At 38.6% G+C, this 105,290-nt stretch overlaps 14 protein-coding genes across 22 annotated transcripts; 4 read left to right on the top strand and 10 right to left on the bottom strand.

The window, feature by feature from the left end:
* Positions 1–807: 807 nt before the first annotated feature.
* Positions 808–5,611, top strand: LOC110760538 (RNA-binding (RRM/RBD/RNP motifs) family protein). Of its 3 annotated transcripts, XR_015834497.1 has the most exons (4): positions 808–1,046; positions 1,708–1,775; positions 1,906–4,074; positions 4,870–5,611. XR_015834497.1 is itself a non-coding variant. In XM_088250377.1 (2 exons), the coding sequence occupies exon 2, from the start codon at positions 1,957–1,959 to the stop codon at positions 3,937–3,939; it is 1,983 nt and encodes a 660-aa protein (XP_088106503.1). In that variant the 5' UTR covers positions 809–1,046; positions 1,906–1,956; the 3' UTR covers positions 3,940–4,555. The 3 variants fall into 3 exon arrangements, 1 of the variants encoding a protein (XP_088106503.1); XR_015834496.1 differs by lacking the exon at positions 1,708–1,775 and having other exon boundaries at positions 809–1,046; XM_088250377.1 differs by lacking the exons at positions 1,708–1,775; positions 4,870–5,611 and having other exon boundaries at positions 809–1,046; positions 1,906–4,555.
* Positions 5,612–6,526: 915 nt separating this feature from the next.
* LOC110760518 (uncharacterized) lies at positions 6,527–7,522 on the bottom strand. The gene has a single exon (XM_021962796.2). It carries the CDS (start codon positions 7,455–7,457, stop codon positions 6,894–6,896), a length of 564 nt encoding a protein of 187 aa, XP_021818488.2. The 5' UTR covers positions 7,458–7,522; the 3' UTR covers positions 6,527–6,893.
* Positions 7,523–7,769: 247 nt separating this feature from the next.
* Positions 7,770–11,544, top strand: LOC110760537 (T-complex protein 1 subunit epsilon). Its single transcript, XM_021962818.2, has 9 exons — positions 7,770–8,129; positions 8,600–8,918; positions 9,226–9,574; positions 9,818–9,950; positions 10,074–10,126; positions 10,315–10,417; positions 10,673–10,839; positions 10,923–11,036; positions 11,176–11,544. The coding sequence occupies exons 1-9, from the start codon at positions 7,931–7,933 to the stop codon at positions 11,344–11,346; spliced, it is 1,608 nt and encodes a 535-aa protein (XP_021818510.1). The 5' UTR covers positions 7,770–7,930; the 3' UTR covers positions 11,347–11,544.
* Positions 11,545–22,442: 10,898 nt separating this feature from the next.
* LOC110760515 (Pectate lyase family protein) lies at positions 22,443–24,394 on the bottom strand. Its single transcript, XM_021962793.2, has 4 exons — positions 24,191–24,394; positions 23,346–24,083; positions 23,049–23,187; positions 22,443–22,946 (listed from the first exon to the last, which is right to left on the bottom strand). The coding sequence occupies exons 1-4, from the start codon at positions 24,295–24,297 to the stop codon at positions 22,725–22,727; spliced, it is 1,206 nt and encodes a 401-aa protein (XP_021818485.2). The 5' UTR covers positions 24,298–24,394; the 3' UTR covers positions 22,443–22,724.
* A 6,999-nt stretch (positions 24,395–31,393) lies between these two features.
* Positions 31,394–35,403, bottom strand: LOC110760501 (Regulator of chromosome condensation (RCC1) family protein). 3 transcript variants are annotated; one of them, XM_021962782.2, is made up of 7 exons: positions 35,071–35,403; positions 34,233–34,276; positions 33,814–34,096; positions 33,366–33,715; positions 32,857–33,258; positions 32,305–32,689; positions 31,394–31,949 (listed from the first exon to the last, which is right to left on the bottom strand). In XM_021962782.2, the coding sequence occupies exons 3-7, from the start codon at positions 34,039–34,041 to the stop codon at positions 31,707–31,709; spliced, it is 1,608 nt and encodes a 535-aa protein (XP_021818474.1). In that variant the 5' UTR covers positions 34,042–34,096; positions 34,233–34,276; positions 35,071–35,403; the 3' UTR covers positions 31,394–31,706. The 3 variants fall into 3 exon arrangements, with proteins under 3 accessions (XP_021818474.1, XP_088106949.1, XP_021818475.1); XM_088250823.1 differs by lacking the exon at positions 35,071–35,403 and adding an exon at positions 34,413–34,430; XM_021962783.2 differs by lacking the exon at positions 34,233–34,276.
* Positions 35,404–39,462: 4,059 nt separating this feature from the next.
* Positions 39,463–43,043, bottom strand: ALB4 (OxaA/YidC-like membrane insertion protein). Its single transcript, XM_021962809.2, has 9 exons — positions 42,273–43,043; positions 42,100–42,160; positions 41,950–42,023; positions 41,695–41,799; positions 41,247–41,354; positions 40,978–41,081; positions 40,602–40,808; positions 40,144–40,522; positions 39,463–39,938 (listed from the first exon to the last, which is right to left on the bottom strand). Exons 1-9 carry the CDS (start codon positions 42,804–42,806, stop codon positions 39,921–39,923), a joined length of 1,590 nt encoding a protein of 529 aa, XP_021818501.2. The 5' UTR covers positions 42,807–43,043; the 3' UTR covers positions 39,463–39,920.
* Positions 43,044–43,664: 621 nt separating this feature from the next.
* PSBY (photosystem II BY) lies at positions 43,665–44,552 on the top strand. The gene has a single exon (XM_021962826.2). It carries the CDS (start codon positions 43,837–43,839, stop codon positions 44,434–44,436), a length of 600 nt encoding a protein of 199 aa, XP_021818518.2. The 5' UTR covers positions 43,665–43,836; the 3' UTR covers positions 44,437–44,552.
* A 2,036-nt stretch (positions 44,553–46,588) lies between these two features.
* On the top strand, positions 46,589–47,645 carry LOC110760500 (S-adenosyl-L-methionine-dependent methyltransferases superfamily protein). Its single transcript, XM_088247212.1, has one exon. The coding sequence runs from the start codon at positions 46,638–46,640 to the stop codon at positions 47,430–47,432; it is 795 nt and encodes a 264-aa protein (XP_088103338.1). The 5' UTR covers positions 46,589–46,637; the 3' UTR covers positions 47,433–47,645.
* Positions 47,646–48,232: 587 nt separating this feature from the next.
* On the bottom strand, positions 48,233–53,013 carry LOC110760532 (uncharacterized). 3 transcript variants are annotated; one of them, XM_021962811.2, is made up of 6 exons: positions 52,679–53,012; positions 52,094–52,161; positions 50,796–52,002; positions 48,892–50,655; positions 48,763–48,796; positions 48,233–48,583 (listed from the first exon to the last, which is right to left on the bottom strand). In XM_021962811.2, the coding sequence occupies exons 1-6, from the start codon at positions 52,794–52,796 to the stop codon at positions 48,445–48,447; spliced, it is 3,330 nt and encodes a 1,109-aa protein (XP_021818503.2). In that variant the 5' UTR covers positions 52,797–53,012; the 3' UTR covers positions 48,233–48,444. The 3 variants fall into 3 exon arrangements, with proteins under 3 accessions (XP_021818503.2, XP_021818504.2, XP_021818505.2); XM_021962812.2 differs by having other exon boundaries at positions 48,233–48,580; XM_021962813.2 differs by having other exon boundaries at positions 48,456–48,583; positions 48,720–48,796; positions 52,679–53,013.
* A 2,742-nt stretch (positions 53,014–55,755) lies between these two features.
* LOC110760517 (very-long-chain 3-oxoacyl-CoA reductase 1) lies at positions 55,756–58,421 on the bottom strand. Its single transcript, XM_021962795.2, has 3 exons — positions 57,578–58,421; positions 57,365–57,434; positions 55,756–56,375 (listed from the first exon to the last, which is right to left on the bottom strand). Exons 1-3 carry the CDS (start codon positions 58,213–58,215, stop codon positions 56,121–56,123), a joined length of 963 nt encoding a protein of 320 aa, XP_021818487.1. The 5' UTR covers positions 58,216–58,421; the 3' UTR covers positions 55,756–56,120.
* Positions 58,422–60,454: 2,033 nt separating this feature from the next.
* Positions 60,455–62,666, bottom strand: LOC110760507 (very-long-chain 3-oxoacyl-CoA reductase 1). The gene is made up of 3 exons (XM_021962788.2): positions 61,562–62,666; positions 61,152–61,221; positions 60,455–60,933 (listed from the first exon to the last, which is right to left on the bottom strand). The coding sequence occupies exons 1-3, from the start codon at positions 62,179–62,181 to the stop codon at positions 60,670–60,672; spliced, it is 954 nt and encodes a 317-aa protein (XP_021818480.2). The 5' UTR covers positions 62,182–62,666; the 3' UTR covers positions 60,455–60,669.
* A 1,768-nt stretch (positions 62,667–64,434) lies between these two features.
* LOC110760505 (very-long-chain 3-oxoacyl-CoA reductase 1) lies at positions 64,435–66,392 on the bottom strand. The gene is made up of 3 exons (XM_021962787.2): positions 65,466–66,392; positions 64,908–64,977; positions 64,435–64,806 (listed from the first exon to the last, which is right to left on the bottom strand). The coding sequence occupies exons 1-3, from the start codon at positions 66,086–66,088 to the stop codon at positions 64,543–64,545; spliced, it is 957 nt and encodes a 318-aa protein (XP_021818479.2). The 5' UTR covers positions 66,089–66,392; the 3' UTR covers positions 64,435–64,542.
* Positions 66,393–68,676: 2,284 nt separating this feature from the next.
* On the bottom strand, positions 68,677–70,095 carry LOC110747680 (very-long-chain 3-oxoacyl-CoA reductase-like protein At1g24470). The gene is made up of 2 exons (XM_021947816.2): positions 69,368–70,095; positions 68,677–69,083 (listed from the first exon to the last, which is right to left on the bottom strand). Exons 1-2 carry the CDS (start codon positions 70,012–70,014, stop codon positions 68,765–68,767), a joined length of 966 nt encoding a protein of 321 aa, XP_021803508.2. The 5' UTR covers positions 70,015–70,095; the 3' UTR covers positions 68,677–68,764.
* Positions 70,096–71,380: 1,285 nt separating this feature from the next.
* On the bottom strand, positions 71,381–80,707 carry RGS1 (REGULATOR OF G-PROTEIN SIGNALING 1). 3 transcript variants are annotated; one of them, XM_021962785.2, is made up of 11 exons: positions 80,423–80,707; positions 79,718–79,838; positions 73,922–73,985; positions 73,728–73,812; positions 73,437–73,510; positions 73,165–73,356; positions 72,933–73,021; positions 72,594–72,832; positions 72,191–72,315; positions 71,922–72,043; positions 71,381–71,813 (listed from the first exon to the last, which is right to left on the bottom strand). In XM_021962785.2, the coding sequence occupies exons 1-11, from the start codon at positions 80,497–80,499 to the stop codon at positions 71,646–71,648; spliced, it is 1,356 nt and encodes a 451-aa protein (XP_021818477.2). In that variant the 5' UTR covers positions 80,500–80,707; the 3' UTR covers positions 71,381–71,645. The 3 variants fall into 3 exon arrangements, with proteins under 3 accessions (XP_021818477.2, XP_021818478.2, XP_088101466.1); XM_021962786.2 differs by lacking the exon at positions 80,423–80,707 and having other exon boundaries at positions 73,922–73,999; XM_088245340.1 differs by lacking the exons at positions 79,718–79,838; positions 80,423–80,707 and adding an exon at positions 79,644–79,692 and having other exon boundaries at positions 73,922–74,031.
* Between the last annotated feature and the right edge of the window lie 24,583 nt (positions 80,708–105,290).

Genomic DNA, 105,290 nt, shown 5'->3' with positions numbered 1-105,290 from the left:
TCTTAAAATACCCTTTGATTATAATTTAGTACTAAATTATGAGATGGCATATATGGGACTCACCTTCTTAAACTTAAATTGATTATAGTATTAATAAAACATTTTAAAAACTAATTAAAAATAAGAAAAAGATTTATAATAAAAATGAAAACCACTAGGAGCCACTTGGGAGGACAAGACACATGCATCTGGTGAAATTAATGGGGTATTGTAGCAACAAAGGAGCTCTCAATGATAACAATAGGAGGCAAAGGCTCATCTCGCTCGAGCGCTGGATTAACTAACTTTGCGATCCCAAAAACATGTCTGATTCTTGAATCATTTGTGGGTTTTCTTCAGTTGGTGGTGGTGTAATAAATCCCTTGTCATATCTGAATCTTTCTCTTATTTGGTTTTAATGTTTAATGTTTTTTTTAAATTCTTTAAAAGTTCAATGAAGTTATCTCACTTTGATAAAAAAATAATAATAATTCTTTAAAAGTTATTTTATAAAAGAGTAAATTTGACTTTAAAGTTTTAAAAATAAGATGAATGAAAATAAGAAACGGGTGAAAATAACAGCACTCTTATATATTTATTTGTTATATTTGAAGGCATCAGTCATGAGAGTAGCACTCGGTTTTGATAACGCGATTTGTGTGGTGGAGAGCAGAGCACAGCGTTTTAACATTTCAAAAAGAATGAAGTTTGACTATTAAAAAAGAAGAAGGGTCAATCAATTTTGTTTTAGAGAGCCTCAAATCTTACCCTTTTACTGTTATAAAGAAATAATAAGAAGATTATCGCGTATTTACAATTTGCAATTTAGAATTTACAGACCACCAAGAGGAGAGAGAGAGAGAGAGAGAGAGAGAGAGAGAGAGCTTAGACTTGATCCGAATGGGTGTTCTGTTTTCACTGTAGAAATCGCGTAGAAAATAATTGAAAAAGAAAAATCCAAAAACAAAGGGAGGAAGAAGGAAAAGAATAGCCGTAGTTGATACTTGATATTGATGAGAAAGGGGACGCTGTGGTAGCTAAGAGACCTCAAGACAAAGCACACGATAGTAAGACAACCTCTGCAATCTATGTTCCAATCTCATCCCATGATTCTTTTCGTATCTTTTTTCTTTTGTGCATTGTCTCTCGATTACTTTATTAAACGTTTAAGCTACAGATTTGGTACCTTTTTTTTTCTATGTTGCTTTAAGGTTAAAATCTCGGGTGGGTGTTTGAGTTTTCTGTTTCTTCCGTGAGATTTGCCAAGTGGGTGTTGTCTACTTACCTGTTTTTCCTTATTGTGGGGCTTGCTTATCTGGAATTTCATTTCCTTCCTGCGATTTTATCAAGTGGGGTTTGGTTTTATTTTCTCTGATTGTTATTTATGATTGCGATGTCTAATTTACCAAGTTCGGTCATGGAATATGATTTCCAAAGTGAGTTTTGAATTTGATTTATATTTTCTTAGCAATTTTTTGACAAGGGTAATTTATTCGTTATGATTTCTACGGCTGTGCTGGGTGGATGGTGGACATTTTGTTGCTGCTGTTGTTTTCTTTTGATGATGTTATTGATTTCTCATGGTTGATGGTAGAAATTATACTGTTTTGTATTTGATTGATTGGATGCTAAAACATCTCTTTTTAATTCCCTTTTCAGCAAGCATCACAGCTTTCTACTTCTCTTTCTAGTATCCTCATAGTTTCATATTTCATACCTCCTTTTCAGGCTGTATGTCTGTGATACAACTTTTTGGATCTTGGGGTCCTCTTTCTTATTCTCTGTGCTTAAGTTATGTATGTATTCAAATCTGTATTGGGTCTAAGAACGGTTCTGTTTCTTACTCTCTGTGCTTAAGTTTTGTATGTATTCAAATCTGTATTGGGTCTAAGAACGGTTCTGTTTCTTGCTTCTGTAATCATGTAGGTAGAGATATAGATTGTTCAACTTCATTCGGATATAGATTGGTTGTTCTAAATGGATCCAATGGCTGAAGAGCAAATAGATTATGAAGATGAGGAATATGGAGGGGCTCAGAAGCTTCAGTATCAGGGAAGTGGAGCCATCTCTGCGCTTGCAGATGAAGAACCCATGGTAGAAGATGATGAGTATGATGATCTCTATAATGATGTTAATGTTGGAGAGGGTTTCTTGCAGATGCACCGGTCTGAGGCACCACTCCCACCTGGTGGTGTTGGCAATGGAGGTCTCCAAGCACAGAAAACTGATGTTACTGAAACAAGAGTTCAAGCTGGTGTCTCTCAGGAATCGAAAATTTCTGGGGTTTCAGTTCAAGGGAAGTATTCTAGTGCTGTGGCCCAGTTTCCAGAACAACAGGATCTGCCACCAGTGGCTAAGGAGCCAGAACTGGGATCCACAGGTTATGTGGGTGGAGCTTCTGGATCTCAAAAGGGGAGGGCTATGGAGATGAGTCATGATACTCAAGTCAGACATATGGGGTTTCAGGGGTCGACAACTATGCCCCCAAATATCGGTGGTGATTCTTCTGACATTACTGGGAAAACTGCTCTCGAGTCTGTTCCGTCTATGAATTCTGGCACTGCTGGTCCTACAGGAGTTACACAGATGCCGACTAATCAAATCAGTATCAAGGTAAATGCTAATCGTCCAATGTTTAATGAAAATCAAATCCGGCCACCAGTTGAAAATGGTTCAACCATGCTGTTTGTGGGAGAACTACATTGGTGGACAACTGATTCTGAGCTTGAAAGTGTTTTATCTCAGTATGGGAGGGTCAAGGAAATTAAGTTTTTTGATGAGAGAGCCAGTGGTAAATCCAAAGGATATTGTCAGGTTGAGTTTCATGATCCAGCTGCTGCCACTGCATGCAAAGAGGGAATGGATGGTTATCTTTTCAATGGGAGAGCTTGTGTTGTGGCTTTTGCTTCTCCACAGACTTTGAAGCAGATGGGAGCTTCTTATTTAAGCAAATCCCAAGGCCAGACTCAGTCTCAGCAACCAGGAAGAAGGCCCATGAATGATGGTGTTGGGAGAGGGGGAGGTGTGAACTATCAAACTGGAGACACCGGAGGGAGGAATTTTGGAAGGGGTGGATGGGGACGAGGTGGACAGGGACTAGCCAACAGAGGTCCTGGAGGTGGAGGACCAATGAGAGGAAGAGGAGGGGCCATGGGCGCAAAGAACATGGCTGGGAACCCTGCTGGTGTTGGAACTGGTGCTAATGGAGGCTATGGACAGGGCCTTGCAGGTCCTGGGTTTGGAGGTCCTGTAGGAGGTATGATGAATCCACAGGGTATGATGGGTGCTGGATTTGATCCAACATATATGGGCCGAGGAGGCGGTTATGGAGGATTTCCAGGTCCTGCTTTTCCTGGAATGCTTTCTTCATTTCCTGCTGTTAATACAATGGGACTTGCTGGGGTGGCTCCTCATGTAAACCCAGCTTTCTTTGGCAGGGGAATGGCAACTAATGGAATGGGAATGATGGGTTCTTCTGGAATGGATGGGCATCATGCAGGGATGTGGAATGACCCAAGCATGGGTGGGTGGGGAGGAGAAGAACATGGTCGAAGAACTAGGGAGTCAAGTTATGGTGGTGATGATGGTGCTTCTGAGTATGGGTATGGAGAGGCAAATCATGAAAAAGGAGGAAGGTCAAATGCTCCCTCGAGGGAAAGAGAACGGGGATCTGAGCGTGACTGGTCAGGAAACTCTGAGAGGAGGCAACGTGATGAGAGGGAACAAGACTGGGACAGGTCTGAAAGAGGGGAGCATAGGGAGCATCGGTACAAGGAAGAAAAAGATAGTTACCGAGACCATCGACAGAGAGAGCGTGATGTGGGTTATGAGGATGACTGGGACAGAGGTCAGTCTTCTTCAAGACCTCGGAGCCGGTCCAAAGCAATGCCGGAAGATGATCATCGGTCTCGATCAAGGGATGTTGATTACGGGAAGAGGAGACGGTTGCCATCTGAGTGACACAATTAGACTATTGACCTTCTCTAGCATGTCTTTGAGACTGCAGAATATAAGTTCTGACCGTTAGTATATCTAGCCTTGGGTACCTATGGTGAATCTGCATTCTTCCTGCAAACGTGGCTTCTAGAGGGAGAAGTAAGTTCTACCAGTGAGCATAGGAGGGAACGATCATTTCCCCCTTGCTTTTATACTGCTTTCTACAAAACATTTAGCTGTGATAATTAATATTTGTGTGCTTAAAAACAATTAGTAACTTTTAGTAGCATACCAACAAAGATATAGCTGTGGGGATTCGGCTACTCATTTCCTGCAGCTGTTATCTTACAGGTTTAATAACTATGCTACCCAATCTTTCTTCAAGACAATTGCTTTATTGGGTTTGTGGTACTTATAGTTTGAAAACTTCTTGTGTTCTATGTGATTGTGGAAGTTCTTTTTCTTCATTTATTTTATCTTTGAGTGGAGCCTATCCTTGATCTTAGCTGAAAGGTTAAGAAAGATGTGGGGTAGCACCCAAAAAGAACAAGGAGAAGTGATTGTTTCTGTTCCTTTCCCTTGACATTTAACTGATGCTGGTATTTATACGTATGTTGGAATGAATGATAATGTTTATATAGTTTGGACTTTGATTGTCTGTCTCTTGGAAGTTTTGATTGTTATGTTGGCATGAATAGCTTTGACTGAAAACTGCAAAATATTTGGGGAGGGGCTTGATGTCATTGTTGTGTGATGTGTCTCATACCTATAGGGAACTTAGTTACACCATGGCTTGGAGACTGTCAACGTTGGTTTGCAATGTTTCATTTTTTCTCTTGGCTCTTCTTATTGTTCTATTTAAGTGGCAGCAATAGATTATGAGGTGGTGTCTTGGAAAGTTATTTTATTTGATGTCTATTGACATGCGGGTTTTCTTTTAATCATCATATCCAGGGAGTAGAGTGGGCAACTCCTTTTCATAATTGAATCAGCCTGTGCTGGTCACATGATGGAAGATGTGTTACCTGGATGCGTTTCCAAGTGTGCAAAAGAAGATTTTGACTATTTTGAGTTTCACCTTATTTTCTTGAAGCACCACTTAAAAATATGTATTAGTGCGCCTGCAACAAAATATCTAGAAAGAGTGTTCTCCAACTAGTGAAATATTAAGTGCAGATTTGTCAGTGTGCATGTAAAGAACTGAATGTCCTTGTGTAATTGTAGGCTTTTTGTATTAGGTCCACATGTAATGCCCTCTTTTGTTGTAATAGTCTTGTACGGAATTGGATGTGCTTAGTTGTAGATATTCAGTGTGTTGTAACTTCCATTGTCTGCTCTATGCACTAGGGAGTCGGGATTGATCCATTAAGACATTGTAACAGGAAGCCACTGTGCTAAATTGTAATTAGTCATAGATTTATACAACACAGTTTCTGTTGAAGCAACTTCCTGTAAAGAATCTTACTCTTTTGTTTTTGGGTATAATGTAACCGCAAGGTGTACTTGGGTTTAGGGGTTGTGAGTTGTAAATCAATGCTGCACTGTAAATTAGCTGGGACTGAAACGATTGTTTAGGGTTTGTTTCTCTCTTCATGGAGGCCTATGCTGTGCTGCTGATGTACAATTTTCACTTGGATGTAGTCTTGTACATTTCTTCATGGATATCAAATTGTCTGTTTCTTCTTCTTTTATTTAATTTTGAGTCAAATTGTATTGTTTCTCGACAATGTATATTGGAGATTTGGTGTTTAGTCATGTTGTTTAGTGTATGAGAAGCTGCATCATTCTTGAAGGAGGCACCCAATGGAAGCCACTTGCTTTACATGTCTTCCTGATGGCACTACTTGCTTGATGAAGCCTTGAAGGATTGTGCTTTGCTGGAATGACCATCATATTGTCTTTTGCTGTATTTGAATTCTTTTCTTCTTTCTGTTTTGTTGTTGTATTCAATTTCTCTATTAGTTAGTATATCTAGTCCTGCTGTTGTTTGAGCTGTGCCATTATAATTTTTGTTGTAAATTTCATAGTTGGTTATTCAATTTGAAGTTGTAAAACTCTAGATGTGAATTCACAGTTGATGGAATAACTTTGCAATGAAAGCGCAAGGGCGCATTTCATTTCAAATTAGTAGTCTTTCGACTGTAAATAGCCGCCACATGTATATGATTTAGTTTTTTGAGCAATAGATGGCTCTAAGCTTTGGTTCTCAGTAAAGCACTCAAGTTGAGACCTGGTTTCATTCACTGTAGTTGTTAACCTGCTGCATATAGCTGGCAATTGCTTTGTTGTGTATAATTGAAACTATGAGTGCCTCTTCCTTCTGTTTGACCTGGTTTTCTTTTCTGCTTGTGGTTTGTAATTAATGGGGGATTGGATTGGAGTTGTGAACTAGAGTCTCTGTGTACGCGTGTCACGTCGATAGACTAGTAGCTTTGGCTGCATATTTTGTTTCTCTTTTATTACAGCTCCCCTCCCTCCACTGCCCCGAGAATTATTGTTGTTTGTTTTCTGATATTCCATTCTGAATAATTTTCTTTTCTGCTTCAATTTGACTTGACTGGGTAGAAGAAGTAGAACTGGGTTGCCTTTGCCTAGGATAGGATAGGAAGGATTAAGAAAGGTTCTTCTTGTCGGATTTTAATTAATTGCATTCTTTTCCTTTCTTTTCTTTTCTATGTATAATGCCTTCTTTTTAAGTCAATTCAAATCCCAAAGGAAAATTACAATTACACAACACTTCTAAAGAATTTTTCAAGTGCCCGTCTCAACGGTTTATGAGCACTACTACACTCACCAAATTTGTCGAAATTTTTTTATACGCGGGATGATGATGTAGCAATGCTTCATTTATTCAATTCTAGGCACACTTTAATGATACATCAATACAAACGTATCATTTCTCTTTCTCGAACAAATGTAGTGAGCCTAGCATTATTGATATGTATTATGCATACGTGCATACACGGAGCTGCTTGAGATTAGAAGAACAAGGAGGCGGCGACGCCAGCAGCAACAACTGCTCCAGCTGACAGCTGTTCGGCAGTGCCAGCGCTAGCCTTAGGACCCTCGGCGTTGCCACCATCAATGGAGCCAAAAGTTGACTCGGAGACAGGTCCACCAACAGAGCCGGCGGTGACACCATCGCTAGAAGCACTGCCACTGGGAGAAGGAGCAGCAGCGCCGTCACCGCCGTCACCGCCCATGGTTCCCACTTGGTTATCGTCTGCGGCGGCGACGGGTCCGGAAACAGGCACACCACTAAACGTTGGGAGACCGGGTTTGGGGGTTGTGGTGGTGGCGGCACCGGCGCTGGGGCTGGGGGCGTCGGCGCCAAAAGCCAAGCCCACGGTGGCCATCAGAACAAGAGCAACAACAACAATTTGGCGTGCCATGTTTACGTAAAAAAGGGTAAACTGGTAATTTAACACACTTGCGCGCAGCTGGTTCTCTTTCTCTGCTGGGTTTGAGAAACACTGCAGGCTTACGGAAATCGGCGATGGTGGTGAATGGTGCTGGGTGAGAAATGGGTATATATGCCCCATTTCCACGGTTGGGAGGAGAAGATTGGTGGGCGTGGAGGGCGTTGCGGAGTTGTGCTACCAAAGCCACCGGTGGGACTAGTTTGTTATGAAGCTAATTTCAGTTGAAAATTCCGTTATTTCAGTTAAAAAAATATTTGAGAGTTTTTTTTTACCTCCATTGACCTTGGTCAACTGGAAGGTTGGATTTTCAAACAAATCAATCTGGGCCCAACAACTTTCAATATTGGCCCAAGCCCATATGGTGTTTGAGGTTTGGCCCAAAAAAAGAAGAAGCCCATAAATAAAAACATTTCCTCCTCTCCTCAACTCAAAGGCTTGAACTTTCGAGCAGTCAAAATCTCAAAACCCAAACCCTAAAGCAAATGCTTTAAACAGAGAGAAGAAGGTCCTAGACCTAAGAGGAAGCAGAGAGTGGGAAGTAGAGGAGAAGAGAAGCGAAGTGCGATTGTGAAGTTGAGAGTGTGTTGGTGGAAATGGCGCTCGCATTCGATGAGTATGGGCGGCCATTCATAATACTGAGGGAGCAGGAGCAGAAGACCCGATTGAGAGGCCTCGATGCTCAGAAAGCCAACATTTCCGCTGGCAAAGCCGTCGCTCGGATCCTCCGGACTTCTCTCGGACCCAAGGGCATGGACAAGATGCTCCAGAGCCCCGATGGTGAAGTCACCGTCAGTAAGTAACTTCATCTCTCCCTCTCTCTCTCTTTAGCTCTAACTCATACTCGATATGAAGTTTGTTCCTGTTTGCTTTGCCATTTCTAGTTCATTTTTTTAGTACGTGGATCTAGGTGTTTGTCTTGTCTGTTCATTGTTATCGGGGTTCATTTTATAGAATAAACTACTGCTTCATTTTTTAGAGTATGTCATGGTTATTTTACTCTGCAATTGTCAGCTTCGAAATTTATATGTTTTTCTGAGCTCTGGGTTGGTTTTGGTATGTCTTTGATTGTTAGATAATCCCAGTCCACTTGTTATTAACGCTTTTTAGTGTCCTCGTAGTCATAACTATACCTGCCCCGTCGTGTGGACATGGCTGTGTGGGGTGAAGCATCCACTTAATTGCAATACATGCTTTGGGATCTGCTTGGTTTTAGTTTTACCATTGGCTTTGAAATAACCTTACCCTTCGCATTGTCTTTTCAGCAAATGATGGCGCAACAATTCTGGAGCAGATGGATGTCGACAATCAAATTGCAAAGTTGATGGTTGAACTATCCCAGAGCCAGGACTATGAAATTGGTGATGGGACAACTGGAGTCGTTGTGTTGGCTGGTTCACTTTTAGAGCACGCTGAGCGGCTATTGGAGCGTGGTATTCACCCCATACGGGTTGCAGAGGGATATGAAATGGCATCTAGAATAGCTTTCGATCATTTGCAGCATATATCACAGAAATTTGAATTTGGGCTGGATAACATAGAGCCTCTAGTTCGAACTTGCATGACTACTTTATCATCCAAGATGTAAGCACACTTTTTAGGTTTTGTTTCCACTTATATGCCATGTTGTGGTTCACTCATAATTTACTAAAGCATGTTTACCTCACCAATTTTGTAAATGATGGTTTTTTCATCATAAAAGTTAGCAGTATTGTATACACTAGTTAAAGTTCATGGTTTCTTGTTGGCAAATTGGCTTTTTCATGGCTTTTGTAATAGTATGCTGTTATTGGCACCCCTTACCATTGCAATTTTTTTAATGGATTGTTGCATGAATACGTTTTCTATTTTCATTTTATTATTGACTTGAATGTAAAATTTCATGCTGTAGTGTGAATCGGTGCAAGCGCGACCTTGCTGAGATTGCTGTGAAAGCAGTTCTTGCTGTTGCAGATTTAGAGAGGAAGGATGTGAATCTAGATCTGATAAAAGTAGAGGGGAAAGTAGGGGGTAAGTTGGAAGATACTGAGCTGGTATATGGTATTCTAATCGACAAGGATATGAGCCATCCACAAATGCCAAAGCGAATTGAAGATGCAAAAATTGCTATCTTGACTTGCCCATTTGAGCCACCGAAGCCAAAGACAAAACATAAGGTTGATATTGATACAGTGGAAAAGTTTCAGACTCTACGTCTGCAAGAACAGAAGTACTTTGATGACATGGTCCAACAATGCAAGGTCAGATTTCATCCTGCAGTTCCATAATGTTATTGCTATAATGAAAATAAAAATCTATAATGCGTGGCTGCAATTTGATTATTTCGGTACTAAGGATACTTTTCTGTTGTCTTTTGTGAACTCTCTCTCTCTCTCTCCCTCTCTCTCTGTTTTTCCTTTCTAGAAAAGGGCTGTTGCAACTTTTTCTTCATTGTTCTCACTATGCCATCAAGTTTTACTTACGGATAATCACCGGATATGCAGGATGTGGGTGCTACCTTGGTCATTTGTCAATGGGGATTTGATGATGAAGCAAATCACCTATTGATGCACAGGAACTTGCCTGCTGTCAGGTGGGTTGGTGGTGTAGAGTTGGAACTAATTGCAATAGCTACAGGTATGCCTTATATAGAAGCCTGTTTAGCACTTGAAATGTGGTAGATAATTTCAGCAGTGTGTTGCTTTTGTACTATTTTTTCATCTTTGTCCACCAACAAAATGATGTATTTATGTTTTGTAGGCGGAAGAATTGTGCCCAGGTTTCAAGAATTGACACCCGATAAGCTAGGAAAGGTATATTTCTTGTAAGAATATTATTGTTCGTTATTTTATGCTTATTAAAAGCAATATCGTGTAACAAGTACTCATCATTTTGAACATATTTATTAGTTTTTCTTGATTGATATCAGTTAATCTATTTACTTTCCATTCTTGAAAAGTTGATAAACCCTGATTCAAAGTTCTTTTTAACTTTTTATTAGGCCGGTATAGTTCGTGAAAAATCATTTGGCACAACGAAAGATCGAATGCTGTACATTGAACACTGTGCAAATTCAAGGGCTGTGACCATATTCATCCGTGGAGGTAGGTTTCTTTGCTTATCTAGTTCTTGTTACCTTCAACTTTATTGAGCATCTCAATGAAGTGAAAATGATGTCAATAAGATGAACCCTTTTTAGTAGCATCAGCATATGAAACAAATAGTATATATGGTTAGCAGATTTTGCAACCTTTCAACTAGTCTGCCTTTTTGTTAACTATTCTGTGATTACGGTTATTCTTTAAAGAAAATTTAACGTTCTTTTAAGAGGTTTTGATGTTTTTTTTTTCACCCATTAGGTAACAAAATGATGATAGAGGAGACTAAACGCAGCATCCATGATGCACTGTGCGTTGCTAGGAATCTGATCCGCAACAACTCAATCGTCTATGGTGGTGGCTCAGCAGAGATATCTTGCTCTGTTGCTGTAGAGGCAGCTGCAGATAAATACCCAGGAGTTGAACAAGTATGAAGATACTTTTCCCCTCTTTGCATTTTTGTAACAGTATTAAGTATATTGTTATAATCAGATCATTCTTTCATCCACAGTATGCCATTAGAGCATTTGCAGATGCTTTGGATTCTGTCCCCATGGCACTTGCAGAGAACAGTGGCCTTCAACCCATTGAAACGCTATCTGCAGTGAAATCCCAGCAGATTAAGGTAAATGAAGCATGATAGCCAGCCAGTGTATTCTTGATTGGGTGGTTTCACTCTCTCCCTCTTTCTGTTGCAAGCTAGTAATTTCAGCCATGTATAATAGCATTTTAATATTGGTCATCGTTTTGAATTTGGTATGCAGGAGAACAATCCCCACTGCGGAATAGACTGCAATGATGTTGGCACTAATGACATGCGCGAGCAGAATGTGTTTGAGACTTTAATTGGGAAGCAGCAGCAAATCTTACTGGCAACACAAGTTGTCAAGATGATACTGAAAATAGATGATGTTATTTCCCCCTCTGATTTCTGATAGTCTCTGCGGCTCATGCTTTGTTTTACCTGCGAATGAATTTTATGTAATTTTTGTGGCTTGATTTGGTATTTTGACTCACTTGGAACATATGATATTCTCCCTTGAGGAAACTTGTTTGTAGAATCTGGAGTGGTTTTCACTGGTTGTAGCATGATCACTCCTCTGCCTTAATGCATCGCTGTTTTTGTTGTTCAACGTCTGAATTTTTGGGCTAACTTATTACTGCATCAATTTGACATCCGGTCTTAATGCATTGCTGTATTGGTATACTTTTAAGTTTTATTTTGATGGCAAAAATACTCCGCTCATTCCGATCTTTTTTTCTAATATAAAAACTCTGTTTTAAGTTTTATTTCTCCAAGAGCATGTCCACCGCAGCCCAATTTGCCAGGGCAATAGTCCCCCCCAGCTCAAAATGGACCTCCAGCGCAGGAAAATCAGCCCGGGCAAGCCCAAGGGCAGATCTTGACTGGGCTTCAGCCCGAAGGCGCAGTGGTGATGTCATGCCGACGTCGGCGACAGTGAAATCAGATTTTTTTTTACTGTTGGCGGGTGAATTAGCGCGTGTAATTCACGCACCAACGGTAAAAAAAAATTGGTTTCACCGTGCCGACGTCAGCGACTGACAGCTCCCAACAGGAAGATGCCACGTGGCGCTGCTCGGATGCTTCGATCGGTTTTTGTCCAGAAATCCGATGGACTTGATTTTTTTGGATTAAAAAATGCGAAAAAATTTAAAAAATTTATGGATTTTTTCTCTATAAATACCTATCAATTTCATTCACTTTCAACACCAAATCTTCATACAAACTCTTCTCCTTCCAATATTTTTTCCATTCAACTCACATTTTTCAACTAGTTTCCATTTGTATCAAAAAACAAATGGCATCTTATGTCGAAGCCGGAGGCGCTTGGACTACTGTGGAAGATGTTGCATTGTGTGAGTCTTGGGTGAAAGTTAGTCATTGTCCTATATCAGGTGTAGGGGCCTTTTTCTTCCGGCAGCAGGTGGGTTGGACTGATGAAATTGTCCCCTTTGTCTGAGTTCGAAAATTAAGCCCCAAAATGCTTCAAAAGGGCAGCAAGGCCTTAGGAAGTATTTTGGTTACCTTCACCAACCAAAACAGCAGCAACTTACAGATAACTTCTTTAGGCTTGCAGATAAACTTTTGAGCTTGGCATGAGAGGCATGTGGCATGGAAGCAAAATTATCATGGGTTTAGCACTTTATGAGAGAGAGAGTTGTGGGTTTCTATGAAGGTCAGGAGTTCTAATGGAAGGGAAGAGAGGTTCTAAGGAGGATTGGGGGAGAGTTTTGGGTGATTTTCGTAGCTTCCGGCAGCTTGACAGTGACTCTATCCAAGCTTCTGTCAATCTGCCAAAACAGGGGAAGCAAAGGAAGATGGGCAAAGATGGCACGAAAATTGCTGAGCTTGCAAGTGAGAGAGAAAGCTTGCTCTCTGAAGGCTGTGTGTTGTGTTATGTTGGGTAGAAGAGGCCCTATTTATAGTTGCTGGGGTTTGTTCTTCTCCAAGAAACCCTAATGGTTTCTTCCCAACCTAGCTAAGCTCTCTTCTTCCTTTATTCTCTTCATTCTTGACTTACCTCATGGTGGCAAAGTTAGCTCTGCCCAATCCCACAAAATTAGAGATTTTGGGTGCTCCAAGCCTCTTTCAGCGGCTGCCTCAGGGGGGAACTTCCCTTTTCCACCCATCTTTTCCCTCTTCTTTCTTCCTCTTTTCATGGCCAATATCTGATGGAGGAAAGAAAGTGAATATGCATGCTGGTTCAGAGGATGGCACCCTCCCTTGTACACCAATATCCTTGGTCTTTTTACTGCCTTTACTTGGAACTTGCTCCTTCCATGTGTGACCTCCCAGCAGCCCCTTTTTTTATGCGGCTCCTTTGGCTTTTCGTGGCTTGCTGCTTCAACCAAGTGCTGAAGACCTTGGACTCTTTTTATTCAAATGGTATGGGCCTTTTAATATAGAAAACCAAGTCATCTATTAAGTGGGCTAAATTCACCAAATATTTGGGCTTTATGGCCTAAAGTAATGGGTTATTTTGGTTGGGCTACCCTAGTTCACTTAATGAGCTATTTCCTCTCTTGTGCTTACCCACATTTGGGCCTAAGAAAATGGGCTTGAGTCCCGAGGCCCTCAAGCGACCCGAGACTTCCATTTTCCGACCCATGGGTGGGCCCCATGATAACTCGTTACCATCCATACCACAATCCTGCTCAAGCAAGCCCTGGGCATTCGAGTGGCTTGGGCCTACTTAAGCTTGTTGTGGGATAATACTTTCTTGCTTGGCATGGCATGTCGCTGGGCGTGCTTTTAAATATGACGCTTGATAGGATAATTGGCATGGATTTGCAGAGCTAAATGCATCTTATAATTTTAATCCCAATTTCTAGCACGGTAGATCTTATTTGGCATGATATGGCTTGCGTATGGCAGACTTCTGTATACCTTAAATCGGGTCTTTTTCCAATAATATATCGCTTTGGGCTAGGAATTTATTCGGGCCCAACCATGGATTTTTTGGGCCTCAACATTAGGCAATGAGATGAAGTTTTCTCAAATGTGGAGAAAAATTGATGAAGAATTTTCTGAAAGATCCGGTTCGGCTCGGACGGAAATGGCCTTATCCTCCAGGTGGAAAATTTTGAATAAAGAATTGGGGAAATGGAGGGATGCCTTGACAAAAGCGAGGGAGAACCTTCGAGGCGGTCAAAATCTTACGGATGAGGTAAAATATTTATAATTCTCGTTTTATTCAATTTAATGTAACTTTTTTTTTCTTGCATATTAATTTATTTATATTTTGTTGCATAATCATTTTTTTATTTTGCAATTTTAAATTGTGAATATTTTCTTCCATATTTATTTTTTTCTTGCATTTCTAATGTATTTATATTTTGTTGCATAATCAATTTTTTTCTTGCATTTCCAAATTATTTATATTTTCTCCCATATTCATTTTTTGGTTGCATTTCCAATTATTTATTTTTAATAGATCATACAAGCACAAATGTGGTTCCGTGCCACGGGGCAAGGCAAAAAAAGTTTCCAGAATCATCAATGTTGGGAAATTGTGAAGAATTGTTCGAGATTCAAAATAATTTGCACTGCTCCGCCGGTTGTGTTGAATGAGACGCTGCTCCACGATTCGCCGACAACTGATTCGCCAATGGACTCCCTAATGGATCAAGACTCACCACTCCCATGTGCGCCAAGACCTATTGGGAGAAAGGCGGCAAAGGCGAAGAAAGGGAGCACTTCGAAGAATGAATGTGCACAATTTTTGGAGCAAATCGCTAAGGATGGTGCACTGAGACTTGAGAGAGACTTGAAAAGAGAAGAAGCAGACAAGGCACGAGCTGAAGCATTTGCAATTGAAAGGCAGCAGGCACAAGAACAAGACATGGAGGATAGAGAGATGAAAATCATGGCCATGGATACCACCCATATGTCTCCTGAAACAAAGTCTTATTTATGAGAATCCTTATTCTTAAAAATGTTAATATTTTATCAATTTGGTAAGTATTAAATTATAATTATAATTGTTGTACTTTAAAATATATATATATATATATATATATATATATATATATATATATAGTATTATAGTCATTTTATGAAAAACTATGTTTTATTTTAATGCTTCACCTAGTGCAAATTCATTATTTTTTAAAGATTTTGATGATTTTCTCAAAATTGGCTTTAATATTAATATTAGTTAATAGCATCTCATGCATAGCCATTAAAAATTCATGCATGAGAATTCTCTTTAAACTCCACGTAGTCAAAATGTGTCAAACAATTATGCATTAGATGATTCACTTGCTTATTCACTTGCAAACTAGTTATGTGTCAATAATTTAGATAGTTGAATCATCACTACGTGTCTTCACTCTATATCTTCCTATCTTTCTATTGATTTGGAGTGAAGGAAAAGTTACTTAAGGAGGTGATCCTAAAAGCATTGAAGTTATCTGTTGGCATGCCGCCATAATGTTTACTATAAATAGGGGTCATTGCCTTTGGTTTTAAAAACATAGGACGATTTCCAAAGAGAAGAGAAAAAAAAAAAAATTAAAGTGAGAAAGAGAGATAGAAAAGAAGAGAAAGCAAGTGGTGATCAAATTCTCAGGAGAAGTTAGAGGTCGTAGCTTGTGTGTTTTCTTAACTTGGAAACGAGGTAGGGGTTTCTTGGGGGCCTTTTGCAGAGATTGATTTAATTAAATTTTGTGAACAATATATTATGCGTGATATGATTTGATTAATATTCTTGTTACAATTGAATGTTATTCTTGGAATGTTTATGTGTTCTTGATTGGTTGAACAATGTTGGTACATTGGTGATATTTTGAATAGCTACATTGTTGTGTGGTATATATGGATATGTGAAATGCATAATTATATCATGTCATGGAAATTAGTTGGAGATGTTGGTTGGAGATAATAATGATGGATAATAGGGTAATGGATATAGTCTTTTGTGTAGTTGAGTCAAACTCTTGGCAGGTACCAGGTCTCAGGGATCCTACAGTGCACATGGTTTTTATTGGGTGATTCGGGACTGGCGAAAGGGAGTTAGGCAAGATGACTAACAAAAGGGGAATTATGGGACGGTTGAAATGGGTGTTAGTTCATATAAATGGGCATCCGGGACCAAGTGGTATAAGCATGGTATGGGACGTGTAGGTCTGCTTGTCCAGTTATATGAATTAACGGGATTAGATGAAGAGCATTCATGCATTATTATTAATAATGTGATATTTGGATGTGTAGTTGTTCGTCATTTAATTTAATTATATCAATTTCATGTAAAAAGGTTTATGTCCTTACTGAACTGTGGTTTCGCTCACCCCTAATAGATTTTGTAGGTACCGAACCTGAAATCTAAAGCTTGTGATGATTTTGGCATATTTATAAGAGTGTACTGTGTACATAGCTTGTGGATAAATAATGAGTTACTCTTTTAGTAAACTCTTTAGTAGTTCTGGCTTGTAAAATAATATAACTATTTCAAGCTTTCAGATGTTGTTGTTTCGAATATTCTATGTGAAATATTTACTTTATTTATTTAAATGTTTCTTCACATTTTAGTTATAGTTTTTATTTTTTATAATTAAGGTGTGAATCACGTCTTAATCCAAGGTTACGTAAACCCGTGGTTTGGGGCGTGACATTATTGGAAGATGAAACGAAGGGATGTGATGAGAAGAAAACTTTTCCATGACGACGGACCTAGCAATACGGATTGGTTAAATTATCAAAACCATTAGGTTGGATTGAAAGATTTGTTATATGTATGAAGAATTGTTGTATTGTTTCCCTTTTATTCAATAAAGAAAGCATGAAATAATATGACTATTTATTATAAATATTTGCAAATGAAAACAAAGTTTAATTAAAAACAAACCTTATTTTATTGCAAACAACACACAAAACAAAGCATAATTCCAAACACACCACACACAAAATAAAACATAATTAAAAACAAAACATAATTTCAAACACACCACACACAAAATAAAGCAAACTTGAAAAGAAAGCATTAATCTTGACTTCATCCATTGTGATTGCCTTTCATCTCCCACAAGTGCTCAATCAAGTCAACTTGACGCCTCTCGTGAACATACGCAGATTGCATTTCTTGGTAACGATCAATCATGGGGTTGTTGAATCGACCATCCCGAAGTAACGATTCGTGCTCCAATGGATGTCTATTTGGTCCCACCGGCCTTTCATAAATTCTTGTCAAGACCGTGTTCATGGGATCCATTTCGAACACATCTGCAGCATCATAATCATACTCATCCTCCACAATCATGTTGTGGAGAATGATGCAAGTCATCATAATGCTCCGCAGCACCTCCTCATCAAACATCCGAGCAGCACCCCTAATAATACCCCAATGAGCTTGCAAGATACCGAAACACCTTTCCACATCTTTCCAGTAACCTTCTTGAAAGGTAGCAAAGCTTTTTTCCTTCTCGGTTTGGAGATTCGGAATTGTTTTCACGAATGTCGTCCACCTAGGATAAATTCCATCGGCAAGGTAGTACGCACCAGAGTATATGGTATTGTTGATTTGGTACGTGATCTGGGGGGAATGACCTCGCAATACATCGTTGAATACCAGGGATTGACCAAGCACATTGAGGTCATTCTGAGATTCGGCAACTCCGAAGAATGCATGCCAAACCCAAGTGTCGAATGAAGCTGTTCGGTTCATTTTTACACATGATTTTTCATGTTATTCACCTATTATTTTGAGTTAGTTCTTGACATTTTATAGCTTTTTACTTCCTTTTTGTGTTTTCTTAGATTTTACCTTGGTTAGAATGAAAATGAGCTAAAAGTGCATTATTGGTTATAAATTCTGATTTTGTTCATTTTCGTAGGTCAACTTCTTGGCCTTGGATCAACATGCTCTGGTACTCGGATGAGGTGAAGATCTTCATGAAACTTGTTCCAATGGATGTTAACTACAACATATCCAAATTTGAGCTTCATTGGACAAGTATTTCCTATCCAACCAATCCAGCATGTTACCACAGCTCTGGAAATCCGAAGTGCTCCAGCTTTTACCTCCATAATGTTATCTTGATTCTTCTTGTTACCATAACACTTGGTAACAAAAAATTACTTTGGTTGAGAGATATTATCTGAAACAAAGAGCATCTTGGTGAAGACAATAACAAAAGAACCCATCATGACAAGGGGACAAAGGCAAAGGCTTTAACAAAAGCAAGACTTTTATATTAAAAGTGTGAGCTGGAAATGATGGGCAAGAGAGTGCAATCTGAAATGAAAGGGCTATTGAACGTGGGGGAATGAATTCAATTAGATTATTCCACAATTTGCAGAGATTTTGGAGCTGGAGATGAAGCTTGGAGCTAGGGAGCTCAAGGAGGAAGACAAGGGCAACAAAGCAAGAAGTGGAAGAGATTTCCACCATTGAAGACCTTGAGCTCCCATGTTCACAAATCTGTAACTTCTTTCTAGTTTTGTTTTGAGTTTGTATTTGAAATAAGTATGAGGAACTAAACTCCATAGCTAGGGCTTAGGTTGAGGCCCTAAACATGATTACCTTATTGTTTTGATGCTTGAGTGTATGAATTTCTAGATATTGTTGATGAATTCCAATTCACCAAATTAATCTATCCTTGATGTATGTTCTTCTTTGATTGATCACCTTTGAAAGCATGCTTCTTGAGATTGTTGGGATTATGTGTATCTTCATGTTATCCTAAGCAATAAATGGATGAAGTAAGAATCATCCATGTGAATTGGTTTCTTGAATACCTAATGTAAACACCATGCTATTAGGGTTCTTGTGATGTTCATATTCTCTTTGAACTTAATGGGTTTTTCTTGTAATTGAATCAAAGTACTAAGCACACCTAGATTCGATTATAGGGAAGGCACAAGTATTGTAGCACTCGTACTGCACTTTACGTACATTAGAGAGAATCAATGCGTCTTGAGCCACTCGTACTGGTCTTGATTGCGAACATCTTCAACAACACGTTTAGAGTTCATCACTTGAGTATCCATGAACATTGATAGAATTGTTTAGGGTGGATTCCGAAACCCTAGTGTTTGTTACATTTTAATTCCACTCTTTGATACTTCATCTTTTCCATTCTCATTTAATTTCAAAGTCCATTTACTTTCATGCAATAGAAATAGGTCACTTCAAACAAATCAAACCCCCCCCCCCCCAATGTGTGTGTGAGTTGCGTGTTTGACACATTATGTATCTTTGTTACTAAATTTTATCTGTTTATGTAATTGTTTTGGACTTTTGGTCCGAGATATGTTCTTGCATTTTCTGTGCTGAATCCAACCGTATAAAGAACGTGAATTTTGGACAAACGGTTGGAAAGTTATAGGCAAAACACTGGACAGAGGTCGAAACTGAAAAGCAGAGAATTTCGACTCTGTGCAAAACGACCGGTCGCTTTCACCTAACGACCGGTCGCTCATCACGTCCAAATTTGAGTTTCGACTCTGCCAAAAACGACCGGTCATCACTGTTCATGCGACCGGTCGTCACTGTTCATTTTTCACTGTTCACGATACTATTCACAGCACTGTTCACAGGTGATAAATAGGTGATAAAAGGGCGATAGAAAGTGCTGTTTGTGTTTTTCTTTAGTTTTCTTGTGTTGTTTCATTTCTTTTACACTTCCTTACTCATTTTTAGTTTCCATTTTGCATTTGTGCATTTGTGGTGTGTCAATTAAGTGTTCTTTACGTACTCAAATTAAAACTTATAGGAAGCCGACAAGTTCTTCGTGGGATCGACCCCGTACTTACATAATCTATACTTCAATAGATTCGTGCACTTGCGGGTATTTTTAATTGGTTGTTTGCACATTAATTTGTGTCCTCTTAGGAATGCAACAGAAGCTACGGCCTCCAGAATTATACTTTTTTGGCCCTTTCGATTCCCATAGTCTCCTTGCCAGGCTGTTGGGCAATTCTTCCACTGCCAGTGCATGCAATCGATGCTTCCAATCATTCATGGGAAACCTCAAGTCTCAGCTTTTTGAAGAAGCCTTTGGAGGTCCCTAGGTGTAGGTTTGCGAAGATACTCCATCGTGTAGAGATTTTCTACTGCATCACAAAATCTCACCAAGCACTCTAGGATAGTTGATTTTCCCATCCTTGCAATCTCATCCACCCGCTCTGCAGATGCCCCATAAGCAAGCATCCGCAAAGCAGCTGTAAGTTTTTGCTCCGGGAGAAGACCCAAAACTCCAAGAGCATCATACTTTGGAATGAAGTATGTGTCGTAATTACAAATATCATGCATGATATTTTGGAACAAATGTGGCTGCATTCTATATCTCTCTTGAAACTTAGAAACATGATATAACGAATTTGGGATAAAATAATCTTCCACCTCGAGACTGCCTACGTTTGTCCACATTCGGGGCACGACGACGGTGGTGTTGCCTTGATTCATTAAGCATACACGCCGCTACAACCATTTCTTCCTCCTCTTCATCGACCTCACGATCTTCTTCAGCACGTCTGCGCCTGATTTCTTCCTCTTCTCGCTCTTGCCTCTCTAACACCCTCCTCAGGTTAGACATTGAGAGTATAAAGTGTTTTGTAAAATCTGAGAAATGAAAGAATAGAGAAGATATGGTGTGAGAGGTATGAGTTGAGGGTGTAGTTTTATAGAGGGATTTAGAAGATAGAGATGACACGTGGTGCAATTTTAGAGGGTGAAAATCTTATCTGAAATATGATATTATAATTTTTTTTTTTAAAGCTGAAAATCTTATCTGACAGGGGACACATGGCGCAATTTTAGAGGGTGAAAATCTTATCTGAAATCTGAGATTATATTTGTAAAAAAAATATCTCAAAATCTTATCTGACATGGGACACGTGGCACAATTTTAGAGGGTGAAAATTTTATCTGAAATATGAGATTATAATTTTTTTTAATAAATATCCGAAAATTTTATTTGAAATAAGACACGTGGCAACCGAGAATCTCATCCGAAAATCTTATCTGAAAAATTATGGACACGTGGCAACCAAAATTAATGGTTTAAAGTATAAAAAAATAGGAAATCAAGTACAATGAATAGTATTTGCCCTTGCCCTAGCCTTTTAGGGTGGAATCAAAAAAGGCAAGGCTGCCACTATTCACATGAATAGTGGCAGCCCTTGCCTTAGCCTTTTGGGGTGGACTTGCTCTAAATGAAGCATATGGACATTCTGATTTTTTTTTTATAAAAAAACAAAAACAAAAACAAAGAAACAAAAAAAAACTCTATTTTAAGTTTTATTTCTCTAAATTCAAATGAAGCATATGGGCCTTAGACAAGTACCTACCCAAATGAAGAAGAAAATAGACGAGACACATGATGACATTGACGTTGCCACTAGCATAGCAGCAATAATTTAGTACGTAAGTTGCATGTCCTGACCACGGAATACGGTCTTGTGGTTTGCTTTTATTGGTGAGATAGGCCAAGTGAATTGGCAAGGAAACTGAACAAGTCTATTTGGTTAATGGCTTTGTTGGCATCAAAATGAGCAAGTTTTGAAAGTATTGGGCTGCCAAGGTTGAATCTTGAATGCCCTACTTTTTACAAAATGGATGGTGTGGTACTGGCAGTACCTCCTGATAAAAAAATGGACCCTTCTCGAGTCTTGCCCATTCGAGACAAGAAAATAATTGCATATTTCATGTTTCATACACGTTTCTCTCTATCTCTTTCATCACAGGATTATCATGTGATGAAAGAGATAGAGAAATGAGTATTAAACATGTCACATAGAAATTTTACTCCTTGACGAGAGCAAGTTATGAAGGAGAACTAGGCCGGCTTGAAAGCCTTTTGTTTCACACATTTTCTAGATCTACCTCAATGTCAGTCCTGTCCTGAGAGACTAAGATCCCATCCTGCTCACGATTTGTCAGTTTTCCAATGTGGATGTTGCTCTCAGTGTCTGCTGAATCATGCCATGTGTTGAACTTGAAACTTGAGGTTTTATCTTCATAGGAATTTTTTACTCTTAAGATAATAAAAGATCCAATCTTCTATGTGCTTGCTTGCTACTATAGAATTAAAAAAATTTGGAATTTAAAGTTTTAGGAATCAGAATCAAAATCTGCAAAGTGCCCATTTTCTTTTCTCGAAAAGAAAAACGAAATCTCTTGCCGACCATACAGGTTCCAATTCAGAATGGCACAGTCGATAACACTGGTCATTATGATCTTTGGTGACCAACATTTATGGCAAACTGGAATTTTATGGGGGGCATAAAAATTAATTGCAGGCACTTGGGTTGTTTGTGATGGTTGAATTGAATTGGAGGGAGGAAGGCAACGTGATCAAATCAAGGCCTGGATGGTCTGCTTCTGCAAAGTTTGTCAAAATCGTACATATCCTGTTGAAAAATCATCCACTTTTGGTCTGCATAAAGATGACCCCATAAATGGAGTAAAGTCAGCATTTATTTGCTCACAATTTTAGCTCAATCCAATTCATTCCATAACCACTGCACCACCCCATGTGAGCAAAACCCCATTTGGGACCTCAAATCAAATGCCAAAAAGATTAAGTTCTGCTTTCACTTAATATTTAATTATATCAACACTTTGGCCTTGTTCCTTTCACACAATGATCACCAAGAGATCTTCAGAGAAAAAAAAAAAAAACATCAAGGTTAAAGTGAAACACTGATATACAAGAAAATGAAAAACCCTAGGCTAGCTGCTTGTAATTACAGTTGGTCTTTTATTTTTGGTTCTTTAATTTAGTCCTTCATTTTCCCTTATTTTTTAAGTCCTCCTTTAGTCTCTGTGGCCAAGTTGGGGCCCATTGATGATCAGCAACGCGAGCCCTTCCTGCACTTGAGTGAACCTGCCCCAGCTGTTAGAGAACTCACTAGTGAGGATGGTCTTGCACCCAAACTCGATGCCCTGGCATAACTAGAAGAAGCTCCAGCCCCAGATGCTGTGAAGAAAGCTCCATTTAACAGCATATCTCCTGAAGACCTCCAGTTCCATTTGCTCCAATCTTTCTGTGGTGCATCTTCATGTTTGGTGACCTGAAAACCAATCCCATTTTGATTTTTTAAGTTAACAAAACAGTAATTTCAGAATTTTACTGAGCAATAATTAATATACTACAGTAATTAATTGAAACTCACCTCTTTGTTGAATCTATCATTTGGTGCCAGAAACCTATTGCCCTGGCTGTTGATGGTTGGAGAGGCACTGCCACCAATAGCATACATTTCCCAATGAGTATAGTCATTATTCACCACATGAAAATTCCCATGTCTACATCTGCAACAAGAAGTAATTAATCATTAGCTTGTTAATTACCTTGCCATTTTCAATATCGAGCTTGGGTGCAAGGAAGTGGGTTCACTTCCCTGGTCAACTGGTCTAACCCACGTCAGCAGAAAAGTGATTAATTAATTAATAGCTTGTTAATTAGTTACCTTGGCATCCTCTGAACAAGCCCTTCTCCAAAGTGGTTGAAGGCAATGGTGACTTGCATGTTCTTGTCCTGTGTGTAGGAATCACTGTGGCCCAAGAGCATGACCTTGTTATGGTGAGTCATGTAGTTGTTGGAGATGGTGATGGATGTGGATCCATGGATGGCATCGATGAGCCCATCCCGGCAATTCGACAGAGAGCAATGATCCACCCAAACATGGCTTCCACCAAAAATTGAAACCCCATCTCCATCAGACAAAGTCCTCCAGCCGTAATGGCTTGGTGAATCTCTCACATAGGCATTTCCTCCTTGCTTGCAGTCATGAATGTTCAGTCCATGAATTATAATGTTGGTCACATACTGTATGGTTATGCAGGGCCCACCGGCAATGTGGACGCTGGCTCCTCTGCCGTCGATGGTCTTGAACGAGTTCATCATCAGCTCTTCCTTCAGCTTGATCACCATGTCACCTTTGAAAACGATCCACAGTGGCTCATCTTGGATCACACCATATCTGAGGGTGCCTGGTTTAGGGCTCACTGGGTGATCCCCTGCGTCTGTGACCACATAAATTTTGCCATCTCTGCCTCCAATGGCATGCTTTCCAAACCCAATTGCGCAATCGGCTAGCCGTTGCCGATTCTTCTCCCAATTGGGGTCACATCTCCAGCAGTCATCCATGGGGTTTCCAGTTCCACATGAGAGATAACCCAAATTTCTCCTTGATGCATTGATGCTCCTGCAACAACAACAACAAAAAAAACACAAAAACACATGTGACACATTGTAACTTTATACCCAAGTAAATATGTAAATGTAACTTCATAAGGGTTTGAAATATCATACTTTTGTACTTCTTGTATTACAAGTTGAGGATCTTGAACTGGGGAAGAGGAAATGAAGGCTGGGATTAGAAGAAGAGAGAGAAGCAGAAGAGAGAGTGGCATTGCCATGATTTCTAATTTCTCTGCTAGCAAACAAAAGCAGAGAGAGAGAACAGAGCAAGGTAGGCAGAGAGAGAAGAGAATGCTCGTGAGGAAGAAGTTGAGTGAGAAGGTGAGCTTATATAGGGGCTTAAGGGTTTAACAGAGCCTGAATATTAAACAAAATAAATATTTGTGGTCCACCGGGTTTCTGATTTAAGGGGGTCCCAACACAGTCGTTTGGCCGTTAAGCAACCTCTCTCTCCGTCTCTCCCTCAAGAATTTTTGCAGACCAATTTGCATTAAAACTAAACAGAATGTTTAATCAGAGAGTTTAATTATAAACATAGAATTCTTGACGAATAACATGAGCTAAAAGTCTAGGATGAAAAGAAAACAAAATGCATTATTTAACTAACTGTACACTGCACACCGACACTTTTCTCAATGAAATCTTGTGTCGGCATGATGTGGTGGTGAAATGCATGGATAACCTTTCCCTTCTCTCTTTTCAAATTCACACACTTCTTCTTCTTCTTCTTCTTGTGTTCAAGTTTTGTTTCTAACTACTGCCTGCCAGTTCAATTTGTTTCTAACTTTCTCCTAAGTCACGTCATGTTACAATTGCTAGCATCAGTGTATGTATGTGTACGAAAGGTGTTAATTAGGGTTAAACGGTCGTTTACCAGACTAATCTTAACACTCCTCACATCACATGTGTGTATGATGATGCAGCACGAATTTGGTACATGGCTTGTGTGAAGAAGTTTAAATCTGAATTATTCTTCTCTTTCTAAGTGGGAAAATTTTTTTATATGGAAGGGATTCATAAAGGCCTATTGACTTTTGTGCCTTGTTGCATGTGGCAAATTGGCAATGAGACCTCAGCTTTCGTTTATATATTTATTCTTTTTTGCTGTAAATTTCTTCTCCCTAATTATAGTATATGGATTTTTTATTATTTATAAATATTATTCTATAGATACAACAACTTTTCTGTTTTAAACCCACAGAAATTAAGATAAGCAGAATTCGTAATGTGAACGAAGGTGATTTGCTTTAGGAAAGAAAGAGACGGAGAGAGTGAGACTGAGTCGTCGGGTGTTTTAGGGCACATGGGGGTCCGTACTATCCGTCCATATGCTGACATGGCAATTTTTGTTGGGGGGGTCACGTTCTCCCCATGTGACCTCTGTTCCCTTGTTTTCCCTGGCGAATGGGTCCCACGAGGCTTGGGTTCAAATCTGAACCCTCTTTAGAATCGGAGGCCGTTAATGCGGGTAGTTGATTACTCAACTACACTACACCTGAACACAATGTGGATATGGGTTTTTTTATTTTCTAATTTTTAATTAAATCGGGCTTGAAAATTGAAATAAAAAAGACAATTTTCATTGGGGCCGTTGTTAATCAAATTTTGCGCTATGAGTATAGATAGGCGACTAGTGTTGTTCGAGTAACATCAAAGTAATTTTCGTGCTAAATTCACCCGAATATATAATACTATTTGTACCGTATCTATTGATTACATTACTACTATTATTGGATATCGTGAACTTTGTTTTATCTTTTCTCCTCATATTATCTTGAAGGAAGGAAAAAAACAGAAATTTACATGTCAAAAACTCTAATATAATCATCAAAATGACATACAATTATACTCTTGATTTTATTTTAAAGAAAGATGGTAGGGATCGAAATGATATTTGCAACTTGTCTCATATCATATATATGAGGTGGTGGGAACCACCCATGAAAAGTTCGATAGAATTAATTATTCTAGATCTCATGAAGGAGATGAACAATAAAATAAAAATGATTGGTCATTATGTGTCACTGTTGGAGGATATGTTATCATTTATTTTCTTTCAAGAAGCAGTTATATTTTCTGACTTCTGAACTCCGATGATATTCTGAGAACTTGGGGCCGTTAATGGTGGTGGTAGCCAACCAGACCCGAGACAACGTGGAAGGCTTGAAACAAAAGACAGCATGCTAGTTTTGTCATTGTTTGTGGGTTAATAACTTCGCATCAAAACAACAAACTTTTGTAATTTGTATTGTATTATTGTTGTGAGTGGATGAGGGTGACGGCCACATGTTCATCCACTTAACACGTGTCAGCAAGACCGTATTGCCATTAGGCACACATAATAATCACCATAAACATGATGATTAAAGTATCTTGAAAATTTGGCCCAGAACACACAAACAGGATGATCTCTTTGCGCGCTAAATTTGCGGCCGTGTTTAGAAATTTCACCCTTAATTGCCTCACAAGGAAAAGCTTAATTAGTTAATTAATTAGCTTGTGTATATATAGAGTCTATAGACTCTTTGACGCTAATACAATTATAATCTTTCAAAATTTTATATTGATTTAGTTTTGTATAACCCCTCATGTTCTTGCATCACCTAATAAGAATTATCTACATATATATATTATGCGCAAAAGATGTAACGCAGCTAAAATACATTGGCTAGCTTGTTACACATTTTGTTGTAGAAAATCTGCAAACTTAGGCAGTGGAGGTTTCAGAATTCGAAAGTTAAATAGGCAAAATTTACATATTAAATTAGACCATTTGAGTGAATATCATATTGGAACTGTGAAGAAAAGAATATTAGCCTTGAAAACTGAGTGATAAAGCCTATGGTTACATGTCGGCTTCACATACTCTCTCTCTCTCTCTCTCATATATGCCTCTAGGGTCTTGGATTTAGGGAACTGCATACATATTTTATTTTTCTAAAAGTTTTCGGCATGGCTAGATCCGCCACTGAACCTAGGTACGTAAGTGGTATCTTTGGCTGATAAGAACATTGCACAAAAGAGAGAATGAAAGCAAAATTGGATACATTCATTCATGTGTCCTGATTGGATGGAGAAACAAGTTAGTCTGTATATATGCAGATTAATTATGTGATAATCTAATTACTATTTTCATCACCGACAGCCTACAAAACAAGATCGGTCCTCTCCTCACAAACAAGCAACAAGCCATACGTGTACTCGAGAGTATCACATTCACATGCAGCATATGCCCCATAAATAAATAAATAAATAAATAAATAAATAAATAAATGCGAAAAATGGGATGAGCTGCACGTGATGTGAGTGAATGGCTCTCAAAGCTGCAGGGTGCAGGGAAAAGAAGATGCATGTGCAACAGAGGATTAAAAGACCCAAATAATTTTGTTATCTTGTGTTATGTTGTATTGTACGTCAGTGGTGGTGCAGCGTGCAAGGGGGAGGGAAGGAAGGGGTCATCTCAGATATTATTCGATTGTACCTTTCATAATTAAACAGCATTAATCAAATCAATGAGTATATCATGTAATTAATGTGTTTCCACTTTGCACCCTCCTCAAATATTAATGCTGTTATTTTTCTCTTTATTTGTTTTTTAGAATTAAGAGCGCAATGCTAGGGATACCGCCATCACCGTTGATGCATTTTTTGTTTTTTTTCACTAGCCACCCGTGAAAATAATTGCCCAAGGGAAGAGAATAGGGGATACGTAAGTACGTAGTTGGTGGGGTTTTAAGTTTTTACTACCGTACGTTGATCAATATTTTTTATTTGTCCCTTCTAAGTTCTATTCTATATAAATGAATTCAAACCCTAAATCATAAACCCTAAACTATACATATATATATAGCTAGGCAGACGCCCTCAAGACCAGGGCTTCTCCGAGTTCGAGGGTCAAACTCCATGATTGCTTCTGTTGGTCCATTTTGCAATTAACGCAACGATCGCAGGTCTCTGTCTTGCATTGCACATGCCCATATTCTTTCACACACACATCTTATCTCTACCACCAACACTTTGACATGCACCACCAACAAGAACAAGGTTTCATTTCATGAACTTGGTGCCAACCCAACCCAAGTTGCTCAACAAAAAAATAGAAAAAAGAAAGAAGAAAATGCTAAATATATCCTTCCTGCCAGGTTGATTAAAATTATGGGATCTTTGGCATAAGGATTAAAGGAGGGCCTTGGTTTCTTGTGGCACAAGTACACCTTGTTGTCGTGCATAAGTCGTATACGACTAGTACGATCACATAACCTACCACAGATGACGTTTAAAATAGAAATTCCTATTCATAACCTATCAAATAGATAAATTGAAATTAATAACCAGTTAATGATTGGATCATGTGCTAAGTTACGGAACTAATTATGCGAGCATCTTCCTCCCTCATTTTTTTAATCATATTTTCTCCCACCGGACTAACTACAAAGTCATAGTTGCATTATTACTACCATAATTAAGCATTTCATCCTTTTTTTATATTAAAAAAAATGATAATATATCATTTCATTCATTCTACTCTCTAGATACAGATATTTACGATACGAAAAATAAAATAAGTAATTGGAATTTCTGACAGGACATTATTTTATTTTTCATTGTTGTGCTTGTGATGCTATATATGATCATTTGTGTTCATCGGTTGAACTTCCCTAAATTTCAATCCCATATGACATTTGAATTAATATCTACTCAGATCTCAGCTGGATTGAATGATTGAGTTTCCTAAGAAGGGAAAAAAGAAATTGAAACACGAAACTTTTTCTGGTAGAGAGGTACGAAAATTTATATAATGGAGAGCTAATCATTTTAACGAAAATATGGGAATTTTCATCCAAAATACTTAAATATGAGTGCAACACACGTTTGATATGGAGGATTACACTACCTAAATGACTATTTCATGTGGAATCAAGGAATAATATGGATTTTATCTTCTAACTTTGAGGATTAGGTAGGACTATTCATGAGAGGTTGATTTCTAAAATTTATCCCCACTAGTCCCCTCAAAAATAGTGAAATTAGCAGGAATAAGTTTTAGACATCAACCTCATATGAATAGTCCACCTTAATCCTTCAAGTCAGAAGACAACATCCATATAACTTCATTAATTACCCATGCCTTGGGAAACTCACCCCCCACCAATTTGAGAAAACATTTAGAGCACTTTAAGGCAAGGGCTGTCACTATTCATGTGAATAGTGGCAGCCCATGCAATTTTAGTTCCACCCTTATGGGCAAAGGCAAGGGAAAGAGAAATTACTATTCACTTTAATTTATTTTCTAATTTTTATACTTAAATGATTAATTTTGATAAGATTTTCGGTTGCCACATGTCACTATTTATTTTAAAATTCCCATCTCAAATTTCAAATAAAATTTTAGGATAAAATTTTCGGTTGACACACGTTCATATTTATTATAAAATTCACACCTCACTCATCATACAATTGAAATACTCTCGGTCCTCATAGTCCGACATAATCGAGTACAATGACAACTCAATCATGGGGGAGGCGGTTCCACTGGATCACGATGTGGGGGAGTATTTTCTATTGGACGTAATAGTGCAATTATTTCCGAAACGGAACGCACCACGGGAACCGACTACGGGCATTGTTCACTTGAGAAGCCATGTGTAATGGTTTTCCTCTTTTTTGTTTTGCCTTGAATAATCTATTAAAAAAACGAAATTGGAAATGCAAGAAAATATAAATAATAAAAAAAGATATTAAATTGAATAAAACGACAATTAATTTTTTTTTACCTCGTCGCCAAGATTTTGAACGTTTGTCCACGATCCTCTAGCTTCGATGGAACAGGGCATTTGTATTTACACAAATGGAATTTAGTAATAGAAAATTTTGTGTGGAAAGTGAAAAATATTGGAAGGAGATGAATTTGTATGAAGATTTGGTGTGGAAAGTGAATAATATTCGTAGGAATTAATAGAAAAAATTTCAAGAATTTTTTTATATTTGTTACAAAAAATTTCCATTTTTTAAGTCAAAAAATGGACAGCTGTTGGATTAGAGTAGATTTTCGGATCGGAGCCTCCAAGAGAAGCCACGTGGCTTGCAGCCATTGGTTTTTGGTAGCTGACGTCAATGTTGATGCTAGCCTAATGTCAACTGCCCGAAGGCAATACGACGTGCCCGTGGGCTTGCCTTAGCTCGTGGGTCCCACGCCGTGCCCAAGCTAGGTCTTCCGTGTTGGAGTTACCTTCCGGGCCTAGGGCCCCCTCTTGCTTGGGCTAAACCCTTGCGCTGGACTTGCTCTTAATGCAAGTTTTTTTGGACTAACTTAACCATGTTATTATTTTCAAATATCACTTTTGATCCTTCAAAAACTCTTATTTTTTAAAACTCAATATAATTGGTCCATCACTATTTTAAAATAGTATAAAAAAACTAGTTGGCATTAATTGAAAGTTTAAAATAAGCATAAAACAAAGCATTATTAAATTATAGGGAACTACTATGAGTCCTTTGTTTCTCCTTAGATTAAGAGCTCCTAGAGATCTCCCTATTTTAGAAGGTGAATAAGGAGTATAGTTGGAGTCATATTTTTACAATTCCTCCCTAAAATTTGTCTAATAAAGGGATTTAAGAAGCTTATTGTGGATGCTCTAACCAAACATAGGAATGAGAGAAAATGACATTTCCTAATCCTCATTTCCCAACGTTCCCAAACATGAGAATGAACATCCTCCATTCTCATCTCGTGAGATTAGACATGGGAAGTTTATTCCCAATAAGTTCAATCCGCAAACCACACAACCCCTATATGTACATGGTGCCTAAAGCCTGTGAACCAGATATTTGGACTTGGGCAGAAGACTGGGCCTCCAATTCTTTTGCTCTGTGGATTTTGGGTCTAATATTCCCAGCCATCTGATACAATAACGGTCGATGCAAAACTCATCAACTCAGAATGAGTGGCAGAAGATCAAAGTTTACAGTCAATTTTCATGGACTCCATCCTCATGTTTCATTCCACACAAAAGCTGTCTGCCCACCAGTTCAGAGCTGGGGCATATCTAAGTTGACAGTCAATTTTCATGAACTCCATCCTCATGTTTCATTCCACACGAGCTGTCTGCCCACCAGTTCAGAGCTGGGGCATACTTCTGTGACCCAAGTGGACAGTGGCCCCCACAACTAACAATTCCACTGGCCAAGCAAGCATTGCAATATTTTGACTTGGGTTGATCAAAGGATAAACTAAAGCCAACATTGATCTTAAAAGGAGAGGGTAAATGATGCATGAATTAAATTACAGTTTTCCCCATTTTTAACCCAAGCAGATGAATTATCAATTTAATTGAGATAAACAAGTTATGAGATGAATGAACCTTGACAAATGTATCAGCTATTCAACTACTTGAAGCCTAAGTGCAAAGCCAACATTTTCAGATATCAACAACCATTTAGCATTTGTCTTAGGCCCCTATGTACCCCTACAGCTTCAAACTTAACAATTCTTTGTTTCTATGTACAAAATAGATATGGAAATGTAAACATCAAATGCAATGCGTTATGATGATGATAAATTAGAGGATAAAAGAAGCTTGGTGGTGGTGTGGCAAGGAAAGCTATTGATTTGATACTGTGATGAACTCTATCTGAGATCAATATCAACCTGCTCTGGATTTCCCCTTTCAGTCTGGTTGGCAACAAGCTCAATGCCAAGCTGCCCTTTGTCCCCGGCTCCAAATGCGTATAGCTTCCCTGATTCAGTGAGTGCAAAAGTGTGAGCGTTCCAGTAAATAGAGTTGGTGAGGCTGATCTGTACAACCCGCTCATTCACTTGCTTCAGCGATGTCACAAGCTCTGGTGCCAACACATTTGCATGCCTATTTCCCTGTAAGATACACAATACACTTCAGTGCAAACGTGTGAATCTTACTGATATAGGAAGCAATAAACAGGTGGTAGTAAATGTGACCAAAAGCAGAACATTTTTAGATATACTGGGAAAGCATCAAATCTATTTTAGGATGGTCAAGTCATTTTATAGCTATCAGATGATGTGCTGCAATTTGGTTACATTTTTTGGAACAAGTGTATCAAATTTCTGGAATCATTCACCATGTTCACAAATTAATTTTACATATCAACATTCTGCTATGTGAGTTAAGAGGCAAAACCTTCGTGTAACCAAGAAAACCAGCTCAAGTAATATATGAAATAGGAAATAAAGCAGTAATAACTAAGACCTGTCCATCGGTAGCGGTACTATGTCCTAGACTAGCTGATTCTCCACAACCAAATGAGTATACATCACCATCATCGGAAACCACAAAGGTTGTGTAATCCCCAGTAGCAACATGCACTGCTTTCACATTGCTCAATGCTTCCACAACCTTAGGAACTGATTCACACTCCTCATTCCCGTGACCCAAGCACCCATAACGGCCCCAGCCCCATGTGCAGACCCGTCCATCCTGGCCCACCACAGCGGCATGCCAAGCACCAGCAGCAACAACCATAGGCTGAAGGTTCAGAAGCTGAAACTGCTCAATAAGTCGGGGTTGCTTCTCATCAGTTCTTGAACCGTGTCCAAGCTTCCCACCCAAGCCACAGCCAACAGAGTAAACGGACCTGATATATTTCCAGATCATATAAACGAGTAATAATAACATAATATTTAATGCAACTACTGTAATAACAAACACCTTTTGGGGTCCAAAAACAGGAAACTTTTTTTTTGTCTGATACAATCAGAATGCTCAAAGCTATCAAGACAAACAGATGAAGACAATCCTTACATGCCATTAGGTTGACAAGCCAGAGCAAGAAGGTAGCAGTATCCCGCTGCAATTTGTACCACGGGTACATTCTCAAGTGCGCCCAACAAAGGATGGGGCTCAACGTCATTTGGCTCAGTTTGGTGACCAAGTTTGCTATCGTTGCCCCAAGAAAATGTATATATCCTGCCCTCTCTTGACAACACGGCTGTGAAGAAATTTCCAATTGCAGCTTGCACCACAAATATATCTTTTAAAGATTCAACCAACTGTGGAGTAGTGACCAGCTTTGATCCTTGAACCCCGTACTCAGTTTCGCCAAAAGAGTCCTTTCCAAAGGCATAAACTTTCCCAGCATCACTGATCAGCATTGTCCTGCCAGCCCCCGCAGCTGCTTGAACAATTCGAATGCCTTGCAAAGATCTGCAACATAACGGAGTTCCATTAACTTTTCTTTTAAGTCAACTATTTTTCTTTCCTTTTTCTTGCATTACACAATCAGGTCTAAGGAGTGATCAAGAATTGGCAACCTGATTTGCCGAGGCCGCCATTCCTCTTCAGTGGTGCCATGTCCAAGCTGTCCTGAGCTGTTAGAGCCAAATGAATAGACAGTTCCTTTTGAAGTTACAGCAATGCTGTGACCCGGCCCTGCTATTGCCTGTGATTTCTCCCTTCTGAAACATGCCTCTCCAGCCAACAAGAACTTCAGGACCAGTTTCCATGAACCCCCACATCTTTGCTTCAATTCTTGACGTTGCTCAGCTGTCATTGGCTTAAATATACCTCTCTTTTGGCACATGTCCAGAGCAGCAAGCTCTGATATGGACAATTCAAAGTCAGGAGCAAAGTTTGCAGGCTGCCTGAAAAAAGAGCATGTTGCCTGCAACACGCACATCCAAAATCAAACCAGCAGCATTATCAATTCTAAGAGTTAAAACACCGATCCATTACCAAACTTGAGAGCAACAGGTCACTTGCCTCTAGCTTTGCAAGGTCTTGAGGATCCAAATTGCATGCAGTAAGGACATGAAGGACAATGGAGGGGTTGGCAGCTAAAGGGAATTCTCCGGGGATGGAGGTCCCAAAGCAATGGCGTTGCCGCCTTTCGAATGTTGGTACAGGAGTGGCAACAACAATAGTGGTAATTGGCTGGTCAGGAATGTTATGGTATTGTATAGTTGGGGTCCCGCTCGCTGTGGCATCCATTGGCACTGCCAAAATTCGCAGTGGCCAAGCTTTGCAAACGAGAAGTTCTAAATTGCTGAAAATTATGAAATATTGGTACAACAATTACCACATTACTCCTCTCAATTATCCAGCATTAGCATCTGAAGTTTTAAAGCTTGAACAAATTCTTGCTAATTTTATTCACGGAGAATCTATGCAGGGGTATCTACCTTGACAAATATGTTTATTGATCAACAAACTTCAAGTCTCAAACCTACAAATAAAAAAAACATACCTATAAAAAAACTCTTTATATGACAGCAACTACAAGAACAAATATTGCAACAAGTTATGTCCAATCAACATGTCATAAGAAATGGTGTCAAAGAAACAGAAGAGAAGGTATGTACTGGACTTGAGGATTCCAAATCGTTTACAACAAAAGACCAAACATCTGCAAAATTCGAAACCAGAGAAATTCACAACCCGACCATTTTGATCATAGTTCAACCAAAGCCAAAACCACAAATTTTCAGACTTTCCAAATGAATAGGGGTTAACAAAGAAACCCAAAACCTTAAAACAGTAAAACAAACTTGAGGTACACTAAAAGATGGAAACTTTGAGAAGAAGAATACTAGTCCTCCATGAATGGATATTCCCACCGTCAAAAGACAACCAAAAAAAGGAAAGAATTTTGACATCAAAGGAGAAAATTTTGTCCACGTAAACTCATTATAACTGACACGGGTCAGATTAACCCGATCAAAATGGACCAAGCAAGCAAAATCAACCTCCATTTTTTAATACCAATAACAGGGGTTGCAGTTACAAGCAAACTTTTTTGCCAAGAATTAGCCAGAAAGATCAAAAATTTTGGAACACCTGGATCACAAAATCATCAGAAAAATCCAAAACTATTGAGAAAACTTGATCAACAACCAAAATACGCAAAGAGAGGAAGAATCTAGCAAAAACAGAACACAAAGACATGCGTAACCAAACTTTTTCAATTCTGCATTATCATCGTTATAGATCGAGACCCAACAACTAGGAAATGAATATTACATATCAGAGCAACCCACGATTCCTGAAAACCCATCTGCATCCGTCAACAATTGAAGAGAATTTGACGTTTTTCTTAGACAAACACAGCAAAACTTGGATCAAATTAGAGAGCAAAGAAGTGGGCTTTTTGATCAAAAAGGGTCTCTGTTTATCCTAGAGAGTGGTATGAGATATTTCTCAACGGATTTAGAGATAAAGAGGAAGAGGAATTTTGGTCCTTTGGCTTTGAGAGAGTGGATGAATATGAATAGTTGAGAGCTTTTTTATTTTCTTTTCTATGGGGATTTGGGAGGTGAGGTCTCTCTTTGCTTGGGTGGTGATTAAGCTTTTACTTGCTATATATTTGTAGTATGCTCATTCCTACACGTCAGCTTCCGCTTGACTATGGTAACTCTCTCTCTCTCTATCATTTCTCCTCCAACAGATTTATCACATCCTATGGTTTTACGAAAACTAAGGTGAAAACTATGAGGAAGATAAGAGGATTATATAAACTCTCCGAGTGTCCCTTTATAAACTTTTTGTTTTTACTGATTGAATTCATTTTCAAGGTCTAATTGGTGAATGGTGACAATTAATTAATTAATTATTATTATTTTATTGTTCAAGACGTTTTGGAATCAAATTACTAGGGTAAGGTGTGCTTCCTTCCAACAAGGTGAAACTAATAACAACAGTAATTTTGTTTATGAGTTTTAGTTCCAGAGACAGTGTAGCATTATCACTTCACTTATAAAATGAACATGTTTAAGTCTCATACATTACAATCGTAGCATGATTATGTGGTGTTTAAAATCTTTATGATCCGAACATCGATAAATTTATTTCAAGTAGGCCTGCTTCCACTTTTTTATTATTTTTCTAAATGAAATTTTATGCACTTTTGCTGTCAAGTAGGCCACTGACAGCATCAAGGAAATTATTGTTGCAGGTAAATTTGTTACATCATATTACATATATATGCATGAGCAAAACAAAATTCATGTGTTGTTCTGTTGCTCGAGATGAAACTTGAAACTACTTGCAACTCAAACAATAATTTATCTTTATTAATTTCTACCCTCTAGTGTAGATAGATGCGCAATGGTCCCAATGCATAACAGGAGCATACCAATTAGTGCCGATCTACTTAGCACAGCCTCACCTATGGCTCTAAATTAAAGGTCATTATTATTGAGGAGAGGTCAACAATTCTATAATATATACCAAAAGGATTTTATTTAACAGGGCAATCAGAGAGTGAAAAGTACCCAATCTGCCTGAATATTTGTTGTATTGAGTGTCCTCATTATATCTTTTCTATGAAGCTACATAACTGTAACATGAGGACCTTCATGCATTTACAATTGAAAGTCCTCCTCCATGCCAAAACATTTCGGTCCTCTTTTTGCTTTATTCTGAAAGGGATCCAAAACTTAAGTTACAAGCATATTCTAATTGAGAAATTTTTCATGACAGGTAATTAACTTTTCTTTTATCTCTCCTAAAAAGGTCTAAATTACACCTTGATCGATCGTCTGAAAGCAACTTGGGTTGGGTTGGGTTTGGGTGGGTCTGTCGATCAATGAGCCAGGTCTTAAAGGGACACACATGCAACTGAATTAGCTGTCAAAAGCACAAGGAAACATAGGCTTTCATTATGCAACATGTATGAAAGACAGAAGCTTCTTGCATGCCGTGAATTCTTGCGTTAAAAAAGAAGGCATATTAAACTCGATCTCATCATGGAAAAGGTTAAAAGGTAAAAATCATGGTTTCTCCTTTTAATCTCGCCATAGATAGTTATCATTTATCTTTCCATTACAAGATCATCCTTCCAATTAAAGTAAAGTAGAATATTAGTTCTACTCCTTTATTTTAGATCTGCTGTTTCCTTTACCAATGAACATTAAGTAGGTGCAGTGCAGGCTAATATATGTCGGTGGAAAGAGACGGAGATATCACTTTTTTCTATACTCGGTCAATAGCGCAATGACATACGAGATAATTTTTTCACGTGTCCTTATATTATTGATTGAGGATGACAAAGTAGCTAGTATTATCCCGTTATAAACCTATATATATATTGGTTAAAAGAAAAATCATTTCGTAAGTATCGATGGATAAGAAAGATGGGCAATACCTAAGTACATGTCTGAAAATACAAGTTGGTAGATGGAATGCCTTTTATGAATCCTATTTGGGAACATTCAAGCAATGATGATGCAGGTGAGGTGTATAAAATACAAGTTGGTAGGTCGTATGTCATCCAATGTGGACATGAATACAAGAAGGGGATGCAGCAGTTCTTGTGAAACAGACAGCACCATCTGTCTAAAAAATGTAAACTCATCATCATTTGTTACTAGTGTGAAATATTAATCTCTAACATCGTTCAACAAATACTACACCTTAATCAAAAGGAAAAGTGTTGGGGACTGCGTGAACCCTTTGTGGTTGTAGAGGTTGTTTTTGTTTTGTCTATCTATATTAATTCCTCTTTTGATGGAAAATGAGATGATGTTTAATTAAGGTGGAACTTAATTGTTAATTGAGTGTGGTTAAAGGTAATGCTCTTCTGTCCGACCAAAATTAAAAGGTTTCGTGCATGTGTGTTAATTTGTCATGTGAAATAGTACGAATAGCTAGCGATAGGGTTGAACAGATGAAGTCAAGCTTAGGGAGCAAGCTAGGATATGATTACCTTACTAATTATGATTAGCGGTTTTTAATTTGTTAAAGGCTTCCATCCAAATCCAACTTAAACATTGCGATTTACGGCAGACCGAATGAAAATGCGTGCCATGCACTAAATCTGCATGTGTAGTGTGGTGTGACACCGACAGCTATAGCTTGCATAATATGGTTCATAAAAATGGCGAGCTAATAATTCTAACTTTGGCAATTGGTTTCACAGACTTTGCCTGCCTGCACTGCATGTCGGATTGTTTGATAATTGCTGACAAAGAAACTCATTTCATTTGTGCTCTCAACTCTCACCTACAGCTAATTTATTTATTTTATTTATTTTATGAGAACAAGCAGAATTTCATTAATAAGAGATGTGAATACACTTTAGATGGAGGTTCTTGCATTCAGGAAAAATATATTCAACAAGACGGTGAGTAATATTAACTATTATAAATTCAAGCCTAGCTCACTCAGAGTTGACAAATAGAATATCAAGAAGACCCTTTACAGCACCAGTGCTACAGAAAGACCATGAGAACAACTGATTTTGCATGAGCTCACCTACCGCTAATTAATTGTGACTAATGATTTGGTTAAATTATTTGTAACTCGATATGTATGGATACACAAAACAAAATCCACATGTATATATTCAGAGTAGAATTATATGCACAATTAATGTGCTTTGTTTATCCAGATTGTCTCAGAATATTACACCAGGCCCGTCCAAGACCAGCCTATTTAATTAATTAACTAATTCATGTTGCCATCAATAATTATTGTCATTTTGACAAGAGCTTTGGGAAGATAAATAGCAAGGCTAAAGCTAACACACTTGTTGGGGAGGGGAGATAAATATAATTATAATAATTATAATAACACACTTGTCACTGAGACATGTGCGTTTCACGTAGATTAGAGTAAACAATGATTTAAGTATGTATATAAATAACTTTCCAATTAAAGTGATTGTTGTAATTGCAGAATATTTTAGTATCTCAGGTGAATTTAATTTCTATTAATCTTACCGATTGTTTGATTGTATAATCAAGTATGTACCTTTTTATCAATAGTACTAATCAGTATTAATATATAAATGTTGACACATATGAAGTTATTGAAGCGAATAAGTAGTAATTATATAAGTTTATACTCTTGGGTAAAGAAGAGAGTTAAAATGATTTTTTATTTACGTGAAAAGTTTTATAATATCAAATGAGAGAGAGAGAGAGAGAGAGAGAGAGAGAGAGAGAGAGAGAATATGCAAAGTATCACACTAATTCTATTCGAAGAAAACATCATTTGTAGGTTACCTTCTACGTGTACGCTAAGTCAATAAACACATACACACGTAACTTCCACTAAAAGAGGACAAAACCTCTGGGATAGCATTGCTGCATTGTTTTGCTCTTTCCAACCAATTATGCTATGCCGACCAATTATGCTTATACCAAATAAAAAAGTTATCAAGCGTGGCAGCGTGATTGGCTGGTTTGTTTTGTTTTGACTTTCTTTTAACTGATGAAACCTATGGCCATGTCGTTTTTGCTTTTGGTTTTTGTCCCTCTCTTTTTCCTCCTTTTATGAAGTCATCAGTTCAAATACAGCATACAGTCAAAACGACAAAAATCACGTGGGTAACAACAGGGAACTCAACAAGACAGCCTGAGAAAATCACACGACAAAGGAACTCCAAATTAACCAGCTGACGACTATCAGAAAGAAGCAAAGTAACGAGCTGAAATTTTATATCATTTATTCTTACGTTGTGTGGTGACAAAATGAACATGAAAAAGAATCGAACACATCTGCTTAATTTCCTATCCATTTCCCCTTCTTCTCATCTAATCTAACCAAAAAATAAGGAAATTTTTGCTACAAAGATCATACATGCCATGCCACTGAGAAGCAGAAGGCAGAGCAGCTTTTTTCTACAGGACACATTCAAAAACTTGTTACAGCTACACAGCAAAAATCCGAAAATCTTGTTGATCCCACTCATCTGTCTCAGATATAATATACACCGTGTAATTGCTTTTGAATGTCTGGGCTGCTTTCAATCTGATTAAATTGACTCACCAATACTATCTCAACAATGCTTACACTTTGGTTGGTCACTCCCCTCTCACTTGATTTGTGCCTTCTCCAGAAACTTTTGTATCCACAGTGGTCGTGGAAGTTCATACTTCAACAGAATCCTGAAAATATAAAAAATTTGGCAATTGCTAATCAAAAGGTAAGCCCAAAATAATGCAAGCATACGTATGATATGTTAATAATACACCTGTTTTTTTTTTCTTTTTATCAAGTCGAAAAATTGTAATACAGAGGCAATCACTAATCGGAAGTCTAAAGTAATGATGCAATGCAGAGTACAATATTTCAAAGCATACTTCCGAATACCTTTCCGTCTCCTTGACTCCCATCCGACTTCTGCTCATCCCTCCTTTCAGCCTCTAAATTAGCAGAAACTTCACTGTTTTCCATCTTCAACACAGACACTGTGTTGTGATCTTCTTTCAAGTCCTGTATAGACCGATCACCATTCACAGAAACTCCAACATCAGAGGCACTATGGGTTGTAGTCTGAGAATGACGTTCTTCACTCTTTTGAACAACTAATTCAACTGCAGCTCCATTTTCATTATCAAATAATCTGGCTTCTCCCTCATGTCGCTCATTAGTTATTTGAGCTCCCTTTGCTGCTGCCTCTTCAACTTTTCTCTTTTCTTCTTCTCTTTGTTGTTTTCTCCGAGCTTCTTGCTCCTTTATCATTTTAAATCTGGAATATCTCAACAGATTAAGACTGAAATAGTAAAGTGCGGCAAAAACATAGAGAAATGGCTGGAAGGACTATTAACCTTTCACCAGGCCGTAGACCCTCTGGCGTCAACTTTTCTTCTTGTCTGGTATCCTTTTGTGTTAACTTTAATTCAGAGACAGACTTTTGAATTTGGGGTTCATCTTCCTTGATAAAATTATCACTTAATTGACTAATTGGATTTTTTGCACCCCCAAATTTTTGAAGCCATACTTGTTGTGCTGTGGTCAGTATGTTATTTGTGAACCTGTATAAACACATCTCAAAGATGTAAGATAACATAGGCAGGACTATCACCAAAAAAGAAAGTTTCCACTGTCTTCATGATACAGATTTATGATTCACTACAATTCCAAAAAATGCAAAAAATAACTTCAATGGTGTTCATAAAACAAAAGGGTTTTACATCTGCTCACCAATAGAGACTAAGACCAGAAGGCACTGAAAGAGCAAAATAACCAATCATTAAAGGAAGAAACTTGGTAATAACTTGAGAGCTCTTCATGTTTGGATCGTTACTCTGAAAGTTATAACAAGTGTTAATTAATAAACAAAAAGGATGACACAAAAAGAATAATAAATAATAAATCTGACTCAAATAAGAAATCACTGTATCAAGAAGATTAGACCCTAGAAGTGCTAAGTTTATCTAACCAGGTCAATTTGGACCAGGGAAATCACTGACCTGTGATGGCTGCATGATTTGAACAGATATGTACTGTGAGACAACCAGCAAAACAGGCAAGGCAAGATATGCCAAGGTGTCTGACCATCCAAGGGGTGGATGGCCATCCTGAGAAATTTAACAGCAACCAAAGTAAATCCAAATTCCACAAATCATAGGTGGGTAGAAATCAGATATCTATTAAAGCAAGCATCACAACCATCAACTTTCAAGTGCATTGAAAATATCCTTAAATAAAAAGACACATTTAAGAGTAGGACACCAGAAACAGGAAACAGAGCAATTTGAGATTTGTAAAAAGCTATAATGAGCAGAAGTGTTCAGTTACAAGAACTTTGAGTTTGAACCAAATAGCTACTTAGTTTCAAGGCAAAACTTGTTAGATAGAATGTTTTGGGCAATATCTAGAGACAAATGGAGTGTTTTAGCTTGAAGTGAAGACACTCACTACAAATGGAAAGAGCCAAGAGATGCCACTTCCATTTTGTCGAGCAGCAACTGTTGTAGGACCGGCCAAGGAGGGTATCCAGAAGAAGCCTTCTGTAAGGAGTCCCTTAATAAAAGAAATGTTAAACAGTTATGCAGAGTTGAAGGAGAATCCCTTAATAAAAGAAATGTTAAACAGTTATGCAGAGTTGAAGGAGATAAGGGGAGAAAAATGGAAGTTTCTAAGATTCAATGAAGACAAATATGAAGCTGGTACCTCATCTGCCACATTTGAAAGAGCTCTATATAACCCAATCCATACTGGGATTGTTGCAAGCGTAGGCAGGCATCCTGGCACAAATAGCAGAATTATAAGATGGAGCAATAAATTAAATTTTAGAAATTACAGTTTCGAAAGAAACTATACCTGCCAAAGGGTTTATGCCAGCTAATTTATACAATCGAGCAGTTTCAAGTTGAATTCTCTCCTACAAGTAAAAGTTTATAACTTGAGCTCATCAACATCAAAGATTCAATCAATAATGAACGGTTACATTTGAAACAATGTGAAAGAAAGATGGTATGAATTGCAATTTGCACCTGATCCCCAGCATAGCGTTCTTGTACAGCTTTCACTTGAGGTTGCAAGGACCGCATAGCCATGGCAGACTCAACCTGTTTCTTGGTCAACGGGAAGGTAGCAGCTTTAACAAGGAGGGTCAAGAGTATGATGGCGAAACCATATGAGTAGGGAACGTGCACAGCAGAGAGCCCATCTTTCAAAAACTTGAGAACGGTTTCAAGGTAATTGGTAATCCCAGAAAGCCAATCACTGCTCTGTTTCGTTGTACTCACGCTCTCCGTCGACGACGAAGCTGACACCGCCGCATCCGCCACCGTGTAAAGCAAGCTCTCGGCTCTGTCATACAGCTCCTTCAAGACAGCTCCGGCGTCTTCCGGTTCGGGAATCAGACCGGGGCCGAAGCCAAGCCGAGCCACGGCTAGCGAGCCGCGGAGGAAGGGCTTGGGTTGCGAGAAGCCGTAGTGGTGGTGAGTTCGAGGGAGGAGAGGGTTCGGGGGCTTCGGAGTTGGGGCAAGGACAAGGCTTGGTCGAAACGAGGATAAAGTAGCCATTTTTGAAGGGGATTGGGATTCGAATTTGAGAAATTAGAAACCCTAGGAGCTGGAGCTGGTGCAGAGAGCTGAGTGTGGGTTTAGCATGTCTTGCTTGTCGACGACTGACTGTTTGGATATGCGATTCATGCGAATGAGGATGAACCGGAAAGGTCGGCTGGGCTTTCCACTTTCCAATTTTACGGGACTCTTTGTGGCAAATTGACCAGAACGGCGAAATATCTCTATAGAACGACTTGTCGTTTGGCTCTCACCTATTGGTTTTGGTTGTGAGCTTTGGGCTTTGGCTCTCCTTCTATGCTTCAAGTTTCAAGTTTCAACTACTGCCCCCTTTGACAGCCATCCATGGTGATTGATGGCAAAAACCCAAACTAGATGTTCAAAGGCTTGGCATAGGCCCATGATATTGAATATTTGTTCTAGCTATAGACTTCATCACACATCAACGTAATGTTATTAATTCACATGTTATAATACGGATGAATAAAATGATTTATATTTCATAGAGCTAAAGTATAATGTTAATAAATAAAAACGCTTTATCATAACGCGAGTGAATTGATAGTACTATCTGTTACATTAAAAAATTTCTCAACTTTTCAAGTGACCTACCATTTCATGCTAATTAAGTTGTTGAATTTGGAAGGAATAGAGGTTAGGGGATCATGTATGTATCTAGACCATTCTAGAGCCTCATGAGTAACAAAGAACTTAACAAATTTGTGGTTTAGCTACCAAAAAAACTCTGTTTACAAGAAGAGATAAGAAAATGTTGTGGGGTATGAATATGAGGTTCTTGTTTCACCAATCAAACTCTGTAGATAAGAAAAGAATCCACATAACACAGTTCTATTGGATCCCATTGCCCTGACTTTGCCCCACATCTATATTTTCCACATTTCCCCACTACAACCAACCATTGAAGCCCATCATCTGATCTCACTGCCTTTACCAATCCCAATCCCTCTGCACACCTGAACATCAAGCAACCAAGCAAGCAATCCAAGCTCTCCACAGAAGCACTAAATCAATGGCAGCAACCATGGCCACAATGGCAATAATCAATGCCAAGTGCATGAGCATGAACACCCCCAAGGTCGTCACCAAGCTAACCACAAAACCTACCTCCCTTCTCTCACTTCAAAACCTCCCAAAAGGCCTAACCTCCTCAAAACCAGTTGAAATTCCCAGCATCAACATGTCACCTTTGGCCAGCACAGCAATTGCTGGAGCCATCTTCTCCACCTTGAGCTCCTCTGACCCTGCCATGGCTGCTCAACAGATTGCCCAAATAGCCGAAGGCGACAACCGTGGCCTTGCTCTTCTGCTACCCCTCATTCCAGCCATAGCTTGGGTTCTCTTCAACATCTTCCAGCCAGCCCTGAACCAGATCAACCGCATGCAGAACAAAGGGGTCATCGTGGGGCTTGGGCTTGGTGGGTTGGCTGCATCCGGATTCATTTCGACACCACTTGCCTCAGCCAGTGAAATTGCCATGCTTGCTGCTGATGCTCCTGCTAATGACAACAGGGGCCAGCTCTTGCTGTTTGTGGTTGCTCCTGCCATTCTTTGGGTCCTCTACAACATTCTACAACCGGCTTTGAACCAAATCAACAAGATGAGGTCTTAGTGAGATGGGAAATGGTCAAGGGTGCGATGGCACAATGTTAATTAATTTAATTACTTGTAATATTGCACCTTTTGTTAATGGGATTAATTAATATTATCTCTTTTCATATTAGCATATATTTTTTCTCTCTCTGTTTATATGCTAGCCCAAGTGTTCAGAGATATATTTTATTATCAGTAGGGTTTGGTGTGTAACTACTGTGTATTATCATATATATAATTCAGAGGTTTTCACAAATTAAATATAATATACTAGCAATATCTATCAACTCTGTATCAATTCAATTCTAATCGTATTTCACAAATCACACTAACTTTCTTCTTTTTTTGGGGCTTGATCCGCAAAAACAACTAAATGTTGGAATAAAGTTCATATCCAATAAGAATTTGGTCATCACAGTTGTTTGGGATTTGCTAGGATTCAGGTAAGATTAGAATTCAATTGGGACTAGTAGCTAGTCCCAGTGTCTATATATGGAATCAAATATTACAATCCTTAACGCACCGGGACTAATACCAACAATAGAAGGGGGTTTAATTTTTCTGTGGATTTAGTTTAGAGTTATAGGCATATAATTAAGGTTTATCTTGTGGATTTGTTGATGAATAGAACTCTGTTTTCTCTCTTTTTGGCTTTCTCTCGATGTTTAACACATGAAATGGAGGGACGTGACTGATGTTTATCACTTTGATTCGTGCCGCCTGCATGCGCACTCACATACCACGTCTCCCTTTCTCGTTGGTTGCTTCATTTACAATAATCTTTCCTGGTCGTTTTCTAAAGAGAAAGTAAAGTTAAATATAATATAAATTAATCTTCCTTAACACCATGTTGCTTGCCTTTTCATATTAATTAATAACATATAGTTTTGTTGCTTGGTCCATTTTACTCATGCAATAAGGACATCTAACTATATTTTGTTCCATAGCCAAATATATAAAATGAAAGGCAAGCCATCGACCCAATAAGGAGGTTTAAATATGTCATATGTAACTCTTTCCATCATCCATCTGTTAAAATACAACTTGAACACATATAAAAACAAATCAACTTCTTTTTTCTTTTTTTTTCTTTTTTTTTGGGTCTAAACCATGAGGTGGTCCTGGATGGGCCCCAACTATGGGTGGCACTTTTAAGCCTTAACCACAACCCAGATTAATCCCCACTCACACCAGGTCGGCCCATCATTTTACTCATGCAATAAGGACATCTAACTATATTTTGTTCCATAGCCAAATATATAAAATGAAAGGCAAGCCATCGACCCAATAAGGAGGTTTAAATATGTCATATGTAACTCTTTCCATCATCCATCTGTTAAAATACAACTTGAACACATATAAAAACAAATCAACTTCTTTTTTCTTTTTTTTTCTTTTTTTTTGGGTCTAAACCATGAGGTGGTCCTGGATGGGCCCCAACTATGGGTGGCACTTTTAAGCCTTAACCACAACCCAGATTAATCCCCACTCACACCAGGTCGGCCCATAAGGGGTAAAGTGTTGGCCAAAGTGGTGACTCCGTACGAGAGCAGGGATCGAACCATTGACCTCTCTTAAGGAATGAGAGTGCCGAACCACTCACACCAACCACTTTGGTTAACTTCTTTTTTCTTTTTTGACCGAATGTGACGTTACTCTTTTTTATTTTTGATCATAAGCATAACATTACTTTACCCTTTATATATTCACTAGTTTACCTTTACCTAGGAAACAAATACTACAGTAACGATGCTTCTCTGTTAAGGACAAGTCCCGATGATTTGGAAGGTTTATATCTGCAGCTCAATCTTTACCCTTTCTTTTCTCTCTTTCTTTTTTCTTTCTCTCCGCCAATTTTCTTCTTCTCTCTTCCAATCTGTGCAACTCAATCCCTCATGGCAATATCTACAGCATAAGGATGTGGTTGTTGTAGAGCACAGTGATAAGAGGGCAATGTTGGTTTGTGATCGTGAAACAAGAGAGAGGGAGACTGTGCAAATTTTTTATTTATTTTGATTTTCATAAAAGGGTAAATTTGAAAAGAAAAAGCCAACTTGTATGACATATTAATGACATAATTTAAAGTGTAAAAAAATGACACGTGTTATGATTAGAAGAGAAAGAGTCCAAAAGAGAAAGTTGGAGAAAACTTTGCTAGGATTCCCCCATATATCTCATCTCCTTCTCCTCAACGAATTGGAAAGTTCATGCAGGGACAACATGAAAACCAGCACTCAACCAAAACTTCTCACTTTCAAATACGTGTTTCTCTCTCTCCTTCTCACTCTCCCCATTCTCCTTCTTGTCCTCCGTCTTCAACCTCAAAACCTCCACTGGACCGCCGCCGCACCTGGTAACATCCGCCCGCCAACCGTACCCAACATAACCACCCGAGGCATCCGAATCCGACCCGGCTACACCTCGTACGAAGCCTACATCCAGCGCCAGGTCAACAAGACCCTCAACCCTAGGCTGCGACAAGTTTGGATCACCCGCGACTGGGACCGGAAGATCCAAGTCTTCTCCCAATTCTTCCAGCACCTAAAGCGCCGGAGCCTCCTCTCCAACGACTCCAAATCCCTCTGCATCGGCGCACGAGTCGGCCAGGAGGTCGAGGCGCTGCGCCGAGTCGGCGTGTCCGACTCAGTCGGCATCGACCTCGTGCCCTACCCGCCGCTGGTCGTGAAAGGGGACTTCCACAACCAGCCCTTTCGCAACGACACCTTCGACTTCGAGTTCTCCAACGTGTTCGACCACGCGCTGTTGCCGGACAAGTTCGTTGCAGAGATTGAGCGGACGTTGAAGCCACGTGGCATCTGCGTTCTACACGTGGCGGTTGCAAGGCGGACGGATAAGTACTCGGCCAATGACCTGTTTAGTATCAAGCCGTTGGTGGAGATGTTTCGGAGGTCTGAGTTGGTTCAGGTTAGGGAGATTGACGGGTTTGGGGCTAACACGGAGGCGGTTTTTATGAAACGGGAAACGGGATACGGGGAACACATCCAACGGTCTTGATTGACCCAAAATTGCCTCTCTCTCTCTCTCTGCAAATATTTGCAATATATTATTCACTTCAATTTGTTTTTTTTAAAAAAATCTCTCATTTAATTTGGTAGAATTACTATGATGTGTGCATATAGAGACGTGTATTAGACAAAAAAGATTGATCCGTTTGTCATTTTATGCTCGTTGAATTGATCGAATGAATCAAATTTTGCCATCAAAATCATCAAATTTATTGTCTAAAGGATAGATATGCTTTGATTTTTAATTAATTAATTAATTATAATCAAAAGGGCATTCGAACTTTGGATATGTTGCAGGCTACTAGAATGATGATATACATTGATTATTTTTATTTTGGAGTATTTTTTGGAGAACCTTTTTTTTTATATAAAGAAGGGCGATAATATACTAAACTCACACACTACAAGAATACCACAACTCGAACCCAAGACCTTTCCTGGGTGGAGTATTTTAAGGCTAATAAAGTTTGTATATATTTAGTGGGTCAATTGGAATATACCATGCCACCAACTATGTGCTCAATCAATGGTGCATTAAAAAAGAAGGTTAATGGGAACATGAAAGATGGAGCCAATTATTGTCTTTTGCTTAAATCGAAATTCTCCTTTGATTTGAAAAAGGATTAGAACAAATTGTAGATTAGAAAGCTGGGATCCAATTGTAATGGCCCCAATGCATGATTTTGTTGGCTAGTAGCATAACATAAAGCTAAAAACTAACGGTGCTACTAATTGCCTAGTAAACCGAGGAACAAACTGTATTTGGCTACTTCTTTACGGGACAAATCGTGATACAAAAGAGCACTTTGGTGCGTGCATCCTTAATTATATAGTCAAATAAGCTGTTACTACTTGCGGGCCGAAAAATAGAACTCTTTGATTCGTAACAAAACTGCTGCACACTTGCACAGCTACAGCAAATGAAAAAGAAAAAAGCTCCAGGACTTGGGAGGGTAAATAGGAAAACATACAAGACAATTCAAAAAACTAGGTTCAAAAAACTAGGAGATAGGCTGACTGTCTGGAACAATTTCATCATCCTCCGGCGGTGATTGTGACGCTGTAAGTTTAGCCTTCTTGAATGTGCTTGAACTTTTAGCCAATTCAGTCCATTTCAGGTCCTTTATGCCTGAAGAGCTGCTATAGAACAATACATGAAAAGACTCAGATGACGAGAACGAAAAACTTCGAAAAAATTCATATATAAAAAAAAAAGCACTTGGAAAGAAACAATAATGCTTCTTAGTTCTTAGCAAAGAATCCCCATTACACTTACAATTTTTTTCTTCTCAAAGAGGCATAATTCGTAACAAACTTACCATGATTTTATCAAGCTACTCCCGCCAGCCTTTCCTGTGGAAAAATGCAATGTGTCAGATAAGGAAGTCATAAACTAAAAACTGCAGCAGGTTCCAATAATCCAAGACAGGAATTCTTTTTAAAGTTACCGCTTCTTGGCGAGCTCATATCTGCATTGCTCTCCCCATCTGAGTAGCTAGATGACGATGAATAATCTGACGGAGTTTGGGTGCTTGCTTGTGAAACGTCAACTTCGTCTTCATCTTCAGAACTTCCACTACTGTCATCCTTGAATATTGTCCTTGGTATAGCTGACAACTTTTTGTTTTGTGAGCTGTTTACAACTTCCCCATGATCAATACCAGAAGCTTTTCCACTGGCCACACGAGTTCGGTTCACACCTGATTGACGCTTGTTACCCATCTTATTTTGGTCAGCTTTATTGTTTGATTTTTCCAAGTTAGGATTTGATACAGAAGAAACTTCTTTCTTTTTTCCTGTACGAGTATTGGTCCCAGAAACAATGGCAACACTGTGCTTTCGAGCCGCTTCAGAAACGGAATTCATCTTACGGGACACATCAGATGATGGAGCCTTAGTCCCAGTTTTAGAAACTTTCTTTGGAACCTTTTTTTCATCCTGAGGCATAACGTCATCACCCTTGGATAGTGATCCTTGTGGTTGTATGGAGCTAGAGTTGCAAACTACAGTCTTTCCACCAATCCCTTGGTTTTCATTAGACTTAAGTGGACTTTGCAGATCAGAGAATGGACCGCTTGAATGTACATCCAGCTTTTTTCGCTTCTTTTTATCCTTTGGCTTATTATCTACTCTATTAGTTCCAGTCACCTCTTCGGCATGCACTTCGCCAGAAGCAACAACTTCATGCTGTCGTTGGCTAGGCACTAGATGCTTGTCAAAGTTGACCGTATTGCCATCACAGGAAACTTCCATGTGGTTATCGCCCTCATTAGAACATCCATTTTCAGGAGGGTTACCAGTTACGTTAGCTTCAAGAGGCCTCCCATCGGAAACATGTTCTAGTGCAAGAGAAGGAACTTTAGACTCAATAGACATGGAATTTGATCGTGCAGGGATCAAATCAGTTTCAATCCCATAATCCTTATCAGATTCCAGAGCATTCCCATTTGATTGCTTAACGGGAGTTGTTTTTTCCGACTTACTGTTCCTGCTTGTGTTATCTACTACCTCTGTTTTGTTATCAGTTGTCAATGCTGGTTCCAGAAAGCCAACATTTTCCCCTTCTGCTTGAAAATTTAGGAGGTTTTTTGTCGTGGCACTTTGTTTCCTCTTAGATTTATTTTTCATATTCTGATTCATACTTTCTGCATTTTCTTGACGTTTTCCAATTTGCTCCAAGGTCTCGACCTCATTGCCATCAGGTTTATCCGTTTTCCTAACAAAATGAGTACTCTCCGTTTCCTTTTCTGATACGTCTTTCCCATTTTTCTGAGAAAGATTACTTTCCCCTTCCTTAGTTTTATGACTGGCATGGTCACCAAGTACAACTTCATGAGATTCATCCAAAGAAATGCCATACTCAGAACCTGAGTTAATCTGAGTTTCTCCAGTGGACCCCTTGGTTTTTCTGGTCTTCCTTTGCTTCTTACTAGGAGTAACAGATCCATTTGTATCCAACAATTGAGATGTCACAATTACATTTGCATTGTTCCCATCTCTTTTATCCTGACTGGGCAACTTATGCTTTTCAGCCATCGCCAATACAGAATCCTTTCTGTGTGATGATTCTCTCTCCTCTCCAACTCTTTCAGGCCAATCAGTTCCACCTTCACTGGGAACTTTGACAAGAAGGGGAGGATGACCGTCCAATTTTTCCTTGGCCGTACCACTTTTGCTTTCCACATTGCCAGCATCAGTAATATTATTAACATCTACAAAAGAAACAGTATTAATCTCAGAGAAAAGGCCTTTTTTCCCCCTTCTAAACTAGTTAAGTTCTTGAAAAACTCAATTAGAATGGGAAAATAAACTACACCAGATCACATATCAGTATATAACAAACACAACTTACCTAGTGATGAGGGTACTTCATCATTTTCCCGCAACTCTTGCTCATTGACAGATGCTACATCATCTTCTCCACCAGAATTTTTATCATTAATTCCTGCAGCAGCAACTTTAGATTTCTCTTCCATAACATCTCTTTCGGAAGGAGCAGCAGGAACTACTTGATTGAGAGAACTCGATGATTTCTTTCTCCTTTTCTTGCTCCTGCTGGAACTGTTGGTCAACAAATCAGAAGATTCAGCAGTTACACCATCTAAGATTGCATTTGCATTTTTCTGTTTGTCCCCTAAAGAGAACTCAGATGCAATCTCTGGCTTGGAAGTCTCATTATTAGAATCACAAATCAAGACATTGTTTTCTTTCAGTGAATCCTCAAGACCAGATATGCTTTCAAACTTGCGCTTTTTCTTTGCCGCAGGCTGAGATTGTGAAGCCTCTTCCACTGATGTATTCTTTCTACTCTTGATGTGTTTTCCTGGACCTTCAGTTTCCTCGGATGTATCATTAGTCCCATGAATTCTGGAATCTGACCTGTTATCCATAGTAGAAGCCGAACTCCTGCAAGGTTCTTCCGTGGCATTTTTGTTTTCAATCATCATATCGCATGAAACATCTCTACTCTGATTGCCTGGTGAAATTTCATGAGGTATACTATCTGCATGTGACTGTTCTTTACCAAATCCATGAACTGAAGCGTAGTTTTCTTTTAAATGCACTGTTTCTTTTTTTCTCTGTTTCGTCTTATGTTGTCCTTTCTTTTCAGAAGGTGAAGCTTTTTCCAAAGAGACATTGCGTTGGACATCACTTTCTTTCCTTGAGCTATCTTCCTTGCATTCTTGTGTTGTGGGAAATCTGTATCCCTCACTACATAGTCTGTGGTCCTCCTGTATTTCACGTTCTGGCCTATTAATTGTCTCACGAACTGAAGTTGTGCAATGATCATTATCAGAATGTTTGACCCCTATCTTCAAATTTTGTGAAGTTTCTCTAGCAAAATCAACTGAACCATTCTGGTCAGCAGTAGTAACTTTCTCTTTAGCACGTTCGTTGCCCTCAAGTAGAAATGGGATCGAATCCTCGAAATTGGACAACCTTTTTCTAGGAACATCAGAAGCATCAGCATACAGAAACCAGTTCTTGTTGACCCCACTGAACGCATTTTTAACAAGCATGGAATCTGATAGGTGATAAAAGCATCCTTTCCGCTTTACCTACCAGGCAAACATACAAGTCGTCCTTATACTAAGGCTACATTTCAGACAAAGTAATACACAGTTTATTAAGAAGGCACATATATTATACCTTTAGAGCTTCAACTGTGAAATTCCCCATACTAGTAAAACACGATTGATGTTCATATTCTATTCTCCCTGCACGTCAAATGGCATTTACACAATCACTTATAGTAGGAAAAATGACAAACTTCAAGTCCTGATGCTAATAAAATGGAAGATGATGACTGTTTAAGTGAGTGAATCACATTTTCTTTACCATAAACCACCAACCTAACTCCTTAGATGATACACAAAATCATGACAACCAAATAACACATTGGTTGGCAACTAAAATAATCGCTTATAGATTTCTAAGAATACTTAAAAAGATGAAAACAATGCATTCAATTGGGTATTTTGTGCTAACCAGAATAGTATGAGCTTGCCCAGATTACTTAGGTGACCGTATGATCACGTGACCTTATTACATTACCATACAATAATTTCTCCACAAACATTAACACCCAATTTTCCAATTACAAGTATTTCAAAAGAAATCTTCTCTTTACACAAAGCAACAAAAGCGAATAAAACTTTTAGCTTTGTAGAATGGGAGCTAAACACCATCAGACTATGAGTGAGAATACAAAGAGAAGGAGTGGGATAACATTACTTTTGAGTGCCGAAACGGTGTCGTGGTGGGAGACGGTGACGGCGAGGTGGGTGCCGAGGCTGGTGTCTATGAACACTGTGGCCTCGGAAGCGGAGACCAAACTCGAGTGCTTCCCCATTGGCCTTCACCGAACAAAACCCAGATACCAGAGAGAGTCTGAGAGACTAAGAGAGAGAGAAAGAGACTCCTGGTGTTCTCGGTTGGTTGCGGTCTGTTTGTCTGTAGGTATTTCAATGGCGGCATGCCATGGGGTGTGCCGCTACAACGAACCAGGTTTTACAAGTTTATATCGACGAAGAAGAGGGTGCCCAAAGCGCGCACGGCGTATGTAAGGCGCGCACGTGCTTACGGCCCTGTGCGGTGAAATTCCGGTTTTCAGATTTTATTTTGGGCACAGCCCAAGTTTAATACAAGTCCTCATTTCGTCCTCAACTATTTTGGGCCCTTTGTTTTTTGTTCTGAAAGTAAGCCAATAACCCTAACCTATGGTAAATTTGTAATCAAAACAATTTTTTCAAAACACTATTTTGTTTTTTTTTAATTTTTTCACATTGCACCTTATGTAAGAGCATTTACCCATGTAACGAGATCACCTTATGTAAGAGCATTTACCCATGTAACGAGGTCCTAGGTTTGATTCTACCCTGATGTAGGACGAAATATGGTCACTTATGACACTAGGAAAAGAAGGAAGGCGTATCGTTGGGATTTTCTAATTGATTGAAGAAGAATTGGAGTGAAGAAGAATTGGAGCGAAGAAGTGAAAAGGGACATAGCAGGAATTTGCAGATTTGGCGTCCGAGCTCTGATTAGGACGCAAAATACCATTTCGGAAAGGGAACGACGCCACGAGTCAAACTCACAGCTTTGCTGTGATGTATGATGGATTTTGGCATTCTGAGGTCGTTTGGCCTTCCAAAACCGCATTCAAAGTTTCGTAGTTAATTTTCGGAATAAATTCTGTTTTTCAGTTTTAATGTAATAACTCCCCTAGCAGTTACAAGGGTTGAGAGTTGTGTATTTAGGCAGGTTTGTCTAACGTTTTTGTACACTTCAGATTTTAATACAATTAATCAAAGAGAGTTTCTCTTAATTTTCTGGTGGAATCCAGTTCCCTTGTTACTCAAGGTTTTCGTTTGAAACCTTTATTGCTTGTGCTGCGTCAAGTGGTATCAGAGCGGGTCTCTCCCGTCTCGGTATTATTGGCTTGTCTTATCAGAGTAGGTTTTGCCTGACTCGAGGTGCCTCCAATGGCTCGTCCAGACGAAGAAGATAGGACCCGTGGAGACGGGGAACCAATCACTCTTAGAGAATTTGATGTTGCAGTTGTTCCATACTTCATGGGGAGCGACTGCATCGAAGGCTTTCTTCAATGGGTTGCAGACATAGAGGAAATATTTGATTCAATAGCGATCCCAGAGGAGAAGATGGTGGAAATTGTTGCATCCAGTTTAGAAGACGATGTTGCTTTTTGGTGGGATCAGTTGCGAAAATCTAGGAAGCAACAAGGTAAAAATCCTATTAGTTCTTGGCATTGGATGAAGAGACTTCTTGTGAAAAAATTCTTTCCTTTTGAATATAATATATATTTATTAAGGAATGGTTACAAGATTGTTCAACCCAATATCATGGTGGGTCTAGAAAAGATGGAGGAAGTTCTCGAAAAGGAAGAAACTGTGATGGATGCTATATTAATTGAAGATCCAATCATCCATAAGATGAAAGAAGAGATTCAAGAAAAACAAGATATTGAGCTTATTGAAACTCCTGTTGTTGAAACATATATTTCAAAAGATGAAGAACAACAATTGGATTCCTCTGAAATTAAAGGCATGGATGAATCTGTATTTGGAGAAGAAAATAATTCATACAAGGAGTTTGATTCTCAACTAGCCTATTCTAATCTTGTTTATGGAATTAATTATATGATTATTCCATCCAAATATGAGCAAGTCCTAATTCTACAAATTGAAGAGTTTATCTACACATCAAGTTCTATGCCTACTCAAGTTCATTTTAACGAGAACTCGAGGTCGAGTTCTTTACAAGTGAAGGAGTCTGATGTAGGACGAAATATGGTCACTTATGACACTAGGAAAAGAAGGAAGGCGTATCGTTGGGATTTTCTAATTGATTGAAGAAGAATTGGAGTGAAGAAGAATTGGAGCGAAGAAGTGAAAAGGGACATAGCAGGAATTTGCAGATTTGGCGTCCGAGCTCTGATTAGGACGCAAAATACCATTTCGGAAAGGGAACGACGCCACGAGTCAAACTCACAGCTTTGCTGTGATGTATGATGGATTTTGGCATTCTGAGGTCGTTTGGCCTTCCAAAACCGCATTCAAAGTTTCGTAGTTAATTTTCGGAATAAATTCTGTTTTTCAGTTTTAATGTAATAACTCCCCTAGCAGTTACAAGGGTTGAGAGTTGTGTATTTAGGCAGGTTTGTCTAACGTTTTTGTACACTTCAGATTTTAATACAATTAATCAAAGAGAGTTTCTCTTAATTTTCTGGTGGAATCCAGTTCCCTTGTTACTCAAGGTTTTCGTTTGAAACCTTTATTGCTTGTGCTGCGTCATACCCTCTCCCAATACCACTTGTGTCGAGAAAAAAAAAATATTCATCTATTTGACCATTGGTAAAATGTAAGAGCATCTCCAACCGATATGTCAAAAGTGCCTCATAGACATTTAACAGTTAGAAATAACATCTCACACACTCCAACCGATGTGTCAAAGCTGATGTGGAATGAAGGCTGAAGATTGAGATGTTATTTTTGACATCCCAAAAGCAAGATGTCAAATGAATATTTTATTATTTTTTCTTTTCTATTCTTTTTAATTAAAAATAAATCAACACTAAAATGTAATAAAATAATAATTTAATTTGACATATCGGGTGAAGTGTAAAGCTGTGTAAGATGTCAAATTGCCACATCAGCCATCAAATTTAAATTTGATGTTTGGTATTTGACATCTCCCTTGGAGATGCTCTAAATAGCCCTTTTTTTCATTCAAAGAAGGAAAAGATAAATCATAATTAAATTATGTTAACCATCTTTTGTTCTCCTCAGTCGTTTTGAATTAATGGATCTTTAGAAACGTAACCCCATTTCAAGTTACAAGTTTACAACAACAAAGAGCCATAAAGTACAAACTATGTGGCTATTTCAACGACTGCAGCTCAAGGAATCAACAAGAATAAATAGGGCGAACAGACAAACATCTATCTATTTGCTTTTTTTTTGGGTAAGGAACTTTTTTTTAAAAAAAAAAAACGCCGTTGATCATTAATTAACAAAGACCATGGAATTTTAAAACATTAAACATAAACTGAAGTCTTAGCATACGATCAGCTTTCAGAAGTCCTCCTAATCCGTTGCACCAAACAGCATTCCCTACCAAGCGGCCCAAACAGAAAAACATAAGAATGTTCTGTCATCTATTCTTGCTTCCGGGAATCTTTGAGTTGTCCCCTCTTTTGAATAGCCAGGCAAAATCGCAGGCGCCATGCGTCAACAACAGACTCTGGCAATGAGGATGCCACGGCCCAAAGAAGCGTATGGGGCCAGTAAGGAGTGCAACGAGGTTCATACCCTATCCAGCGCAGAGCTGCCCGGGCATAACCGTCAGTTGATGGTACAAAGAAGGAAGATCTCCTAATAGATGCCATCTTTGTTGCCACATACAATGGAACCTGCAAAGACAAACTCCTCAGTTGATGATAAAAGAACTCAAAGCAAAGTCAATACCAACAATCATCCCAGGTGACAAGCATCCAACGCTCAACAGATTAGTGGCCAAAATTTGGCGATGCGCATATAGAGTCAGGGCATAAGGGTATTTAATATCATCTAAACGGAATACTTTTAAACATCACACAATCTAGGAAATGTTTAACCACCATTTTCTAACCCCACATATCACTAAACCACAAAGCTCATGTAGATGATCAGAAACCCAGGCAGGCAGGAAGTACAACGCACAGGACTCATCTCAACTATGGACCATGTCAACATTACTAACATACTCTTTGAATGTCATTCACATTCAAAAGTCTTCAATTTGCAATGCATCTATCCTAAATTGTGTTGGCATCAGTTTTCCATTACCAATAACAACTCCATGACAGGTTTTACACTACCTATGATGCAATCAGATAATATATGAAGTTTGATGCGATACATCAATGGCCTCTGAAAAGGAAAGCATTCTGAAACTACTTAACCATCGACATATAACTACCATGTGGGAAGGCAAATTTTTTGATATCCTCAAAGTAAATTTGTGAACTCGATGAAGGCATAAAGAAGAAAACCAAGGAAAGAGAGTTTCTACCTAATACTTGGCAAGGAAAGACCAACTGAGGTTGGGAAATGATTGAGTTTTTCATTGCATAATGGTATTCCACTTTGGACAACAACTGGGCAAACTTTTTATACTGGGCAACTCCATTGCAACACATGACACAACACTTCTATAGGTTTTTTTTTTCAATTGTTTAAGAGTTTGCTCAATTGAGCTTCAATTGTTGACAGTTTACGTAATATTAAGCTCGTGTAAACATGTTTTATTTGCCCAATAAATAGTGCATCAATTACCCAAGACCCTACCAAGTGAGCTAGCTACCATCTTTAATTATAAAATTTTTATAATATCCTTTAATAAGAGAAGTAAAAATAATACCTGACACTGAACGTCAATCCCACTTTTCTTGTATTCAACGTAGAGGCACCTAGAGAACTGATCAATATACCTGAAAACAGTCACAACATACAGCCTTTTCAGCAGCTAAACCAATCACCTTGTACTTCCAGCACTTCAAAATGAACAATGAACAAAAATAGATCCAATATACATAGATATATAACACAGTGAATAAATAGTGCAAATACTTACGCTTTTGTAGCTGCGTAAACAGCATAGAGAGGATCTGAGGGGATCACAATCGCAGCACCAGACCCAATATTGACGATAGCGCCTCTCTTCCTCTGAAGCATCCCTGGCAAAACAGCTTGAGTAACTTTTGTAGTGCCTTCAACATTGACCTTTATCAAGTTCTTCAACAGTTCCTCATCCACTTCATGAAAGAACCTAGCGTACGGGTACGATATCCCAACGTTGTTAACCAAAAGACCCACATCCAATCCTTCAATGGTCTCACGAATGCGCTTAACACCATCGTCAAGGTCACCAGTGAAATCAACCACGACGGTCTTGATCTGGGTTTTGCCGTATTTGGCCAGGATTGAATCTGAGACGTCCTTGAGCTTTTCTGGGTTGCGACCCACCAAGACCAGATTGAGCCCTTTACGAGCCAATTGAAAGGCGAAGGCTTTGCCAATGCCGTCAGTGGGTCCAGTGACGAGTGCCCAAGATCCATACTTTTTGAGATTCTTAGCAGGTCTGAGGAAATTGACATAGACCCATTGGAGGAAAGCTAAAGAGAATCTGAGAGCAGAGAGAGAACCCAGAGTGAAAAGCACAACGAGCCAGAAAGGCTGAGTCTTGAGGTGCTCCAGTAGACAAAAACCCATGTTCGTTTAGAAAGGTTTTGCTTGGAATCTGAAACGAAAATGGTGAACCCAAAGGTTGGGTTTGGCTCAGAAATAGAAGAAGAGGGGAGGGAGTGGCGTGAAGTAAAGGATGGAATTTAATTTATAGAAGCGTCTGAAATTGATAGAAGGAAGAGTTGGATGAAGTAGATGAGCGGAAAACCACCACATTTAACTAACTCTGTTCCCGGGGCGAGAAAAGGACAACTACATAATACATTTAATTATTTTTTGTTCGTATTTTAGGAGAAGAAAAAGATGAAGGAAATTTCCCCAAGTTTGATTTACTCTTCCATTAGTAAGGCATTCTCCAACCCATTTTGTCATAAACCTAAATTTTCTCATTCTAAAAAGTAATTATTTGGATTTTGCCCGTACTCAAACTGTTTTTTCTCCTAACCTTTAAGACTCAAAATTTTAAATCTTCAACTTTATTAAATTATTTAAAAATAGTTTAAGTTTAATTTTTTTTCATGGATAACTTTTCTTCATTTAATCTTTTTAAATAACTTCATAATTTAATTTTTTGAATAATTTGACTTAAAAAAAATTGAAATTCCATAAATATAATTTTATTTGAGAAATATGTGGGTATTTATAGAGTTTGGAGTTAGTTTTAGGGTTGGATATGATTTAGATTAATTTAAAATATTATTTTAACTGTTGGATTTAAATTTCAGCCGTTGGATTTTTTTTACCGTTAAAATAACTTGAATTTAATATGGATCGTTGATTTGGGTTATTGTTGGAACAAAAAAAAAGGTAAAAAAAGAAGTGTTGCAACACCAGTAACGCGACACATGGCACCCCATTGATTCCTCCTTACACATGGGCTGTGTCAGCCTTGAGTGGGCTCCACTAAAATTTTTTCTTGCATGCACTGGTATTTGGGCCCAAGTTTGGGTTTCTCAAATTTTAGCTCCTTAATTTTCTTGGGTTGTGAGAGAAATTAGGCTAAAATTTGTGATATTTTGGATTTGGCCTCATGGGTTGGAGATGACCTAATAAAAATGAAAATGACTTAGCAAAGGACCTATTGGTGTAGTAGTTTGGAGCAATTGCTCCCCCTTGAAAGATCATGAGTTTGAGTCTTAGCATCCGTATAGTGTGTGTGAATTTAGTATACTATCGCCCCTTTCAATAGGAAAAATCCTAAAAGAGAATAAATGAAAACGGTTAGTTGAAGACAAATTTGACCCAAGAATAAAAGTTAACAACAAAATGGTGGGGTGACTCCAAACCAACCTTGTTATAGGTGTTATAAATCCTCATTATTTTGGTTTATAAAATCTTCATCAATGTCGTTATATTTAAAGATAATAATTTTAGAGGCAGCTTGGAGGGACCCTTATTTATGAAATTTTGATTATGCAGCACAACGCACCTACCAATGGAGATTTCTTTAAATGTTGCTGGTGGAAGACGGCTCTAGAGGGTAAACTAAACGAAACTTAGGCCTTTATTATATATGTACGAAAATGTAATACAATTTGGCCAACAGTTCGAATTACTTGCTGAATCTATAGGATTTTGCTTAAGTTTCCACGCTTTTCATTCATTACATTGGTATTAATAAAATTATTTTATAATCCCTCCAGATCGTTCCAGCTTTATGGTTGATTTTACGCCATATTGTTACTGGAATGGCTCCCTTTATACCCCTTTGTACTCTTTATTTCCATTTTATCTAATAAATTTCTGTTGCCTTTTTATAGAAAAATAAACTTATTTTAATGTGCCGTCAATCTATACCCTGGTTGAGAAGTAAGGCCAAATTAAAGTTTGTTGACGGACAACACAACCAGACCAACTGCATAGTTTGGCTACTCTCTGCAAACAGAGACTAAGCTTAGATTGGCTCATCATCATTCTATATTTCCAGTACCAATAGGAATGAGACACAACACAACACAACACAACACACAACCAAAAACCATCAAATTAGTTGTAAATTTATTCATCCAGAAAAAGTAATCTCTTGTTGAGCATGATTTCAATGCTGCATCAAAATGCAACTCATAAATTTTTCTGTTGCTGGCTACATGATGCAGGAGCATCAATCCTAGTCAAAAAGGGCTAAGTTTTAGATATTTTAAATTATTAAATTAAATGTTTTCCTCTCTTCATTAGGATTTGGTTTAAGTTTCTTGTTTTGTTTCTATTTTCCTTTATCAATTAGGATTTCTTAGTAAACTAGGACTAGGAATTATAGGCTGGTGTATTCTAGTATAAATAGGCTATTAAGAGACTTTTTGTATTCAGTTTTTCAATCAATATAATTTCAGACTTCAGTCTAAAGAGTTTTCTTTGGGAATTTAGCCCTAGAACTCAAACTTCTTCGTTCCACTTCAATTCTACAGCTTTATCCTTCTATTCTCTGTATCTTGGGTACGTTGGGGTCGCTGGACAGCAGCTTATAGCCGCTGCCCTGCATCACTACATTTGTTTACTTTTGTTCTGTGCCTCCTGCAATTGGCCTCTCCTTCGCATCCCAATGAAGTACCTAAGGACGATGGCATTCAATAACACATCAGGCAAAACATGTATTATGAGCCACTGCACAGAGTGACCCCAATAGGGTGTGCAGAGATGCTCATAGCCAATCCATCTCATGCTTGCTTTGCTGTACATCTCTGGTGATGCAATGAAGAAGGAAGATGGCTTTAACTTTGTCATCTTTGTTGCCACCAACATAGGAATCTGCATCAAGTATAGGCAGGAGGGTAAGACTAATATTTATGCAGGAGCAGATGAACAACCTTCTTCATACAGAGATGGCATTTTTTTCCCAAATGATGGACTTAAGTTTCCCAAGAAATTTCCAAATTGGAGGACAAAATATATGTACATTTGGATATAAACAAATGAAAACACCCAATTTATTCATGTCAAAAGGATCCAGGGGGAAGAATGAGAACCTGACACTGAACGTCAATTCCATGCTTCTTGTATTCCAAACTAATGGATTGTGAGAACATTGAAATGTACCTGCCAATGCCATAACTCAATATATGAAGTAAGTTACAACTTACGATATGCAGGGAACTTCATAATTAGTTAGGACCCCATTTGAAGGAGCTAAGATGAATTGGGTTTCCCAAGAGGGCCAAGACAGGTCACAGGGTAACTCATTAACTCCATCTTTTTTCATAATGTTTAATTTCTCCCAAATTGTTCAAGAACAAATTATGATAAGAAGGGCAGCAAAACTTTAATAAGGGCTTCAAATTAATCAAACTGGTGTAATATATAGAATGCATTTGAGAGGTTCGTTCTCCAACCAAAACAAATGAAGCAAAATATGAAACAAAGATCTAAGAAAACTCACGCTTTGGAGGCAGCATAAATAGTGTAAAGAGGGTAAGAAGGGAGGATCTCAGAGGAAGCAGAGCCAATGTTGACAATTGCTCCTTTCTTCTTCTTAAGCATAATTGGAAGCACTTCCTTAGTCACCCAAGTGGCCCCCTCTATGTTCACCTTCATAGTGCTCTCCATCAGCTCCAAATCAACCTCATGAAAAAACCTCGCATAAGGGTAAGCCACCCCGGCATTATTAATCAAAATTCCAACATCAAGGCCTTTTATTCCTTCCTCTATGGCATTTCCTATCTCCTCCCCACTGAACTTGGCCAAGTCAATGACAATGTTCTTAATCTGAATTTGCCCACCATATTTTTCATGTAATTCAGTGGAGGTAGCTTCAAGCTTTGAAGGGTTTCGACCAACCAAGACAAGGTTAAGACCCTTTGAAGCAATTTCAAAGGCAAGGGCTTTTCCAATTCCATCAGTGGAGCCCGTGATGAGAGCCCATGAGCCATAGTTCTTGAGATTCTTTGGGGGTCTCAGAAACATGACCCATACCCATCTGAGAAAACTGATGATGGGTTTACAAAGAGAGATGAAGCCTATAGTGCTAGTTGCCACTATGAAAATTTCTTGGAATTCCATTGCCAGAGTTTCAGTGGAGAAATTGGTAGGGCTTGGTTTATCAGTCAGAAGGCGTGAGTGCAACAAGAATTAAAGAGGGCAAGGAGAAGGAGTCTCAGACCCAAGAAAAATAATAATTAAAATAAAAATAAAAATCTAATGGTGTTGTAAAATAAACGAGATACGCTAGAATATTGAGCTGCACGTAAAGTAAATGAGACACAACATTTAACGAGGTTCGGCCATGCCTATGTCCTCGGAGAGCAACAGCAGTAACTTTTCCACTATGTAAAATAATAGGGCTACAACTTTAGTGTTTACAATATATGTGGCTCACTGATTTTTCTCTCTTGGAGAATTTCTTTATGCTCTCTTTTTCCTCCTCTCACTCTCCCTTTTTTTTCCTTCTCTTCTTTCTTCTCTTCCTTTCTCTTCTCTCTGCCTGGGCTCTCTCTGCCTTCTCTGATGGTTGGTGTGTTCGACAATTGCAAAAGAGGGAAGCCTTCTATAGGCAAATGTCTAGCCATTCCCGTGAGTGTGCAGGAAAGCATTATGCACAGCCTTCTATAGGCAAATGTCTAGCCATTCCCGTGAGTGTGTAGGAAAGCATATGCACTCCTCAAACCAACAGTAAGTGGGCTCCACATGTTTATTTTTTACAACAAATGGTGAAAAATGAAAACAAAAAACTTGTTAGCATTTCATTTTCACTTTTTTTGAAAATTGAAAACATGTTTGGTAACAGATTTCGTTTTCAGTTTTCAAAAAAGTGAAATCTAGTTTTTAAAATCACCCTTATTTTTTAAAACAACTTGAAAGTGTTTTCAGTTTTCAGTTTTCGTTTACATTTTTTTTTGCACTCCTATTTTAATCATTAATTTTACATCATGACACATGAAATGCCCTCTGGTTATCAAAATTTGGTATTTGGGACCTCCCGACTTGGACCCAGTCACTCAATTGTTGCGTTTGGCAATTGACCCAATCCAAGCCTTAGGAACTCCATTTCCAAAATTCACAAAAAAATCATCCTAATTCCAAAAAATTCACCGAAAAATACTACGAACTCTTTGTAGCATACATTTTCATTCTGTGATCTCAAATTCACAATTGGACCTCAAAAATTTCCATTTTCAAGTTTCACATGAAATTGAAAATTGAAAATAGTTACCAAACATCTTGTGTTCATTTTTCACTTTTCACTTATTAAAAAATAAAAAATGAAAACTAAAAACTAAAAACTGAAATGGTTATCAAATGGACTCGTAATGTGTGTGTCATACTCATATGCCATATGGGTCTATGCCAAATGATTAGTTCAAAAGATTCCCTATTTATAGATATGCCCCCTGTGCTTTCAAAATAGTCTCAGATTACAACATGTTCTTTGAAATGTCTCAGTATAACACCTATACTTTTAATAAGTGTTTCACGTTAGCTATTCCGTCAAATCTAAGAGAAGTTTTGTTAGCTGATGTGGTCCTCACTTCTTTTCAATCTCTTAACAAGGGAGATGAATGGTTAGTCAGGTTGAGAAAACAGGGAATTTGGGAGAAGGGTTTAGGGTTGAGGGACTTTCAGATTTGGGAATCTAGAGGTTCAAATTTGGGAGAATGTTTAAGATCAAATTTTCAGTCATTGTTTTCACTCCCCTTACTGAAATCCCCAAATCAAATTCCCCCCTTTCTCCCAAATCCCTCATTTTCTCCCAAATATGAACCTCCAAATTCCCAAATATGAAATTCCCTAAACCCTAAACCCTTCTCCTAAATTCCCCTTTTTCTCCCAAATTCCCCATTTTCTCAACCTGACTAACCCTTCCTCTCCCTTGTTAAGAGATTGAAAAGAAGTGGGGGCCACATCAACTAACGGAACTTCTCTCAAATCTGACGGAATAGCTAACATGAGACACTTATTGAAAGTATAGGTGGTAATTGAGACATTTCAAAGAACATGTGGTAATCTGAGACTATTTTAAAAGCATAGAGGGCATATCCATAAATAAACCATTAAATTATGCCAAATTATTATTTTGGTTTACAACTTGGGGCAAGTAATGTAGTCCATCTAGTTTTAATTTTTCACAAATTATATTACATTTGTATACTCTTGAATTTAAGGACAATTACATAATCTTGTGAAATTTTTAATGACATTAGGGCACATGCAGTGCAAAGTAGAGGATTATGCGAGTATCTTTACACTAAATGGGAGTTATTGGTCGTATCGGCTAACAAAATTGTCTGCCCTTTCATTTGCTAATTGTTGAGAAAATTGAGGAAATAAAGTCATTATCTTTGAATTTGATTATTTAAAACAACGATATTAATTATTATGCATCTAAGACAGACAATTGACATATTACCCATACAACAGGAATTTTCATGGTGCCATATTTTTCTTGTGCAAGTTTTTCAATTGGCCTCTCTTTCTGATCCTAAGAGAGTACCAAAAAATGAATGCACTCAATACGAAGTCCGGCAATGGATGTGTTACAAGGCACTGCACAGAATGGCCCCAGTAGGGCGAACATTGATGCTCATAACCAATCCATCGCATGCTTGCTTTGCTATACGTCTCTGGCGTTGGGACGAACAAGGGATATGCCTTGGTCCTGGACAACCTTGTCGACACGAACATAGGAATCTGCATTAATTAATTAATTATAAGCAACATCTACATAATTCATATGAAAAAAAAAGCAGCCATTTTAATTGATTTCAAAGAAGAAGAAAAAGAATGAGAACCTGGCACTGAATGTCAATTCCATGCTGCTTGTATTCCAAACTAATGCTTCTTGAGAACATTGAAAGGTACCTATATAATATCATAACTCATAAATTCATGATATATGCAGTTACACCTACCATTCAAACTTTGAATTTCAAGTGTCAAGATTTTTTCGGCTTTTGTTATGGGATTCTAATCTTTTGTATGGATTTTCTAATATATACAAGAATGAGATTTCAAACTTAAGACGTACGAAAGCGCACTGCTCTGGTTAACTATAACTTAATTTATGTCTAAATATTTCATGACTTTGGAAATGTACATCTGTGATGTGACGTGACGTGAATGTTCACCAACAAATTTTTGATAAAAGAGTTTTTAGGTGTTGACAAAAAACAAAAGAAGAAGACTTTTTTCGTTTTGAAAAACTTGTTGCGTATGGAAGTAAAAATGTAAAACCTTCAATCTCACACGGCTACAATACATAGAATGCACTTAAGACATTCAAGATTCAACCACAAAATTACTGCAAATTATGAAACAAAATGAAAGGCTTAATCAAGAAATTAACTCACGCTTTGGAAGCAGCATAATTAGTGTAGAGAGGAAAAGAAGGGATGGCAGAGGAACCAGAGCCAGAGCCAATATTGACAATAGCTCCCTTCTTCTTCTTGAGCATACTTGGAAGCACTACCCAAGTAATCCACGTGGCAGCCTCCATGTTCACCTTAATGCTATCCATCAGCTCCAAATCATCAACCTCATGAAAAATTTTTCCATAAGAGTAAGCCACTCCTGCATTGTTAACCAAAACACCAACATCAAGCCCTTTTATTTCCTCCTCTATGGCTTTAGCTATCTCCTCCCCACTGAGCTTGGCCAAGTCCATGACAATTTTCTTGATCTCAACTCGTGCACCAAATCTTTCATGTATTTCGTTGGCGGTAGCTTCGAGCTTTGAAACGTTTCGATCAAGCAGCACTAGGTTAAGACCCTTTGCAGCCATTTCAAAGGCAAGGGCTCTGCCAATTCCATCAGCTGCGCCAGTGATGAGAGCCCATGATCCATACTCCTTGAGATTCTTTGGGGGTCTCAGAAACATGACCCAAACCCATCTGAGAAAATTGATGGAGGTTTTGCAAAGAGAGATGAAGCCTATAGTGGTTGCTACCACTGTGAAAAGTTCTTGGAATTCCATTGATATATAATCTTATAGATATATTCAATCAGGTGTTTATATATAAAATTTGTAGACTAGGATGAGAAAGTAGAAGTAGGACACTGTAATTAAGTTTGATGGTGCGAGGAGAGCAAAAAGAAGAGTGGTTGGAGGTCGCAACACTAAATGGGAGGCAGAAAATTAATATCTATATACAACAACCTACACCAAAATAATTAAATATCAGCATGACCGGTCATGAAATTTTGAGAGCCCTGTGAGATGTAAAAATACAACAACTGAATGACATAATATGAATTCAAACCCGAATTGCCTACTAAAATTATGGCGTTAAATTCCAACACAACCAAATACACGTTTGTGTTATTGTCCTGCACGCTCGAGTATATATATATATATATATATATTACCTATATAATATTAATATATATAATATACATGTGAAAAAATTTCAGGGCCCTTAAAAATCGGAGCCCTATGCGGTGGCACTACTTGCTCAGTCACCCAAAAAGAAAAGAAAAAAATCTCATGGTTTTAATTTTGTTCATATCTGAGTTCAACCTAAACTCTAGTTTATTTCCAACAAGATTGTAATTTCATCATCAACACCATGCCATAGATCAGTAGTCAGTAAGATGTGGTAACGCATTTAGTTCACTAGTTTATTAGAGTTGGTGTAGCTCACGGATATAACTCGGATGCCGACAGTTATGCCCATACTATTTCGTAAAGTTGTAGTCCATGTTTTAGCTCTCACACTTTTAGTGTCCATTTAGATGGATTAATTTCAAATTTAGGGTTTTAGATCACATTGTATGATTAACCTGTTTGTTTAGAATACTACAATCTATGTATGACAAGATTTGAATGAGAAGAAAATGAAGAAAACGTATAGATTCCAAATGACTCATTGCAAATACTCATTTCAAATCCATTCCAAACATTCTACATCAATCTACGTAGTTTTTCTATTCTTTTTAACACATTTAGCCTTGTCCTATTTCTTTCAAATGTTTCCATTCAAATAAAGCTTTATTTCTCGGTGGCTCACATTTCAAAATAAAAAGGTTCTTGTTGTAACGGGGTCTAGCCCAATGTAAATGACATTGACTTGCATAATAGTGGTCTCAGGTTTAGACTTCCATAACACCTTGGTATGCGTATAAAAAACCCCCCCTCCCCTTATAGTTTAAAGTTTAAACTATACACTTTTATTAAAGGCTTATTTGTGGAAATACTCCCATGTGGTTTCCAAGTTGTCTCAGTTTGCCTCCTAAAGTTTTAAATAACTCAATCTCCCCCTTGAACTTCCATTCCATTAGTTTTCAAATAAAAATGGTTAAATCCACTGATGTGGCATGAGTATTTTGGTAATTTTAACTTTTAAATATTGAAAATGCTTGAATTATTCAAAATCAAATATGTAAAATAATAAAATAACATAAAAATTTAAAGACAAAAAAGAATTAACACATCCTTAAAGTTCTACATCATCTTATTCGGCTCCATTGCACCACCACCCCACTGTACACCCCAACCACATCACCAGCCGCCCACAACCACCAGGTTGGTAGACTGTAATGTGGAGTGGCAGTTGTTGTTATGGAGTGGTGGAAGAGAGAGATGAGCAAGGATGGATCTAAAAAAAATCTTGTCTTCTGCTTCCCTTTGTAGTAGTTGGGTTGTCTTCCCTTTTCAATTTGTCATTTTCTTATTATTTTAATTTGAATAGATACACTTTTAATTATGTTGTTGAACATATATTTATTTCGATCATATCAATTTTTTGTTGTTGCATTTAATATGTATTTATTTTATGCTAAATCTTATAGAAAATTAGTCATAGCTATGAATTAGCGTGGTTTATATGATTTAGTGTCTACTTTTATTTTAGCTAGCCTGCCTGTCGAAAAATTCCTGGTTCTACCATTGCCTAAACTGTTGTTTGTCCTGTTGGATTTTTGAACTTAATTCTATGATAATACTTATTATCTTCACTCAAAATTTTCCATTTATCTACACTAGCACCTGTCATTTTCCAAATTTGTACCAACAAAGTTAAAACCCCTGCAGAGGACAAGAAAGAACAGAAGCCACTTCTACAACAGAGCCATCAAGAGAAAGATCCCCTTCCAACAGACATCAAGGCAAAAAAATCCCCTTCCACCACCTAGTAGCATATATATAAAGACCTGTCCAAACTCTTTTGAACAATAAGTAGCTCAAAATTGCTGATATTTTGATGTTTTGATTGATGCTTGGTTTATTAAAATATGATCAATATTTTAACATGAAAATCAGCATATAAAACATGTTATTAGTCTATCTTTTGTAATTTAAACTTGCTAAACAAAACATGATGCCATTATTTAGATTTCCATGTCTATATAAGTAATACCATCTTTCCTACATATTTTCATGACTTTATACACATTTCACATTGTTTTTAAATCTGCAACATCAGCACCATTGCTAGTAATAACTATTATTTTATCACAAACCTCCCCTCCGTCACTCCAAATAACTAAAAACTAGCAAATAAACAAATACGGAGATTGGAAAATAGGCTTCCATAACAATTAAAGGCAATACATAATTAAAAAGAGTTGCAATAATCTGATATTTTAATTTTAAATTTGGTCTTTATATATATAGAAGCAACTTATAAATTAGTAGCAGTAGCTAGCTAGCTAGTTATGCATAGTGTAGCTTGGCCCTTCTTTTCAAGCCAATAGAGAGGCGCCAAGCGTCAAGAAGAGACTCGGGGACCAAGCTCCCCAAGCACCACTGAAGAGAGTGAGCCCAAAACGGTGTGCAGCGGGCCTCATACCCAATACGCCGAATCGCTGCTTTGGCATACGCATGCGGCGTCGGTATGAACAGAGATGACCCCTCGATGGATGCCACCTTTGACACCATCTTTGTTGCTACGTATAATGGCACCTGGCTCTGCACATCAATGCCATAACGCTTGTATTCCACGTGGAGGGATCTTGACAATTGGTCCACATAACTGCATAGGGTTAAATAAACACGAAATTTAATTTACTTAAATTGATCACCGTAGAACTTGCGTTTAGAGAAAAAATAATATGTCTATAAATTGTAAATGTTGAGTTATACGCTAACTAAATGGTTAATTTTTTTTTTCTAAGTGACCAAGTTGAAATTTTGTGTGAGGAAAGAAATATTTAACCCTTTAATAATATAACCAATCCAATTAATTGATTATTTACCCCTACAAAACCCAATTAACCAATTAATTCATTATTTACCCCTATAATAATGTATGCTTACGCTTTGGTAGCGGCGTAGACGGTGAAGAGAGGATGTGAGGGCACGACAATGCCTGCGCCAGACCCAATATTGACAACGGCACCTCTCTTCCTCTCAACCATTCCTCGTAAAACCGCCATGGTCACTCTGGTTGTGCCCTCCACATTCACCTTTACCACATTCGTCCACACTTGCTCATCCACCTCATGCAAAAATCTAGCACTTGGGTACGTCACCCCAACGTTGTTTATCAAAACGCCGACGTCCAGCCCTCTGATCTCCTCCTCTAGCAGCTCATTCATACCAACCAAGCTACCGACGGAGAAGTCGAAGGCGATGGTTTTTATTTGGGTGGTGGGATAATTTTCTTGGATTTCTTTCGAGACTGATTTGAGCTTGGCGGAGTTGCGGCTGACTAGGATTAAGTTGAGGCCTTTTTGGGCTAGTTGGTAGGCGAAGGCTTTTCCTATGCCGTCGGTGGCGCCGGTGACCATAGCCCATGAGCCGTATTTTTTGAGGTTTTTAGGGGGTCTGAGGAAGATGATGAAAACCCAGTTGGCCAGAGAGGTGGCTTGTTTGAGAAAGACGAAGAAACCTAGAGATGAGAGAAGGAGAAGCCAGATGGGTTGGTTTGTTAGGTGATGAATGCATGAAGAAGAAGGTACCATTTGTATTTATTTTTTTGGAATTTTGGGTAGAAAGACAATGGACTTGTTGTGGGAGATTTATAATGCTTTATTATGGGGAGTTTGGAAGGAGAAATTAGAATAAGCGCTTAATTATTATGGGGTGATCATTTATGATAAGAGTTTTTTTTTTTTTTTTTTGGTCGTATATAGTTTAAGAGTTTGATTTAGGAAATTTGATCTTTTTATCAGTTAGTTTAACTGTTAATTTAAAGGGATGAAAGTGAGCAGAAGAACGGCAAGTTTTAATTACTGAGGTTTTGTGAAGATTGTGAGGCCACGCTGCTGCTGAAAAGGGCATGGTTTGCATTTATTTCGGGCAACTTTGACGGAGTTCGATCCCGCTCACGTTGGGTAGATGAACACCATAAAGAGTATTGAATTGACAGCTAACTACTAGAGTAAGACAGTTGCAGCTTTTGTTGTTGTCGTCTGGACAGGACAGAACCTGCTCTCTTCTCTTTTGGGAAAGGGCTTTTAATTTCTTCTTTCTTCTTCCGTCAAGTTAACGGGCTCTTTTCTAAAATTACAGTTAGGTGTTGGGGTTGTGTTATTTCCTTTTTAATTTCAGTTAGGCGTTTGGTGAATAGTATTATTTAACAGCAAAAGTTGTTCCAACCCAACTGCTATAAATTTATCTCATTTATCATTTTGAGCTTTGATGTCAATTTTGCCTGCTAATTTTCTTATATTTAACATCTCCCTTATCCTGAAGAGATTTTTTTATTTAAATCCCGCACTTCTCTTTGTTCACCCCAATATTTAAATCATTACTTAAATCATTAAGCTGTAAGTTTTATTATTGTGTAAAAAGACAACAAATGTCATCCAACTTAATAATTAACTCTAGTACATCTATACACACACCCCACTATTCTTCATATTAATTAAGTTTTAGAAAAATACAAACTCCTCAAGATCCTATTTAAATTGGATCAGGACAGAGGTAAAGTATAAATTGGATCAGATAAGGACAAACTACTCTACTTGGAGAGAGGTAAAGTTATTTTCTTTCTCTAGAAAGTATTAAATTTTGGGTTTGGGGTTCCATTTGTTTGTGTTTTTTTTCTGCTGGGAACAAAGAAAATTGTGGAGTTTAAATAGAAAACCTCTATTATTTCTTTTTCTTTTTCTCTTTCTTTTTCAGTTTGGGGTGTATTTAAGGGTAGTTTGGGAAGATAGTGGGGTTTTTTTAGAAATTGTGAAAATTTAAATTAAAAGATGGGGTGAACTAAGAGAAGTGTGGGGTTTAAATAGAAAATCTCTATCCTGAAACTTGAACTTGGATAAAGTTCTCATGCTTTCTCTTCGTAACATCTCTGCTAGATGTGAAATGCAAAATGTTAAATTCAGATCGAAAATATCGTGAATAAAAAAAGACTTTAAAAGATAGTGAAGCCCATCTCTAAAAGTTTATGGGATGTTAGTTTTGAGACAGTTCCCATGCCGCTTTAAATCCGTTTGAGATTTTGAATGGTGGAAATAGTTCACCTCTCTAATTCTTGTCATTTCAATAATATGTGAAAAAGTTCCTATGTACGCAAGTGACGCTAATTAAGCCTGTCTGTGAATCAAACACATTTTGATTTTGATGTGGCGAGTAAAGGACAAAGTCATGGTTCTTGTTCTTGGTGAAATGGATCATCGACACCACGTACAGAACTCAACCTGGGAGTGGGAGAGTTCCAACTTGTCATCTGTTGTAGCTCATGAGATCTCATACTGGCTTCTTCTTTGAACTTCATGAAGTACGTGGATGACCAGTAATCGTTTGCCAAGTTCTTCAGCAAGAGGGTAAAAAATGAAAGAAAAAGAAGAGCTTAGAAATCAATCCAGTCAGTCAGTTAAAAAACAAATACAAGTTTGGGAACCAGAAAATTTTATCCTACCATTTTCATCAAATGTATCAGCTCATTCAATGCATCATTGAACAGATTTGGTTGTGCCAGATTGGAAGTAGTCAAAATCGCTTGCCTGCTTCGGTGAGAAATGTTCACCTCCATTGTTGCACCTGTATCATGAAAATTGAAAGACATGCCCAACACACTTACAAGACTAAACTCCTAGCTAGAGTGAGGCTAAGGTTGAAGGTAATGCATTATGCATATCCTTAAGCAACACACTTAAAATATAGGTTCTTATTGACGAAACCACAAACCTGCAGTTATGTACTTGTCGATGATATGTCGTGCCATGTAAATCCTTCTTACAGGGTCATCCACCGGTATCTTGCCAAGTTCATGCACTTCCTCATAAAAATGCACACTCTCCCCTGCCAAACAACTGTGATTAAGAAGAAAAAATAGACTAAAATAAATACATTGTGTGGCACACAATCAATTATGTTATTTCTTATCTCAATTGTCCCTACAGAAAAATAGATCCCACTGGAAGTTTGTGATAAATTAATAAACGATCTTTGAAGGTTCCATTTGTCTGGATAAAAATCATTTTCAGTTAGCTTCTGGAGAAAGTCTTCTGTACACAAGGGTAGTTTCTGCATAAAAGTTATCCTCGCAAATGTATTTGCAAAATATGAAACTCAGGGAAGAACAGAATACCTGTCTGCAAAGGACATGAAGGACTGACGGAATCTTTTGTTCATAAGCAGTTTATCAAGTGGCTCATTAGGGTCTATCACTGGTGCTGGTTCCCTTGGTAATAGTAGTCCACTGTTAGGTATACCCAGAGCCTGACCCATTGTCTCAAATGCTAGGGGTTCCCTTTTCCTCAAGCTGATTTGCGATAGAAGAGGTTGTGAACTTGATATCGAAAAGAAAGATAATACAAGAATGCTTGCCTGTAATATATACCTTATAAATGTTAGCAAAACACACAAGTTGGAAGACTTCTATACCAGTTCAAAATATGCAATAGTACTACCAGAGGATAAATCATACCGTAACTAAGAGCGCAAATCTAGAGACAACTTGAAGCCATGAGATATCATCATGAATTTCATTCAAAATGTAAGCAGCAACCCATACTCCTGGAAGCAATAAGGAGAACCAATTAAAAGCAGGGTCAACAAGCTGTAGACCACAGTGGTGTAGAACCAATTACAGCCCCGTGATTGGAAAAATCAAAGTATATCATTTCTGAGTAAACCAAAAGAAGATCACAGTGGTGTACCAATAGAAGAGGCTGAGATAAGTATTCCCTGCCAGAGGTCTCTAAGTTCGTCAAACCTGAACTCTATGTGCTGAATAGCCCCCGTGAACCCAACCAAAATGGCAACATAGATTGCATGGAGGGACACAACTGGGACGATCCACTGAGTCCCCATGTGGCATCGATCATTTAGAGGCTTCTTGATATGCATAACTATAAAACATACAAGAGACATTGTGTAACAGGCAATTGGAGTGGATATCCAAAGTATAAATTATTTCAGAGAGTCTTACGTGCAGCACCAGCAATCCATGGCAAGAGAATTAGTGGAAGGAAAATATACGATCTGATTGGTGGTAGACACCTCCTGAAAGATTGATTGCACATAAGTGGAGCACATAGGTTATCCACAATAGTCCAATACAAATGCAACCTAAATATCTTTCTGAATTGGTTTTAGTTCATATAGAGAATGTCCAGCAGCTTAAAAGTCTGATTGAATACTTGATGAGTTGCAGCCCAATTGTAATATTGAGATTTACAATCTAATTTTAAATTCTCAACTATGTAAAACGTTTGCTTACTTGACAAAAATGTAATACAGCTGGAAGGCCTGTGATATGCGACAGCTCAGTAATAAACCAAAGCCAAGTGGAGCTTCAATCCAGACTGAAAGCAAAAGATACTTTAAATAGTACACAAAACTACAAGTACTCGCAAATAAGAAACTGTATGAGTAACTTTAAATGTACGAGTCATGATAAAGGCAGTGAACAACCTGCCCACGCATAGCAAGACTGCCACCAATGTCTCTTTTCGAATTTCAGAAAATTGACAGACATCTGCATAAAACATGCTGTGCTTTTAATGTTAACCATAGAGCCCCATGTTGTGCGGAAGCGTCAATCGAGTGCGAGTGAAAAATAAACACAACTAGCAGGAGATAAAATGAACACAAACAACACCAACAAGAACACCAAGATTTATACTGGTTCGGCAATGCCTACATCCAGTTTGGAGACGACGGAGTATTCCACTATAATCAATGAGAACATACAACAGTGTTTATCACTCAATTTCCCAAAGACCCAAATAACCCAAGCTCACACATTTACAATAGGAAGAGAAACTGAAAATACAAAGCAAAGACAACTTGAGAGAATTTTCTTCTCTCTGCCGAATGGCTTCTTGCTGTTTCTCTCCCTCTACTTCCCTCCTACAGCTGCTGCCATGCTTCTCAATTTATAGAGAAGCCAACGGGTGAAGGCCAGCTAGTCAAATTATGAGGCCAACTATGAAGTCAGAAAGCCAGCCAAGTTTGCATGGCTTTTGTCTCCCACGTGCTCCCATCTTCTGCCAAAGCTTCAATATTCCTCTGCAAAGGCTCTGCAAGGTTGTTATTCTCCTACAAAGCTGCTGCCACCACTTGACAGCATCCACCCACAATATTTGGTCGGCTGACACAATTCTTCCTTTGGCCATGTGATGGCTAGTGTGGCAGCCATCATGAAGAAACTATCAACACACGTGGGTGCAATTTGAGCCAATAATCAACAATCTCCACCTTGGCTCAAATTGTACCAAACTCGTAATACTCCCAATGGTCGTCTCCCAATCCCCCACGGGGCAATCAACAAATTTTACAAATTCCAATCAAGTCTAAGCAATGCTTAAACTTGAGCAACGAAACTGGTTTCGTCAACATATCTGCAGGATTGTTGGTGGTTCCAATCTTCTCAAGAAGAATATCTCCCTCTTCAATAATCTCACGAACAAAATGGAACCTCACGTCAATGTGTTTCGTACGTGCATGATGAACTTGATTCTTTGCTAAATAAATAGCACTCTGACTGTCGCAATACACATCCACATGGTCCTGTTGAACCCCTAAGTCATCAAGCAACCCTTGAAGCCAGATGGCTTCCTTTATAGCTTCTGTTACCGCCATGTATTCAGCCTCAGTAGTCGACAAAGCAACAGTAGATTGCAGAATCGACCTCCAACTTACTGGACCTCCAGCAATAGTGAATACAAAACCTGTAGTGGACCTACGCTTGTCCAAATCACCTGCGTAATCAGAATCTACGTATCCAACAACACATTGACCATTAACTTTATCCTGCTGAAACAATAAACCAACATCCACAGTACCCAGAATATACCGTAGAATCCATTTCACAGCTTGCCAGTGCCCTTTTCCTGGATTATGCATATATCTACTGACAATACTAACAGCTTGTGAAATATCAGGCCTAGTACACACCATAGCATACATCAAACTACCAACAGCACTTGCATATGGAATTTGAGCCATGTAATGACTCTCCTCATCAGTATTAGGAGACATAGAAGCACTAAGTTTGAAATGAGGGGCAAGAGGTGTACTAACCGGTTTTGAATTTTCATTCATCCCGAAACGTTGTAGTACCTTCTTCAAATACTGCTTCTGACACAGACTAATCTTGCCTTTCGCTCTATCTCTTTCAATTTCCATACCCAGTATCTTCCGAGCTTCTCCCAAGTCCTTCATCTCAAATTCATTACTGAGTTGAGTCTTCAACCTTTCAATCTCCACTTTGCTTTTACATGCTATCAACATATCATCAACATATAAAAGCAGATAAATGAAGGATCCATCTTGTAGCTTGCGAAAGTATACACAATGGTCATAATGACTTCTTGTGTACTCATGCCCGATCATAAACCTATCAAATCGCTTGTACCATTGTCTTGGAGACTGCTTCAAGCCATACAATGATTTTTGCAATTTGCAAACCCAATTTTCCTTGCCAGCAATCTTAAAACCTTCTGGCTGAGACATATAAATCTCTTCCTCCAAATCACCGTGTAAGAACGCCGTCTTGACATCAAGTTGAGCTAACTCGAGGTCAAACTGCACAACCAAAGCCAACAAAATACGAATAGAAGAATGTTTTACTACAGGAGAAAATACCTCGTTGTAGTCAATGCCTTCCTTCTGAGCGTAGCCTTTAGCTACCAATCTGGCTTTGAATCTTACATTGTCTTTTCCCAAAGATTCCATCTTCTTGGCATAAACCCATTTGCAACCAATTGCTTTCTTCCCCTTTGGTAACTGAACCAGCTTCCAAGTCTCATTTTTATGAAGAGATTTCATCTCCTCATCCATAGATTTCTTCCACTCCACGTTCTCTGAACTTCTGACAGCTTCTTTGAAGGCGGATGGAATATCATCTTCAATAACAGGAAGTGCATATGCCACAATATCAGTAAACCGAGCAGGCTTCCGAATTTCCCTTCTCTGTCTTCTGATTGCAATAAAATCTTGTTGCTGTGGAGGCTCTTGGGTAGGTGCCTCCTCTTCATCGTCCTCATCATCAGAATCAACTGCAGGACTAGTGTCTGTAACATCAGACCTTACTGGAACAACCGGAGTCTTTAGTAACTCCACCTGCTTTGAACTACTCATGGTCTTGGTCGCTTCAGTTTCACCTTCATGCTTGTTCTGATTAACCATAGCAGCCTCATCAAAAGTCACATCTCTGCTTACAACAAATTTCTTCTCATCTGGACACCAGAGTCGGTATCCCTTCACGCCAGTGCTAAAGCCCATAAATAGAGCTTTCTTTGCTCTTGGATCCAACTTGCTTTCCCTGACATGATAGTAAGCAGAACAACCAAATATGTGTAAATACTTGTAATCAGTACAAGGTTTACCAGACCATACCTCCATGGGCGTTTTGCCCTCGTTCGCAGCAGCCGGCAACCGATTAATGAGATGGCTTGCATAAGTAATCGCCTCAGCCCAAAACGCCATGCCTAAACCAGCATTAGACAACATACACCGAACTTTCTCAAGCAAAGTACGGTTCATGCGCTCCGCCACCCCATTCTGTTGCGGTGTCTCCCTAACCGTGAAGTGCCTCACAATACCCTCATCTTGACAAACTTTCAAGAAAGGATCAGACTTATATTCACCACCATTGTCTGATCTGAGAGTCTTGATCTTTCGACCGCTTTGCATTTCAATCATCTTTTTCCACTTCAGGAATATCTTTAAGACTTCATCTTTACGCTTCATGGTGTACACCCATATTCTTCTAGAGAAGTCATCAACAAAGGAGACAAAATAATGGCTACCTCCCCAAGATGCATTCTTGGAAGGTCCCCAAACATCAGTGTGAACATAATCAAGAATGCCTTTAGTGTTGTGAATAGCAGTGCCAAATTTTACTCTAGTTTGCTTACCCAACACACAGTGTTCACAGAATTCCAATTTGCATGCCTTTGCACCTTTCAATAAGCCTTGCTTCACCAATCCTTGCAACGCTTTTTCACCAGCATGCCCAAGACGCATATGCCATAACCTCGTAGTGTCTGTGCTATCTGCGTCAGCAGCTTCGGTGACAGCTGCTCCACCAATAACTGTACTCCCCTGCAAGAAATACAAGTTATTTCGTCTTGTACCTTTCATCACCACCAGTGCCCCGTACACAGCTTTAAGAACTCCACCCTCCATGGTGATCTTGAGACCCTTGGATTCCAAAGCGCCCAATGAGATGAGATTCTTCTTCATATCCGGTACATACCGAACATCACTCAATTCTCTGACTGTTCCATTATGCATCTTCAAACAGATTTTGCCTATTCCTTGTGTTTTGCAGGCATTATTATTGCCCATCAAAACAACTCCACCATCCAGCTCCTCGAAGCTAGAAAACCATTCCCGAATGGGACACATATGATAGGTGCAACCTGAATCCAAAATCCACTCCTCGGAGTGACCATCAGCAGATGAACTAGCCAAAGCAAACTCGAAATCATCATCTCCAGATTTTGCAACATTTGCTTCAGAACTCGCTTTCTCCTTCTCTTTGTTCTTCAATTTGGGGCAGTCTTTCTTCCAATGACCCTTTTGGCGACAAAAGGCACATTCGTCTTTAGCAGGAAACTTCCCTCGCGACTTTGAACGAGATTTTCCCCGCTTCCCAGATTTTCTTTCCTCTGTTCGACCCCTTGCAACAAGTGCCTCGGTTTGTGAATTGTGAGTCTTCTGATCCCTTTTACGACACTCATGATTCACCAATGCCGCAGACACCTCCTCAAGTTTCACCTCGGATTTTCCATACAACAAAGTAGTTGTCAAATGATCATAATCATCAGGCAATGAATTTAACAAACATAGTGCCTTATCCTCGTCAGGAATTTTCACATCAAGGTTTGCTAAATCAGCAAGTATTTTATTATAATCATTGAGGTGTTCATGCATAGAAATACCTGGACGATACTGAAATCGGAAGAGTCGCTTCTTCAAGAAGAGCCGATTTTCTGCACTCTTGGTCATATACTTCTCCTCCAATTTCGTCCAAAACTCCTTAGCAGAAGTTTCCTTCATATATGGGTATTTCAACTCTTTATCAAGGAATGATCGAATAGTGGCACAAGCATGAAGATTAATTCGCGTCCACTGCTTGTTATCAATATCTTCTGGTTTATCCTCCAGAACTATATCCAATTCTTGTTGATACAACACATCCATAACTTCACATTGCCACATACCAAAACTATTAGAGCCATTGAATTTCTCAACCTCTAACCTTGTAGTGGCGATTGGATGTCTATTGGATGTAGGTGCCGACGAAGATGATGCCGACTCCTTCTCCTTCACAGATTCATCTTTATCTCCAGCCATCAAATCCACTCGGCACTATTCACGGCTACTGTAGCAAATCACTATTCACGGCTACTGTAGCGCAGCTACTGTTCACGGCACTGTAGAACCGGTACTGTTCACAGTACTGTAGCACGCCAATTTCCCCAGTCGAAACTGGAGCTCTGATACCACTTGTTGTGCGGAAGCGTCAATCGAGTGCGAGTGAAAAATAAACACAACTAGCAGGAGATAAAATGAACACAAACAACACCAACAAGAACACCAAGATTTATACTGGTTCGGCAATGCCTACATCCAGTTTGGAGACGACGGAGTATTCCACTATAATCAATGAGAACATACAACAGTGTTTATCACTCAATTTCCCAAAGACCCAAATAACCCAAGCTCACACATTTACAATAGGAAGAGAAACTGAAAATACAAAGCAAAGACAACTTGAGAGAATTTTCTTCTCTCTGCCGAATGGCTTCTTGCTGTTTCTCTCCCTCTACTTCCCTCCTACAGCTGCTGCCATGCTTCTCAATTTATAGAGAAGCCAACGGGTGAAGGCCAGCTAGTCAAATTATGAGGCCAACTATGAAGTCAGAAAGCCAGCCAAGTTTGCATGGCTTTTGTCTCCCACGTGCTCCCATCTTCTGCCAAAGCTTCAATATTCCTCTGCAAAGGCTCTGCAAGGTTGTTATTCTCCTACAAAGCTGCTGCCACCACTTGACAGCATCCACCCACAATATTTGGTCGGCTGACACAATTCTTCCTTTGGCCATGTGATGGCTAGTGTGGCAGCCATCATGAAGAAACTATCAACACACGTGGGTGCAATTTGAGCCAATAATCAACACCCCATAACACAACTTATAGTGGTATAAGTTATCAAGAACATTATTGATGGACTATTGAACATATAAATCTATGATCTACCACAATTGACAACAGAAGGTTGAAGCTGGCGAAAATTTGAATAGCTGGAATCCAAAAGCTACTGCGTTTCGGTATAGGAATCTTGTGAATGGCAAAGGGCAAGATTAACCGCGAAAGAAGCCTGAAAGAAACAAAGCGACCAATAGAAAAGGATCAGAGTTAGTCTATTGAGAGAGGTTTTTCAGCGGAAAAGGATAATAATCAGAGAATAACTCAGACCACATGAGAAAACAAATCAGCAGTAACGAGTACCTCAGTCTTAATTTGTTTGACATGGTTTTCCACATCAGAATAGTACAACTTAGGACGATATTCTAATACCTTTGAACATCATGTGGGAACAATGAGATCAAAGAACTTTGCTTATCAAACTTTGAGAATCAAATTATAGTTCTTTCCAGACTTATTTATTCAGAGAAAGCTAAAGGATACAAGCACTGTGTGATTGCCCACAAATTTGGATACTCTACCAGTAAATTTCACATGGAAATTTTAAACTGAAATTCTCTCAGAGACATAAACTCAAACAGACATCCAGCAAGCAACATGTTATAAGATTTCATCAAAACAAATTTCCCATCATTAAAACCATCAGAACCCCAGAAGCCCAAAGCAAACTCATTTGCAAACAACCAAGAAAACCCATGAAACTGTGATGATTTAATCAGATGGAGACCCACTAGAACAAGAAAAAAAAAAACTTACAAAATGAAACAGACGGCTGATATAGCGATGGCTATGTAGTCGCTGGCACAGCCACCATCCACTGCACAGCTTGCCATTTTCTTTGCATTTGGGGAAATTTTGGGTTCACCCAGTACGTTTTAAGATCTGAAATTAGAAGAATTTAGGACGCCCGCCATCCCAAGGCATCAACTTCAAGGTGTGTCCTTTTCTGGGTCCAGAGGGGAGTTCAATCGAGAATGGCAGAATGGGATTCCCACATAATGTTTGACCAGAAGGGAACACAAGGGGAACAACCGCGGTCTTTTGTTGACAAAATCGAAGACTTAAAAAGGGTGGAAGTGTACACGTGGCTTGTTAGAAATCCATCGGATCACTGTCTTAAAAGACACACAGAACAGAACAGACTGATACTAGTTTTTATTTCTTTTTCATTTTTCTCTGGTTATAGAAATCGTTGAATGGGGGTCTTGAGTGAAATTAATCGTGTGTTAATCAAACCATAGCTGCTACTGCTTCCAAGTAAGTGCAAATTAAGTTTAGATGAACCAATTTGAGGCCATACTGGCTATTTCAGATCATTCAGCCACACCCAATTGAAGTTGCATCAAGAAGAGATTGGGCAACCAAAAAAGAAAGAATAGAATTTTATTACTCAGTCTTCAATGTACATCATTCCCCTTGAAGGAAAAAACCAAGGAGCCAAACAATCAAAATTTAAAGGAAATAAATGGGGAAGGAGAAAAACAAGAACATCTCTCTCTCTTTCTTGTCTTAACCACAGCAAAGCCATTTGCTCTGCATCCAAAATGTAAATTACAGTTGAGATTCAATTCAATAGGTTAATTAGACCAACACCTTGTTTACTAAAAACCTGTAATTAGGCATGCATACCTTTTTGGGGTACTTATATTTGTCCTTCTTTATACGGGCATCATATTTGTCTGGTGCTGCCAGAATCAATGGAGTTCCAGCGCCAGACCTTCTGTCATCTCTGGCCTTGTTGAATATTGACAGTAAATCCTTCAGCTGAGGCAGGGTCGTTGACATCCCAGTCGCCAAATTTTGGTAGAGGGCCGCCTAGAGGCATGGCCTTCTCATACTATGAATAAATAAACCAAACAAACTACCATTAACCATTGAGCCATTCATTTACCATATATATAGCAGCACAAGCAGCAGCAATGTCATTCCTGTCATGTGATAACAATTTCCTATACCACCAAAGCAATAATCTTTTTGCGATTTGCAAAATTATGCAGCAAATGTAATAATTATCAGCAAATTACATGATAGAACAAGTTGTGGTTGGTTGGCACATAAAAGTTAAGCCAAACAAAGCAAGGGAAAGTTTGCAACAGGGAGAGAGAAAAAAGAGAGAAGAAAAGCAGAGCACCATTAATTAAAAACATTGAAAATGAAAAAAGGATCAATTTTTATCAAATGCAATTGACCCAACAGAGAATATTAGGAAAAAAAGAAGAAGAAAAGAAGATAAAAAACAGAACTTACAGAAGCCATGATTGGTTAATCTGGATAGAGATTACAATTGACAGAGATGGCAGAGAGAATCTGGGTAAGGAGAAAAAGATAAGTGAGAGATAAAGAGAGAGAATCTCCTCTCCTGGCTTCCTTTATAAAGGCATGTTTGTAGTTAGTGAAGAGGATGAGCAGCACCTTAGGAAAGCACCACAATCAGATGAGGAGAGCACGGGTCATAGATTCCCAGAGTTTAATACTTCTTGTGACATGGGAACTGTCGAGTTTGAAGTTGGCATGCAATTTGCAGATAGTTCTAGCTTCAGAAATGCTCTGAAGGCCATTTCAATAAAAGAAGGATGAGAAATATGTTGGATGAAGTCTGAGAAGTATAGGATTAGGGCAATTTGTGCAGCTAAGAGCAGTCATTTTGAGATTTATGTATCCAAGATGCAACACGAAGACACACTACAAATTAAGAGACTAGATCCCAAACACACATGTAGCAAGGTATGGGAAAACAAAGGGATAAGATCTTCCTGGTTGGCTCAAACATTTTTAGAGGAGGTGAAGACAAACCCCATTATACCAGTGGTGTCCTTAAAGGCAACAATGCAAAGGAATATTAAAAGTGGAATATTATTGTCCAAGTTTAGGAAGGCAAAGAACAAAGTTTTGAAAATCCTAGAAGATACCATTACTGCACAATATGCTAGACTGTGGGACTATGTTGTATAATTGAGGAACACAAATCCTGGAACAACAGTGCAAATCAAATGTGATTTCAATGCATTGTTACAGAGGCCTGTGTTCCAAAGAATGTACATTTGCTTGGGTGCTTGTAAGGAGGGATTCAAGGCTGGATCCAGACCTGTAATAGGACTATATGGGTGCCATTTGAAGAGTCCTTATGGAGGCCAGTTGATGTCTGCTGTTGGTCTAGATGCCAATAATATGACATGGGTTATTGCTTATGCTCAAGTGGAAATGGAAACCAAGGATTCATGGATATGGTTTTTGCAGCTGCTGGTGAAGGATATTGAGTTGGCAAACCAATATGGGTTTACATTCATAAGTGATAAGTAGAAAGGCTTGGTGGAGGATTTTGAGGAAGTCGTGCCTAATTGTGATCACAGATTTTGTGCAAAGCACCTATATCCACAAACTTCAGTTTGATATACAAGGGAAATTTTTTGAAGGATGCAATATGGAGGGCTGCATTTGCAACCACAGTTTTGGAGTTTAGAAGGGCAATGGAAGTGTTGAGGACATTAGATGGTGAAGCTTATAAATGGCTAACAGGTAATGTTTTAAGAACATTATGTAACAATAACTAGTTATTTTTCTATTTAATTGAACTTATTGCATGATTACTAATCTAAATGTTACTAATGTGAAACAGCTCCAGAGAGACCACCAAGACATTGGTCAATATCACATTTCAACACTACTTTGAAGTGTCCAACACTATTGAACAATCTATTTGAGGCTTTTAATTCCTAGATAATGTCAGCTAAGTGTAAGCCAATAATTTCAATTATGGAGGAGATTAGGGTTAAGTTGAAGAGAAGGATACATATTAGAAGAGATTTGATGATGAGATGGGATCGTGCAATATGTCCCAGGCCCTTAGGAAAGCTTGAAAGCAGCAAAAAATAGGCTGCTGATTGCATTGCTATTATGTCTGGAGAACCCAAGTTCCAAGTAGATACTACACTAGCGGGCAGTTTATAGTTGATTTGGATGAGAAGACCTGCTCATGCATGAATTGGGATTTATCTAGTGTCCCATGTAAACATGTAGTGTTAGCTATTAACCATAAGAGAGGGAATGGGCCTGACACTTATATAGACAAATGTTACATGAAGGAGACATTCCTAAAGACATATGAGAACATTATACAACTTGTGAATGGAATGGACCTATGGGAAAGAACAGATTTCCTTGAAATATTACCTCCTATGTACAATAGACAACCAGGCAGACCAACCAAGGCTAGGAGGAAAGAGGCCGGTGAAAAAGAGACCAAGACAGGTGGGAAGAAGCTAGAAAGGTACCAAGAGTCTCTCAAATGTGGTACATGTGGCCAAAAAGGTCATAATTCAGTAACATGTCATAGACATAAGCCACCAAATGATAGAAACCAACCTGGAAAGAAAAAGAAGGCTAAGTCTACTGTTGGAAATTCTATCCCAGCTTCCAAACCTGACAATTATGATGCTGAGATGGACAGGAAGAATCAAATGAGAGAGAAGGCAAAGAAAAGAGCTAAAGTACTGAAGGTAATTGCACTTTACAATTGTATTTGCTTGTTGGGATTATGGTTGTGTGACAATAGGTGATAGCATTCTGCCTTTGTTTGTTTTTTCAGGAAAAGAGAGACAAAAAGAAAGCAAAAGTTGCAGCAATATCTGCAGCAGATTCAAGCAATCCAATTGAAGTGAGGAAAAGGACTAAACTCAACAACACCAGATGCAACAATTATGCTTTTGTCCAAGAATCACAAACTAGAGTGTAGGATCAATTAGAGTTTTGTATGGACAAACTATATTAGAGCCTAGGTTGTTTTGACATTTCGGTATGAAATGCTTGATGTAATGCACTCTTATTTTGTTAGCAGGCTGAGATCAATGCATTATGTCTTTGTTTCTCTTCTTTTTTATCATCACTTATTTTGTACAATATTACCTCCATAAAATACTGGATGTCATGCACTCATTTTGGAGAATTTGCAAAAGGAATGTGATATGCCAACTTGCAAAAGGAACGTGATTTTCCAATTTGTCATTTCATACAACCCACAGTTTCATACGTTCATACTAAAATATTCAATCAAGCAACATTACAACCCATGGTTTAACAACCAACATTACAACCAGTTAATGGTCTTACAAAAACCTACAATACACAAAAACCAATTGAAATCATCAAGCAAGTTCTAGTACTGTCTTCGTTCCACTTGAATCCTTATGTTCATTTGCATTTGCTGAGAGCATAACAATAAGGATGCCAATCACGATGAAAAACCAAAGTAGCTTCTCTCTCCTGCGCGAACTCTTCAGTTCATCATCAACCTTATCTACCCTCTTCAACAACCCAGGAATTATCATTTTTGATCGGGCACACATTTGAGGATCGAACCAGTCGAAATACCCACACCCTTTCTTCTGAACATGAGGTAAATAACTTAAATAATCGCCCAATTCAAAAATTCTTACAATTTGAACCCCTTACAACCAAATAACAAAGAAATTAGTGAAATTACCTTGTGGCGGCATGTCTAGAATCTTCTCCCTGGATTATCTTTAGTCCAAGAGGTTTCCAATCGAGCAAACCCACCACAAAAGCATCGACGTATCTCACTCATTCTCGATGTCCTAACTTCACGAAGAAAAATTGAGGATTTGGAGATAATTGGTGCGAGAGAATTTGGGAACTTAGGGTTCTTGTTTCTATCGAGCTATTGATCGGTGCATATTTACATATCATTTTGTACCCTTCTAGCTTATGATTTGGTTATGTTTTTGAGTTAAACTTGTGCTTTTAATCCTTTTTGTGTTTATCTTTCAGTTCATTGAGCTTTAGGTAATAATGAGGGCTTTGGATAGTAAATGATGCAATCCATGCATGTTAGGGCCTAATTTGGATGAATGGATGAAGAGCTTAAAGACAAACTCAATTTTGGCTACAGTCCCCTGCCAGCCCAGTTTCGTAGGTCATATTGCAAGCTTTGTTTCAGCAACCTACATAGCTCGGATGAGGCCACATTCTTCATGAAAGTTGTTCCAATGGGTGTTTAATATAACATATCCAAAATTCAGCCCCATTGGATAAATATGGAGTCTGTTACCTAGCAAACACAGAGCCATGCTCAGGATGGATTTTATCAGCGCGCAAAATGAGTTAGCAATTTGTTTTGGCCTTAACTTCCTCCTCCGACCTTGGATTGGCCCAAATGATATATGGCTGGAAAGAAGACATTCTGAACTTCAAGTTTGAGTGCTTAAAGTCTTAATTTGCTTAAGGGAAGCCCAATTCGTAAGCCCTTGAAGTTGCTGGTCATGCTGACCTCAGGATGAGCTATTATTTCTGGTTGGAAGCTTGGTCATGGTGACATGAAGATGAGCTAGGGCTGCTGGTGGGATTTATTAGTGAAGTGCATCAACCATTTCAGATTTTATAATGGAAGTGTTGTATGCATTAGTGAAGTGCATCAACCATTTCAGATTTTATAAAACAAAGTGTTGTATGCATTAGCCATACTTAATTCAGATTTTCAGCTTCCTTAGGCCTATATATAGTGAGGTTTCCCAAGCTTGTAAACACACCCCAAGGGGGGGAGCTCTCAAACACTTCTCTAGAGCTCCCTTCCCTTCTCTCCCTCAAATTCTCTTAGTTTCTCTTTCTAGTTTTCAATTGTTATAATGAGATCTTTGTGCTGAAATTTTCCTTTAAGTCTTTCCAAGTTCTACTTTAATTTTCATTGTTATGTAAATTCTTTTCTTTAGTTTCAAGTTTGATTAGTTTCCAAGTTTCAATTATGATTTTTGTTCTTATTCATTATGCTTATAAGTTAATATGCTAGTTTGAATGATTGATCACCATTTAGGCTTGCATGTTAGCTATCTTGGTTTGAATTAAGAGTAGACACCATACTTTAATTCGAATTGAACTATGAATAGGAAGAGTATGTATGGACATTCGACAACAGGGATTAGATACATGCTTGGTTGTTTAAATTGTTCTTCTATGCTTAATGGGTTCCTAATGCTTAATTTTAGGTTAGACAACAAATGATCAAATTAGGGAATTAGGAACACAAGGTTATGACCACACACCATGGCTTAATCATACATTAGCTAGAATCAATTCGTTAATCTAATTGAACTTGGGAACTTATCTGCTTGAGTTAGTTATTTTCTTTCTTCCTTGTTTTTATTTATTTCCCTTCTTTTTCATTTCTGTTTTGTGTAGGGAAAATGAATTGAATCATTCAATCACCAATCCTCGTGGGATCGACCTCGCACTTACATACGCTATACTACCGAACGGTTCGTGCACTTGCGAGTATCACAAGTTGAGGATGCAACTGAATCCATTTTGGTGAAGCTGTATCTACACAACAAGTTTTTGGCGCCGTTGCCGGGGATCGGTAACATTGTTTGATTCTATTTGGCTTTCCTACTTTATTTTATTTGTTTTTCTTAATTAGACAATTTCTTGTTTTAAAGTTAATGACGTTAATGGACAAGTTGTGTTTGTAGTCCAACAGAAAAGGACAATTGCCCAACAAGCAAGAGAACTGGGTTTAAGTCCCAGCTTACACAACCCATTGGTGCTTGTTACTTTGAAGCATGAAATTGGATGTGTGTTGATTTTCCTTTTCATTTTAGTTTTTATTTCCTAATCTTTTAACTCTGTTTCAAGTTTTCTATATTTGTTTTAAGCAATTTATGACAGCTTAATAAAAATGGAGAGAGATGGCAACCTCAATCATAAGAATGGGAAGTGTGGAGCAATGGGAGAAGTCGCGACCTCCAAGTGCATCACATTCGACCTAATCGCTTCAAGGGGGAGCATTTCAATCCTTTCTCTTCTTTGAATTCTGTTTATTTCCGTAGTTGTTTTTGCCTTTTGGTCCGCGCTGAGTTCTTTGTTTTTCTATGCTGAATCTAACCATATAAACAACGTGAAATTTGGACTTACGGTTGGAAAGTTATAGCCTAAAAACTGAACACAGGTCGAAGCTGAAAAACAGAGAAACGAATCTGTCCAAATGGTGATAAACGGGTGATAGAAAGTGTTGTTTGTGTTTTTCTTTGGTTTATTGGTTTGTTTCTTTTAGTACAACAATTTATGTTGTTTGTTTGAATTTGTTTAGAGTACTTAGTTCATTTTCGTTTATGGTTTGTTGTTCCATTTTATCTTAATTTGTTTTTGTTTCTTATCTTAAAAATTTTAAAAAGATTTTTCATATGAGCTGACTTATGGTAACTCCAGTGAGCACTTCCGTCAATACAGTGTCTAGGAGTTCTATAGGCGACACCTTCGGTGTCTAAGAAGTTTGGGTTTTAAGCGGGACCATTGTGACCCCTCCAACCTTCCCGGATCCCCTGGCTGTGTTTTCTGAGGCCCTTAACTGGTCATCCGTGAGTTGCTTGTATATTTGTGTGTTTTTAAATTAAGTTTTCTTTATTTTCTTTGTTTTCTTTTCTGTTGAGTCTTTGTTTTTGTTTTGTTACGTTAGTTTATTTATTTACGTGATATGGTTAGTTAGTTTATTTCTGAGTGTTAAAACACTTTTTTTTAATTTCAAACATTGCATTAAAAAAAAAAAAGTAACACAAAAACAAAAACAAAACAAAAATAAAAACAATAAAAATAAAAAAACAACATCATCATCATCTTCTTCTTCATCTTCTTCATCTTCTTCATCTCCATCATCATCATGGCTTGCCTCTATTTTCTCGCACTTGTAGAATCTGCAGCAGCTCCACATGGTCCTCATTTTTTCTCTGCAGTGCTTCCACGTGCTGATTGGCACAATAGAGCCGCTTCTGCAAGTCCGCCACCATAGCCTTCAAGGAAGCTATTTCCTCGCTCATCGCGGCACACTCTCGTGTTCTCGCCAGCAATCGCATGCCCAAATTGGTAGCCGAGACCGCGTGGAGTACAGTTAAATTGTGGGACTCCTCCACCGCTGCCTTGTCAGACCTCTGTGCCACATGCAGATGATCTGTCGGTGTGAGCTTGTTACCAATCATGCCTCCCAGCAGCGCTGCTCTGTTCGGCATTGCCTCAGAAAAGTTCGGTATTATCTCAGCAAAGTTTGAGGCCGTACCGTGATGATATGTGGAGTTTGGGAAGACATGGTTTGGAGGAACCCTTATCTGCGCATTCGGTGGTGCAAGTGAGAGCTCAAGGTTGAGATCATCAAGGTGAGTGCATGAGGATGCCATTTGTTTTGCTTCTGAATTTTTTGATGTTTTTCCTTGAGTTTGCAGGAAGAAATGCTGGGTATCATCCGCTTGCAGAAATGTGGTTTAAATAGACATATGCTGATGAGAGAGAGCCAACACCATTTCGGATTTCCCGGGCATGCTCGACCTAATCGCTTCAAGGGGGAGCACCTTTACTTTACTTTATTTTTTTTCCTCCGTGTTTTCTGGTGTTTAATATTTTTGCCCGTTACTTTCATTTTCTAGAGCTTTGTGTTTTTGCTTTTCCCTTTCGGCTATCATCTTTAGTTTATTTTAGTTAGGGAAATGTGTTTTCTTTTCCGTTTGTCGTCTTTGTTTTATTTTAGTTGGGAAGTGTGTTTTCTTTTTCTTTTTTTCTTTTTCTTTCTGCAACCTTACTCTTTTATTTCCGAAACAAAATAACGAAAATACAAAAACAACAAAATAAAATAAAAACAACAATAATGCAGTAGGAAATCATTTCTTCTCGGTGCTTGGTGTCTCGACCATTTGAGCTTTGAGTTTGGCCCTCTGGCTGTCCTCTTCCGGGGCTTCACGCACAGCTTCTTGGGGCTCACCACTTGAGCTCCCAAAGATCGCAATCTTAGCTTGAGCGTAACTACTCTCACGATCTGCTTGCTTGCGTTTACCCGGTCGGTCTAGGTCTTCCAGCTGTTTTCGCATGTCGCGAGAGTACAACTCTACCATTTTTGATAGGTTTCTATTCTCGTCCCGCAATACTTCTAGCTGGTGTCGATTCACCTCCACTATCCTTGACCTCTCCCTTTTCAAGCTTTTTATAGCAGTCTGACACTCCTCAACCATACTTCGCTCCGCCGCCAACTGACCTTTCAGCACCTCTACCTCATGGGACTTCGCAAGTAGGCGATGACCCAAACTTGCGACTGTTGCCGTACTCTGCACGCTCAGTGCCAGGGCATCGCTCACGACCCGGTTGTCATCCCTTGTCCCCAGAACACGTATATCTTTAGGAGTCACTAAATTTCTAGCCACTCCAATGGCAACATCGTTGTCCAGGAGTATTGAGTCAGTTACTGTCACAGGCCCCCGTGCGGAAGCAAAGTAGGGCATCCATACTGGTGCCGCTGCTTGGCCTCGTGTCTGAGTCGGTGGAGCTAGGTTGAGATCCAACGAAAATGGGTAGTTAGAGGCCATTTGATTTCTCACTCTCTTTTCTTCTTTCTTTTTTTTCTCTTTTGTGTGTTTCTGAGTTTGTGTTTTTTTTACCCTTTCTTTTTACCTTTTATAGACTTAGTCTGCTAAACCCTAGCCGCTGCGGTTCTGAGTTCTGTGCGGCCCTTACGGCTTATCTCTATATGTCGCCGCACCCGTTTCCCAACCCCCCTTAATTGCATTTTCACCTTTCACCACCTTCTAGTGAAAAGTCGTCCCGCTTCACCCAAGAAGCCAATAATTCTGGCTTGGGGGATGTGACAGCTGCTTCTGCGCGGCGACACGTCCATCACCCCTTTCACCCGTGACTTCCCAGGAACCAAGGCATCAGGGACCACGCTCTTCCCTTTCAGAAATCACACTCTTTGCGCTCCCATTGCACGTTTTTTTTATAAAAAAAAAAATTTTAAATTAAATTAAAAAAAATAAATAAAAAAATAAAAATAATAACAAACGTGTGGGCTTCAGATTTCATTGTGGGTTAGGTTTTCACCGTTGTTAGGTTTCAAGGTGGGCTAACTTTCTTTTGGGTCGGGTTTTCACCGTTGTTTAGGTTTCAACGTGGGTTAACTTTCTTTTGGGTTGGGCTTTCAATTGTTTTGGTTTGCGTAAGACTGTCTGTTTAGGGCTTACTGTTTTGTCTGTTTAGGGCTTTCTGTTTCGAGTGTTTTACTGTTTCTTTTTTTTGTTTATTTGTTTGTGTTGTTTTGTAATTTTTATTTTTGTAATTATTTTATTTTATTTGTGTTTTTTTTTTTTGTGGTTTATATTTACTTTAGTACCTTTCATTTCTTGTTATGACATTGCTTGTTCCTAATTTTTAAACATTGAGGACAATGTTCATTTCTAGGTTTGGGGGTATTGGAGTTTAGCAAGTAAACTTGGTTTTTCTTAAAATTAAAAAAAAAAAAAAATTAAATTTCTTTCTTATTTTGAATCTTGTTTTGTTTAGTCACTTTCCGAACACATTTGATGAGATTGTGATAAATGTTTGCATGACTTAAATGAAAATTGGATTTCATATAAATAAATAATAAAAAAAAAAAATTGGCATTGTTCTAGCATGATATGCTTGAAACCTTCTTTGCACTTGCCATTTGTTTCATAATTCTCCAATTAAAGGATTTGCATGACCCAAAGAATTGTATCAAGCATAAATTAGACTTATATAACCATATAATGTGAGCTTTTGAGCCTTGTGCTTTATTTCATGAGTGTTATACACATACTCTTATTTTCTTGTCATCAAAGTTGTTGTTTGATCTCATTATTCATTGATTTGGTTGATCACTTAAAAGTCATTTATTCTTATGCAATTTGACTTCACGACATTTAAGAAGTGATATTAAGGCCCTCTTTGGATCGTTTGTGCCTTTCAAGCTAACCTTATGCATGCTTAAGCATGATTTTCCATTGTTAACCATTTTGAGCCTACATGTAAACCTTTTCTTTCATTTTACCAATTATATTTCCTCTCCTTAGCCCGAAAAACAAGAATTTACCTTTCTAAGGAACTCATGAGCTCTAATTCGGATGTGTTTTTCATGCTAAGTTTGGGAAGGGATATTACATAAAGAAAAAAAAAAAATTCACTCAATTGGTGAAAGAGAAGAAAAGAAAAGAGAAAAATTGTGATTAAGTGGTGGTTGAATGAAATTTCATTTTTGGGTTTCATTTTTGGGCCTTCAAAATAAATTGGTGGTTGTTCAGGAAAGGAGTGAATCAATGCAAATGAAGGTATAAGGAGTTTTGATCATGTAAAAGAAAAATAAATTCTCATTGTGATGATTCGAAGTCTTGTAAACAATTGTTTTATGCTCTTATATTTTGAGTTCCTTGGACTTTGTTTTATCCATACCTTTCATTTCTTACTCACCTTACACCCTTGGCCCCATTACAACCTATGTTAAAGACCTAAATTGATCTTAAATGTCATGTGGTTGAATTGCATTCATTTTTCTACTTTTAAGTGTTTGGCATCCTTCTTGAGATCATATTAATGCAAGTTCTTCATCTTTCTATTTCGAGTTAAGTCTTTATGGTTTAACTCTAATCTCATGTTTATAACTGAGTGTTGCATTATAGCCATCTTCCGAGTGATTCATTTGTGAGAGGACAACTTTGGTGAGATTTGAAGTTGAACTTGTGCTTTGTATGATTTTTGAAATTGTCTGAAAACTAAGATTGGGGAATTTGTTGCATTTGGCTATCACACTACCACACTTTGAGCATATTATGTTTTGAACTTTGCCGCTTTGTGAATAATGTTTAAAATTGAGCTTTTATTGTTAAAACTTTTGAGTCATGTGCATGAGTCATTTCTCTTCAGAAAATGTTCAGAAAGATTGTTTTGAGTTCTTTTTATTTTTGTAATTTTTTTGTTTTGTTTTGTTCTGTTTTTGTTAATGTAATTATTTTTTGTTTTTTGTTTTGTTTTTTATTTTGCTTAAGGACTAACAATCTTTTAAGTTTTCTAATTACCTTGTTTTACAGAGTCAGTAAAACGTTTGTGGGTATCGTATCTGTTAAACCCTCAGGAGACACAACTCCTCCTACTAGGGATGCCTAGAGGTTTAAAGGCTTGTTGCATATGCTCAATGCAATCGAGTTACCTACGAAAGTGGTCTAGTTAACTTCTTGTTTGTTTTTATCTTTGTTTTCCTTTTGTTTTGCTCGAGGACTAGCAAAATCTAGGTTTGGGGGTATTTGATCGGTGCATATTTACATATCATTTTGTACCCTTCTAGCTTATGATTTGGTTATGTTTTTGAGTTAAACTTGTGCTTTTAATCCTTTTTGTGTTTATCTTTCAGTTCATTGAGCTTTAGGTAATAATGAGGGCTTTGGATAGTAAATGATGCAATCCATGCATGTTAGGGCCTAATTTGGATGAATGGATGAAGAGCTTAAAGACAAACTCAATTTTGGCTACAGTCCCCTGCCAGCCCAGTTTCGTAGGTCATATTGCAAGCTTTGTTTCAGCAACCTACATAGCTCGGATGAGGCCACATTCTTCATGAAAGTTGTTCCAATGGGTGTTTAATATAACATATCCAAAATTCAGCCCCATTGGATAAATATGGAGTCTGTTACCTAGCAAACACAGAGCCATGCTCAGGATGGATTTTATCAGCGCGCAAAATGAGTTAGCAATTTGTTTTGGCCTTAACTTCCTCCTCCGACCTTGGATTGGCCCAAATGATATATGGCTGGAAAGAAGACATTCTGAACTTCAAGTTTGAGTGCTTAAAGTCTTAATTTGCTTAAGGGAAGCCCAATTCGTAAGCCCTTGAAGTTGCTGGTCATGCTGACCTCAGGATGAGCTATTATTTCTGGTTGGAAGCTTGGTCATGGTGACATGAAGATGAGCTAGGGCTGCTGGTGGGATTTATTAGTGAAGTGCATCAACCATTTCAGATTTTATAATGGAAGTGTTGTATGCATTAGTGAAGTGCATCAACCATTTCAGATTTTATAAAACAAAGTGTTGTATGCATTAGCCATACTTAATTCAGATTTTCAGCTTCCTTAGGCCTATATATAGTGAGGTTTCCCAAGCTTGTAAACACACCCCAAGGGGGGGAGCTCTCAAACACTTCTCTAGAGCTCCCTTCCCTTCTCTCCCTCAAATTCTCTTAGTTTCTCTTTCTAGTTTTCAATTGTTATAATGAGATCTTTGTGCTGAAATTTTCCTTTAAGTCTTTCCAAGTTCTACTTTAATTTTCATTGTTATGTAAATTCTTTTCTTTAGTTTCAAGTTTGATTAGTTTCCAAGTTTCAATTATGATTTTTGTTCTTATTCATTATGCTTATAAGTTAATATGCTAGTTTGAATGATTGATCACCATTTAGGCTTGCATGTTAGCTATCTTGGTTTGAATTAAGAGTAGACACCATACTTTAATTCGAATTGAACTATGAATAGGAAGAGTATGTATGGACATTCGACAACAGGGATTAGATACATGCTTGGTTGTTTAAATTGTTCTTCTATGCTTAATGGGTTCCTAATGCTTAATTTTAGGTTAGACAACAAATGATCAAATTAGGGAATTAGGAACACAAGGTTATGACCACACACCATGGCTTAATCATACATTAGCTAGAATCAATTCGTTAATCTAATTGAACTTGGGAACTTATCTGCTTGAGTTAGTTATTTTCTTTCTTCCTTGTTTTTATTTATTTCCCTTCTTTTTCATTTCTGTTTTGTGTAGGGAAAATGAATTGAATCATTCAATCACCAATCCTCGTGGGATCGACCTCGCACTTACATACGCTATACTACCGAACGGTTCGTGCACTTGCGAGTATCACAAGTTGAGGATGCAACTGAATCCATTTTGGTGAAGCTGTATCTACACAACAGCTATATGGACGTGGAGTTCAAATACAAAATTTTAAAATTTCTGAGTTCCAAGGCAATCAGCCCATGCCACGTGGGCGTAATCTCAAGACAGGGATTGGAGGGCGTGAGGGCGGGAGAGAAAAAAATGAAAGTGCGAAAATGCCCTTAGAAGGACTTCGAAACTACTGAAAAAGTGGGCCCCATAAGTGCCACATTAGCAACTAACAGTACAACTGACGGAAACCCTAACGGTGGAATCAGATTGTAAAAAATTTAAAAGCTCGGGATATGTGATTGTAAAAATTGAAAAGACAGGGACTAACATGCCTTAAGGGTGTAACCATAAGGTACTGTTGCATTCCTAAAAGGACACAATTTAATGTGCAAACAACCAATTAAAAATACCCGCAAGTGCACGAATCTATCGAAGTATAGATTGTATAAGTACGGGGTCGATCCCACGAAGAACTTGTCGGTTGTCTATAAGTTCTAATTCGAGTACAAAAAGAACACTTAACTAACACACCACAATGCACAAATGAAAATTTGAAACTAAAAAGAAATATAAAAGAAACAAACAAAACAAAACAAAAAAGAATTGTGCTGTGAACAGTGACCAGCGACCGGTCGTTTGTTAAGAGCGACCGGTCGTTTTTTTGTCTGGCGACCGGTCGTGAGGTAAAAGCGACCGGTCGTTTTAGTACAGAGTCGAAACTTCAGAATTGTGTGCTGAGCGACCGGTCGTGAGACACTAGCGACCGGTCGTTCTTGGGCAGAGTCGTTTTCTCTGTTTTTCCAGTTTCGACCTCTATCCAGTGTTTTGCCTATAACTTTCCAACCGTACGTCCAAAATTCACATTCTTTATACGGTTGGATTCAGCACAGAAAATGGAAGAACACAACGCGGACCAAAAGTTCAAAACAATTACGGAAACAGATAGAATTTAGTAACAAAGACACGTAACGTGCCAAACACGCAACTCACACACACATTGGGGGGGGGGGGGGGGGTTTGATTTGTTTGAAGTAACCTATTTCTATTGCATGAAAGTAAATGGACTTTGAAATTAAATGAGAATGGCGGAGATGAATTATCAAGATGTGAAATCAAAATGTAACAAACACTAGGGTTTCGGAATCCACCCTAAACAATTCTACCCAAGTTCATGAATACTCAAGTAATGAACTCTAAACATGTTGATGAAGATGTTCGCAATCAAGACCATGGGTCGTGGCTCAAGACGCATTGATTCTCTCTAATATACGTAAAGTGCATGGTTCGTGCTACAATACTTGTGCCCTCCTCATAACCGAACCTAGGTATGGTTCGTACTTCGATTCAATTACAAGGAGAACCCATTAAGTTCAAAGAGAATATGAACATCACAAGAATCCTAATAGCATGGTGTTTACATTAGGTATTCAAGAAACCAATTCACATGGATGATTCTTACTTCATCCATTTATTGCTTAGGATAACATGAGGATACACATAATCCCAACAATCTCAAGAAGCATGCTTTCAAAGGTGATCAATCAAAGAAGAACATACATCAAGGATAGATTAATTTGGTGAATTGGAATTCATCAACAATATCTAGAAATTCATACACTCAAGCATCAAAACAAAAAGGTAATCATGTTTAGGGCTTCAACCTAAGCCCTAGCTATGGAGTTTAGTTCCTCATAATCATTTCAAACACAAATTCAAAATGAAATTAGAAAGAGTTTACAGATTTTCAGAAAATGATGAAAGCTTCAAGATCATCAATGGTGGAAGTCTTCTTCTCCACTTTTCTTGACTGCACCTTGGCTTTCTCCTAGCTCCAAGCTCCAAAATCTGCTCTCAATTGTGTAGAATGGTGGAATACCCTCTCTCCCGTTGCAAAAACTCCCCCAAATCTGATTGCAATCCCTTTTGACTTCTCTCTCTCCTCCTTTCCAGCTTTTCTTTTAGTATAAAACTTATTCTTTCTCTAAAGCTATTGCCCATTGTCCCCTTGCAAATGATGAAACCTTGTTTTAAGGTATAATCCAAGGCTCCAATTGACTCAGGAAATGCCACTCAAATGCAATCCATTGTTACCAAAAGGTGTGGTAACAAGTAGAAATAAAATGCTATTAAGTGGGGGTGAAAACTGGGCCAAAACAAACATCCAGAGCCAGCGTCAATTGTCCGATCAGTTGGATAGGCTACACTTGCCCAATGGAGCTCAAATTTGGATATGTTGTAGTTAACATCCATTGGAACAAGTCTTATGAAGATCATCACCTCATCCAAGGACCGGAACATGCTGATCCAAGGCCACGAAGTTGACCTACGAAAATGAACAAAAACAGAATTTATATCAAATAATGCACTTTTAGCTCATTTTCATACAAACCAAAGTAAAACCTATTAAAACACAAAAAAGAAGTAAAAAGCTATAAAATGTCAAGAACTAACTCAAAATAGTGGGTGAATAACATGAAAAATCATGTGTAAAAATGAACCGAACAAACTTCCCAAACTTATCTTTTGCTAGTCCTCTAGCAAAACAGAAATTAAAACAAGACTCGAAACAAAACTTTCCGAACACTTTCTAAGGAGAGAGCAACTCATGCAAACGACTCAAAAGTTTTCACAAGAAAAACTCAGTTTACACATTATTCACAAGGCGGCAAAATTCATAACACAACATGCTCAAGTGTAGTAGTGTGATGGCCAAATGGAACTCATTCTCCAATTTCAGTTTTCACACAACTTCAAAAATCATACCAAGCACAAATGTAACTTCAAATCTCACCAAAGTTGTCCTCTCACAAATGAATCACTCGGAAGAGGGTTACAATGCATCACTCAATAATAAATATGAGAATAGAGTTAAACCATACGGGACTTAACTCAAAATTAGCAAGATGAAAAACATGCATGAATATGATCTCAAGAAGGATGCTAAACACTTAAAAGCTGAAAAATGTGTGCAAATCAACCACATGACATTTAGGATCAATTTAGGTCTTTATTATAGGTTGTAATGGGGCTAAGGGTGTAAGGAGAGTAAGAAATGAAGGATATGGATACAACAAAGTCCAAGGAACTCACAATGTAAGAGCATATAATCGTTGACTAAAAGACTTTGAAACATCACGCTTGAGATTTTCACTCAGTTTTTGGTGATCAAATAGACCACAAAGCCTTATACCTCCACTAATTATGATTCACACTCCTTCCTTCCATTTGAACAACCAAGAAACATGGAATTGAAATTGAAACCATTGCCACTTAACCACGACTTTTCTCTTTTCTTTCACCCTTTGAGTGAAGTACTTTTTTTTTTAATTATTATTAATTTTTTTTTTAAAGAATGTAATAACCCTTCCCAAACTTAGCATGAAAAACACATCTAAATTAAAGCTCACGAGTTCCTTAGAAAGGTGAATTCTTGTTTTTCAGGCTAAGGCTAGAAGTAATAATTGGTTACTTGAAAGAAAAGGCATACATATAGGCTCAAGGTGGTTAACAATGGAAAATCATGCTTAAGCATGCATAGGGTTAGCTTGAAAGGCACAAACGGTCCAAAGAGGGCCTTAATATCATTTCTCAAATGTCATGTAATCAAATTGCACAAGAATGAGTAACTTTTAAGTGCTCAACCAAATCAATGAATAATGAGATCAGACAACAACTCAGATGACAAGAAAAGTAAGAATATGTGTATAACACTCATGAATTGAAGCACAAGGCTCAAAGCTCACATTATATGGTTATACAAGTCTAATTCATGCTTGGTACAATTCTTTGGATCATGCAAGTCCCTCAACTGGAGAATTATGAAACAAATGGCAAGTGCATAGAGGGTTTCAAACATATCATGCTAGAACGATGCCATTTAGTGAATAACAAATTATTATTATTATTATTTTTTTTAACATCTTCAATCAAGTCATGTAAACATTCATCACAATCTCATCATATATGTCCGGAAAGTGACTTGAAAACAAAAAAGACTCAAAACTGAAAAGAAAACAGAACAAATTAAAGTAAGAATTTAAGCGAAACGAAAAAGACTTGCTATCCCTTCCCAAACTTAGAAATAAACATTGTCCTCAATGTTAAAGAATTCAGGCATTAACAACGTTATAACAAGAAATAAAGGGAAAGAGCAAGTAAATACAAAAACAAATAAGAAAAATAACTACAACACTGTTGCAAAACAAAACAAAACAAAACAACACCAAACAAAACCAAACAGTAAGCCCTAACAACAATCTTACACATGCAGAAATCCAACCCAAAGAAACGCACAGACCAAATGAAAGCCCAACCCAAACGAAAACCCAAAAGCGAAGAAAGTAAATAAAACAGAGAAACCAAGTCAGAAGCACAAAGAGCGAGGACTCAGTAAAATAGAAAAAAGTGGGCCCTGAAGTCTCGGCACCTGTGAGTCACGGGAAACAAAGTGAGAGACGTGTCGACAAGCAGCGGTCTCTCTCTCGGTCCCAAGCCAGAATTATTGGCTTCATAGGAAGGTGTGATGACTTTTGTTTCTCAAAAGTGCTGAAAGGCAGAACTGTAATTAAAGGGGTTGGGGACCAGGTGAGGTGACCTAAGGGGATAGGCCGTAAGGGCCGCGCAAAACGCAGAAGCGCCGTGTCTAGGGTTACGTAGAAACTAACTCTATAAAAGAAGAAGATAAAGAGTTGGGGAAAAACACACAAACGCAGAAACACACAACAGAGAAAAGAAAGAACAAAAGAAAAGAAAGTTCAAATGGCTTCTTCCTACCCATTCTCGCTGGATCTCAACCTAGCTCCACCGACTCAGACTCGGGGCCAAGCAGTGGCACCAGTGTGGATGCCCTACTTTGCCTCTGCACGGGGGCACGTGACAGTGAATGACTCGATACTGCTGGACAACGATGTTGCCCTTGAAGTTGCTAGAAATCTAGTAACTCCCAAGGATATACGGGTGCTGGGATCAAGGGATGACAACCGGGTCGTGAGCGATGCTCTGGCACTAAGCGTGCAAAGCACCGCAACAGTCGCAAGTGTGGGTCATCGCCTACTTGCGAAGTCCCATGAAGTGGAGGTGCTAAGAGGTCAGTTGGCGGCGGAGCGAAGTATGGTGGAAGAGTGCCAGAGTATTATTAAAAGTTTAAAAAGGGAAAGGGCAAGGATAGTGGAGGTGAATCGACACCAGCTAGAGGCGTTGCGGGAAGAGAACCAAAATCTCTCAAAGATGGTAAGTGTTTACACCCATGACATGAGAAAGCAGCTGGAGGACCTGGACCAACCGGGTAAACGCAAGAAAACCGATCGCGAGAGTAGGTATGCTCAAGCTAAGAGTGCGATCTTTGGGAGCTCGAGTGATGAGCCCCAAGAGGCTGTGCGTGAAGCCCCGGAAGAGGATAGCCATAGGGCTAAACTCAAAGGTCCAATGGCCGAGACACCGAGCACTGTGAAAGAATAATTTCTAATGTATTAGTGGTGTGCCTGGTTGTCTTTGCCCTTTCCGTGTATTTGTTTGTTTGTTTGTTTTTTTTGTTTTTTTTGTTTTTTTTTTCAGAAATAAAAGAAATGAAGTTGCAAAAGAAAAAGAAGCACACTTCCCAAACAAAACAAAGACGACAGCCGAAAGGGAAAACACACTTCCCTAACTAAAATAAGACAAAGGTGATAGCCGAAAGGGAAAGGCAAAAACACAAAACACTAGAAAAACACGGAAAAAAGAAAAGTAAAGTGAAAGTTAATGTGCTCCCCCTTGAAGCGATTAGGTCGAGCATGCCCGGGAAATCCGAAATGGCGTTGGCTCTCCCTCTCATCTGCATATGTCTATTTAAACCACGCCTCTGCAAGCGGAAGAGTACCCTGCAATTCTTTCTGCAAACTCAAGGAAAACCATCAAAAACATCCAAAAACAAAACAATGGCATCCACATGTACTCACCTTGATGATCTCAACCTTGAGCTGTCACTAGCACCACCAAATTCCCAGATAAGGGCTCCTCCAAATCCTATCTTCCCAAACTCCTCATACCACCATGGCTCGGCCTCAAACTTCTCTGAGGTGGTGCCGCGAAGGGCAGTAATGCCGGAGGGCATGACTGTCAGCAGACTGACAGTTGCAGATCACCTGCATGTGGCGCAGAGGTCTGACCAGATGGCAGTGGACGAGTCCCACAATCTAACCGTGCTCAACGCGGTCTCGGCCACAAATTTGGGCATGCGCCTACTGGCGAGAACACGAGAGTGCGGGGCACTGAGTGAGGACGTGGCGGCCCTGAAAGCTCTGGTGGCGGACCTGCAGAAGCGGCTCTACAGCGCCAACCAGCATGTAGAGATGCTGCAAAAAAGGAACGAAGATCATGTAGAGCTACTGCAGATTCTACAAGCAAGAACAGACAGAGGCAATTAGCAGAAGCCTCAGCTAGCTCAAAATGCAAAAGAAACAAGTGATTCATAAATTTATTGTTTTTTTTGTTTTTTTTGTTTTTTTTGTTTTTTTTGTTTTGTGTGTGTGTGTGTAGAATCACATGTTTTGGAATGAAATAAGCATTTGAGCCAAAATTCTGAGTGCAAAATCATAAAGCAACCTACTTCCCAAACTTATATGAAACAATGTTTATAAATGATGGAGATTTAATACTAAACAATGCCATATAGAAAAATTGGGATGGATAATCACAAAATAAAAGAAATAGTAAACAATTAAAAGTTGAACTAACAGTAAAAGTTGAAACAAACAAACTAATAACCGTCTCAAAATAAAACCCAAAAACAAAATAAATTAAAAGTTCAAAAGGGTACAAAGCTCAAAGTACTACTGATCATCATCAGTCTCATCATCATCATCACCATCAACATCATCACCATCAACATGTGCAGAGGTCCCGGGATGACCTGGCATCTGGAGGTGCGTCCAAATGGCGTCAATGAAAGTGCTCATATGCTGCATCTGCTGATACTGGAGCATCTGCAAGTCCCAAATGGCTTGGAGAGAGGGCTCCCAAGCAGAAGTGTCGACAGTGGGAGCTGGCGGGAATGGCTGGAATGAGGTCGGCCCGTGTGGTGGTGGTGGTGGCATATGAGGCGGCACTGGAGCAGGTGCGGGTGCAGGTGCATGTGCATGGCGCCTCTGAGAGATACTCTTGGACACAGAAGTGTCCGAAATGGGACCCATGGGCTCAACATATATATAAGTGGGGCGAGCCCGAACACCTGAGCGGTCACAAATCATGCTAACAAGGCAAGGATAATAAATTATGCTTTTCTTACGTGCACAAGCCTTCAGGCGTTCAAAAATGATGTCAACAACTGGTAGGATAAAAGTTCCCTCATGCAAAATTTGCAGGAGCTTGACCCCTACTGATGGAATTTCCGACCGTTGGCCGGATGGATAAATGTTGTGGCGCACAAAGCTCCACAGGATGGCAAAGTAGGGTGTCAACTTACCCTGAATGAGGACAGTCTTTTTAGTTTGAGATGCAAAGGCAGCAGGGTCAGCATAAAAAAGTGTTTCAGCTGCCCTTTGCATGTCAAAATCCTCACCCAAAAATTGTCTCCAATTAACAGTATTCTCTCTGTCACTTATTTGAAGAACCTCAGAGATAATGGAGGTGGATAGTACAATATTTTTGCCCCGAACCTTAAGGGGCACCTCTTCATTACGTCTAAGTTCTTCCCTAGGGAAAGCAGCATAAAACTCACGCACAATTGATTCATTATATTTTGCATAGATGTGAGCTAAGGGTAGGAGGTTTCGGTCCCTAATAAGGTGCCGGACTTGAATAAGTCCAGCGGTTTGGATGGAGGGACTAAGATCTAAGTTACGCTCAGTAACCACAGTGGCAGTGAGCATTGCCTCTTCCGGTTGAGGTGCACTTCGTGAAGAAGATGCACCTCCTCTGGTACCCTGTCTAGCTCTAGACATCTAAGGAGAATAAACCAATATGCACAAAACAAAACAACAACAAAATTCATGCCACAATTCCCAAACATGCAATATGCCACAATTATACCAATATCAAAACCAAAATGCATGCACATAGCCAAAATTTGCCACAATACAAATATACACCAATTCGAACGAGTCGACAATTTAATCACAATGTAAAATACCACAATGCCACAATATTAATCACAATGCACAATTAAGCCAAAATTCCAAAATGTAAACAACATTCCCAACATTCAACCAAAATGACAAAATTCCAATAATAAACACAAATAACAACAACAATAATCAAATAAGAGATTGAGAGTGAGAAAAACATACCCAAAGGAGGAAAATCACACCAAATGACAATCACAATCCAAACCCAAAACAAAAACAAGAGAATCAACAAATTAGATACAAAACAACTATAGGAATGCATTAGAGGAAGAAAATCAAAGAGAAAACACCAAGAAAAATTCGAAAATTACCTTGGTGCTACAGTAACCCTAACTGAAAATCCTCCCAAATTGATGAAAACACTTGAAATTTCAAGGAATAGAAGCCAAAAACGGATTCTACTCGAAAAATTAAGTGAAAAAAATGTGATTTGGGTTAGGATTAGGGTGGGTTGTGAGGGAGGTAGAGGGAGGGAGAAGAGAGAAGTCGAAGGGGGGGGGGGGGGGGGGTGGGTCTGTCGCTGGGAAGAAGAGGAAGTGAGGAGAGAGAAGAGAGAAAAGAGAGAAAAAGACGGTTTTTTTTTCGCGACGAGCGACCGGTCGCGAGTGAAAAGCGACCGGTCGCTTTGAAGCAGATTCAATTTTAAGAAAAAAACACGAGCGACCGGTCGCGAATAAAAAACGACCGGTCTCTTTGAAGCAGATTCAATTTTAAGAAAAAACAACGAGCGACCGGTCGTTTTGAAACAGATTCATTTTTTTCCTGAAATACCAAACGAGCGACCGGTCGCGAGGCATGTACGACCGGTCGTTCTCTCTCTTTTTTTTTTTTTTTTTTTTTTTTTTTTTTGGTTGAAAACTTTATTAAGGACTTACCTTCCCAACTCAGTTTTGCATCCCCGAAGGTACATCAATGAAGTGAAGCACTTCATCTTCTTGATGCAAAGTATTTTCGTGGTAGATTTTCAACCTATGCCCATTAACTTTGAATTCCTTTCCTATGCCTATTGGTCGGATTTCAACTGCACCATAGGAAAAGACATTAGTAACAACAAATGGGCCAGTCCAGTGGGAACGAAGCTTACCTGGGAAGAGTTTGAACCTAGAGTTAAAGAGTAATACTCTTTGCCCTACTTCAAATGACCTTCTAATGATATGCTTATCATGAAACGCCTTTGTTTTTTCTTTGTAAATTCTTGCGTTCTCATAAGCATCATTGCGAAGCTCATCCAGTTCGCTCAGTTGTAACCTTCTGATATCTCCTGCTTCCTTCATGTCGAAGTTGTACTTCTTAATTGCCCAAAGGGCCCTGTGTTCAAGCTCGACAGGTAGATGACAAGGTTTACCAAAGATTAAGCGAAATGGAGACATACCGATTGGAGTTTTGTAAGCAGTTCGGTAGGCCCAGAGAGCATCGTTAAGGCGCAAAGACCAATCCTTTCGAGTAGGACCAACAGTCTTCTCTAATATATGCTTCACCTCTCTGTTAGAAATCTCCACTTGTCCACTAGTCTGAGGGTGATAGGGGGTGGACACCTTGTGAGTTATGCCATACTTCTTGAGTAGGGTCTCAAATGATCGGTTGCAAAAATGGGATCCCCCATCACTAATGATGGCCCTCGGTGTTCCAAACCTACAAAAGATATTGGCTCGAAGAAAGCTAAGAACAACTTTCGCATCATTAGTCTTGGTTGGAATTGCTTCCACCCATTTTGAAACATAATCAACCGCAAGTAGAATAAATAGATTTCCAAAAGATGAAGGAAATGGACCCATGAAATCTATTCCCCAAACATCAAATATTTCAACAATTAGAATTGGGTTTAAAGGCATTTGATTTCGAGATGAAATGTTACCCATTCGTTGACACCTATCACAAGATAGACAGAATTGTGATGCATCTTTGAACAAGCTTGGCCAATAGAATCCACTTTGCAAAACTTTTAAAGCTGTTTTCTTGGCTCCAAAGTGGCCAACACATGCGTTCGAATGACAAAATGTGAGTATGGACTGAGATTCGGTCTCGGGAACACATCGCCTAATCACGGAGTCCGAACAATACTTCCACAAATATGGGTCATCCCACACATAGGACTTGGTGGTTTTCAGCAATTTGTCCTTTTGACCTCTTGACAAATCCCTTGGTATATTTCCTGTAGCGAGAAAGTTGATAATGTCAACATACCATGGGTCAGAAATTTGTAATGCAAAAAGTTGCTCATCAGGAAAGGATTCACGAAGAGGAAGAGTGTCTTCTTCGGTATTGGAGTTAGTGATCAATCGGCTAAGGTGGTCAGCTACCACATTCTCCGATCCCTTCTTATCTCTGATTTCAATATCAAACTCTTGGAGCAACAAAACCCATCGTATCAATCTTGGTTTTGCTTCCTTCTTTGCCAAGAGATATTTCAAAGCTGCATGATCAGTGAAAACAATTACTTTAGAGCCTATCAAGTACGAACGAAATTTCTCTAAAGCAAAAATTACAGCTAACAGCTCTTTCTCAGTAGTTGAATAGTTCAACTGAGCATCATTAAGGGTACGGCTTGCATAATATATTGCATGCAATCTCTTCTCAACTCTTTGTCCTAATACAGCTCCAACTGCAAAATCAGATGCATCACACATTAATTCAAAAGGTAAATTCCAATTTAGAGGCATAATGATAGGTGCAGTTGTGAGAAGAGTTTTGAGCCTTTGAAAAGCTGCCAAACATTCATCATTAAGATCAAAATTTGCATCTTTGGCAAGCAAGCTACACAATGGTCGAGAGATCTTAGAAAAATCTTTTATGAATCTTCTATAGAACCCGGCAT

Source organism: Prunus avium, chromosome 1, assembly GCF_965620075.1.
Source record: "Prunus avium chromosome 1, drPruAviu1.hap1.1, whole genome shotgun sequence".
Taxonomy (NCBI): domain Eukaryota; kingdom Viridiplantae; phylum Streptophyta; class Magnoliopsida; order Rosales; family Rosaceae; genus Prunus; species Prunus avium.
This window is presented reverse-complemented; position numbering and strand designations above follow the sequence as displayed.

What these genes read in the sequence shown, in the direction of transcription:
- RGS1 (XM_021962785.2), bottom strand. Translation starts at nt 80,499, where the DNA reads ATGGCAAGCTGTGCAGTGGATGGTGGCTGTGCCAGCGACTACATAGCC. An exon ending in CTGTATTACATTTTTGTCAA is followed by an intron (nt 73,511 to 73,727) that starts GTAAGCAAACGT and finishes TCAATCTTTCAG; the next exon opens with GAGGTGTCTACCACCAATCA. An exon ending in TTCATGTCCTTTGCAGACAG is followed by an intron (nt 72,316 to 72,593) that starts GTATTCTGTTCT and finishes TCTTAATCACAG; the next exon opens with TTGTTTGGCAGGGGAGAGTG.
- LOC110760501 (XM_021962782.2), bottom strand. Translation starts at nt 34,041, where the DNA reads ATGGATGCCACAGCGAGCGGGACCCCAACTATACAATACCATAACATT. An exon ending in TGGCGGCCTCGGCAAATCAG is followed by an intron (nt 33,259 to 33,365) that starts GTTGCCAATTCT and finishes GTTATGTTGCAG; the next exon opens with ATCTTTGCAAGGCATTCGAA. An exon ending in GTACCGCTACCGATGGACAG is followed by an intron (nt 31,950 to 32,304) that starts GTCTTAGTTATT and finishes TGTATCTTACAG; the next exon opens with GGAAATAGGCATGCAAATGT.
- LOC110747680 (XM_021947816.2), bottom strand. Translation starts at nt 70,014, where the DNA reads ATGGTACCTTCTTCTTCATGCATTCATCACCTAACAAACCAACCCATC. An exon ending in GTCTACGCCGCTACCAAAGC is followed by an intron (nt 69,084 to 69,367) that starts GTAAGCATACAT and finishes AACCCTATGCAG; the next exon opens with TTATGTGGACCAATTGTCAA.
- LOC110760500 (XM_088247212.1), top strand. Translation starts at nt 46,638, where the DNA reads ATGAAAACCAGCACTCAACCAAAACTTCTCACTTTCAAATACGTGTTT.
- LOC110760515 (XM_021962793.2), bottom strand. Translation starts at nt 24,297, where the DNA reads ATGGCAATGCCACTCTCTCTTCTGCTTCTCTCTCTTCTTCTAATCCCA. An exon ending in GTAATACAAGAAGTACAAAA is followed by an intron (nt 24,084 to 24,190) that starts GTATGATATTTC and finishes TTGTTGTTGCAG; the next exon opens with GAGCATCAATGCATCAAGGA. An exon ending in ATGATAGATTCAACAAAGAG is followed by an intron (nt 22,947 to 23,048) that starts GTGAGTTTCAAT and finishes ATTGGTTTTCAG; the next exon opens with GTCACCAAACATGAAGATGC.
- LOC110760532 (XM_021962811.2), bottom strand. Translation starts at nt 52,796, where the DNA reads ATGGGGAAGCACTCGAGTTTGGTCTCCGCTTCCGAGGCCACAGTGTTC. An exon ending in TGAAGTACCCTCATCACTAG is followed by an intron (nt 50,656 to 50,795) that starts GTAAGTTGTGTT and finishes TTTCTTTTGTAG; the next exon opens with ATGTTAATAATATTACTGAT. An exon ending in AGTAGCTTGATAAAATCATG is followed by an intron (nt 48,584 to 48,762) that starts GTAAGTTTGTTA and finishes ATTGTTCTATAG; the next exon opens with CAGCTCTTCAGGCATAAAGG.
- LOC110760507 (XM_021962788.2), bottom strand. Translation starts at nt 62,181, where the DNA reads ATGGAATTCCAAGAAATTTTCATAGTGGCAACTAGCACTATAGGCTTC. An exon ending in ATTTATGCTGCCTCCAAAGC is followed by an intron (nt 61,222 to 61,561) that starts GTGAGTTTTCTT and finishes TGGCATTGGCAG; the next exon opens with GTACATTTCAATGTTCTCAC. An exon ending in GAATTGACGTTCAGTGTCAG is followed by an intron (nt 60,934 to 61,151) that starts GTTCTCATTCTT and finishes TACTTGATGCAG; the next exon opens with ATTCCTATGTTGGTGGCAAC.
- LOC110760517 (XM_021962795.2), bottom strand. Translation starts at nt 58,215, where the DNA reads ATGGGTTTTTGTCTACTGGAGCACCTCAAGACTCAGCCTTTCTGGCTC. An exon ending in GTTTACGCAGCTACAAAAGC is followed by an intron (nt 57,435 to 57,577) that starts GTAAGTATTTGC and finishes GACTGTTTTCAG; the next exon opens with GTATATTGATCAGTTCTCTA. An exon ending in GGATTGACGTTCAGTGTCAG is followed by an intron (nt 56,376 to 57,364) that starts GTATTATTTTTA and finishes TTGTCTTTGCAG; the next exon opens with GTTCCATTGTATGTGGCAAC.
- PSBY (XM_021962826.2), top strand. Translation starts at nt 43,837, where the DNA reads ATGGCAGCAACCATGGCCACAATGGCAATAATCAATGCCAAGTGCATG.
- LOC110760537 (XM_021962818.2), top strand. Translation starts at nt 7,931, where the DNA reads ATGGCGCTCGCATTCGATGAGTATGGGCGGCCATTCATAATACTGAGG. An exon ending in GACCATATTCATCCGTGGAG is followed by an intron (nt 10,418 to 10,672) that starts GTAGGTTTCTTT and finishes TTCACCCATTAG; the next exon opens with GTAACAAAATGATGATAGAG. An exon ending in AATACCCAGGAGTTGAACAA is followed by an intron (nt 10,840 to 10,922) that starts GTATGAAGATAC and finishes TTTCATCCACAG; the next exon opens with TATGCCATTAGAGCATTTGC.
- LOC110760505 (XM_021962787.2), bottom strand. Translation starts at nt 66,088, where the DNA reads ATGGAATTCCAAGAACTTTTCACAGTGGTAGCAACCACTATAGGCTTC. An exon ending in AATTATGCTGCTTCCAAAGC is followed by an intron (nt 64,978 to 65,465) that starts GTGAGTTAATTT and finishes GATATTATATAG; the next exon opens with GTACCTTTCAATGTTCTCAA. An exon ending in GAATTGACATTCAGTGCCAG is followed by an intron (nt 64,807 to 64,907) that starts GTTCTCATTCTT and finishes TAATTAATGCAG; the next exon opens with ATTCCTATGTTCGTGTCGAC.
- ALB4 (XM_021962809.2), bottom strand. Translation starts at nt 42,806, where the DNA reads ATGGCTACTTTATCCTCGTTTCGACCAAGCCTTGTCCTTGCCCCAACT. An exon ending in TTTCAAATGTGGCAGATGAG is followed by an intron (nt 41,800 to 41,949) that starts GTACCAGCTTCA and finishes TCTTTTATTAAG; the next exon opens with GGACTCCTTACAGAAGGCTT. An exon ending in TCTGGTCTTAGTCTCTATTG is followed by an intron (nt 40,809 to 40,977) that starts GTGAGCAGATGT and finishes GTGTTTATACAG; the next exon opens with GTTCACAAATAACATACTGA.
- LOC110760518 (XM_021962796.2), bottom strand. Translation starts at nt 7,457, where the DNA reads ATGGGGCATATATACCCATTTCTCACCCAGCACCATTCACCACCATCG.
- LOC110760538 (XM_088250377.1), top strand. Translation starts at nt 1,957, where the DNA reads ATGGATCCAATGGCTGAAGAGCAAATAGATTATGAAGATGAGGAATAT.